The sequence below is a fragment of the Conger conger genome, chromosome 1 (assembly GCF_963514075.1).
Source record: "Conger conger chromosome 1, fConCon1.1, whole genome shotgun sequence".
In the NCBI taxonomy this organism is placed as follows: Eukaryota; Metazoa; Chordata; class Actinopteri; order Anguilliformes; family Congridae; genus Conger; species Conger conger.
The window spans coordinates 30,511,125-30,655,303 of record NC_083760.1 but is presented as its reverse complement, the minus strand read 5'-3'; the positions used below and the strand labels follow the sequence as shown (position 1 = coordinate 30,655,303).

The window sequence follows — 144,179 nt, the reverse complement described above, 5'->3', positions numbered from 1 at the left end:
TTTTTTGACTCACACAGACAGTGGACTGGCTGGCTGCTGTTAGCCCGTGCGTGTCATCTCGCAACGACCTGCATGTGATACCTTTGTTGAACAAAACGGTCTCATGTTAACACAGCGTTCGAGCAGAGCCACCTCAGACGCTAAAGTTTCTTTTTGACTTCATGTGTTAATCTTTTAAAAATATGATACTCTCCTGCCAGTTAAAGGCTGTCTTTAAGTCTTTAAATGTCTTTAATATTTATTTTAGTTATTCAATTCATGTAATGAAAATAGATGCAAAGAAACGTCGGGCTGGGTGTTGTCAATACATTTTGTCACGTAGGCTGCAGCTGTAAATCATACATCGTTATGCCTACAGGCTCGCTAGAAAAAAACAAAAACCTATCGTTGAAAAATCACTTGAAGGAAGAAAAAAATGAAAGTACCACTTTCTGCCAATAAATTGAATCGCCGTATCAGAAATGGGGGGAAGTTACAGCAACGCAGTTAGTCTGTGAGTAGAACAGATTGTGTAGACAACTTCACTGTTTCCAGAAAGGAACCAAAATGTGCTTTTTAACAGGACTTGGTCAGTGTAATGATATAAATGCTAGCATTCGATTATGGTCAACGGTACCGAAAATGCCCGTTGCACCAGCCATCATAACAAATTATTCCGACGCGAATTACATTTAATTGGGTTACGGCATTCACTTCAATCGAATGAAGTCAAATAGAAACGGCTCGAATTCCTTAATAAGGCTTCTTGGTTTTCAAGCCAACTTTCCGAACAGCTGTTTTGTATTGAGTCCTTAAAATGCTACAATACGGTTTTTTTAAAATCCAAATAACATTGAACGTCAAAGCAATGTATGCATTATATGTGTTAATCTTTTAAATATATGATACTTTCCTGCCAGTAAAAGCCTGTCTTTTATTTTAGTTATTCAATCGAGTTAATTAAGATAGATGAGAAAAAACGTTGCTGTGGGCTAGGTGTTTTCAGTACATTTTGTCATGTAGGCTGCCGCTGTTACTCATACATCGTTATGGTTACTGGCTCGCAAAAAGAAACAAAACTTGTCGTTGAGAAATCACTTTATCCAAGAAAAAGAGAAACCATACCGAAAATTAGAAAGAATACTAACCTTTGCCACTAGATGGCAGTCGCGTATTAGAAATGGGAGAGTCAGTTGCGACTTGAGTTGAAGTTTTAAGACTGGAGATAATGAGTCTCCAGCGAAAATAGTAAACTATTATTGCTTAATGGATGTGATGACACTCCAACAATGAACATATGTGAAAAGATGTAGCCTCAAAATCAGGCAATGTAGAATTTAATACCTTTTTGAAATTATTTAATATATAATTTTCCTATTTGGGCAGCATTACAAGTTAATTTTAAGGCTGACCATAGCCATACCATTCCAAGATATTAAAAATCAGTTCATAGTTGTGTGTCAGGGCTATAATATCATGCTGACCACATTTTGTGTGAATGTGATGAACCCCCTAGGAAGAGTATTTCAAAGTTTGGTACGTGAAAAAACACTTAAAAACACACAAAATCCAAAATAGCTCACTTCCTTTTGGGAAAAGTTAAGGGATGCAAATGAGAAATGTGTGTGTCTTGAGGAGACCCTTATGCCAACCAGACGTGGTGCATTTACGTGAAAGTATATGTCCACAATATTAGAAAAAAGCCATAGGGGGCGCTGTGTAGCCACGCCCAGATGAATGTGGATATGGATGTGATTGCACTCCAAAAGTGAATATATTTGTAAAATATCAGCCCGATCAGATGATGTAGAACGGAATTAAGCCCACTTCCTGTTTTTGGGCGTAACGTGTGTATTATACGCCTCGCCATTGCCAAACCGTTTGAGATATCAAAAATCCTTTCGTCATTTAGGGTCAGGACTGTTCTAAGATCATGATGACTACATTTGGTGTGAATGTGATGAATACCTTAGCAGGAACGCATACAAACATGATAAAAACCTCACGTCCGTTGCCAGATGGTGGCGCTATAACATTGATTTCTTCTTGGTATTTGGATGTGATTACACTCTAACAGTGAACATATTTGTAAAATATCAGCCAGATCAGACAATGTAGACCATGAATTTATGGCAACTTCCTGTTGGCGCGGCGTGACATGAAAATTGTACGCCTCGCCATGACCATACCGTTTGAGATATCAAAAATATCCTTTGGAATTAGTATCATGCCTATCCTGAGACCACTTTGACCACATTTCGTGTGAATGCAATGAACCCCCTAGGAGGAGTACTTAAAAGTGTAGTACGTGTAAAATGCACAAAATTCAAAATGGCTGACTTCCTGTTTACATATTTGATTTGATGCGAATGAGAAATGTGTTTGTCCAGAGGAGCCCCACAGGGATACCAAATTAGGTGAAGGTCGCTCAAAGTGCCTGTCCACAATAGAAGACAAAGCATTAGGGGGCGCTGTGGAGTCCCTTGGCCACGCCCAGGTCTGAGCATCTGATACCTCCTGAGAGCCAACACTTCTCATGTGTGTGCAAAATTCTGTGAGTTTCCATCCATGGCAAGCCCCTCAAAAATGCAAAATACATTTAAAAAAAAGAGAATAATAATTATAGGGGGCGCTGTCTAGCCACGCCCCGATTGATATGTATATATCTGATATTGTACTGCTACAGTGAACATATTTGTAAAATATCAGCCAGATCGGACGATGTCGAAAAAAAAGTCATTTTTTTGCACGCAATATGTGTACTGTACGACTCGCCATTTCCATACCGTTTGAGATATTAAAAATCCCTTCACAACTTAGCGTAAGGACTATCTTAAGATCATGCTGACCGCATTTGGTGTGAATGTGCTGAATGCCCTAGCAGGAATGCATACAAATATGTTAAAGACCTCACTTCCTGTTGCCAGATGGTGGCGCTATAACATTGACCTGTTCTTGGGATATGGATGTGATTACACTCCAACAATGAACACATTTCTAAAATATCAGCCAGATCAGACAATGTAGACCATGAAATTATGGCCACTTCCTGTTGGCGAGGCGTGACATAAAAATTGTACTCCTCCCCATGACCGTCCCGTTTGAGCTATCAAAAATATCCTGGCAATTTAGCATCATGACTATCCTGAGACCATTCTGACCACAGTTGGTGTGAATGCGATGAACCCCCTAGGAGGAGTACTTAAAAGTGTAGTACGTGTAAAACTGAGAAAATCTAAAATGGCTGACTTCCTGTTTGGATATTTGATTAGATCCGAATGAGAAATGTGTTTGGACCGAGGAGCGCTATATGGCCACCAAATTACTTGCAGGTAGCTCAAAGTGCCTGCCCACAATAGAAGACAATGCGATAGGGGGCGCTGTGGAGTCCCTCGGCCACGCCCAGGTCTGAGCATCTGAGAGCTCCTGACAGCAACCACTTCTGATGTGTGTGCAAAATGTCAAGACTTTTTACGCATGGCAAGGCCCTCAAAAAAGCCCATTTGCCTGAAGAAAAAGAATAATAATAATAAATATAGCTGCAAGCAGCAATGAACGGGCCCAAGCACCATGGGCGCAACCGCCTTGGTGGCATAGTTGTGCCAATGACATGTTTCACAATATGTACACACTTTGGAAATAATCACCTTCCTGGACAACGTATAGTGTGCACAGGAATTCCCCTTTGATCAATGAAGATGTTGCTGCTGCTATTGGAATGCATCAATGATATAAGCCTCACTTCCTATTGCCAGATGGTGGCGCTATAATATTGAGCTGTGTATGGTTTATGGATTTGGTTTCACTCCAAAAATGAACATATTTGTACATTTTCAGCCAAATTGGAAGATGTCGAGTAAAATTAAAGCCACTTCCTGTTGCCAGATGGTGGTGCTATAACATTGAGCAATTTCTGGTATATGGATTTAATTACACTCCAATAATAAAAATATTTCTACATTTTCAGCCACATCGGAAGATGTCGAGTGAAATTAAGGCCACTTCCTGTTGCCAGATGGTGGCGCTATGCCATTGAGCCTTTATTGGTATATGGATGAGATTACACTCCAAAAATGAACATGTGTGAAGTTTCAGCCACATCAGACAATGTAGAATGAAACAAAAACAACAAACACATTGTGATAACGTGCTACAGTCCTGTATGGAGAGCAGAGATGAATTAATTTCAATAGATTTTACAGCGAGAGGCACATTTTATGCTTGAAAAGTCATTCGGTTATAAATATGCACTCAAAATAAAACCATTGGCTTAAACAAACTATTCAACTTCATTGTGACCGCACTGGGGATAGAACCGCCGACCTTGCATGTCTTCATCCACTGCCTAAACCATTAAGGTATACTGCCCTCTTATACACGGGCGCCATCTATTGGCCAAATTTTGTATGTTTCCTTTCATCTTGGTTAAATAATTTCTCGCCGAAGTGTCGGATAATATTGCATTAAAAGTCTAGTTAGCCAGCATCATTCTTTTCCATTTCACCGGTAATTATGCTGCCTGAAACGCATTTGTTCAGCCAAATCTAAAGGAGATGCCAAGTCTCTGCCCTCAATCCGGTATTTTCATATTAAGTCAAAAATTCCTAGCGAAATTGTATGTTCTCTTAATTCGTGTTTAATGACAAGCAAAATAAACTAACATAGCTGGCGATTTAACTGAAAGTTTTCTATTCATGTAAACCAACGAAGCTGACCTGTTTTTTGACTCACACAGACAGTGGACAGGCTACGCAACGACGTGCATGCGATACCATTGTTGAACATAACGGTCTCTTGTTAACACAGCGTTCGAGCAGAGCCACCTCAAACGCTACCGTTTCTTTTTGACTTCATGTGTTACTCTTTTAAATATATGACACTCTCCTGCCAGTTAAAGACAGTCATTAAATGTCTTTAATATTTATTTTAGATATTCAATTCAAATAATGAAAATAGATGCAAAGAAAGGTCGGGCTGGGTGTTGTCATTTTGTCACGTAGGCTGCAGCTTTAAATCATACATCGTTATGCCTACTGACTCGATATAAAAAACGAAAACCTATCGTTGAAAAATCACTTGAAGGAAGAAAAAAATGAAAGTACCACTTTTTGCCAATAAATGGAATCCAAGTTTCAGAAATGGGAGGAAGTTACAGCGACGCAGTTAGTCTGTGAGTAGAATATATTGTGTAGACAACTTCACTGTTTCCACAAAGGAGTCTAAAATGTGCTTTTTAACAGGACTTGGTCAGTTTAATGATATAAATGCTAGCATTCGATTATGGTCAATGGTACCGAAAATGCCCGTTGCACCAGCCATGATAACAAAAGTCCCGATATAGGATCGATTTAAACCTCTATATATTTTTATTTCACGTTGACAATGTAGGCTATTATGTGTATTCCGACGCGAATTCCATTTAATTGGGTTACGGCATTCACTTCAATCGAATGAAGTCAAATAGAAACGGCGCGAATTCCTAAATAAGGCTTCTTGGTTTTCAAGCTAACTTTCCGAACAGCAGTTTTGTATTGAGTCCTGAAAATGCTACAATACGTTTTTTTTTTTTAACAAAATACCATTTAACGTCAGTGCACGATATGCATTATATGTGTTAATCTTTTAAATATATGATACTCTCCTGCCAGTTAAAACCTGTCTTTAAGTCTTTAAATGTCTTTAATATTTATTTTAGATATTCAATTCATATAATGAAAATAGATGCAAAGAAACGTCGGGCTGGGTGTTGTCAATACATTTTGTCACGTAGGCTGCAGCTGTAAATCATACATCGTTATGCCTACTGGCTCGCTAGAAAAAAACAAAAACCTATCGTTGAAAAATCACTTGAAGGAAGAAAAAAATAAAAGTACCAATTTCTGCCAATAAATGGAATCCCCGTATCAGAAATGGGGGGAAGTTACAGCGACGCAGTTAGTCTGTGAGTAGAACAGATTGTGTAGACAACTTCACTGTTTCCACAAAGGAACCAAAAATGTGCTTTTTAACAGGACTTGGTCAGTGTAATGATATAAATGCTAGCATTCGATTATGGTCAACGGTACCGAAAATGCCCGTTGCACCAGCCATCATAACAAATGTCCCAATACAGGATCGATTTAAACCTCTATATATTTTTATTTCACGTTGACAGTGTAGGCTATTATGTGTATTCCGACGCGAATTACATTTAATTGGGTTACGGCATTCACTTCAATCGAATGAAGTCAAATAGAAACGGCTCGAATTCCTTAATAAGGCTTCTTGGTTTTCAAGCCAACTTTCCGAACAGCTGTTTTGTATTGAGTCCTTAAAATGCTACAATACGGTTTTTTAAAAATCCAAATAACATTGAACGTCAAAGCAATATATGCATTATATGTATTAATCTTTTAAATATATGATACTTTCCTGCCAGCAAAAGCCTGTTTTTTATTTTAGTTATTCAATCGAGTTAATTAAGATAGATGAGAAAAAACGTTGCTGTGGGCTGGGTGTTTTCAGTACATTTTGTCATGTAGGCTGCCGCTGTTACTCATACATCGTTATGGTTACTGGCTCGCAAAAAGAAACAAAACTTGTCGTTGAGAAATCACTTCATCCAAGAAAGAGAAACCATACCGAAAATTAGAAAGAATACTAACCTTTGCCACTAGATGGCAGTCGCGTATTAGAAATGGGAGAGTCAGTTGCGACTTGAGTTGAAGTTTTAAGACTGGAGATAATGAGTCTCCAGCGAAAATAGTAAACTATTATTGCTTAATGGATGTGATGACACTCCAACAATGAACATATGTGAAAAGATGTAGCCTCAAAATCAGGCAATGTAGAATTTAATACCTTTTTGAAATTATTTAATATATAATTTTCCTATTTGGGCAGCATTACAAGTTAATTTTAAGGCTGACCATAGCCATACCATTCCAAGATATTAAAAATCAGTTCATAGTTGTGTGTCAGGGCTATAATATCATGCTGACCACATTTTGTGTGAATGTGATGAACCCCCTAGGAAGAATATTTCAAAGTTTGGTACGTGAAAAAACACTTAAAAACACACAAAATCCAAAATAGCTCACTTCCTGTTGGGAAAAGTTAAGGAATGCAAATGAAAAATGTGTGTGTCTTGAGGAGACCCTTATGCCTACCAGACGTCGTGCATTTACGAGAAAGTATATGTCCACAATATTAGAAAAAAGCCATAGGGGGCGCTGTGTAGCCACGCCCAGATGAATGTGGATATGGATGTGATTGCACTCCAAAAGTGAATATATTTGTAAAATATCAGCCCGATCAGATGATGTAGAACGGAATTAAGCCCACTTCCTGTTTTTGGGCGTAACGTGTGTATTATACGCCTCGCCATTGCCAAACCGTTTGAGATATCAAAAATCCTTTCGTCATTTAGGGTCAGGACTATTCTAAGAAAATGATGACTACATTTGGTGTGAATGTGATGAATACCCTAGCAGGAACGCATACAAACATGATAAAAACCTCACTTCCGTTGCCAGATGGTGGCGCTATAACATTGACTTCTTCTTGGTATAGCGTTGTGATTACACTCTAACAGTGAACATATTTGTAAAATATCAGCCAGATCAGACAATGTAGACCATGAATTTATGGCTACTTCCTGTTGGCGCGGCGTGACATGAAAATTGTACGCCTCACCATGACCATACCGTTTGAGATATCAAAAATATCCTTTGGAATTAGTATCATGACTATTCTGAGACCGCTTTCACCACATTTCGTGTGAATGTAATGAACCCCCTAGGAGGAGTACTTAAAAGTGTAGTACATGTAAAATGCACAAAATTCAAAATGGCTGACTTCCTGTTCACATATTTGATTCGATGCGAATGACAAATGTGTTTTTCCAGAGGAGGCCCACATGCATACCAAATTAGGTGAAGGTAGCTCAAAGTGCCTGTCCACAATAGAAGACAAAGCATTAGGGGGCGCTGTGGAGTCCCTCGGCCACGCCCAGGTCTGAGCATCTGATACATCCTGAGAGCCAAAACTTCTCATGTGTGTGCAAAATTCCGTGAGTTTTCATCCATGGCAAGCACCTCAAAAATGCAAAATACATTGAAAAAAAAGAGAATAATAATTATAGGGGGCGCTGTCTAGCCACGCCCCGATTGATATGTATATATTTCATATTGTACTCGAACAGTGAACATATTTATAAAATATCAGCCAGATCGGACGATGTCGAAAAAAAAGTCATTTTTTTGCACGCAATATGTGTACTGTACGACTCGCCATTTCCATACCGTTTGAGATATCAAAAATCCCTTCACAGCTTATGGTCATAACTATCCTAAGATCATGCGGACCACATTTCGTGTGAATGTGATGAATGCCCTAGCAGGAAGGCATACAAATATGATAAAGACCTCACTTCCTGTTGCCAAATGGTGGCGCTATAACATTGACTCGTTCTTGGGATATGGATGTGATTATACTCCAACAATAAACGTATTTCTAAAATATCAGCCAGATCAGACAATGTGGACCATGAAATTACGGCCACTTCCTGTTGGCGCGGCGTGACATAAAAATTGTACTCCTCCCCATGGCTGTCCCGTTTGATCTATCAAAAATATCCTGGCAATTTAGCATCATGAATATCCGGAGACCATTCTGACCACAGGTGGTGTGAATGTGATGAACCCCCTAGGAGGAGTACTTAAAAGTGCAGTACGTGTAAAACGCACAAAATCCAAAATGGCTGACTTCCTGTTTGTATATTTGATTAGATGCAAATTAGAAATGTGTTTGGTCCGAGGAGTGCTATATGCGTACTAAATTTGGTGAAGGTAGCTCAAAGTGCCTGCCCACAATAGATGACAATGCGATAGGAGGCGCTGTGGAGTCCCTCGGCCACGCCCAGGTCTGAGCATCTAATCGATCCTGAAGGTCCTCCTTTCTGATGTGTGTGCAAAATTCCCAGACTTTTTATGCATGGCAAGCACCTCAAAAAGGCCCATTTGCATATAGAAAAAAGAATAATAATAATAAATATAGCTGCAAGCAGCAATGAACGGGCCCAAGCACCATGGGCGCAACCGCTTTGGTGGCACAGTTGTGCCAATGACATATTTCACAATATGTACACACTTTGGAAATAATCACCTTCCTGGACAACGAATAGTGTGCACAGGAATTCCCCTTTGATCAATGAAGATGTTGCTGCTGCTATTGGAATGCATCAATGATATAAGCCTCACTTCCTATTGCCAGATGGTGGCGCTATAATATTGAGCTGTGTATGGTTTATGGATTTGATTTCACTCCAAAAATGAACATATTTGTACATTTTCAGCCAAATTGGAAGATGTCCAGTAAAATTAAAGCCACTTCCTGTTGCCAGATGGTGGCGCTATAATATTGAGCCGTGTATGGTTTATGGATTTGATTACACTCCAATAATTAACATATTTGTACATTTTCAGCCAAATTGGAAGATGTCAAGTAAAATTAAAGCCACTTCCTGTTGCCAGATGGTGGCGCTATGCCATTGAGCCTTTCTTGGTATATGGATGAGATTACACTCCAAAAATGAACATGTGTGACGTTTCTGCCACATCAGACAATGTAGAATGAAACAAAAATTACTTCTTGCTTGCACATTGTAATAATATGCTCCAGTCCTGTATGGAGAGCAGAGATGAATACATTTCAATAGATTTTACAGCGGGAGGCACAATTTACGCTTGAGAAGTCATTCGGTTATAAATATGCACTCAAAATAAAACCATTGGCGTAAAGAAACTATTCAACTTTATTGTGGCCGCACCGGGGATGGAACTGCGGACCTTGCATGTCTTAATCCACTGTCTGAACCATTAAGCTATACTGCCCTCTTATACACGTACGCCATCTATTGGCCAAAAGTTGTATGTTTCCTTTTATCCTGGTTAAATAATTTCTCTCCGAAGTGTCGGATAATATTGCATTAAACGTCGAGTTAGCCAGCATCATTCTTTTCCATTTCACCGGTAATTATGCTGCCTGAAACGCATTTGTTCAGCCAAATCTAAAGGAGATGCCAAGTCTCTGCCCTCAATCCGGTATTTTCATATTAAGTCAAAAATTCCTAGCGAAATTGTATGTTCTCTTAATTCGTGTTTAATGACAAGCAAAATAAACTAACATATCTGGCGATTTAACTGAAAGTTTTCTATTCATGTAAACAAACGTAGCTGACCTGTTTTTTTGACTCACACAGACAGTGGACTGGCTGGCTGCTGTTAGCCCGTGCGCGTCATCTCGCAACGACCTGCATGCGATACCTTTGTTGAACATAACGGTCTCATGTTAACACAGAGTTCGACCAGAGCCATCTCAAACGTTAACGTTTCTTTTTGACTTTTGACTCTTTTAAATATATGCTACTCTCCTGCCAGTTAAAGACAGTCATTAAATGTCTTTAATATTTATTTCAGATATTCTATTCAAAAATGAAAATAGATGCAAAGAAACGTCGGGCTGGGTGTTGTCAATACATTTTGTCACGTAGGCTGCAGCTGTAAATCATACATCGTTATGCCTACTGGCTCGCGAGAAAAAAAACAAAAACCTATCGTTGAAAAATCACTTGAAGGAAGAAAAATATAAAAGTTCCACTTTCTGCCAATAAATGGAATCCCCGTATCAGAAATGGGGGGAAGTTACAGCGACACAGTTAGTCTGTGAGTAGAATAGATTGTGTAGACAACTTCACTGTTTCCACAAAGGTGATGTGCTTTTTAACAGGACTTGGTCAGTGTAATGATATAAATGCTAGCATTCGATTATGGTCAACGGTACCGAAAATGCCCGTTGCACCAGCCATCATAACAAATGTCCCAATATAGGATCGATTTAAACCTCTATATATTTTTATTTCACGTTGACAGTGTAGGCTATTATGTGTATTCCGACGCGAATTACATTTAATTGGGTTACGGCATTCACTTCAACCGAATGAAGTCAAATAGAAACGGCTCGAATTCCTTAATAAGGCTTCTTGGTTTTCAAGCTAACTTTCCGAACAGCCGTTTTGTATTGAGTCCTTAAAATGCTACAACACGTTTTTTTTTAAACCAAATAACATTGAACGTCATTGCAAGATATGCAATACCAACTTTTGCCAGTAGATGGCAGTCGCGTATTAGAAATGGGAGAGTCATTTGCGACTTGCGTTGAAGTTTTAAGACTGGATATAATGAGTCTCCAGCGAAAATTGTGAACTATTATTGCTTAATGGATGTGATGACACTCCAACAATGAACATATGTGAAAAGTTGTAGCCTCAAAATCAGGCAATGTAGAATTGAATACCTTTTTGAAATTATTTAATACATAATTGTATTAAAACATGAACTGTTTGAGCAGCATTACAAGTTAATTTTAAGGCTGACCAGAGCCATACCATTCCAAGATATTAAAAATCAGTTCATAGTTGTGTGTCAGGGCTATAATATCATGCTGACCACATTTTGTGTGAATGTGATGAACCCCCTAGGAAGAGTATTTCAAAGTTTGGTATGTGAAAAAACACTTAAAAACACACAAAATCCAAAATAGCTCACTTCCTGTTGGGAAAAGTTAAGGGATGCAAATGAGAAATGTGTGTGTCTTGAGGAGACCCTTATGCCTACCAGACGTGGTGCATTTACGTGAAAGTATATGTCCACAATATTAGAAAAAAGCCATAGGGGGCGCTGTGTAGCCACGCCCAGATGAATGTGGATATGGATGTGATTGCACTCCAAAAGTGAATATATTTGTAAAATATCAGCCCGATCAGATGATGTAGAACGGAATTAAGCCCACTTCCTGTTTTTGGGCGTAACGTGTGTATTATACGCCTCGCCATTGCCAAACCGTTTGAGATATCAAAAATCCTTTCGTCATTTAGGGTCAGGACTATTCTCAGATCATAATGACTACATTTGGTGTGAATGTGATGAATACTCTAGCAGGAATGCATACAAACATGATAAAAACCTCACTTCCGTTGCCAGATGGTGGCGCTATAACATTGATTTCTTCTTGGTATATGGATGTGATTACACTCTAACAGTGAACATATTTGTAAAATATCAGCCAGATCAGACAATGTAGACCATGAATTTATGGCTACTTCCTGTTGGCGCGGCGTGACATGAAAATTTTACGCCTCGCCATGACCATACCGTTTGAGATATCAAAAATATCCTTTGGAATTAGTATCATGACTATCCTGAGACCACTTTGACCACATTTGGTGTGAATGCAATGAACCCCCTAGGAGGAGTACTTAAAAGTGTAGTACGTGTAAAATGCACAAAATTCAAAATGGCTGACTTCCTGTTCACATATTTTATTGATGCGAAAGAGAAATGTGTTTGTCAAGAGGAGGCCCACATGCATACCAAATTAGGTGAAGGTAGCTCAAAGTGCCTGTCCACAATAGAAGACAAAGCATTAGGGGGCGCTGTGGAGTCCCTCGGCCACGCCCAGGTCTGAGCATCTGATACATCCTGACAGCCAACACTTCTCATGTGTGTGCAAAATTCTGTGAGTTTTCATCCATGGCAAGCACCTCAAAAATGCTAAATACATTGAAAAAAAAGAGAATAATAATTATAGGGGGCGCTGTCTAGCCACGCCCCGATTGATATGTATATATTTCATATTGTACTCCAACAGTGAACATATTTGTAAAATATCAGCCAGATCGGACGATGTCAAAAAAAAAGTCATTTTTTTGCACGCAATATGTGTACTGTACGACTCGCCATTTCCATACCGTTTGAGATATCAAAAATCCCTTCACAGCTTATGGTCATGACTATCCTAAGATCATGCGGACCACATTTCGTGTGAATGTGATGAATGCCCTAGCAGGAAGGCATAGAAATATGATAAAGACCTCACTTCCTGTTGCCAGATGGTGGCGCTATAACATTGACCCGATCTTGGGATATGGATGTGATTATACTCCAACAGTAAATGTATTTCTAAAATATCAGCCAGATCAGACGATGTAAACCATGAAATTACGGCCACTTCCTGTTGGCGTGGCGTGACATAAAAATTCTACGCCTCCCCAGGACCGTCCCGTTTGAGCTATCAAAAATATCCTGGCAATTTAGCATCATGAATATCCTCAGACCATTCTGACCACAGGTGGTGTGAATGTGATGAACCCCCTAGGAGGAGTACTTAAAAGTGCAGTACATGTAAAACGCACAAAATCCAAAATGGCTGACTTCCTGTTTGTATATTTGATTAGATGCGAATGAGAAATGTGTTTGGACCGAGGAGTGCTATATGCGTACTAAATTTTGTGAAGGTAGCTCAAAGTGCCTGCCCACAATAGATGACAATGCGATAGGGGGCGCTGTGGAGTCCCTCAGCCACGCCCAGGTCTGAGCATCTGACCCAACCTGACAGCCACCACTTCTGATGTGTGTGCAAAATTCTGTGAGTTTTCATCCATGGCAAGCACCTCAAAAATGCACAAAACATTGAAAAAAAAAGAATAATAATAATAAATATAGCTGCAAGCAGCAATGAACGGGCCCAAGCACCATGGGCGCATCCGCCATGGTGGCATAGTTGTGCCAATGACATGTTTCACAACATGTACACACTTTGGAAATAATCACCTTCCTGGACAACGTATAGTGTGCACAGGAATTCCCCTTTGATCAATGAAGATGTTGGTGCTGCTATTGGAATGCATCAATGATATAAGCCTCACTTCCTGTTGCCAGATGCTGGCGCTATAATATTGAACCATGTATGGTTTTTGAATGTGATTACACTCCAATAATAAACCTATTTCTAAATTCTAAGCCACATCAGAAGATGTTGAGTGAAATTAAGGCTGCTTCCTGTTGCCAGCAGGTGGCGATGTGACATTGAGCATTTATTGGAACATGGATGTGATTATAATCCAACATGGAACATATCTCTAAAGCAGGGGTCACCAACACGGTGCCCGCGGGCACCAGGTCGCCCCCAAGGACCACATGAGTCGCCCGCAGGCCTGTTCTAAAAATAGCACAACTCACTAGTGAGCTGCATCTAAAATTTAATTTTATTCTGTTGCTATTTTTTTTTAATCACACTTGCATTTATATAGATTTAAAAATGACAATATCTTAAAAATATGTTTACTATCCATGAAGTTGAAAAGTTTAGGTGAACTCTGACCTACTCTAGTTCAAAGGTCAGTATTGTGCACGTGACAAAACAAACTGGTAGCGCTTAGTATGACTCAGTACCCATGAAGTAGCTCTCAGTTTCAAAAAGGTTGGTGACCCCTGCTCTAAAGCGTCAGCAAAATCAGACGATGTGAAATGAAATGAAGCCACACTTCCTGTTCCCAGGAGGTGGTGCTATGCCATTGAGCCTTTATTGGGATATGGATGAGATTCCATTCCAAAAATGAACATGAGTGAAGTTTCAGCCACATGAGACAATGTAGAATGAAACAAAAATAACTTCTAGCTTGAACATTGTGATAACATGCTACAGTCCTGTATGGAGAGCAGAGATTAATTAATTTCCATAGTTTTTACACGGGGAGGCACAATTTATGCTTGAAAAGTCATTAGGCTATAGATATGCACTCAAAATAAAACCATTACCTTCAAGAAACTGTTCAATTTTATTGTGGCTGCACCGGGGATGGAACCGCTGAATTTGCGTGCCTTAATCCACCGCCCGAACCATTACGCTGCACTGCACGCTGATACACGGGTGCCATCTATTGGCCAAAAGTTGTATGTTTCCTTTTATCTTGGTTAAATAATTTCTCTCCGAAGTGTCGGATAATATTGCATGAAACGTCTAGTTAGCCAGCATCATTCTTTTCCATTTCACCGGTAATTATGCTGCCTGAAACGCATTTGTTCAGCCAAATCTAAAAGAGATGCCAACTCTCTGCCCTCAATACAGTATTTTCATATTAAGTTACCATTCCTAGCGAAATTGTATGTTCTCTTAATTCGTGTTTAATGACAAGCCTAATAAACAAACATAGCTGGCGATTTAACTGAAAGTTTTATATTCATGTAAACCAACGTAGTTGACCTGTTTTTTGACTCACACAAACAGTGGACAGGTTGGCTGCTGTTACCCTGTGCGTGTCATCTGGCAACGACCTGCATGCGATACCTTTGTTGAACATAACGGTCTCATGTTAACACAGCGTTCGAGCAGAGACACCTCAAACGCTGACGTTTCCTTTTGACTTCATGTGTTCATGTTTTAAATATATGATACTCTCGTGCCAGTTGAAGCCTGTCTTTAAGTCTTTAAATGTGTTTAATATTTATTTTAGTTATTCAATTCATATAATGAAAATAGATGCAAAGAAACGTCGGGCTGGGTGTTGTCATTACATTTTGTCACGGAGGCTGCAGCTGTAAATCAACAATCGTTATGCATACTGGCACGCTATAAAAATAAAAAAAACCTATCGTTGAAAAATCACTTGAAGGAAGAAAAAAATGAAAGTACCATTTTTTGCCAATGAATGGAATCCCCGTATCAGAAATGGGGGAAGTTACAGCGACGCAGTTAGTCTGTGATTAGAGTAGACCGTGTAGACAACTTCACTGTTTCCAGAAGGGAGCTTAAAATATGCTTTTTAACGGTACTTGGTCAGTGTAATGATATAAATGCTAGCATTCGATTATGGTCAACATTACCGAAAATGCCCGTTGCACCAGCCATCATAACAAAAGTCCCAATATAGGATCGATTTAAACCTCTATATATTTTTATTTCACGTTGACAGTGTAGGCTATTATGTGTATTCCGACGCGAATTACTAATTGGGTTACGGCATTCACTTCAATCGAATGAAGTCAAATAGAAACGGCTCGAATTCCTTAATAAGGCTTCTTGGTTTTCAAACTAACTTTCCGAACAGCCGTTTTGTATTGAGTCCTTAAAATGCTACAATACGATTTTTTAACACCATTTAACGTCAATGCAATATATGAATTATATGTGTTAATCTTTTACATACATGATACTTTCCTGCCAGTAAAAGCCTGTTTCTTATTTTAGTTATTCAATCGAGTTAAGTAAGGTAGATGTGAAAAAACGTTGCTGTGGGCTGGGTGTTGTCAGTACATTTAGTCACGTAGGCTGCCGCTGTTACTCATACATCGTTATGGTTACTGGCTCGCAAAAATTAATAAAACCTGTCGTTGAGAAATCACTTTATCCCAGAATACGAGAAACAATACTTTTTTTTTGCCAATAGATGGCAGTCGCGTATTAGAAATGGGAGAGTCAGTTGCGACTTGCGTTGAAGTTTTAAGACTGGATATAATGAGTCTCCAGCGAAAATCGTGAACTATTATTGCTGAATGGATGTGATGACACTCCAACAATGAACATATGTGAAAAGTTGTAGCCTCAAAATCAGGCAATGTAGAATTTAATACCTTTTTGAAATTATTTAATACATAATTTTCCTGTTTGGGCAGCATTACAAGTTAATTTTAAGGCTGACCATAGCCATACCATTCCAAGATATTAAAAATCAGTTCATAGTTGTGTGTCAGGGCTATAATATCATGCTGACCACATTTTGTGTGAATGTGATGAACCCCCTAGGAAGAGTATTTCAAACTTTGGTACGTGAAAAAACACTTAAAAACACACAAAATCCAAAATAGCTCACTTCCTGTTGGGAAAAGTTAAGGGATGCAAATGAGAAATGTGTGTGTCTTGAGGAGACCCTTATGCCTACCAGACGTGGTGCATTTACGTGAAAGTATATGTCCACAATATTAGAAAAAAGCCATAGGGGGCGCTGTGTAGCCACGCCCAGATGAATGTGGATATGGATGTGATTGCACTCCAAAAGTGAATATATTTGTAAAATATCAGCCCGATCAGATGATGTAGAACGGAATTAAGCCCACTTCCTGTTTTTGGGCGTAACGTGTGTATTATACGCCTCGCCATTGCCAAACCGTTTGAGATATCAAAAATCCTATCGTGATTTAGGGTCAGGACTATTCTAAGATCATGATGACTACATTTGGTGTGAATGTGATGAATACCCTAGCAGGAACGCATACAAACATGATAAAAACGTCACATCCGTTGCCAGATGGTGGCGCTATAACATTGATTTCTTCTTGGTATTTGGATGTGATTACACTCTAACAGTGAACATATTTGTAAAATATTAGCCAGATCAGACAATGTAGAGCATGAATTTATGGCTACTTCCTGTTGGCGCGGCGTGACATGAAAATTGTACGCCTCGCCATGACCATACCGTTTGAGATATCAAAAATATCCTTTGGAATTAGTATCATGACTATCCTGAGACCGCTTTGACCACATTTTGTGTGAATGCAATGAACCCCCTAGGAGGAGTACTTAAAAGTGTAGTACGTGTAAAATGCACAAAATTCAAAATGGCTGACTTCCTGTTCACATATATGATTCGATGCGAATGAGAAATGTGTTTGTCCAGAGGAGGCCCACATGCATACCAAATAAGGTGAAGGTAGCTGAAAGTGCCTGTCCACAATAGAAGACAAAACATTAGGGGGCGCTGTGGAGTCCCTAGGCCACGCCCAGGTCTGAGCATCTGAAACATCCTGACAGCCAACACTTCTCATGTGTGTGCAAAATTCCGTGAGTTTTCATCCATGGCAAGCACCTCAAAAATGCAAAATACATTGAAAAAAAAGAGAATAATAATTATAGGGGGCGCTGTCTAGCCACGCCCCGATTGATATGTATATATTTCATATTGTACTCCAACAGTGAACATATTTGTAAAATATCAGCCAGATCGGACGATATCGAAAAAAAAGTCATTTTTTTGCACGCAATATGTGTACTGTACGACTCGCCATTTCCATACCGTTTGAGATATCAAAAATCCCTTCACAGCTTATGGTCATGACTATCCTAAGATCATGCTGACCACATTTCGTGTGAATGTGATGAATGCCCTAGCAGGAAGGCATACAAATATGATGAAGACCACACTTCCTGTTGCCAGATGGTGGCGCTATAACATTGACCCGTTCTTGGGATATGGATGTGATTATACTCCAACAATAAACGTATTTCTAAAATATCAGCCAGATCAGACGATGTCGACCATGAAATTACGGCCACTTCCTGTTGGCGTGGCGTGACATAAAAATTGTAATCCTCCCCGTGACTGTCCCGTTTGAGCTATAAAAAATATCCTGGCAATTTAGTATCATGACTAGCCTGAGACCATTCTGACCACAGTTGGTGTGAATGCGATGAACCCCCTAGGAGGAGTACTTAAAAGTGTAGAACGTGTAAAACGCATAAAATCCAAAATGGCTGACTTCCTGTTTGCATATTTGATTAGATGCAAATTTGAAATGTGTTTGGCCTGAGGAGTGCTATATGCACACTAAATATGGTGCAGGTAGCTCAAAGTGCCTGCCCACAATAGAAGACAATGCGATAGGGGGCGCTGTGGAGTCCCTCAGCGACGCCCAGGTCTGAGCATCTGAGAGATCCTGACAGCCACCAATTCTGATGTGTGTGCAAAATTCTGTGAGTTTTCATTCATGGCAAGCACCTCAAAAATGCACAAAACATTGAAAAAAAAAGAATAATAATAATAATAATAATCCTTCCAATAACAATAGGGTCCTTCGCACCCTACGGTGCTTGGGCCCTAAATATAGCTGCAAGCAGCAATGAACGGGCCCAAGCCCCATGGGGGCAACCGCCTTGGTGGCATAGTTCTGCCAATGACATGTTTCACAACATGTACACACTTTGGAAATAATCACCTTCCTGGACAACGTACAGTGTGCACAGGAATTTCCCTTTGATCAATGAAGATGTTGGCGCTGCTATTGGAATGCATCAATGATCTAAGCCTCACTTCCTGTTTCCAGATGGTGGCGCTATATTATTGATCCGTGTATGTTTTTTGAATTTGATTACACTCCAGAAATAAACATATTTGTACATTTTCAGCCACATCGGAAGATGTTCAGCGAAATTAAGGTCAATTCCTGTTTCCAGATGATGCTGCTATAACATTGAGTCGTTTTTGGAATATGGATTTGATTACACTCCAACACTGAGCATCTGTGTAAAGTTGCAGTCACATCAGTCATTGGAGAATTTAAGTATGACCACTTCCTGTTTGTCTGGCATGATGTGTTTTTTATGTGCCTGACCATAGCTATATCATCCCAGTAAATCAAAAATCTGTTTTGTCAGGACCATCCTAGCATCATGCTGACCACATTTACCGTGAATGTCATGAACCCATTGAAAAATAATGCTTAAGAATGCAATATAAGGCTCACTTCCTGTTGCCAGCGGGTGGCGCTTTGCCATTTAGCCTTTATTGGAAAATGGATGAGATTACACTCCATAAATGAACATGTGAAGTTTCAGCCACATCAGACAATGTAGAATGAAATAAAAATAACGTCTTGCTTGCACATTGTGATAACATGCTACAGTCGTGTATGGAGAGCAGAGATTAATTAATTTCCATAGTTTTTACACGGGGAGGCACAATTTATGCTTGAAAAGTCATTAGGCCATAAACATGCACTCAAAATGAAAACAATTGGCTTCAAGAAACTATTCAAATTCATTGTGGCTGCAGCGGGGATCGAACGGCTGAATTTGCGTGCCTTAATCCACCGCCCTAACCATTACGCTATACTGCCCGCTTATACACGGGTGCCATCTATTGGCCAAATGTCTCCTTTTATCTTGGTTTAATAATTTCTCTACGAAGTGTCGGATAATATTGCACGAAACGTCTAGTTAACCAGCATCATTCTTTTCCATTTCACTGGTAATTATGCTGCCTGAAACGCATTTGTTCAGCCAAATCTAAAAGAGATGCCAACTCTCTGCCCTCAATACAGTATTTTCATATTAATTTACCATTCCTAGCGAAATTGTATGTTCTCTTAATTCGTGTTTAATGACAAGCCTAATAAACTAACATAGCTGGCGATTTAACTGAAAGTTTTCTATTCATGTAAACCAACGTAGCTGACCTGTTTTTTGACTCACACAGACAGTGGACTGGCTGGCTGCTGTTAGCCCGTGCGTGTCATCTCGCAACGACCTGCATGTGATATCTTTGTTGAACTAAACGGTCTCATGTTAACACAGCGTTCGAGCAGAGCCACCTCAGACGCTAAAGTTTCTTTTTGACTTCTTGTGTTAATCTTTTAAAAATATGATACTCTCCTGCCAGTTAAAGCCTGTCTTTAAGTCTTTAAATGTCTTTAATATTTATTTTAGTTATTCAATTCATGTAATGAAAATAGATGCAAAGAAACGTCGGGCTGGGTGTTGTCAATACATTTTGTCACGTAGGCTGCAGCTGTAAATCATACATCGTTATGCCTACTGGCTCGCTAGAAAAAAACAAAAACATATCGTTGAAAAATCACTTGAAGGAAAAAAAATATAAAAGTTCCACTTTCTGCCAATAAATGGAATCCCCGTATCAGAAATGGGGGGAAGTTACAGCGACGCAGTTAGTCTGTGAGTAGAATAGATTGTGTAGACAACTTTACTGTTTCCACAAAGGAACCAAAAATGTGCTTTTTAACAGGACTTGGTCAGTGTAATGATATAAATGCTAGCATTCGATTATGGTCAACGGTACCGAAAATGCCCATTGCACCAGCCATCATAACAAATGTTCCAATATAGGATCGATTTAAACCTCTATATAGTTTTATTTCACGTTGACAGTGTAGGCTATTATGTGTATTCCGACGCGAATTACATTTAATTGGGTTACGGCATTCACTTCAATCGAATGAAGTCAAATAGAAACGGCTCGAATTCCTTAATAAGGCTTCTTGGTTTTCAAGCTAACTTTCCGAACAGCTGTTTTGTATTGAGTCCTTAAAATGCTACAACACGGTTTTTTTTAAACCAAATAACATTGAACGTCATTGCAAGATATATGCAATACCAACTTTTGCCAGTAGATGGCAGTCGCGTATTAGAAATGGGAGAGTCATTTGCGACTTGCGTTGAAGTTTTAAGACCGGATATAATGAGTCTCCAGCGAAAATAGTGAACTATTATTGCTTAATGGATGTGATGACACTCCAACAATGAACATATGTGAAAAGTTGTAGCCTCAAAATCAGGCAATGTAGAATTTAATACCTTTTTGAAATTATTTAATACATAATTGTATTAAAACATGAACTGTTTGGGCAGCATTACAAGTTAATTTTAAGGCTGACCATAGCCATACCATTCCAAGATATTAAAAATCAGTTCATAGTTGTGTGTCAGGGCTATAATATCATGCTGACCACATTTTGTGTGAATTTGATGAACCCCCTAGGAAGAATATTTCAAAGTTTGGTACGTGAAAAAACACTTAAAAACACACAAAATCCAAAATAGCTCACTTCCTGTTGGGAAAAGTTAAGGGATGCAAATGAGAAATGTGTGTGTCTTGAGGAGACCCTTATGCCTACCAGACGTGGTGCATTTACGAGAAAGTATATGTCCACAATATTAGAAAAAAGCCATAGGGGGCGCTGTGTAGCCACGCCCAGATGAATGTGGATATGGATGTGATTGCACTCCAAAAGTGAATATATTTGTAAAATATCAGCCCGATCAGATGATGTAGAACAGAATTAAGCCCACTTCCTGTTTTTGGGCGTAACGTGTGTATTATACGCCTCGCCATTGCCAAACCGTTTGAGATATCAAAAATCCTTTCGTCATTTAGGGTCAGGACTATTCTAAGATCATGATGACTACATTTGGTGTGAATGTGATGAATACCCTAGCAGGAACGCATACAAACATGATAAAAACCTCACTTCCGTTGCCAGATGGTGGCGCTATAACATTGATTTCTTCTTGGTATATGGATGTGATTACACTCTAACAGTGAACATATTTGTAAAATATCAGCCAGATCAGACAATGTAGACCATGAATTTATGGCTACTTCCTGTTGGCGCGGCGTGACATGAAAATTGTACGCCTCGCCATGACCATACCGTTTGAGATATCAAAAATATCCTTTGGAATTAGTATCATGACTATCCTGAGACCGCTTTCACCACATTTCGTGTGAATGTAATGAACCCCCTAGGAGGAGTACTTAAAAGTGTAGTACATGTAAAATGCACAAAATTCAAAATGGCTGACTTCCTGTTCACATATTTGATTCGATGCGAATGACAAATGTGTTTTTCCAGAGGAGGCCCACATGCATACCAAATTAGGTGAAGGTAGCTCAAAGTGCCTGTCCACAATAGAAGACAAAGCATTAGGGGGCGCTGTGGAGTCCCTCGGCCACGCCCAGGTCTGAGCATCTGATACATCCTGAGAGCCAACACTTCTCATGTGTGTGCAAAATTCCGTGAGTTTTCATCCATGGCAAGGACCTCAAAAATGCAAAATACATTGAAAAAAAAGAGAATAATAATTATAGGGGGCGCTGTCTAGCCACGCCCCGATTGATATGTATATATCTGATATTGTACTGCTACAGTGAACATATTTGTAAAATATCAGCCAGATCGGACGATGTCGAAAAAAAAGTCATTTTTTTGCACGCAATATGTGTACTGTACGACTCGCCATTTCCATACCGTTTGAGATATCAAAAATTCCTTCACAACTTAGCGTAAGGACTATCTTAAGATCATGCTGACCGCATTTGGTGTGAATGTGCTGAATGCCCTAGCAGGAATGCATACAAATATGTTAAAGACCTCACTTCCTATTGCCAGATGGTGGCGCTATAACACTGACCTGTTCTTGGGATATGGATGTGATTACACTCCAACAATAAACAAATTTCTAAAATATCAGCCAGATCAGACAATGTAGACCATGAAATTATGGCCACTTCCTGTTGGCGTGGCGTGACATAAAAATTGTAATCCTCTCCGTGACTGTCCCGTTTGAGCTATCAAAAATATCCTGGCAATTTAGCATCATGACTATCCTGAGACCATTCTGACCACAGTTGGTGTGAATGCGATGAACCCCCTAGGAGGAGTACTTAAAAGTGTAGTACGTGTAAAACTCAGAAAATCCAAAATGGCTGACTTCCTGTTTGGATATTTGATTAGATTCGAATGAGAAATGTGTTTGGAACGAGGAGCGCTATTTGGCCACCAAATTAGGTGCAGGTAGCTCAAAGTGCCTGCCCACAATAGAAGACAATGCGATAGGGGGCGCTGTGGAGTCCCTCGGCCACGCCCAGGTCGGAGCATCTGAGAGCTCCTGACAGCAACCACTTCTGATGTGTGTGCAAAATGTCAAGACTTTTTACGGATGGCAAGGCCCTCAAAAAAGCCCATTTGCCTGAAGAAAAAGAATAATAATAATAATAATAATAATAATAATAATAATAATCCTTCCAATAACAATAGGGTCCTTCGCACCCTACGGTGCTTGGGCCCTAATAATAATAATAATAATCCTTCCAATAACAATAGGGTCCTTCGCACCCTACGGTGCTTGGGCCCTAATAATAATAATAATAATAATCTTTACAATAACAATAGGGTCCTTCGCACCCTACGGTGCTTGGGCCCTAAATATAGCTGCAAGCAGCAATGAACGGGCCCAAGCACCATGGGCGCAACCGCCTTGGTGGCACAGTTGTGCCAATGACATTTTTCACAATATGTACACACTTTGGAAATAATCACCTTCCTGGACAACGAATAGTGTGCACAGGAATTCCCCTTTGATCAATGAAGATGTTGCTGCTGCTATTGGAATGCATCAATGATATAAGCCTCACTTCCTATTGCCAGATGGTGGCGCTATAATATTGAGCTGTGTATGGTTTATGGATTTGATTTCACTCCAATAATGAACATATTTGTACATTTTCAGCCAAATTGGAAGATGTCGAGTAAAATTAAAGCCACTTCCTGTTGCCAGATGCTGGCGCTATAATATTGAGCCGTGTATGGTTTATGGATTTGATTACACTCCAATAATTAACATATTTGTACATTTTCAGCCAAATTGGAAGATGTCAAGTAAAATTAAAGCCACTTCCTGTTGCCAGATGGTGGCGCTATGCCATTGAGCCTGTCTTGGTATATTGATGAGATTACACTCCAAAAATGAACATGTGTGAAGTTTTTGCCACATCAGACAATGTAGAATGAAACAAAAATTACTTCTTGCTTGCACATTGTGATAACATGCTACAGTCCTGTATGGAGAGCAGAGATTAATTAATTTCCATAGTTTTTACACGGGGAGGCACAATTTACGCTTGAGAAGTCATTCGGCCATAAATATGCACTCAAAATGAAAACAATTGGCTTCAAGAACCTATTCAAATTAATTGTGGCTGCAGCGGGGATCGAACGGCTGAATTTGCGTGCCTTAATCCACCGCCCTAACCATTACGCTATACTGCCCGCTTATACACGGGTGCCATCTATTGGCCAAATGTCTCCTTTTATCTTGGTTTAATAATTTCTCTACGAAGTGTCGGATAATATTGCACGAAACGTCTAGTTAACCAGCATCATTCTTTTCCATTTCACTGGTAATTATGCTGCCTGAAACGCATTTGTTCAGCCAAATCTAAAAGAGATGCCAACTCTCTGCCCTCAATACAGTATTTTCATATTAATTTACCATTCCTAGCGAAATTGTATGTTCTCTTAATTCGTGTTTAATGACAAGCCTAATAAACTAACATAGCTGGCGATTTAACTGAAAGTTTTCTATTCATGTAAACCAACGTAGCTGACCTGTTTTTTGACTCACACAGACAGTGGACTGGCTGGCTGCTGTTAGCCCGTGCGTGTCATCTCGCAACGACCTGCATGTGATACCTTTGTTGAACAAAACGGTCTCATGTTAACACAGCGTTCGAGCAGAGCCACCTCAGACGCTAAAGTTTCTTTTTGACTTCATGTGTTAATCTTTTAAAAATATGATACTCTCCTGCCAGTTAAAGCCTGTCTTTAAGTCTTTAAATGTCTTTCATATTTCTTTTAGTTATTCAATTCATGTAATGAAAATAGATGCAAAGAAACGTCGGGCTGGGTGTTGTCAATACATTTTGTCACGTACGCTGCAGCTGTAAATCATACATCGTTATGCCTACTGGCTCGCTAGAAAAAAACAAAAACCTATCGTTGAAAAATCACTTGAAGGAAGAAAAAATTGAAAGTACCACTTTCTGCCAATAAATTGAATCGCCGTATCAGAAATGGGGGGAAGTTACAGCGACGCAGTTAGTCTGTGAATAGAACAGATTGTGTAGACAACTTCACTGTTTCCACAAAGGAACCAAAAATGTGCTTTTTAACAGGACTTGGTCAGTGTAATGATATAAATGCTAGCATTCGATTATGGTCAACGGTACCGAAAATGCCCGTTGCACCAGCCATCATAACAAATGTCCCAATACAGGATCGATTTAAACCTCTATATATTTTTATTTCACGTTGACAGTGTAGGCTATTATGTGTATTCCGACGCGAATTACATTTAATTGGGTTACGGCATTCACTTCAATCGAATGAAGTCAAATAGAAACGGCTCGAATTCCTTAATAAGGCTTCTTGGTTTTCAAGCCAACTTTCCGAACAGCTGTTTTGTATTGAGTCCTTAAAATGCTACAATACGGTTTTTTTAAAATCCAAATAACATTGAATGTCAAAGCAATATATGCATTATATGTGTTAATCTTTTAAATATATGATACTTTCCTGCCAGTAAAAGCCTGTTTTTTATTTTAGTTATTCAATCGAGTTAATTAAGATAGATGAGAAAAAACGTTGCTGTGGGCTGGGTGTTTTCAGTACATTTTGTCACGTAGGCTGCCGCTGTTACTCATACATCGTTATGGTTACGGGCTCGCAAAAAGAAACAAAACTTGTCGTTGAGAAATCACTTTATCCAAGAAAAAGAGAAACAATACCGAAAATTAGAAAGAATACTAACCTTTGCCACTAGATGGCAGTCGCGTATTAGAAATGGGAGAGTCAGTTGCGACTTGAGTTGAAGTTTTAAGACTGGAGATAATGAGTCTCCAGCGAAAATAGTAAACTATTATTGCTTAATGGATGTGATGACACTCCAACAATGAACATATGTGAAAAGATGTAGCCTCAAAATCAGGCAATGTAGAATTTAATACCTTTTTGAAATTATTTAATACATAATTGTATTAAAACATGAACTGTTTGGGCAGCATTACAAGTTAATTTTAAGGCTGACCATAGCCATACCATTCCAAGATATTAAAAATCAGTTCATAGTTGTGTGTCAGGGCTATAATATCATGCTGACCACATTTTGTGTGAATGTGATGAACCCCCTAGGAAGAGTATTTCAAAGTTTGGTACGTGAAGAAAAACAATTAAAAACACACAAAATCCAAAATAGCTCACTTCCTGTTGGGAAAAGTTAAGGGATGCAAATGAGAAATGTGTTTGTCTTGAGGAGACCCTTATGCCTACCAGACGTGGTGCATTTACGTGAAAGTATATGTCCACAATATTAGAAAAAAGCCATAGGGGGCGCTGTGTAGCCACGCCCAGATGAATGTGGATATGGATGTGATTGCACTCCAAAAGTGAATATATTTGTAAAATATCAGCCCGATCAGATGATGTAGAACGGAATTAAGCCCACTTCCTGTTTTTGGGCGTAACGTGTGTATTATACGCCTCGCCATTGCCAAACCGTTTGAGATATCAAAAATCCTTTCGTCATTTAGGGTCAGGACTATTCTAAGATCATGATGACTACATTTGGTGTGAATGTGATGAATACCTTAGCAGGAACGCATACAAACATGATAAAAACCTCACGTCCGTTGCCAGATGGTGGCGCTATAACATTGATTTCTTCTTGGTATTTGGATGTGATTACACTCTAACAGTGAACATATTTGTAAAATATCAGCCAGATCAGACAATGTAGACCATGAATTTATGGCAACTTCCTGTTGGCGCGGCGTGACATGAAAATTGTACGCCTCGCCATGACCATACCGTTTGAGATATCAAAAATATCCTTTGGAATTAGTTTCATGACTGTCCTGAGACCAATTTGACCACATTTCGTGTGAATGCAATGAACCCCCTAGGAGGAGTACTTAAAAGTGTAGTACGTGTAAAATGCACAAAATTCAAAATGGCTGACTTCCTGTTTACATATTTGATTTGATGCGAATGAGAAATGTGTTTGTCCAGAGGAGCCCCACATGCATACCAAATTAGGTGAAGGTAGCTCAAAGTGCCAGTCCACAATAGAAGACAAAGCATTAGGGGGCGCTGTGGAGTCCCTTGGCCACGCCCAGGTCTGAGCATCTGATACATCCTGACAGCCAACACTTCTCATGTGTGTGCAAAATTCTGTGAGTTTCCATCCATGGCAAGCACCTCAAAAATGCAAAATACATTGAAAAAAAAGAGAATAATAATTATAGGGGGCGCTGTCTAGCCACGCCCCGATTGATATGTATATATCTGATATTGTACTGCTACAGTGAACATATTTGTAAAATATCAGCCAGATCGGACGATGTCGAAAAAAAAGTCATTTTTTTGCACGCAATATGTGTACTGTACGACTCGCCATTTCCATACCGTTTGAGATATCAAAAATCCCTTCACAACTTAGCGTAAGGACTATCTTAAGATCATGCTGACCGCATTTGGTGTGAATGTGCTGAATGCCCTAGCAGGAATGCATACAAATATGTTAAAGACCTCACTTCCTATTGCCAGATGGTGGCGCTATAACATTGACCTGTTCTTGGGATATAGATGTGATTACACTCCAACAATAAACAAATTTCTAAAATATCAGCCAGATCAGACAATGTAGACCATGAAATTATGGCCACTTCCTGTTGGCGTGGCGTGACATAAAAATTGTAATCCTCCCCGTGACTGTCCCATTTGAGCTATCAAAAATATCCTGGCAATTTAGCATCATGACTATCCTGAGACCATTCTGACCACAGTTGGTGTGAATGCGATGAACCCCCTAGGAGGAGTACTTAAAAGTGTAGTACGTGTAAAACTCAGAAAATCCAAAATGGCTGACTTCCTGTTTGGATATTTGATTAGATCCGAATGAGAAATGTGTTTGGACCGAGGAGCGCTATTTGGCCACCAAATTAGGTGCAGGTAGCTCAAAGTGCCTGCCCACAATAGAAGACAATGCGATAGGGGGCGCTGTGGAGTCCCTCGGCGACGCCCAGGTCTGAGCATCTGAGAGCTCCTGACAGCAACCACTTCTGATGTGTGTGCAAAATGTCAAGACTTTTTACGCATGGCAAGGCCCTCAAAAAAGCCCATTTGCCTGAAGAAAAAGAATAATAATAATAATAATAATAATAAATATAGCTGCAAGCAGCAATGAACGGGCCCAAGCACCATGGGCGCAACCGCCTTGGTGGCATAGTTGTGCCAATGACATGTTTAACAATATGTACACACTTTGGAAATAATCACCTTCCTTGGCAATGTATAGTGTGCACAGGAATTCCCCTTTTATCAATGAAGATGTTGGTGTTGCTATTGGAAGGCATCAATGACATAAGACTCACTTCCTGTTGCCAGATGGTGGCGCTATAATATTGAGCCGTGTATGGTTTTTTAATTTGATTACACTCCAATAATAAATCTATTTCAAAATTTTCAGCCACATCGGAAGATGTTGAGTGAAATTAAGGTCAATTCAATGTTCTAGTTTCCAGATGGTGGCGCTATAACATTGAGTCATTTTTGGAATATGGATTTAATTACACTACAACAATATACATATTTCTAAATTTTCGGCCACATCGGAAGATGTCGAGTGAAATTAAAGCCACTTCCTGTTGCCAGATGGTGGCGCTATAACATTGAGTCATTTTTGGGATATGGATTAGATTATACTCCCACAACGAACATATCTGTGTAATATCAACCAGATCAGACCATCTAGAATGAAATTACGAACACTTCCTGTTGCCGCGGCGAGACCTCAAATTGTACGCCTCGCCATAGCCGTACCGTTTGACATATCAGAAATATCCTTTCAATTTAGCATCAGGATTATCCTGAGACCATTCTCACCACATTTGGTGTGAATGTGATGAACTCCCTAGGAGGAGTATTTCAGAGTTTGGTACGTGTAAAAACACTTAAAAACACACAAAATCCAGAATAGCTCACTTCCTGTTTGGAAAAGTTAAGGGATGCAAATGAGAAATGTGTGTGTCTTGAGGAGACCCATATGCATACCATATTCGGTGAATTTACGTGAAAGTATATGTCCACAATATTAGAAAAGAACCATAGGGGGCGCTGCGTAGCCACGCCCAGATGTGTGTGGATATGGATGTGATTGCACTCCAACAGTGAATATATCTGTAAAATTTCAGCCCAATCAGACAATGTAGAACGGAATTAAGCCCACTTCCTGTTTTCGCTCGTAACGTGTGTATTGTACGCCTCGCCATTGCCAAACCATTTGAGATATAAAAAATCCGTTTGGCTTTTAGGGTCAGGACTATCCTAAGATCATGCTGACTTCATTTGGTGTGAATGTGATGAATACCCTAGCAGGAACGCATACAAATATGATAAAAACCACACTTCCTGTTGCCAGATGGTGGCGCTATAACATTGACTTCTTCTTGGGACATGGATGTGAGTATCCTCACACAATGAACATATTTGTAAAATATCAGCCAGATCAGACGATGTAAACCACAAAATTATGGCCACTTCCTTTTGGCGCGGCGTGACATAAAAATTGTACGCCTCGCCATGACCATACCGTTTGAGATATCAAAAATATCCTGGCAATTTAGAATCATGACTATCTTGAGACCATTCTTACCCCATTTGGTTTGAATGCGATGAACCGCCTAGGAGGAGTACTTAAAAGTGTAGTACATGTGAAAACGCACAAAATTCAAAATGGTTGACTTCCTGTTCGCATATTTGCATCAATGCGAATTAGAAATGTGTTTGGTCCGAGGAGTGCTATATGCGTACTAAATTTGGTGAAGGTAGCTCAAAGTGCCTGCCCACAATAGACAACAATGCAGGGGGGGGGGGGGGTCAGCGCAATAGGGGGCGCTGTGGAGTCCCTCGGCCAAACCCAAATCTGAGCATCTGATACATCCTGACGGCCACCACTTCTGATGTGTCTGCAAAATATCAAGACTTTTTACCCAGGGCAAGGCCCTCAAAAATGCCCATTTGACGGAAGAGAAAGAATAATAATAATAATAATAATAATAATAATAATAATAATAATAATCCTTCCAATAACAATAGGGTCCTTCGCACCCTACGGTGCTTGGGCCCTAATAATAATAATAATAATAATAATAATAATAATCCTTCCAATAACAATAGGGTCCTTCGCACCCTACGGTGCTTGGGCCCTAATAATAATAATAATAATAATAATAATAATAATAATCCTTCCAATAACAATAGGGTCCTTCGCACCCTAGGGTGCTTGGGCCCTAATAATAATAATAATAATAATAATAATAATCCTTCCAATAACAATAGGGTCCTTCGCACCCTACGGTGCTTGGGCCCTAATAATAATAATCTTTACAATAACAATAGGGTCCTTCGCACCCTACGGTGCTTGGGCCCTAAATATAGCTGCAAGCAGCAATGAACGGGCCCAAGCCCCATGGGGGCAACCGCCTTGGTGGCATAGTTCTGCCAATGACATGTTTCACAACATGTACACACTTTGGAAATAATCACCTTCCTGGACAACGTATAGTGTGCACAGGAATTTCCCTTTGATCAATGAAGATGTTGGCGCTGCTATTGGAATGCATCAATGATATAAGCCTCACTTCCTGTTGCCAGATGGTGGCGCTATATTATTGATCCGTGTATGTTTTTTGAATTTGATTACACTCCAGAAATAAACATATTTGTACATTTTCAGCCACATCGGAAGATGTTCAGCGAAATTAAGGTCAATTCCTGTTTCCAGATGATGCTGCTATAACATTGAGTCGTTTTTGGAATATGGATTTGATTACACTCCAACACTGAGCATCTGTGTAAAGTTGCAGTCACATCAGACATTGGAGAATTTAAGTATGACCACTTCCTGTTTGTCTGGCATGATGTGTTTTTTATGTGCCTGACCATAGCTATATCATCCCAGTAAATCAAAAATCTGTTTTGTCAGGACCATCCTAGCATCATGCTGACCACATTTACCGTGAATGTCATGAACCCATTGAAAAATAATGCTTAAGAATGCAATATAAGGCTCACTTCCTGTTGCCAGCGGGTGGCGCTTTGCCATTTAGCCTTTATTGGAAAATGGATGAGATTACACTCCAAAAATGAACGTGTGAAGTTTCAGCCACATCAGACAATGTAGAATGAAATAAAAATAACGTCTTGCTTGCACATTGTGATAACATGCTACAGTCCTGTATGGAGAGCAGAGATTAATTAATTTCCATAGTTTTTACACGGGGAGGAACAATTTATGCTTGAAAAGTCATTAGGCCATAAACATGCACTCAAAATGAAAACAATTGGCTTCAAGAAACTATTCAAATTCATTGTGGCTGCAGCGGGGATCGAACGGCTGAATTTGCGTGCCTTAATCCACCGCCCTAACCATTACGCTATACTGCCCGCTTATACACGGGTGCCATCTATTGGCCAAATGTCTCCTTTTATCTTGGTTTAATAATTTCTCTACGAAGTGTCGGATAATATTGCAGGAAACGTCTAGTTAACCAGCATCATTCTTTTCCATTTCACTGGTAATTATGCTGCCTGAAACGCATTTGTTCAGCCAAATCTAAAAGAGATGCCAACTCTCTGCCCTCAATACAGTATTTTCATATTAATTTACCATTCCTAGCGAAATTGTATGTTCTCTTAATTCGTGTTTAATGACAAGCCTAATAAACTAACATAGCTGGCGATTTAACTGAAAGTTTTCTATTCATGTAAACCAACGTAGCTGACCTGTTTTTTGACTCACACAGACAGTGGACTGGCTGGCTGCTGTTAGCCCGTGCGTGTCATCTCGCAACGACCTGCATGTGATACCTTTGTTGAACAAAACGGTCTCTTGTTAACACAGCGTTCGAGCAGAGCCACCTCAGACGCTAAAGTTTCTTTTTGACTTCATGTGTTAATCTTTTAAAAATATGATACTCTCCTGCCAGTTAAAGCCTGTCTTTAAGTCTTTAAATGTCTTTAATATTTATTTTAGTTATTCAATTCATGTAATGAAAATAGATGCAAAGAAACGTCGGGCTGGGTGTTGTCAATACATTTTGTCACGTAGGCTGCAGCTGTAAATCATACATCGTTATGCCTACTGGCTCGCTAGAAAAAAACAAAAACCTATCGTTGAAAAATCACTTGAAGGAAGAAAAAAATGAAAGTACCACTTTCTGCCAATAAATTGAATCGCCGTATCAGAAATGGGGGGAAGTTACAGCGACGCAGTTAGTCTGTGAGTAGAACAGATTGTGTAGACAACTTCACTGTTTCCACAAAGGAACCAAAAATGTGCTTTTTAACAGGACTTGGTCAGTGTAATGATATAAATGCTAGCATTCGATTATGGTCAACGGTACCGAAAATGCCCGTTGCACCAGCCATCATAACAAAAGTCCCAATACAGGATCGATTTAAACCTCTATATATTTTTATTTCACGTTGACAGTGTAGGCTATTATGTGTATTCCGACGCGAATTACATTTAATTGGGTTACGGCATTCACTTCAATCGAATGAAGTCAAATAGAAACGGCTCGAATTCCTTAATAAGGCTTCTTGGTTTTCAAGCCAACTTTCCGAACAGCTGTTTTGTATTGAGTCCTTAAAATGCTACAATACGGTTTTTTTAAAATCCAAATAACATTGAACGTCAAAGCAATATATGCATTATATGTATTAATCTTTTAAATATATGATACTTTCCTGCCAGTAAAAGCCTGTTTTTTATTTTAGTTATTCAATCGAGTTAATTAAGATAGATGAGAAAAAACGTTGCTGTGGGCTGGGTGTTTTCAGTACATTTTGTCATGTAGGCTGCCGCTGTTACTCATACATCGTTATGGTTACTGGCTCGCAAAAAGAAACAAAACTTGTCGTTGAGAAATCACTTTATCCAAGAAAGAGAAACCATACCGAAAATTAGAAAGAATACTAACCTTTGCCACTAGATGGCAGTCGCGTATTAGAAATGGGAGAGTCAGTTGCGACTTGAGTTGAAGTTTTAAGACTGGAGATAATGAGTCTCCAGCGAAAATAGTAAACTATTATTGCTTAATGGATGTGATGACACTCCAACAATGAACATATGTGAAAAGATGTAGCCTCAAAATCAGGCAATGTAGAATTTAATACCTTTTTGAAATTATTTAATATATAATTTTCCTATTTGGGCAGCATTACAAGTTAATTTTAAGGCTGACCATAGCCATACCATTCCAAGATATTAAAAATCAGTTCATAGTTGTGTGTCAGGGCTATAATATCATGCTGACCACATTTTGTGTGAATGTGATGAACCCCCTAGGAAGAGTATTTCAAAGTTTGGTATGTGAAAAAACACTTAAAAACACACAAAATCCAAAATAGCTCACTTCCTGTTGGGAAAAGTTAAGGGATGCAAATGAGAAATGTGTGTGTCTTGAGGAGACCCTTACGCCTACCAGACGTGGTGCATTTACGTGAAAGTATATGTCCACAATATTAGAAAAAAGCCATAGGGGGCGCTGTGTAGCCACGCCCAGATGAATGTGGATATGGATGTGATTGCACTCCAAAAGTGAATATATTTGTAAAATATCAGCCCGATCAGATGATGTAGAACGGAATTAAGCCCACTTCCTGTTTTTGGGCATAACGTGTGTACTGTACGCCTCGCCATTGCCAAACCGTTTGAGATATCAAAAACCCTTTCGTCATTTAGGGTCAGGACTATTCTAAGATCATGATGACTACATTTGGTGTGAATGTGATGAATACCTTAGCAGGAACGCATACAAACATGATAAAAACCTCACGTCCGTTGCCAGATGGTGGCGCTATAACATTGATTTCTTCTTGGTATTTGGATGTGATTACACTCTAACAGTGAACATATTTGTAAAATATCAGCCAGATCAGACAATGTAGACCATGAATTTATGGCAACTTCCTGTTGGCGCGGCGTGACATGAAAATTGTATGCCTCGCCATGACCATACCGTTTGAGATATCAAAAATATCCTTTGGAATTAGTATCATGACTATCCTGAGACCAATTTGACCACATTTCGTGTGAATGCAATGAACCCCCTAGGAGGAGTACTTAAAAGTGTAGTACGTGTAAAATGCACAAAATTCAAAATGGCTGACTTCCTGTTTACATATTTGATTCGATGCGAATGAGAAATGTGTTTGGCCAGAGGAGTCCCACATGCATACCAAATTAGGTGAAGGTAGCTCAAAGTGCCTGTCCACAATAGAAGACAAAGCATTAGGGGGCGCTGTGGAGTCCCTTGGCCACACCCAGGTCTGAGCATCTGACAGATCCTGACAGCCAACACTTCTCATGTGTGTGCAAAATTCTGTGAGTTTCCATCCATGGCAAGCACCTCAAAAATGCAAAATACATTGAAAAAAAAGAGAATAATAATTATAGGGGGCGCTGTCTTGCCACGCCCCGATTGATATGTATATATCTGATATTGTACTGCTACAGTGAACATATTTGTAAAATATCAGCCAGATCGGACGATGTCGAAAAAAAAGTCATTTTTTTGCACGCAATATGTGTACTGTACGACTCGCCATTTCCATACCGTTTGAGATATCAAAAATCCCTTCACAACTTAGCGTAAGGACTATCTTAAGATCATGCTGACCGCATTTGGTGTGAATGTGCTGAATGCCCTAGCAGGAATGCATACAAATATGTTAAAGACCTCACTTCCTATTGCCAGATGGTGGCGCTATAACACTGACCTGTTCTTGGGATATGGATGTGATTACACTCCAACAATAAACAAATTTCTAAAATATCAGCCAGATCAGACAATGTAGACCATGAAATTATGGCCACTTCCTGTTGGCGTGGCGTGACATAAAAATTGTAATCCTCCCCGTGACTGTCCCGTTTGAGCTATCAAAAATATCCTGGCAATTTAGCATCATGACTATCCTGAGACCATTCTGACCACAGTTGGTGTGAATGCGATGAACCCCCTAGGAGGAGTACTTAAAAGTGTAGTACGTGTAAAACTCAGAAAATCCAAAATGGCTGACTTTCTGTTTGGATATTTGATTAGATTCGAATGAGAAATGTGTTTGGAACGAGGAGCGCTATTTGGCCACCAAATTAGGTGCAGGTAGCTCAAAGTGCCTGCCCACAATAGAAGACAATGCGATAGGGGGCGTTGTGGAGTCCCTCGGCCACGCCCAGGTCTGAGCATCTGAGAGCTCCTGACAGCAACCACTTCTGATGTGTGTGCAAAATGTCAAGACTTTTTACGCATGGCAAGGCCCTCAAAAAAGCCCATTTGCCTGAAGAAAAATAATAATAATAATAATAATAATAATAATAATAATAATAATAATAATAATCCTTCCAATAACAATAGGGTCCTTCGCACCCTACGGTGCTTGGGCCCTAATAATAATAATAATAATAATAATAATAATAATAATAATAATAATCCTTCCAATAACAATAGGGTCCTTCGCACCCTACGGTGCTTGGGCCCTAATAATAATAATAATAATAATAATAATAATAATAATAATAATAATCCTTCCAATAACAATAGGTCCTTCGCACCCTACGGTGCTTGGGCCCTAATAATAATAATAATAATAATAATAATAATAATAATAATAATAATAATCTTTACAATAACAATAGGGTCCTTCGCACCCTACGGTGCTTGGGCCCTAAATATAGCTGCAAGCAGCAATGAGCGGGCCCAAGCACCATGAATGTGGCCGCCTTGGTGGCACAGTTGGAACAAGTCAACTTCCTAGGAAAACGTATAGTGTGCACAGAAACACCCCTTTGATAAATGAAGATGTTGGTGCTGCTATTGGAATGCATAAAACTATGATATAAGCCTCATTTCCTGTGGCCAGATGGTGGCGCTATAGCAATGAGCCTTTTTTGGTATATGGACTTGATTGCACTCCAATAATAAACATATTTCTACATTTTCAGCCACATCGAAGGATGTCGAGTAAAATTAAGGCCACTTCCTATTGCCAGATTAAGGCGTTTTTGGTATATGAATTTGATTACACTCCAACAATGAGCATCTGTGTAAAGTTGCAGTCACATCAGACATTGGAGAATTGAAGTATGACCACTTCCTGTTTGCCTGGCATGATGTGTTATTTATATGCCTGACCATAGCCATATCATCCCAGTAAATCAATTATCTGTTTTGTCCTAGCATCATGCTGACCACATTTACCGTGAATATGATGAACCAATTGAAAAATAATGCTTAAGACGACAATATAAGGCTCAGTTCCTGTTGTCAGCAGTTGGCGCTATGCCATTGAGCCTTTATTGGTATATGGATGAGATTACACTCTAAAAATGAACATGTGTGAAGTTTCAGCCACATCAGACTATGTAGAATGAAACAAAAACAACTTCTTGCTTGCACATTGTGATAACATGCTACAGTCCTGTATAGAGAGCAGAGATTCATTAATTTCCATAGATTTTACACCGGGAGGCACAATTTATGCTTGAAAAGTCATTAGGCTATAAATATGCACTCAAAATAAAACCATTGGCTTAAAGAAACAATTCAACTTTATTGTGGCCGCACCGGGGATGGAACCGCGGACCTTGCATGTCTTAATCCACTGACTGAACCATTAAGCGATACTGCCCTCTTATACACGTTCGCCATCTATGGCCAAAAGTTGTATGTTTCCTTTTATCTTGGTTAAATAATTTCTCTCCGAAGTGTCGGATAATATTGCATTAAACGTCTAGTTAGCCAGCATCATTCTTTTCCATTTCACCGGTAATTATGCTGCCTGAAACGCATTTGTTCAGCCATATCTAAAAGAGATGCCAAGTCTCTGCCCTCAATCCGGTATTTTCATATTAAGTCAAAAATTCCTAGCGAAATTGTATGTTCTCTTAATTCATGTTTAATGACAAGAAAAATAAACTAACATAGCTGGCGATTTAACTGAAAGTTTTCTATTCATGTAAACCAACGTAGCTGACCTGTTTTTTAACTCACACAGACAGTGGACAGGCTGGCTGCTGTTAGCCAATGCCTGTCATCTCGCAACGACCTGCATGCCATACCTTTGTTGAACATAACAGTTTCATGTTAATACAGCGTTCGAGCAGAGCCACCTCAAATGCTAAGGTTTCTTTTTGACTTCATGTGTTACTCTTTTAAATATATGATACTCTCCTGCCATTTAAAGACAGTCATTCAATGTTTTTAATATTTATTTTAGATATTCAATTCATATAATGAAAATAGATGCAAAGAAACGTCGGGCTGGGTGTTGTCAATACATTATATCACGTAGGCTGCAGCTGTAAATCATACATCGTTATGCCTACTGGCTCGCTATAAAAAAACAAAAACCTATCGTTGAAAAATCACTTGAAGGAAGAAAAAAATAAACGTACCACTTTCTGCCAATAAATGGAATCCCCGTATCAGAAATGGGGGGAAGTTACAGCGACGCAGTTAGTCTGTGAGTAGAATAGATTGTGTAGACAACTTCACTGTTTCCACAAAGGAACCAAAAATGTGCTTTTTAACACGACTTGGTCAGTGTAATGATATAAATGCTAGCATTCGATTATTAAAATGCCTGTTGCACCAGCCATCATAACAAATGTCCCAATATAGGATCGATTTAAACCTCTATATATTTTTATTTCACGTTGACAGTGTAGGCTATTATGTGTATTCCGACGCGAATTACATTTAATTGGGTTACGGCATTCACTTCAATCGAATAAAGTCAAATAGAAACGGCTCGAATTCCTTAATAAGGCTTCTTGGTTTTCAAGCCCACTTTCCGAACAGCTGTTTTGTATTGAGTCCTTAAAATGCTACAATACGATTTTTTTTAAACCAAATAACATTGAACGTCAATGCAAGATATGCATTATATGTGTTAATCTTTTAAATATATGATACTTTCCTGCCAGTAAAAGCCTGTCTTTTATTTTAGTTATTCAATCCATATAATGAAGGTAGATGAGAAAAAACGTTGCTGTGGGCTGGGTGTTGTCAGTACATTTTGTCACGTAGGCTGCCGCTGTTACTCATACATCGTTATGGTTACTGGCTCGCAAAAATAAACAAAACTTGTCACTGAGAAATCACTTTATCCAAGAAAAAGAGAAGCAATACCAACTTTTGCCAGTAGATGGCATTCGCGTATTAGAAATGGGATAGTCAGTTGCGACTTGCGTTGAAGTTTTAAGACTGGATATAATGAGTCTCCAGCGAAAATAGTGAACTATTATTGCTTAATGGATGTGATGACACTCCAACAATGAACATATGTGAAAAGTGTTAGCCTCAAAATCAGGCAATGTAGAATTTAATACCTTTTTGAAATGATTTAATACATAATTTTCCTGTTTGGGCAGCATTACAAGTTAATTTTAAGATATTAAAAATCAGTTCATAGTTGTGTGTCAGGGCTATAATATCATGCTGACCACATTTTGTGTGAATGTGATCTGTCTCTGCAGTGACAAGATAATGACCCCCAAGGAAGAGTATTTCAAAGTTTGGTACCTGAAAAAACACTTAAAAACACACAAAATCCAAAATACCTCACTTCCTGTTGGGAAAAGTTAAGGGATGCAAATGAGAAATGTGTGTGTCTTGAGGAGACCCAAAAGCCTACCCGATGTGGTGCATTTACGTGAAAGTATATGTCCACAATATTAGAAAAGAGCCATAGGGGGCGCTGTGTAGCCACGCCCAGATGAATGTGGATATGGATGTGATTGCACTCCAAAAGTGAATATATTTGTAAAATATCAGCCCGATCACATGATGTAGAACGGAATTAAGCCCACTTCCTGTTTTTGGGGGTAACGTGTGTATTATACGCCTCGCCATTGCCAAACCGTTTGAGATATCAAAACTCCTTTCGTCATTTAGGGTCAGGACTATTCTAAGATCATGATGACTACATTTGGTGTGAATGTGATGAATACCCTAGCAGGAACGCATACAAATATGATAAAAACCTCACTTCCTGTTGCCAGATGGTGGCGCTATAACATTGACTTCTTCTTGGGACATGGATGTGAGTATACTCACACAATGAACATATTTGTAAAATATCAGCCAGATCAGACGATGTAAACCACAAAATTATGGCCACTTCCTTTTGGCGCGGCGTGACATAAAAATTGTACGCCTCGCCATGACCAGACCGTTTGAGATATCAAAAATATCCTGGCAATTTAGAATCATGACTATCTTGAGACCATTCTTACCACATTTGGTGTGAATGCGATGAACCGCCTAGGAGGAGTACTTAAAAGTGTAGTACATGTGAAAACGCACAAAATTCAAAATGGCTGACTTCCTGTTCGCATATTTGCATCAATGCGAATGAGAAATGTGTTTCAATTGAGGAGCCACACATGCATACCAAATTAGGTTCATGTAGCTCAAAGTGCCTGCCCACAATAGACAACAATGCAATGGGGGGGGGGGGGGGGGTCAGCGCAATAGGGGGCGCTGTGGAATCCCTCGGCCACACCCAGGTCTGAGCATCTGATAGAGCATCTTTTTAGCCATGGCAAGGCCCTCAAAAATTCCCATTTGACGGAAGAGAAAGAATAATAGTAATAATAATAATAATAAAAATAATAATAATCCTTCCAATAACAATAGGGTCCTTCGCACCCTACGGTGCTTGGGCCCTAATAATAATCCTTCCAATAACAATAGGGTCCTTCGCACCCTACGGTGCTTGGGCTCTAAATAAAGCAGGCCACTTTGGGGGTCCCATCACAAAGTGCTTTGATAATGAAACATACATTTAAATTGTGAATAAAAAAACAACTTGGACGAAATACAAAGTTAATCCAGGATTACAGATAATGATTCCTATTACTCCAACACTCCAACGCTTCATAACGAATACTCAGCTCACCCCGAGATGAGACTGTTAACCTGACCATGATCATGCTTAATGAGTTAAAACCTTGTATTAAGAGATTTGGTAGCATTCGAGCACCTATTATCAGACAGGATCCTTCTACAACAATGAAGTAAACATTATTTTCAGCCGTTTATAAGAATAGGCTACATATTGGTAACACCCTGCACCTATATTAATGGAATTTTTGTAGTCATTATTACATTCTGATGGCTGTTTGTTTTTGTTACATTCAAATTCTTTTCTGTGCTGGCAGAATTCTTTATTTTTTTTTTGCTGCAAGAAGAGCCACTCTAAGCATTAAAGCTAAAATGCGTTCAACTATGGTATTTTAGCTACCAAAAAATTGGTAAATGATCCCATCGACTCACCTATTTATAGAAATGCCTGCAACTGACTACACATAGGTGACAGCCTACAAGACAAAATGTGTTTACTACACTTAGCCAATTGTTTATTGCCTACTGTACCTTAACTAAATTGGTTGACTAATTAATAGACAGGTTAAAGATATTGAACAAAATAATTATTGGGCTTTATCAAACGTTATTTGAGATCATGTTATTGAAGAGCCTTTCAAGAAACCAAAACAGTGACACTCCTATACTTTATTTTACTGCTAGGAAAGTATCTTATATTTTAAAAACGATCACAGATAATGCATATCTTGCATTGAAGCTAACTGTTTTTTGTTAAGACATACTGTAGCCCATTAAGGACTAGAAACAAAACTGTAAATAGAAAAGTTAGGTTTGAAGCCAAGAACCCTCATAATCTCAGTGTTCTAATGAATCGTTGCAATTAAATAGTTCCAAGCATGTTCTAAGTGCAAATGTTACTAGTAAATTAGCTGGTGTTTATATTACGAAATGTGTATGAATTAATTTAATTTCCTTCATGTATACAGCTTATTGTATGTATTTGTATAGGATTAGCTTTTCAATGGGTAACAGCTTTCAGCTCCCCTGAATAAATATTACAGAAATACTCCAATAGTACACCCACCAAGTGTCCGATAATGACACTATGATTTCGCTACTAGACACTATTAGACTATTGTGTACTACCAATAATGCCTGACGATGCATTAAAGCAGTTAGAAACAAAATGAAAGTAAAGGACATTACATGGAACAGTCTTTTCTAAAGTCTCCCTTTGCAATACTGTAAAAGCAACACAAAACGTTTTGGATAGAGGTATTATTTTTTTTAACTAAGTTACTTAGCCCACTTGTCCACGTCCAGCAGCAGAGTGCTACAGCAGCCCTGTCAATTTCCCTGTCTTCATACATTGAATGAAATTAAGGGCTTCATTGATCGGTGGCCACTTCATGCACATGTTTAATGTGAATTGGACTGATAATTATGGAGGGACAGAGAAAAACCCAACTACTTTCCTGTGTTGGGAATATATCACATTAAGCCTGGTGTTACGAACACCTATTAACAACGTTCTGAACAATGCAAATAAAGCAAGGACCGAACTGGGTATTTTTCATGAAATGCCTGCCCACCAGTCAATAACAAAAGCCAATGCCACTGGCAGGGCTTCATTATCTTGTCACTGCAGAGACAGATCACAGGTGTCTCATCCCAAGTCTTTATGGAAAGAGAATTAGTCTAATTCTACTTTACACATGAACAAAAACCAAAGATCAGGAGCAAACTTAGCGATCGGGACACCGTGAGTCTATCTTAGCTAGCTACCCACATTCAATGGATCACTAGAGCTAGCTACAAATGTGGATTAAATACTTCATTTTACCGAATATTATAATAAAATGTTAATGACTAACATTACCCTAGCTAGCATAATTTCAAAACAACGCTGTATTATTATATTAATGGACTTCCTGATAACCTGTGTCTTTTAGCATAGCAGTTGTTGCTAGGTACGATGTACAAAGGCAACCATTACAATCTGCAAAAGGGACCACATGACCTTGTTCACGTGACATGTCACGTTGGCCAATCAGAGAAAAAACAAATGAGACAGGCTATCTCCAGTCTCACTCTGGAGTGTGTGTATACCATATACAGAGGGCTATATCCATTCTCACTCTGGAGTGTGTGTATACCATATGCAGAAGGCTATATCCATTCTCACTCTGGAGCGTGTGTATACCATATGCAGAACGGGGCTATCTCCATTCTCATTCTGGAGTGTGTGTATACCATATGCAGAAGGCTATATCCATTCTCACTCTGGAGTGTGTATAACTTTCTGAGCTCCTGCACCACAGGTAGCTTTAGTAGCCAAAACAACAATCAGTTCCAGCTGCATCTGTTCGTTCCTTCTCTATGCAGAATGTAGGATTGCTGAATGTTTGAAACACTCCCAACCTTCAGCATGTAAATAAAGAATGAATAATTGTTTCCCACGTGCCTCTCACATATCTGTATGCATGCGGTTGCCAGAGTCCACAATTAATAATAATTAATTGGTATGTTCCATCATGCCCCAGAATGGTTTGTTTTAAGCAGCAAACAGATGGTCAAACTTCATTGGTCAGAAATGTAATCCTTACATGGCCGAGGAAGGGTGCCAAGCTCGCTGTTGCCTGGATACCAGCACTGGCCTATGACCCTGGTCTGTGCAGTCTGTTGTACGTGCTGTCCCCATCTTAATAATATTAATGGCAGTAATTAAAGAAAAAAGAATTGGATCTATAATTTGCACACGCCCGCATGTGTGCATATAAATATTTCACTTTAACTATGAACAGACCGCACAAATGATATTGGCTTAAGCATTTATATTGTTTTTGAATAATGGATGTAGTTTCCAGCAATGTTTGGAAGGTGAAAGCAACAGAAACTATGGCTCTGAATGCTACTGGAATGATGTAGAGTCCGCAACAGTCTACTGAAAAAGAAAAAATGCTTTAATACATAAGTGCCTCATAAGCAGCATACAATCTGGCATGGAATAGGTTTTGTTTTCCCATTCTCAAACCAGTTATTAATTCCTAATCATGTACAGTACTGTGCAAAACCACTTTGGGGGCACCTGTATAACATTCTGTACAGATAAGATTCTTTCAAAAAAACTTCAATGAAAGGTCCTAAATAAATGTACTACACATTTTAAATGACATTGGTAGAATAATTAAAAACTGAATCAAATCTATGTTTTGTGTGACCACCCAAAACTGCATCACTTCTCTGAGATAGCCAACGCTGTCCTGCAGTTCTATAAGACAATCAGCAGGGGGTTGTTCCAAGCATGTTGGAGAACTTGCCACAGTTCTTCTGCAGACTTTGGTTGGCTCCTTGCTTCTGATCTCAGACAGCCTTGATCAACTTTTTATGTAAAAAGTAAAGTTAAATTAAATACAAAAATGTCTCTGTAAAATTCAATCTTTTGGAAAATTAATATTTGGAAATCTGAAATGTGTTCTTTTATACTAACACACACAAAAAGAATAAACATATATATAATAAAGTCTAGGGTGCCTGAGACATCTACAGAGTACTGTTCCTGTGATATTAGGTTGCTCAGCACATTAAGTGTGTTCATGGGTCACGAGGTCCATGTCAGTCAGACCAATACTTTTTGATGTCACACATCATATTATCTCAGAAGCAGAGTTTTTTTCCCCATAAGATGCAATCAGCTCTTGCCCGCCAGGGGTCTAAATGCCATGAAATATAGATCCCTGCCAATAACCCAAGTGCAGCAGCATCAGCAGCACTTACACATGTTAATTACTGCCCTCGGTTAACAAGCCAGAGTTCACGAGGCGGTCAGTTGCGTTAGTGGGAGCGGAGACTTTGATACAGCTGCGTTAACTTTCCTTGGCGTCTGCCTGGCTTGTGAATTGTGGCAGGAAATGCGCACCCTGAAAAATGCAAATGATTATAATTAGCCGGTGGAGGCTTTTTAAACAGAAAATGCACCGTGGATTATCCTCTCCATCAAACTCTCCTCCGGGGTGTGGGAGAACGCTTGGGTAGTTTCAATATTCTGCTCTATCTTCCGGAGTTCTAGGCATTCTGCTCCCAAGAGGATCCCAAAATTGCACTTGCTACCAAAATCTGCTCCGTAATTGGGGAATTGAAATAAGATGTCATAATCCGCTGAACAGTAAGCCTCCAGGCTATTGGCCATAGGGGCCTGGTTTTCTGTGAGCCATTCTGGAAAGCCATCGCCCAGGGCTGGGGATGAAGAGGTACGGCATTTGAAGACAATGAAGATGAAAAAGAAGCTATCCCAGGGAACAAGCATGCTGCTGGCTGGACGTGGGTTGTTCTGTTCCTCCAGAAAACTGCTTCAGGGGCAGTTCCAGGTGCACTAATGGCCCCTTTTTGAAAATATAGAAAGTCAACTTTAGTCTGGGAATGCTTCAAAAGAATAGAAATAGCATAATGATATCACTTTAAACAAGCTTATTCCCACTCCCAGAGAAGGTCTGGATGCACACTTTCATAGTAATCATATAGAGGTAGGAAAATGAGTATACCATTCAACTTAAATATACAGTTAGTTTGGTAATACTTCACCACCTCATGCCAAAAAGCCACATAAACTGTTCATATTACAGGTGTCAGTGTATTAACAAATGTCAACATCATTGTGTCATAATGTTTTTGTAAAATGTGCTATATACGTTATGACTGAAGTCGTAATGTTATTCCTGGTTATGAGGAGTATTATGACATGCATGCGTATGTGACGTTGGACGGCTTTCTTGCATATAGTGTTACAACCTGTCATATTTTCTCATCTCATTTGCAGCTCAAGCTTGTATCATAAACAGGATACAGACACTTAAAGGCACTGCCTCTCCCACACAGTTTGTCATCCGACCTCAGTTATTTTAATTTAGCTTCTCATCTTCTGACACCATGCCAAGCCAGTACTTGTGAGTGATTTCTTCCCTTCTATATTGACCATGGAGCGTGGCCAGTCAATATCCAGCCTCAAGAACTCATTGTCATGATGCAGATCATAGACAGTGAAACAGGAACAAGAAAATATTGTGAAATAAAAAATTATAATCCATACCATCGGTGCCATGATGTTATGAAGCTCAGAAATATTCTATCCTTGGGAAAAATATGCTATGCTGTTGATCTCATTTTTCTATTTCTTATGTTGTATTAGTAGTTCAAAACAGTAGCAATGTGCCAGCAGTTGCTCCTTTCTTGGAATCAAATTCTGTGGTTCAATTACATTTGCAGAACAGATATCCTTCATTAGCAAGCTCGATGGTGAGGTCAAACAAGGCTAGTTAGAGATCTTGAACCTGTTTTTCTTTGACCTATCTCCCATGTGGATAAGAACAGTTAATTTTAAAATATGCTAAAAAACAAAACAAAACAAGAACTATTGATTTCATGCTTATTTCTCGAACAGAGTTTGATCATGTTTATTGAATTTGTTGTGGATACTATTTTAATATTGTACCATTGACACATTTCCAAAGTTATAGCTACCCACTTTCACAGACTTGTCTGCGACACAAGATTCAAACTGAAATAAATGTTTCATTGGAGTGGCAAGTGTTCATATATCTGCCCTTTATTTGCGCAATCCATACTTAAATGCATATGCATCAAGGACATATGCGCATCTTGTGATGACATGCCTAGATGGCACACGTACTGCAGTTCTAGCCCCGTGTGCTGGCATTTATATGACACATGTTTCCTGGGCAGAATGCATCATATTTTCGTTTTATATCGCTGCAAAAGGCTTGACCATATGTGTCTTCTCTGAATGCAAATAATGCATAGAGTTCCCAATGAGGCAAAGCAGGGTGGGGTAGGAAAATGGTTGATCATAACACCTTGCTCTTCTGTAGCAAAGCAGAGATTGTCGTAGCACAGGGTAGATGGCAGACTAGCCAGGATTCAATCAGAATAGGTCCTTAACTTTAAGTTATAAATACATTTTGATTCGGTTAATTTGATTTGCTAACTCCATAGAACATAGTTAAGATTGTCAATTGAATCCTTGTCAATAGCATTAGAACTGCCGGGGCCAACAATTTAGCGACTTTTAAGAGCAGTTTTAAAGCGTAAATGGTTGGGGAACTGCTCTTATAACTGAGAGGTCGCAGGTTCGATTAACAGATGGGACAGTTCTCGTTATCCCTTGAGCAAGGCCCTTAGCCCAAATAGCTTCAGTAAATATCCTGCTGTATATGTGTATGTAGCTGTGTATGTCCATCTGCGTCAGGGTGTCTACGCTGATATTATTTATTATGTGACATTGTCTTAGCAGTGTCACTTCCTGCTGAAATCGCTCAACGCAATTATAATGACAGCTGTTTCACTCAACGGCCAAGTCCGTTTATTTATTTAATGCGGAAACACCATGAATTTATCGGTCAGTTTTACAGGATACCGCACCTGCCGACCATCAATCACATTGTTTTGAAAAGAGCTTGTCTGTCAGTATGAGAAGTCAACCAGCTGTATGTACTAGTGAAAATTCAGCATTCTAATAAAAAATGATCATGTTTCAGGAAAGATTCCCATCAAGGGATTCATTGTAGATAATAATCCTTGTACGAGCTGATATTTCTGCTCATTTGTTACATTGATTTTTTAATTTGGTTTGATTAATAACACTTGGACAGGAACTGGCAAACTATCAGAGTAATGCAGTATATCATAAGATATTGCATCCAAGCATTGACCGCATTGCAAAATGTCATCCTTGTGGAGGGGGAAAAATAAAATAATTGTGCAATTTCAGTTTGCCGGAGCAATTTAGTGTTTGAGGTACAAAATAAAGAATTTAATCTGTAGAAATACAGTCAAAATGTAGGCAACAGAGATAATGATCTCATAAGACAAGTACAAAAAAGATTTAGTGAACATTTAATTTCTTCTGAAAAGAAGCTGATTGTTATTGATATTGAGAGAAGTTGTGCAGTAACTAATACATTTGTAGTTGTTGAGTGCAGTTTTTGGTGGTTTTGTTTGTTAGTTTTGTTCTTATTTTGTTTTGCCAGGCATACTCAAAACCCAGGAAAACTGTGAAAGCACATGCAAATGAGGGAGGTGATTTTCCTCTGACACAGAGAGCAAGCAGCAGGAGGATGGCTGGAAATAGAGGGTGAAAGGGACGGGATCAAAGCACTTCCAAAACCTGCCTACAGTAATGCAGGAAAAGCCAAGCCAGACAGATGCAACATTTATGATTTAGACTAAATTAATCTGCGCAGTCAGCCTACTGATATTCTAAGAAAATTTTCAGCAAAGCATATGACAATATTTCAGTTGCAATGACTACAACATAATTATTTCTTCTTTTTTTTTAGTTTGCTTTCTTATAAAACCTGATTTTCCAGTTAAAGCATTACAGTCTGTTTGAATCACCCTGCTCTTGGAATGACCCACTCAGATGTAGCCATCTGTTACTGAACACATTTTACATGAAGGGAAAAGGTGGTTCAAAAGGATGTTTATTCAAACCATTTTTGTCTTCCTAACAACGGGATGCTAAAATAGTTTTTAGTATATTTGTTATTTATGTTGTCATGCACACTGTGAAATGTACAGTACATAATTATCTGGCCACATCCTCACGCAGTAGTAATAGGCTTGATATGACAATATTGATTGAATATGCCTAGCCATATAAACCAATAAAAAGAAGAAGAACTAGCAGCCAGTGTTTCTGCAGTGTGCTCCCCTCTACCAAACTGGTGACAATATATCAACCTAAAAATACAATAATACATTCCAAACTGGGGGGGAGGAAATTGGTTCGAAAAAAACCACACATACACCTACACACACACACATGCACGCACGTGCACACACACACAAAATCTGTGGAATCTCAGTAACTGTCACAGACTGCATGTGTAACATGCTGAGGGGCTTGATATTGCGTGTGCACCTTATTGGTTTTGTAACATTATATTATGTGAGTAATAAATAAAAGTGACATTTTAATTACTGGGCTTCAAATGACACAGTTAAGAAAATATATTCGGTCGAAAATGAAATATGTTCTCGATGAAAAGAAAAATTGTGGTGTCGCAGTTCTTTTGACCACCACAAACTACCGTACAGGCTAGAAGTATGGAAAGCATAAAGCCCTTCAAATAGATTTTATTCCACCCATTGATCCCACCTCTCGACACAGTAGCTACCATCCGGTCACTGGCTCAAGACCTGACAAGCCTGGGAAAAGCACTTCTGAAAAGCCATTTCCACAGTCTCCATTGCAAAAGGGCACTTTCTCTTATTGCATTATATTGTTATATAGTTTTGTGTGCTCTACCCATGTTTGTGCTGCCATGAGCCAAAGAGGACAAATTTCAAATTTGTGACATGTCTTAATAGAAAATAAAGGCTTCTAATCGAATCTAATATAATCTAATCTAACTCCTCAAAGTGTTCTGTGAGTGCAGACAGGAAAAATCTGATGAGTACATACTCCTCCAACTGGAACATTGCCATCGAAAAAACATTTTCTGGCTCCAGCCTTTCACAAAATGTGAAATATGATGGCAATCTGAATTCTGAATACAAATTAAAGTGAACATCCTGACCTCTTTAACTGAACCACATGCACCATTGTTTAACATTTGCATGTGCAAGCAGAATTGTTTGGCAGTGCTTCAATCCTCTCTCATAAAGCTAATTAAAGGTTACGTGAAGAATTTACTTCATGTCTGATCATCCGTAGGCAATAATACAAATTCTATAGATCAGCCAGATGGTCATCTCCAACATTCTTCATAAATACTCGACTTCCAAATGACAAGTTGTTCCTCTTGGCAACAAGAGGTTCTGGGATTATGTTACAGTATCTATAATATTACATTTGGCCATGACCCTTCATGAACATAGAATTGGGATATTTCATATTGAACAGTAGTAGAGTAGATCTCTACTCAATTTCTAGAATGCAGAACTGAGTAACTGGTGGGTCTTTATCACTTGCAGTGATACAGAACTGTGTGTAAGTCAGATATACAGTAATAGGAGTTGTTTGTTTAAAAAATAAACTTAAAACTGAGCGTTATATACATTATTTATGTTGCTCTGCTGTTTCTAGTGTATTCTCTGAAATAAACGTATAAAAAGTGCCTAAAAAGGTACAAATGCTTGTCACTTGGCAGTAGCCAAATGGTACATATAATTGTACCCAATTACCCAATATACTGTATCATTAATTTGGCTTGGAAAACGTATTTTTACCTTACTGTACTTTCAGGGTACATTTGGGAAATGTAATCCTTGAAGAACAAAAATATACGTCCAATACGTCACTATTTCTGAGAGTATGAGATTAATTGCTTTATACAGTAGCTATGCAGACCTGGCCTACCTCTCACACTTGGGCAGTCTCAGCATTTTTTTGGTGAATTCTAATCTGGTCTTTCAATTCTTGCTGCTGATGTAAGGTAGCATCAATAATTCTGCTCTCAAAGTTGTCTGTGTATGGTGGGTGAAATTTTCACCCCTGCCCTGCTCTGTCATCAACTGTAGTTACTGTATCTTCCTTGTCCTACCTTTGCAGTGTCTTTCCATACTGCTCTACTTCATATGCCAAGTTTCTGTGCTATCCTTCTTAATGCATTCTTCTGTCCTCCCAGTTTATAGATTAGTTGTTTTTCAGCAATAGTTACTTCCCTGGATTGGATATGAGGGTGTTTGCTTTCTGACTCCAACTGCAATCTCCAGACACTGCTCCTTTATGTGTGAGCTAGGCGTGCAAAATGAAACACCTGAGCAATAAGGTGAAAATGGGGGAATCAGCTGTTTCTGCAAAATGATAAAACATGTATGCATGTAAATACCATGAATTGTCTATATTTTTGTCTTACATTTATCTTACTAAATCCTAATGTTAGTAATATTTCCCTGGAAATATATTTTATTGTATGTTCAAAATACAAAATCCTGCACTTTATTTAGATAAATTCTTTGGTTGCAGTATTTTGTAGTTTTGAAACATTTAAATTTAGGGTATTTTTGTATCAAAATAAATTTTCATCCCTGCCACCTCTTTCAAAGCGCATAAATCATGGATTATTGATGTCTTTTGTCAAATTAAACTGGTCAATGTCTTTTTCAGTGAAAAAGAACAGAACATATTGTACAGACAGTTGAGAGAATGGACTTTCCCCATGACGTTGCTTTAATCAGCATTAACCAGCAGTTTATTTGTCTTTGTACTCAGGCGTGCATGATATGTAAGCCAATGTGAACGTTCTTTCTTTTTTTTCATTTTTTTTTTCATTCATGGCTTTTATTCATTTAACCTCCCAAGGCCCCCTAATTAATTATTTAGCCCCCTGTAGTCCACCTGTTCTTAATCTCAAGAACCATTTATTCAATGCTGAAACCAACACTAGAAGGGACATTTGATTAAAAATATATATATATTATTTTTCCTGCTACATGTTTTTGTCATCTCAAACACTTCTGTTGGGTCTCTGGAGGCTAAGCAGTTTGAAACAAATCAATTCAGCTATTCAGCATAACGACACAGGTCACCAGTGAACATTTTTGTTCAATTTCCTCAGGGACAGTGAATGACAGCATCAGAACTTGGATAATGTGGAATCATTTACACCTTTTTTTTTAAACATAACCCTTTTTAATTTACTGCATATGGCGGGTCCCTGGGATGCCTTTGGGCCTGGGTGGAATTGAAAATGCCTGGTTTGGACAATTTGACACAACCAATCATTTTCCACATCATGATGGGGCCTGCATGATTGCTTAAAACGAGAACGGGTGCTCAGACTCTCAAACCCATTTCAATGAATAAATTATCAATTAATTTGAAAATGTATGTCATAGAATTTAGTCTGTTTCATTCATGACACTTAAATATTTAGCCAGTGGGATAAGAATGAAGCTTCATCAGCAAAATTTGTACTGAAAATTATTTTTCACTGGAAATGTTTTACTGTATGCTTACTGTATACTGTATATTTTTCCTTTTTTTCAAAGGAAGAAGTTAAATTGCATAACCCTAAACATCTTCAATTGAGAAAAAATCTAGGTGTGACAAATTTAAGTAAAATTGGTTATTCAACGGAGCATTTTTCAGGCACAAGCATTATAACAGAAGGTTTGAAAGTTCAGCAAAAGCTTCAACAAAGGCTTTTAATTTGTCCCCATGGTTTTAAAACTCTTGATTATTTATGTGATAACGGTAACTTCCAGGTACAGCGGTACCCGTTGTTCTATGAGTTATTAGCGAGCTTTAAGCTCTATGGGAATTGGATTTTATCCAAACTCGAGACAAATTTTCAGCGAAGGAAAGAGACAGGGCCTGTGAAGCTTAAAGCTTGCTAATGACTCATAGAACAATGGGTACCGCTGTACCCGGAAGTTCTATTTCGTTATTAGCTTCACTTTAAGCTCTATGGGAACCCTATAGCCCACGCCCTGTCGTCAACATCAGCCCCCTGATGCAGAACAACAGGCGATGGCAGTGATAGCCAATCAAGAGGGGCTCCCCTCAATAGCCAGCCCTTTTTCATGCATGAAAAAAAGGGGGACTGTATAAACCGAGGAGCCACAACCATCCCCAGCGCTCGGTTCATGTAAACCAGCTACCGAATACCCAAGCCGGGAGATGGTCAATATAAACATGCACGCTTCTAGCCACCGCATAGAGGCGTCGCACATAATGTGTTTGAGCTGCAGCTACGTCCGATTGGACGCTGAGCTCAGGACTGCATGCGCAACCGACGGTGTCGATGCATCCAGCAGATAGAAACATACAAAGGCGCATGGCGAACTCCATGACGCCGCTGTACAAATGTCCTGCACACTGACCCCTTTAAAAAGTGCCCGAGAAGCTGCCATGCCTCGAGTAGAGTGGGCGCGAACCCCCGACAGAGGGGGCAAGCCCATACACTCATATGCCCAGTTGATTGCGTCAGTAAGCCAATGGGAAAATCTCTGTGCCGTAACAGGTTTTCCTCTAGTAGCAGCACCATAACAGACAAACAGCTGATCTGCTTGTTGAATAGGCTGCGAACGTCGTACGTATATCGACAGAGCACGCACTGGGCAAAGCTTATGCAGCATAGCATCCTCCTCATCGTCATGAGGAGGGGGCTTGAAAGCCACCAAGTCCAATACCCGTGAGCGGAAGGACGTGGTGATAACCTTCGGGGTAAACGCAGGGTTCGGTCTCAGCACAACTCTGTCAGATCCTGAAATGGAGAGACAGTCCGGGTGCACAGACAAGGCGCATAAATCGCTTACTTGCTTAGCAGAAACTAGCGCAGTAAGCAGCACCACCTTAATGGACAAAGCTCTCCACTCAACGCTCTCCAGCGGTTCGAAAGGAGGGCTACACAAGGCTTTTAGTACCACCGTTAAGTCCCACTGCGGAACACGGGGTGGGGCCACGGGTTTCAGACGCCGGACACCCTGGATATAACTCCTTATCAAGTAGGCTCTGCACAAAGTTGAGCACTACGGATACAGGGCACACCAGGGGGTCCTGAGAGCGTTCGAGACACCAAGTCTCGAAGGCCTCCCATCTGCCTTTATAAGCCATTGTAGTTGAGATAGCGCGAGCATGCTGTATAGTATTTACAGCTGCTTCGCTCAATCCCATGTTCACGAGCCTGCTCCTAACAGGGGCCAAGCCGTGAGGTGCAGCCTGCTTGGGTGGGGATGACAAATGGTCCACGCCCCCTGTGACAGGAGGTCCCGGCGCTGGGGAAGTCGCCACGGGACGCCGGTCAGCAGCAGGGCTATATCGGCCATCCACTGTTTGTGCGGCCAATCTGGCACGATCAAAATCAGGTGGTTTCCTCTCCTCTCTCGCTTTGGCTAGTACCTGCGGTATCAGACCAAAGGGAGGGAAGGCATAAAGGAGGCCCTTGGGCCAGCAATGGGCTAGCGCGTCCACTCCCAGTGGGGGCGAGCCGGTTGCTGTCATCGCAACCCATAACGGGCAATGCGCATTCTGTCGGGAGGCGAATGAATCCACTCTCACTTTCCCAAAGCGCGACCACACCTCCGCTACCAGGAGTGGGTGAAGACACCACTCTAGGGGGGAGGGACTGCCCCGAGACAAGTGGTCTGCACCGCAGTTCAGCTGCCCCGGGACGTAGAGCGCCCGTAAGGAGCGAACTCGAGGGTATGCCCAAGTCCAGATCCTCACCGCCAGCCGGTGTAGATGTGGACATTTGGTGCCACCCTGTCAGTTTAGGTAAGCGACTGTCACTTTGTTGTCGCTTCTGATTAGAACGTGTCTGCCCCGAAGAAGGGGTTCGAAACGTTGTAATGCAAGCCATACTGCTGTGATCTCCAGCACATAGATATGAGGCAGAGGAGGGTTCCACAACCCGCTCGCCATCATTCCATTGCAGACCGCCCCCCACCCCTTGGTGGAGGCGTCTGTGTATACAGGGACATGAGTGGAGATAGCGCCCATTGGCACACTGACACTCAGCATTCGCCCATTTCGCCAGTGCGAGAGTGCTCTCACAACCGACTACGGAATGCGAAACAGCTTTGCGCAGTCTCTCATTGGATCGCAATGCATTCGCTTGAGCCAGAATTGCACCGGTCTCATGCGCAGCAATCCCAACGGAACCACAGCGATTGCTGCCGCCATTAAACCCAACAGGGGCATAATCGTGATTCCACTGATGCAACAACCTGGGAGAAATCGGCAAGCGTGGTCTCTCGGGGAAGCAACTCTCTCCTGAGAGATAAGCGCCGTCATTGACAATGAGTTCAGCCAGAGCCCTAGGTACTGAACACACTGGCTCGGGGTGAAAACACTCTTGTCGCGATTGATGGTGAAACCCAATCCTTCGATGTGGGTTATCAGCATCTCTGTGTGTTTCGCAGCCAACTCCCTGGAAGGGGCTAACACAAGCCAGTCGTCCAGATATGTTAGAACACGTATGCCCTGTTGTCGCAACGGGGCGATAGCAGCCCGCGCCACCATTTCTAAGGTGCGGGGTGCCAGGGACAGACCGAATGGGAGTTTGATAAATTCATACGCTCTTCCCAGAAAAGCGAACCGAAGGTACTGCCAATGGCGCTGTACAATGTTCTCATGGAAGTAAGCGTCTTTTAAATCTACGAGCGTGAACCAGTCCCCTTGGCTGATTGAGCTCATTACGCGCTTGTGCGTTAGCATCTGAAAACGTCGTTTCACCAAATGACGGTTCAGTGCTCGCAGGTCCAATATTGGTCTCACACCGCTGTCTTTCTTTGGAACGAGGAAATAAAGGGAGTAAAACCCTCGCATTTTGTCGTGTTTGGGGACTAGGCGGATCGCGCTTTTTGCAAAGAGAGCCTCTATCTCTTGGGAAAGTGCAGTGTTTAGATGCGGGGGCATATTCGTTTCCCTTAATCCTACAAAAGGAGGAGGGGGGACAGCGAACTGTAACGCGTAGCCCGCTCTGATTACAGTACTGAGCCATGGCGTCAGCTTGCACTTCCGAGTCCAAGCACAAAGGTTGAACGCGGACCTGGTTGAAAGCAGTGCAGACTGTACCGCGGGCTTCTGAATTTGCAGAAGCCTGGCTCTTAAGTGGGGGCGGGGTCGAATTCGAGCCAGCAACCTGGTGTTTATCTGGGATAGGCCGACGTAGAGTCCTGAGATTCTGAGCCGGCGAGGACTCCAATACTGCCTGAATGTCGGGGAAAAAGGGCCCTTTTGACTGGGAAATCACCAAGCGCTGATGCCAGCTTTGAGGCAAAGGGCAAGGGAAATGTTTGTGTAACAATAGGGGGAGTGTGCTTTGTCACTGTAAGGGCAAAACTCGCTCCCGAGTAGGCGCTAGTAAAGTCTGTGATACAGGAGGGGTGCCCGGTCCACTCGACCGGATCGCCTCTATGACACTCTCCCGCGGAGATTCAGGAAAGCTTCTGGGCTTTCGATTGAGGCGGGTGGGCCCTGGGTGCAGCAGGGTTGAACGGCTTCGTCCAAGCCTTGCCGCTAGCAATAGCGGTAGCGTCTCTACAGCCACCGGGCTGCTCCTCAGTTGAGCGCCGGGATGACGACACAGGAGTGCGGCGAGTCTTAGACCATGAACGGCGATCCTGGCCTCTTGCATCTGAAGCAAGAGGCAGGTGCTTCTGCAGAATGGGTCTCTCCTCATCCAGTCGTTTAAACCTCGCTACCGCTTCGGTCACCGCTGGACCGAAGAGACCGTCAAGAGAGACTGGGGCATCAAGGAGGGGGACCTTGTCCACTTCGGGGAGTGCCGAGTTCGCTAGCCATAAGTGCCGGAGAGATGCTACACTCCAGCCCATAATCCGTCCAAAATCCTGTGCCAACACCTGGGTGAGGTGCACGCGTTCTTCCTCAGCTCGGCAGAAACATCATCTGCGAGGGAGGAAGTAAGGGACTCGATCAAGTTTGTCTTGTTTATCGCTAGGATAGCAAGATTGTTTGTTGCATCAGCGCCTTGGGAACCGCAGATAAACGAACGTTCAGACAAGTCAGCTGATATCTGCCCAGACCCAGTGGGAAGGTTAGGCTTCCTTGCGCTCCACCTTGCTGTGGGGGCGAGGAGATGAGTAGCCAAGGAATCTTCGAGTCGCGGAACCCCCTCCGTCTGAAGCTTTTGTCGGCCCGACACCACCGTGAAAGGCGAAAAAGACACTACCGGGGCTTTCATAGAGAAAGGCTTGTCCCAGGTAAGCTGCACGTAGTGCTGTACAGACGTGCAGACGGGGGTCGGTTACACACCGTGCCTCGATGTGTCGTGCCTGTACACTGGAGCCACCAGCTGGTTTACAGGCGCTGCAGGAGGAGGGGGCCAGGGGAGCTCCGCTCTGGTCACCGCCACTTTCATCACGACCGGAAAGTCTTTCAACAGGGAGACTGTTGTTAGCGAGGGTTAGGAGCGCCTCTTCCAGATGGGCCGTGTCAGACGGAACCCTGCCATCGCGCAGGTTCGGTCTGTCCTCCTGAGAGTGCATGGCAAAAGGCTCCGGGAAGTCAGCCCAACTGGCGTCTTCGTGGTGCATGCTTGCCCGGCGCAGTAACTCTTGCGCCCCGAGTGCAGCGCAGGCGGTGCAGGTCACCTTAGTTAAGGGTGCGAGAGCATGGGTCTCGCCGAGACACATAACGCAAGAAGTGTGAGGGTCCGTACCCTCCACGGCTGTGTCGCACCCTTGGCACTGCTTCATGGCGAATCTTCGAGCTCGACGTCGTCTAGCGAGGGCCTTTGAGTCGGGAAAAAAAAGCTCCTTCCTCACAGTGGCGCGTTTCTGCTCGCAGATGAAGAACTTCGGCGTGGTAGAAACGTAAGTCTCCAGCTAGGTTGCTAACCTTGCGCTGAAAATTTGAGAAGAAAGAATGACGGCCTGTGATGCCGCTTATATAGCTACCATATGTAAATTTGGTCGCTAAAGTGCATCTTGCCCTGATTGGCCATCAAGATGCCGTTGCGTAGATCGTTTTTCAGTCCAATTCCAATTCCCATAGAGCTTAAAGTGAAGCTAATAAAGAAATAGAACTGGAATGTTCATATTCTATTTGCTTGTAACTGTTTCCTGCCTGATGGTGAACAAGCCTTTATCTTGTTTCTTCTGAGTGTTCTTTGCTTTTCCCCAACGGATTGATTACTTGATTTTTATAACCTAGTAAACCAAAAGGCTATATGGATTCTCTATGTGTGAGATTAACTTAAAAACATCTTAAGATGTAGATATATTTTGTTTGTTTTTATTTAAACTAATAATTTAAAGTGTGACTGATTGTGACATACACATGCACTAGGTATTTATTAGACTTATTATTTAGATTATTCTGTCTTATGCTGATGTTGCCGATCCAGGTTTGATGCGCTGTGTGTTCCGAGATGCTCTTCTGCATACCACTGTTGTAATGGGTGGTTATTTGCATTACCGTCACCTTCCTGTCAGCTTCTCCTATGACCTCTCTAATTAACAAACCTTTTTTGCCCTTTGAAATGCGTGAGACTTTTGAGCGTGAAAATCCTAGCGCTTTCTGAGACCACCCTGCCTGGCACCAACAATCATTCCACGGTCAAAGTCACTTAGATCACATTTATTCCCTATTCTGACATTTGGTCAAAAAAGTAACTGAACCCTTGACCTCGTATGCATGCTGTTAGTTGCTGCCACATGATTGGCTTATGAAATATTTGCATTAACAAGCAATTTAATGCAGCGATTGCATAACTGAGCAATTGTTTAACTGAGCAATTGTACAAATATACTTTATTATATATAAATGATACAGCCTTCTTTGCTCATTTTTGTAAAAGGTGTGAATTACTGCTCAAAAAAACTGCAGTGCACATTGCAATTCAGTTCGATTCAGATTTTCAGACATAATACAGTCCCCTCAAAGTAAAGGAACAGCAAGGCCAATTCCTTTGTTTTTGCAATGAATAGAGTACATTTGGGGTTGAGATAAAAAGTTGAACACAAGACAAGAGCTCTGCTTTTATTTCCTTGTATTTACACCTAGATGTCTAAAACTACTTAGAACGTAGCACTGTTGGAATCAGACCCACCCAATTTTTTAGTAAAGCAAGTATTGGAGAGTATTTAAGTCACGGAAAGTAAACAACACTCAAAATGTGGTAGCATAGGCTATCCCTTGCAATAACTGCGTCAAGCCTGTGACCCATTGACATCACAAAACTGTTGGATTCTTCTTTTGTGATGCTTTTCCAGGCACTTACTGCAGCTTCTTTCAATTGCTGTTTCTTTTTTCCCATCAATCTCCTCTTCAGGGGATAAAATGCACGCTCGCTTGGGTTAAGGTCTGGTGATTGACTTGGCCAATCTAAATGCTTCCACTTTTTCTCCCAAATTAAGTCCTTTGTTGTGTTGGCAATGTGTTATGGGTCATTGTCTTGCTGCATAATGAAGTTCTTCCCATTTAGTTTGGAGGCATTCCTCTGTAAGTGGGCAGACAGAATGTTTTTGTAGACTTCTGAATTCATTCTGCTGCTATGATTTTGTGGCGGCACTTTTGTGGGTAGCACTGCCGCCTCACAGCAAGGAGGTCCTGGATTTGAATCCCCGTCGGCCGGGGCCTCTCTGTGCGGAGTTTGCATGTTCTCCCCGTGTTCACGTGGGTTTCCTCCGGATACTCCGGTTTCCTCCCACAGTACAAAGACATGCATGTTAGGCTGATTGGAGAGTCTAAATTGCCCGTAGGTATGAGTGTGTGAGTGAATGGTGTGTGTGCCCTGTGATGGACCGGCGACCTGTCCAGGGTGTATTCCTGCCTTTCGCCCAATGTATGCTGGGATAGGCTCCAGCCCCCCTGCGACCCTGTTTAGGATAAGCGGGTTTAGATAATGGATGGATGGATGGATGCTATGATTTTGAGTTACATCATCAATAAAGATTAGTGAGCCCACTCTAGAAGCAGCCCTGCAAGCCCAAGCCATGACACTTCCCACATTTTGTCCTGTCCTACGAATCATATAAACACACATTCCATTCATTTCCTATGGCGAGCCTTACCATGCAGAACCTCCGATGCTGCAGAACCTTACTTTCAAACAAGGTGTTGCAGATCAAATGTGAATCAAGATTCAGCAACTGCATTGCTTATTTTATGTATTTTAGTGGACAGTTTACAAAGAAAATAAGGAGTTATAAATAAAGTTAATCAAATGTCCGCCATAATTATTTAAAAAAAAAACAAACAATGAACTGCTCTACCCAATCAGGTACCTACTACGTCAGACGTCATTTGTTCTTGTTAATCCCATTGCCCTTCTATCTGGTGGACCACACATACAATACCGTATATAATGTATTACAAGGGATATCTTCATTTTGGACAGTTTTCTTAAGTTAAGTGCATTTGTTGAATCCGACGTAGCACACTCGTACGAGCCCTTCGTACTAAAAAAATAAGACATTTATGATAAGAATACAAAAAATTTCTTCCATGAGACTCAATGTTCCTATCCTTTTAACTTTATCTCAAAAGACATATGCAACCATTTCCATTTACCCCTTGCATTGGCCTTCCATTTTTAGAAGACTTCATCAATGTCTTTGAGCTTCTTAGAAACCGCATAACAATCCTAAATAAGTCCGGTTTCTCTGTAATTGTAAAAATATTCAATTTGCATCATATTACACAGGATATGATGTTAATTTCCTCGTGATTATAATTGGGGAGCTTTTCCTGATCTAGCATGACTGCTATCAGCCAAATGCCAGGCAAGGAACAGAAATGTGTACACCAACCAACAGGTATTTCACAGGGGAAATTAGAATATTTCACTGGGGTTGTTATTGGGAACCATTCTTCACCGGTGTTTCATTGAGTTAGGCCCCAACGCCTCCAGAAAGCTCAACAGTGAAGTCTGGTGTCCCAGACCCCCCCCCCCCCCCCTCCCCCTCCATACCCAGACATCTCCTCTTCCCACTAGTTCGCCCCATATACAGTATTACGTTCACAATACATTTTAAATACACATTATAAAAAATTGGGTGAAGACCAGGAGCCTGTCAAGCTGTTATGGGGTGTGAATTTTTAACTGCCTTCAAAATTAACATTCTTTTCAGGATAATATTCTGGTGAATGTCTTTAATAATGACATATAATGTCATAACTTTTGTACTTATAATGTAATAAAACCAGATAATGTAAGGGCTTGCCACTGTATTAACCCCTTAAGTATCGGCAACCTTTTCTTAACACAAGCTTGAAAATGACATCCCCAAAATAAAACGGTTGCTACTCTTGAACCCTTTTGACTACTGGCATAAATCTGTATAAGGAAATCAATTTCAGGCAATTTAAAGAGATGGCAGAGTAAAGATGAGAACTTTGTTTTAAAATGCTGTGTAGCCTCCACATGATCCAATTTTTTAAAAATCAGTATATGAGTGTCTGCTACACTTTATTAGGTATTTATTAGACTTATTTTTTAGTCTTCTGAGGTCTTCTGCTGCTGTAGCCTATCCACTTAGAGGTTTGATGCGTTGTATGCTCTTCTGCATACCACTGTTGTAATGTGTGGTTATTTGCGTTACTGTCACCTTCATGTCAGCTTTCACCAGTCACCTTCTCCTCTGACCTCTCTCTTTTACAAGGTGTTTCTCCCTACTCACTGCTCACTGGATGTTTTTTGTTTTTCACACCAGATTTCTCTGCAAAATCTAGTGACTGAAAATCCCAGGAGATCAGCTGTTTCTGAGATACTCAAACCACCCTGTCTGGCGCCAACAATCATTTCACAGTAAAAGTCACTTAGATCACATTTTTTCCCCATTCTGATGGTTGATGTGAGCATTAACTGAAGCTCATGACCCATATCTGCATTGCACTGCTACCACACGATTGGCTGACTAGATCTCATGAATAAGTAGGTGTACAGGTATTCCTAATAAAGTGAGTGTATATTAAAACTTATTTGGGGCATAACGTCTTCTATGCCATGATGTTTTCTTATAATGAACTTGAACTCGCTGTTATTGTCCGTTGTTAATTCTGTTCAAATACGGATGAGGAAATTAAGCTGATTGTCCTGGTGGAGAAACATAAAGCAATGTACCAAACCTGAGGAAGATCCACTGGTGGATCGAAACGTTGTCTAGAATAAAGGTGTGTAAGGAGCATATCAGTGTGCAGGCTTCCTTCTTTTCATCCAAACTAACATCTAAACATCATAGTTGGTAATTAGCCTACTTTTGTGTATATATATGCTACATAAACTATGTATGGGCCGCATAGGTCTGAAATAAAAACTATCAAATGTGGAGTGGCATTCTACCTGCTGCATTGGCCTACGCATCAGAGATATTGCTGTTTTTGTAATTTCAGTCTTGAGTTCCACATACTGTGGAACAGGTAAAACAAAAATGATTTGACATAAAAATGGAGGCAAAGTTATAAAATTATAGGAGAGACCTTACTGTCTGGGATTACTAAGGAGCAATATATTTTCACTGTCCTTTGCCACTGTCATTCACAAGAAGCTGAGGATGGAAAGCACCTGACCATGTTCTGGAATTGGAGTTCTGGCTCCAGTGTGTTGCACAAACTGATAAGAAGGTGTCTGGGCAGTCAGAACTGACTTGTGAGCCTCACAATCAGCTTGGTCTTTGAATATGAATATGAAGTAAGCCATGCTTTAATCGTCTATTAAAGCAGTACGTGTAAATGTAATGTAAAGAGAGTCTAATACTGCATTCACGTCATATGAGAATGACCGAATTACCACCTTCTGACTGGGAGAAACAGTTCATGTCAACCTCTGAAATGAAACGCGAGGCAAAAAACTAAACTTATTAACAAATTAAGTGCATCAGCCAAATGCCATGCCACTTCTATACCATAATGTTTTCTTGGACTTGAACTTAAACTCGCCATTATTATTCGTTGTTTATTCAGTGAGCCTCACAAAAGAAATCGACTTGGTCTTTGAATATGTGTTCTTACCAAAGTAGGCTATGCCATTCCCCAAATCTTCTAATAGGCTAAAGCAACAAATGTACATGTAATGTAAAGAGAAGCCAGACATATAACGACGGTCTAAGCAGGCTACGCCCTATTTATAGCAAAATTTTAGACTTCTTGGCTACGCCCTATATATAGCAAACTTTTTAAGTTTATGGAATTTATAATCAACTCCATTTAAGCATTAATTAATCAGGATTACCGGAATGAAGCATCACCCATTTTAATGTTGAATCCAGTTTTTATATGATATCCATCCATCCATTATCTGAACCCGCTTATCCTGATCAGGGTCGCAGGGGGGCTGGAGCCTATCCCAGCATACATTGGGCGAAAGGCAGGAATACACCCTGGACAGGTCGCCAGTCTATCTCAGGGCACACACACCATTCACTCACACACTCACACACTCACACACTCACACCTTCGGGCAATTTAGACTCTCCAATCAGCCTAACGTGCATGTCTTTGGACTGTGGGAGGAAACCGGAGTACCCGGAGGAAACCTACGCAGACACCGGGAGAACATGCAAACTCCGCACAGAGGCCCCGGCCGACGGGGATTCGAACCCAGGACCTCCTTGCTGTGAGGCGGCAGTGCTACCCACTGCACCATCCGTGTCGCCTTTTTATATGATATGAATAATTAAAATATTAAATTTAATTTTGCCACTCAAATTCTAAATAAAATATAAATTAATGGAATAATAAATACACAAAGCACGTTTATTTACAACCGTGAGCTTTCATTTCCGCTTACAATACGAACAGCTGAGACCGCTCGTGAATTTTGTTTGGCTCCTACGAAAAAACTGACATCTGAAAACTTTGATGAATTCCACATTATTTCTGCAAATGCATTTCCGATGGATTCACGGTGAATTTCGTTCGCCTCACGTTTGATAAATTAGGCCCACTGTGTTCCGTACAGAACACGGGGAAGTGGTCGCTTCCACCAGAAGTTAATGTCCTTCAATGGTAGTTTTTCTCCTGAGGAATGTGGTTTATGATTAAAATGAAAAATGAAATAGATTGAATTAAATTTCAAATGGAATAGTCATTTCAAAAATGTGCTTTGTATTTAATCAGGTTCTAATATTGTCTGATATGAAATTTTTTCTCAAGATCTGAAACCATTCAGTGCGACAAGTACGCAATAATAGAGAAAATCAGGAAGGGGTAAAATACTTTTTCATGGCATTGGGTGTAAAGTCATAAATGTCTCTGGCTGTAATTTTTATTACCTACCTCTAGGAGACGATTGACAGTGGGAGTATCCACATGTTTTATAGCACCTTAGCAAGATTTCTTTCTTCCCTCTTCCATGTGATGTAGAAAGAAAGGATATGACATTGAGCAAAACAAACAATACAAAAAGATTTAATCATAACAATGAGTATTACTTGTGAGCGGTCAGTAGACATTCAAACATATGTCATAAAGTAATATTTTTTAGTGTGAGCATTAATGGATTGCTTTACAAATGATATAACTGCAGCAGTTTTGTGCAGTATACAGTGATCTACAATCCTGGTTCTGGAGAACTTCTTTAGTTGTCATGCCATAGTTTTCCTTTGGCAAGGAAAAAACGGTATTAATAAAAAGCTGACTTCAGCAAGTACTTTACTGTGCAGCACGAACACTCCTCTTTATTTAATCACAAACAGTAAAATGTACAGTGTTATTTCAACTCTAGCAGAGAACATATCAGTCCAATAGGAACCATATGTATTCTGTACTGAAATATTTCTGTGTAGTTCTTATCTGTGTGCTCACTGCACACTTGCCCTCACAGACACAAAGCCTTGGGGAATGGGAGCTGTTCAGAATTCTGAAATGTTTATAACTTTGAAAGTGCAGTCACAATACACCAGTTTTAATTTGAATAACTTTAAATAATAGTTACTTGCACTTGCTCTGGCTTTCTTTTCCAAAATGTTCTCATTCTGCAGCAATAGATAGTGGGCAAAAAGGTGCAAATACCAATGTTAAATTATTTATTGGGTATTTCAGCATTGTGATCCACCAGAACAGTTTGTTAGTGTGTCTGATAGTGAAGTAAAATTGATAAAATGTGTTTCTTCAAAACATTTGCATAAACATCAGACTATAATGATGGAAATATTTCAAAGAAGATTGCACACATCATGCATAATAATTTTGCCATTTTAAAGATGGAGATAGTTTATGCTTTGTGTATTAATACATCTGTATAGAAAGCTACACTGGGATCTTCATGTGTATTTGTGTGTGGTTTCATGTTCTTGTGTGTGAGACACACTTAAAGGGCATTAGAGACAGTGATTTTGGTTAGCTATTACATTATTCACTCAATTCAGAAGTTGAAAGTTGAAAATTAGTTACCTACCTGATAAAGAAATAACCAACGGATAATGTAATCTTATTGCCTTATCCAAAAAGGTATTATCCTTTCAATAGGTTTATAGCATTATCTATCAATTACATATAAAAGTTTATTACATTAAGTCATTGAATTACATCAAGTAATTACAAGTAATTCTATTATGACGTTATTGCTTCTCCAGAGTTTGTATATTATCTGTGGTTTGGACATTCCCATGGCTCTTTCCGCGTTTAGAACCAAAATCTTTATAGTTATGCTTTCTATCAGAGAGATTTGCTTCCTGATTCCTTTTGTGAATCTTCACAATGAAGGAAATGGGTTGCTGGGCCAGCTAACAAAATTAATAGTAAAAATATTAACAGTTTCAGCAAATAATGTTTATTCATTCCACAGATATTGCTAGGTATATTAGCAAGCTAACTACGCAAACTAGGTAACGTACCTAGCAATTCTATTGCCCCATTGTGTTTACTCCTTGAATTTAAACTTATGTAACATCAATGTTATTTATACATGAAGGATATCTGTAAAAATTCCCTTGCAAATAAGAAGTGTAGAATCTTGTATCAGAATATCTTTTATCACCAGGGATAGTTCTAGGCATAGGCTGCATATGCGATTGCCTAGGGCATCATCTGTCCATGCTGACCTCCCCATCCCACCCCATCCCACAATCCCTGCCTCTGGCCCCTGACCCCTCACCCACCCCGGGGCCACACTCACCGTGAGACCGTCCACAGCCATGCCTGTTTATTTAGCTGTGTATTGCCTCATCTTACCAGCCAATGACATCATGCATTAAATTTTCATAAATGTCTCCCTCCAAGCTGATCATATTACCATACTCAGTTTTCTTGGAGAATAACAGAACACCTTCTGTTAGCAATATAATGGAACTGACAAAACCTAATTATGCCTTTACAGTGCTGCTAAAAAGTATGTATCATTTTGGTGGACAGGACACAAGATCTACAACTAACTTAGGCCTTCTCTGTTAAACACTGCTGCTAGTGCTACAGTATTCCTTTAAAATACTTTAGGGAGTAAACAGAGAGCAATATTCTGTGCATCCAGTGTATCACGGCAGCGTTCCAGTCTGTCACCCTCTTGAGTTGCATTGGGCCTGGTATTAAATATGCAGTCAGTGCACAGAAGGCATGTCTTCAAGGGTTAGCCGACAGCAGATCTGGTAAGTGCGCGTTTGCGGATCAAAGAGTGTGCTATTCGCGAGAGGCCCGCTCTAATAGGGGAGGAGAGTATATAAACACGGTTCAGTAAATTATTTGTGTGAAAAGAACAAATCACTCAGGGAGGACACTGCCTGAGTGTACGGATAAGGCGAGCCAGTTCCAGATCTCGCATTGGCTGGCACGGGCTTTTCTTTCACACAATGTCAGGCGAGGACAACAAGGAGAGCGTCCCTCCTCGATGCTTCCTCTCCGCTGTGCTTTGTCCTCGGGTAATGCGTCCTCGCTGAGTTCATGTCATTTTCGGTATTTACAGCTACCTGAGGAGCGGCACGGATATTGTGCAGAACATTCTCTTTGTTTATTCCTTTCTTTCATTCCACTGTTGGGAAATAACTATAAATACTGTGCGTTATCAAAAACTCACAAAACGCGGAGGGTTTAGGGGGAGTTGGCAGTGCCGATTCTCTGTATTTACACTGTGATTCATTGCAGCATATTGAACATTGAAATTTAGTAAATGTCCTTACCAAATTGGAAAACATTTGGTAAGGAGATCCAACTTTAACTACCATTTAAGCAGATAAAAACAGCAGTTTTCAAAAAATGATGAACTTGATTATGTACTTGATTATGCATGCCTATAAGATGTTCATACAACATTTCATCTGTACACCAAAGAGAATGACCTATGTTATCTTTGTTAGTCATTTTGCTTAACATATTATTTCCTTAACATACTATTCCATAAATACTACATACTATTACACATTAAAAACACATATTTGTTTATGTTCTCATACTAGCCAACTTTTCCTTAGAAAAGTTCTATGATGACACATCTTTCTTTCCACACCGTACAGGAATGATAATGTACAGGAATGTGCCTTTTGACTGTGTATTGAAAGGAAGAGTGGAGGAATTCCGACTCTAATGCAGTGCTCCTGGTGTGCAGGGTCTGTGAGGTTATTTGAGTAAAATACCTGCCTATTCTGAATTGAGGAGAAAAAGAAAAATGGGGAGAAAACTGTTGAAAAAAGAAGTGAGTGAGTCGGAAAAGAGCAGTGGGGGTCCAACCACATTTGATTTAATTCGACTGGGCTGTGACCCTGCCAGCAGCCCCCTTTGCCTCTCAGATCCCCTTGTGTGTTTCACCTCTAATGGTGTCTTAACTGCCACTTCAGCATGTAGGTAGGCTGTAAAACTGAGGGGTTTAACAAGGAAATTTCCTCACGGCACATCCTACGATCACTGGCTCATTATGATTTAGTGCTTGATGTTTGATTCAGATCAGGCTACTCTTTTCAGACACAGTGACGGCCCTTGGTTACTTGGGGAGCTTTTTGTGCCTCTTCGTATCGTCAGCCCTTCCCTCGTTTTGAATGGGGGGTGACCCCTGTAGGGGCTGTCACCACTTTTATACAACAGTACAGGGTTCCCTTGGTTCATTAGCTCCTCCAGGCTACCGCTGAGGCGACAGGCCCTCTGGACATATTCATAGCCTGCGGGGGACCAGCCTTGTGCCATTACCGGCAGCAATCCTACTGAGTTTCATTGGATGTGGTCTAGTTTCTGAAAGTCTGGCAACTGGGACGCTTGCACTTTCAATCCTCCCCGCGGTGAGAGGGCCGGTGGAATGCTTTAATCAGGTGCTAGGGAATGCTACAAGGTTAGGTCCGGCCCACTGCTTCACATTTCTAAATGTTGCACTCCAGGGGCCTGATAGCAGCTGGGAAAGGCGTCTGCCATGAGTGCAGGCTGAGCGCTGAGGTCAAGATGTTGCGGGTTAGAGCTTGGGCTGTCATTCACCAGCTCAATCCATACCGGCTCTGCTTTGTCGGGCCTGGGTCGGTCAAGCCGGTTTCCTCTGGTCACAATAGCATTTGCTACTTCAAACAACATCTCTACATACAAGTTACTACACATATCACTGCCTGCAAGCTACTGGGCACATCTATAACTACAGGCTACCAGACATACCTATGACTGCAAGCTACTGGACACATCTATAACTACAGGCTACCACACATACCTATGACTGCAAGCTACTGGACACATCTATAACTACAGGCTACCAGACATACCTATGACTGCAAGCTACTGGACACATCTATAACTACAGGCTACCAGACATACCTATGACTGCAAGCTACTGGACACATCTATAACTACAGGCTACCACACATACCTATGACTGCAAGCTACTGGACACCTCTATAACTACAGGCTACCAGACATACCTATGACTGCAAGCTACTGGACACATCTATAACTACAGGCTACCACACATACCTATGACTGCAAGCTACTGGACACATCTATAACTACAGGCTACCAGACATACCTATGACTGCAGGCTACTGGACACATCTATAACTACAGGCTACCACACATACCTATGACTGCAAGCTACTGGACACATCTATAACTACAGGCTACCAGACATACCTATGACTGCAAGCTACTGGACACCTCTATAACTACAGGCTACCAGACATACCTATGACTGCAAGCTACTGGACACATCTATAACTACAGGCTACCAGACATACCTGACATACAGTGGTTTCATGTCTCATTTGGCGGTTTGCTTCTGTGGCCGGCCAGTGAAATTCGGACAGTTGCATTTCGGCCTGTAACAGGCAGATAAATCACTTGTAGCGAGATTGCTCATAATCCATAGTGGTTTAGGGTTTGCTTCTCACACAACCACCACCAGGTTATAGGGTATATCTTCCACTGCAGCACTTAACCTGGTTAGCACCGGCACGATCCTATTGTGGGACATTTGCTGTTCATGGATGGTGCAGCAGAAATGTTTGGTGCCGTTGACCGTAATGGAATGCTTTCGTTTTTCCGTCTACTGTACTGTACTGTTAAAATGCTAATTGTATGGGTTAGTGCTATTGGCTTATGCTAGCTTAGGCGAAGCAAGTGCACATACTGTGATGGAAAACCATGCGGACCAAATTGGAATCAAATAAATCTTCTTCTGCATGGCGCTAGAGTAATTTCTTCAGTGTGAAGAAATTTTTGAGTAAAAAAAGTATGGTCCAATATAATTATATAATTTGGCCAGGTTATGTAGGCCTACATCATCATTATTTATTTTCATTTAACAACTGTTAAAATGAACGCTGTTATGATTTCCCCCTTTTTACATGCAAGTTTAAAATTGTATCAATAGAAACCACTAATGAATATGAACTAGAATGTTTTAATGCCGACACATGTCGCAGGGACTACTAGCATCATCATACTGGTGCGATGATGAGCTCACTGAGCACTTTATTAGAAACACTATACTAATACTGGCCTCCCTTTGCCCTCAATTCGTCATGGCATGGATTCCACAAGATGTTGAAAACATTCCTGCTCCATGTTAACATGATGATAGCGTCACACAATTTCTGAAGATTGAATCTCCTGTTCTACCTCATCCCAAAGGTGTTCTATTGGATTCAGATCCAGTGACTAGGAAGGCCAGTGAAGAACATTGAACTCATTGTCATGTTCATGAAAACAGTTTCAGTCAACTTTTGCTTTGTGACATGCTGGAAGTAGCCATTAGAAGATGGGTACATTGTGGCCATGTAGAGATGCAACAAACAAAGACTGGGAAAACAAAGTTTTCCCAGTCTTCAACTAACCAGTTTTGGTGAACCTGTGCCCACTGCAGCCTCAGCTTTCTGTTTGTGGCTGACAGAAGTGGAACCCGACGTGGTCTTCTGCTGTTGTAGCCCATCCACTTCAAGATTCAATATTTTGTGCATTCTGTGATGCTTTTATGCTCACCACAATTGTACAGAGTGGTTATCTGAGTTATCGAAGCCTTTCTGCAGAAATGCCACTCACTGGATGTTTTTGTTTTTTCCATTCTGACTAAACTCTAGAGCCCATCTTCTGACCCGTAAATGCATGATTTTATGCATTGCACTGCTGGCTGATTAGAAAGCGCATGAATAAGTAGGTGTACTGGTTCCTAATGCTCAGTGAGTGTATATTGTGTATATATAGCCTAAAAATATTGCAATATTATTTTAAGGCCATATCGCCCAGCCCTACTTGTAACGTTGCATTCCTGTCTGGCCTTAGAAGTGAATATCAACATCTAACGTTGGCTAGCTAACTTGTATTTATAACAAACATTGGTTTACTGAACATTATGTTACTGTTTATACTGATGAGCTAACATTACCAACATCCATATTTCTATAACACTACTAGTTTCATTACATTACATTACACTAATGGCATTTGGAAGAAGCTCTTATCCAGAGCGACGTACAGTTGATTAGACTAAGCAGGAGACAATCCTCCCCTGGAGCAATGCAGGGTTAAGGGCCTTGCTCAAGGGCCCAATGGCTGTGCGGATCTTATTGTGACCACACCGGGATTAGAACCACTGACCTTGCAGGTCCCAGTCATGTACCTTAACCACTACGCTACAGGCCAAATACATTGTATTATGGACTTTAAAATGCAGTTTGGACCAGCTCCACCCTGCACCACACATTTACAATTTAATATGACTTTCAGAAAGAGGGTCTAACTCATAACCAGTACCAGCTCTCTTATAGTGGTACGTAGTGAAGTAGTAAACATAGAAACAGAGAGCCTTTTTAAATGGGAAATGGCTTGGCTGCATCAAGATGGCAAAGTCTGTCTTTGAATTACACTCAAGTGTATCGGCATATCTGCAAAATCTACCCAAGCACTGGGTAGATTTTTCTGGTAAAAAGGAATTGTGAATGCCTTCGGTGAACCTTAAAAATATAAAAATAGTGAGTGATCATGTTTATCGTTATGGTTCATATGGTTCGTTATGGTTCATATTCACTGAAATACGGATTAAGTGAGTGGATGTTTTTTGTTTTATAATTCAGTGGGGATCCCGCTCCTTTTGCTATTACGGTAACCTCACTTACAGGTGACCTCACAATGTAGGCCTACCAGTACAAACATTTGAATTCCCCTCCAAGGAGCCAAGCTAGCACCAGCAATAAGTTAGCCAAGCCGTCTTTCATTTAAAAATGCTCTCTGTCAGCGAACAACTGTTTTTCTGTTTATAACTTCACTATGTGCCACTTCAGAGAGCCAATGTTAGTACTGTAAACTTAAGGTTAAAGGAAACAAATTTTTCTTATGCAGCTTAGCTGATTTGAGCGGTCATTGGTGTAAAATCCTGCTATGACCAGCTTGAGACTTCAGCTACCCCGCTGTTTGGTTGAGCTGGTCAAACCATGTTGAGTATGGAGCTGGTCTAACTGGACAACCAGCTAGCTGTTTCAAAACCTGGCTTAAGCAGTTTTTATTAACTTGCAAAGCTGGACAGGGATGTAACGTTACAAGTGACCAGAAAACAATGATAGTTTTCATTTTTGGCTGTGGGTTTACTGTCTTGGGAACTTGTCTTGGGGAAGGAAAAAGTGAGGTTTCAGGTCAGTTTGCTTCATTGTCTTCATCCATCCCACCCCTGCCAGACTCAGAGGGAGTGCTAATGTACATATGGCTCACTATTCAGCTACATTTACAGTTACATTTTTGTCATTTGGCAGACACTTTTAATCCAAAGCGATTTACAAGTGCATGCAAGTTAAAAGCATCAAATCCATGAATAGCAAAACATGCATTAAGAGCTGTTCTAAAGAAAAAGACAATTGTCATCGTAAGTGCCATTTTTTTTCTTTTTTATTAAGGGTTCGGGTTAGGCATGAGGGATATCAGAAGGGGTGGGGGGAGAAAGATAGTAAGAAAGGACTAAGGTATTATCTGAAAAGGTGTGTCTTTAGTCTGCGCCAAAATATGGGGAGGGATTCTGCTGTCCTGACAGTGGTAGGCAAGTCACTCCACCACTGAGGAAGCAGAATGAAAAACAGGCGTCAACGTACAGCTCGACCACCTGTTTCTCATAATGAGGGAACCACAAGGCGACCAGAGCTGGCAGACTTGCTGGGGTGTAGGGAGCAATTAAAGATTGGATGTAAAGTGGGGCAGTCCCCCTGAAATTCCAACACTAGGGCCTTGAATCGGATGTGTGCGGCAATAGGAAGCCAGTGGAGGCCAATGAGTGGGGTGACATGAGCCAACCTGGGCTGACTGGTGGTCAGGAGGGCTGCAGCATTCTGGACCAGCTGGAGGGGCTTGATGGCACAAGCTGGGAGACCGGACAGGAGGGAATTGTAGTAATCCAGATGAGAGATGACGAGCGCCTGGACTAGGTGCTGGGTGGCTTTCTCCATCAGGAGATGACGGATACGGCGTATATTATGGAGGAAGAACCTGCAGGTTCTGGCGGTTATCAAGAGTCACCCCGAGATTCTTGGCCATATGGGAGGAGGATACTACAAAGTCCTCGAGGATCAGTGAGAGGTCGATTGCCGGAGAGGACTTAGCAGGGATGTAGAGAAGCTCAGTCTTGCCAAGGTTAAGCTTCAGGTGGTGGAAAGTGATCCACCAGCCAAGCAGGCAGAGATCTTTGTGGTGACTGGTGTATTGGGAGGAAAGGAAAGAAAGAATTGAGTGTCATCTGCAGAAGTGGTAAGAAAAGCCTTGGGAAGAGATAACAGAACTAAGAGACATGGTGTATAGCGGAGAAGAGGAGAGGACCAAGAACTCCAGTTTGTAGGGGTTGAGGGTCGGAGACTGAGCCCAAGTCACCTGGTACTAACGACCAGAGATGTAGGAAGATAAAGAGAGCTAACTGAATGGCTGTAGATTTCAAGGCTTGTGATAAGGTGAAACATATCAAAAACATATCCTGACTTCTTGTAGAGAAAAAATAAAGGGTTTATTTATCCACTTTGCAGATACAAGTTAGCAAGCAACACACTAATTAGCCAAGGGATGTGTCAAAAAGCTAGCTGTTTACACCTATCCTACGTATTTTTTTATGATATTAATTAAATACAGCCTTACTCAATTTCATAAATTTGAACCATAATTTGATTAGTGAATACATTCATTCTGCATGTATTCTGCACTCTCATAATGTAACTTATCTTGTCTTTTTCTTGCAAATCAGACATAGACTGAGTGGACAAAATGAAAGAGAAACTGGCAGGTATTTGCCGATAAATAAGATTAATAAAAATACTTGCATTTACTTGCTTTCTAATAATGCCAGCACAATGAAACATTTAATTATATAATTTTCCCCATGCACTGGAAAGATGGAAAAAAAATATATAATTCAATGTTTCAGTGTGGTGGCAAGTAGCAAAAGCAAGTAGGTTAAATCAAAGTATACTTGTGAATAAAATTGTAAATTTGTAACCAATTACTTGAACACAGTAGGCAAGTGGTTAACCAACACTATGAAAAAAATATTTGTTAGTGATTATGTACTGTAGCCCATGTTGCATTTATGTATGAAACAAGAGGACAAATAAAGTTATTATATTTTCAGCATTGTCAAGAGCACTTAAAAATGAAAGAATTGCTTCTCCTGACAAATTCTCCTGTTGAATTCAATGGAAAAAATATTCAGGAGGAACTATTATTTTTGTATTTACTGCATATCTGGCAGCAACATGGTGGTTTCATACCTTGGACCCTTTGTGACTTAAAGCCATTCAGCCAACAAATGTGTTCCATACTGTATCAGCATAATTTACAGCTGAATCTAGTCCCACCCTCAAATTCCCATTGAGATCCATTCAAATGCAAATAGCTTTATTATTGTTTGTTGGACAACCTGAAACTAGGATATCCAGACTCTGGTGATGTTGATAGGTCACAGATATCAGGAAGTCATGGAATGCAAAGGATATGTCCCCTGCTTAATCTAATCAACTGTAAGTCATCCCAAAGATCCCAAAGCCATTAGAGTGAACTGTAGTCACTGTCATGTTCATGGAACCAGCTTGAGATGATGTGTGCTTTGTGATATGTTGTATTATCCATCTGGAAGTATCCATTTGAAAAATGGTAGATGTGGCTATAAATGAAGGTACATGGTCAGCAAAAATGCTTAAGTATGTTGTGGCATTCAAATGATGTTCAGTTGGTATCAAGGAGCCCAATTTGTACACAAGAAAACATTTACCACATCATTACACACCACCAGCCTGCACCGTTGACAGAAGGCAGACTGGATCCATGGATTCATAATGTTAACACAAAATTCTGACCCTACCTTCTGAATGTTGCAGCAGAAATTGAGATTAGTCAGACCAGCCAACATTATTTACAAATCTTTACTCATCCACTTTTATTGATCACCCACCATAACTTCATCCCGTTCTTAGCTGACAGGAGTGGAACCCAGCATGATCTGTAGCTTATCTGCCTCAAGGTTTAATGTGCTGTGCACTCAGAGATGCCCTTCTGCACACCACGTTTCTTTAAAAAAAAAAACTGTTATTTGACCATGTGTGCCCTTTCTGTTTTCTGAATAAGTCTGCCGATTCTCCTCTGACCTCTCTAATTAACAAGGAGTTTTCAGCCACAGAACTGCCAGTCCCTGGCTGTTTATTGCACCATTCTCTATAAACTTGAGAAACTGTAGTACATAAAAATTCCAAGAAGGCAGTTGTTTCTGAGATGCTGGAACCAACACATCTAACAGAAACAATCCTACTATGGTCAAAGTCCATAGATCATGCATTTTCCCATTCTAATGTTTGATCAACAAAAACCTTTTCACTGCATGCTTTATACACTCAGTGATCACTTTATAAGGTAGACCTGTACACCAGCTTCTCAATGCAAATATTTAATCAACCAATCCTGTGGAAGCAGCTAAATGCATAAAAGCATGCAGACGTGGTCAAGAGGTTCAGCAGTTTTTTAGACAAAATGTCAGAATGAGGAGGAAATATTAATTTGAACGTGGAATGATTGTTGGAGCCATACAGGGCGGTTTGAGTACCTGAGAGACTGCTGATCTCCTAAGACTTTCACACACAACAGTCTCTTGAGTTTGGAGAGAATGGTGCGAAAAACTAAAAACATCCAGTGAGCAGCAGTTCTGCAGGTAAAAACATGCTGTTAATTAGAGAGGTCAGAGGAGAAGGTCCAGACGAAAATGAAAGGAAGGTGACAGTAACACAAATAACCAAGCAACAGTGCTTTGTAGAAGAGCATCTCTAAACACACAACCCGTCAAACCCCTATGTGGATAGGCTTCAGCAGCAGAAGACTTAATAAGTCTAAAAAATAAGTGAAATAAATACCTAATAAAGTGCTCACTGAGCATATATTGAGTAGCACTCAAACGACTCACTGTTTGGAGGAGTAGGCTATTTGTGATAATGAGCCGGAGCATGAAATAAAGAGGTCGGTGAGTTTATTTGGCATTAGGTTGGCACTGGTGTGATAAAGTGCAGATGCTCCTGTTATTAATAGGACTGTCATCCTACTTGATGTAACATTTGGGTCACCGTTTGAATGAAGTATCACTCTACCCTTGTGTGTGTCCTTCCAGTGATGTCTTAAGTCGGCAAAAACAAAACAACAAGAAAAGGCTGGTACACCACATCACAAACAAATCCTTCACCCCAAAAAAAATCCGTATCGCCATAACATATACAACTTTATATGTAAAAGTATTTTCATATTTTATTATTCTCTCTATTCAATCAGATAGCTGTTGGTTTGATAGCAATTGTTTTATGCTGCCTGACTGTAGTAAAATGTTAGCAGCAAGTCTAGAGCTGAAGTCTTTGATAAGAGGCCAAGCTGTCTTTTAGTGCCAAGTTGGGAAAGGAGTGCATTAGCCTTTTGGGGTAAATTATGACTCATTGTCATTGAGAGGATTTTTAGGTGCCACAGCCCCAGCTAGAACATTCTTTGAGAATATGAAAATTCCCTGTTTGTTGTGAATGCGATTGTTCAGTAGCTTAGTAAAATTCTAGATATTCCTTTCATGCGTTCTGGTCTTTGTGCACTTGCTAAAGGCTTAAAGCAAGCTGAAGAGCTTAATAAAGTATTATACTGTGCAACTCTGTCATGCGGATGTTAGACCCCATTTCCCTGGTTGGCTGAAGGCTGAGGACTCCTGTCTTCCCCTCTCAGGTTGCAGTGCACAGTCATGTGTGTTATTAAATTGGAACATTATGGAGACCTGTGGCCTTCATCACTGTTCTGCTGCAGAGGGAATTCCAATGTGCCCCTCCTACCCTCTATCTTTCCCCTCCCACTCATGTTCTCCTTCTCACCATCTTTCTAACCCATTCCTGCGGTTACCTTTCTTTATGTGCCTGGATCACGTGACCTATTTGATGATTTGCATGCTTTTTAATCATGAACTTAATATTGATCTTTGAATTCGTAATCAAATTGTTCATTTTACCTGACAAGAGTACACACATTACTGAAGAGGAAAATGACATGAGTGATATTAACAAGAAGAGAAAAACGTATCTCCCTTTCCCTACAAATATACAGTGCACTCATTACCTTCTACTCTCTCTGATTGTGATACAAAATGCTTTGTTGACATGTTATACACGTGATCTACATTTCCAGTGCTAATTAAAACTACCGTTCTGTTCTAATAATTCCAAGGATAATAGCGAAAACAACAAAATAAATATTGATTGTTCCTGGCTAGCAGTCTCACTTCAGTGGTCATTGTCCCAGAGGCTTAACAGTTGGCTACAATATTAGATATCACTGAGGGTTTTTAAAGTAGAAGGTATTTTCTAGAATTAGCCAACTGTGTGTATAATCTTCACATCTGGGTAAAAAAGGCCGCTCTCCCTTTTGTATCGATCATCTTGATTTGCTTGAACAATATTTTGGGCATTTTGTGGCCAAAAATGCAGCTCTCTCTTTTGTGTTGATCATCTTGGTTTGATTGAACAATATTTTGGACAATTTGTGGCCAGAAATGCAGACACAAAAGTGATTTCTAGCGTTTTGTGTTTTATTTTCTTACCCCACCTCTCCAATTTAATTATGCTCTTTTTGACAGCTATTAAATAAAGAGGTTTATCTCTCGCTCTCTCTCTCCATTTCCATCATCCCATTTCGGCGGCACAGGGACATGTCTGCCTCTGCAAGCCAGCGTACATGAATGGATAAATCAGATTTGCTCAGGCCACGGCTCAGACAGCACAATAGTTTTATCCCATCTGGCATCCCCTAATGACAATGAATGGCCGCCTGACACAGTGCGTTCAGTCAGGGGAGGAGAAAAATAACCTCGTAGCAACAATATCGCACGTAAACACTGCTTCAGCGACCTTTTTTAGTGCCACTTCACCACCCGAGTTTCAAAACAAATTTGGAAGATGAGATTATATTGACCTGACCTCTAGCAGACAGACTCAGGCAAACTACTGGCGAAACAAGCCAGCTCACCTTTGAGGTTAAAAGGTTCGGTGACCTAGGCCCACCGATGAAGAACATCAATAAAGTGATGTAGACACCTCTACCTCGTCTGTGTGTTTGTCGGCGTCTGAAAGACACCAGTCGGCATCCTTCAACGTCAACAGGAAGCGATGCTTGACATATTCCTTCATTTTATTTCCCCATTATGGTTCGGCATTATAAATAATACGCAGACGTGCCTGCCTTGTTTCGAGAAGCGTGATCGCGTGGTCGTGCTGTGATTGTTGAACGTGTCATAACTCCCATGCCCGCAACTTTGATTGATGAACTAAGAGCTGTTGTTGAAATGCAGTCGCAAATTCATCACCCGGACAGTTTGCATTCACTCCATGGGCTCCGAGGCTGACCGGCCCTTCCATAGGCACGGCAAGGAACGAAAGCAGAGGCATGTTCTTCATTCAAGGGCAAGGGTCAGGGCAGAGGACAAGTGTGGCCTGATGGAAATCCAGCCCAGGGATCGGCAGAACCATTATTCCGGCAGAATACATTTTTTACCTCCTGCAGGCCAAAACCAATCAGGGAGGGATAAATTGCTTTTGAGCTCCCCCTTCACCTCATCAGTGCTGTCGGCTGAAATTATAATTCTACTCCCTTACTGGGGGTGAGGTGGGGGGGTCTGTTCTCTCTGAGCCCCCCACCCAGGGGAAAGGACCATCGACATCCACAGAGACATGACTGATATTAGCAGGGTACTCCCAAAAGAATGCTCTGTTCCCTCAGTTGCGCCACAGTGTAATGATTTGTTCAACCAATATAAAGTGTAAGTCAATAACCTAGCTAAAATGCTTTAAAAAGTGTTTTCGTACCCTAGTGTACATTTTTGCAGTGAGAAATACACCATGTAGGCTGTATTGTCTCACTTCTAGCGTGTTTTGCTATTTATGGATTTCATGCTTTTCACTTGCTGAAAAACTTATGCACTTGTAAATCGCTTTGGATTAAAAGCGTCTGCTAAAAGACTAAAATGTAAAATGCAAAACCAAAAGCAACACTTGGATCAAAAAGTAGATGGAAATGAATGGCTTTTCCTAATTCCTTTAAAATTATTTATGACATTGGATGTCAGATTCTTAGCCGTTATTGTCTGAATGTCAGGTTCTGTGTTTTTTATTGTCTAAGTTTTGTCCAATTTGTTCACGCTTCTGTGTATTGTTACCCTCTGTGCACACCGTAGTCTGTTTCCTGGTTGTTCCTTTCATTCGTTTCATCTGTGTCTCGTTTCATGTCTCCGCCTTTTCCCTCCTTATATGTACTTCCACCTGTGCTTGTTTAGTGGTGAAATTAAACCCCTTTGTTTTTGCCAGATTGTTATGTGCCCTGACCATACACTCAGCATTATTTTCTGATTGACTTCTGTTTCGACCTGTTTTGTTTTTGACTGCCGTCTCTGGATTTACCCTTTTGTTCTGATTTGACCCACTGTGTTTGGACTGTTTGGCTATTTGGTTTGTGCCTGTGTGTTATCGACCCTTTGCTTGTTACATCGACCGTGTATTGGATTATCCCTGACATATCTGCTTGCTGGTGTTCCGACCCATCGCCTGGACTGTCATTAACAAACCGCCTGTTCCCTTCTCATTCTGTTTGCTGGTTATCGACCCAGGCCTGTTTACTCTGCTGGAAGTTGAATAAAGACTTTAAACTTACTCCTGTGGTCTTGCTACTGGGTCTATTGTTCTGCATTCCTGACACTGAAGGCATGTATGTGTTTTTAAAGGATTAACATGGTGGTTGAATGTAACACTTGCCAGTTGTATTTAGGCAAAAATGTGTCATTTTTAAATTCAGTCATTTAAATGTATTTTAAAACATATTTTTCCAAGCCTAAATTTCTCACTATAAAAGTTCACCCTGGACGTGGTAATGAGAACTCAATTAGCTATGAAATGCCCCCACTTTCCTGTAGGCCAGCAGCACAAACTGTGGGTCACAAGTTATAGGTGATTGATAAGGGGACTGGTTATCCTCGTATGTGACAAACTACTAGGAGAACATTATCAACCGCTTGAAAATAGGACAATGAATTTAAAACGCTTACTTCTCTAAAACTAAAGAATGGACATATTTAATACTTTCATCATGTTTCTTCAATGCCCTCTTATGCAAATCGCATATAAAAACCTAGAAAGTGTGACCAACCACCATATTACTTCTTTAAAGCCCCAGTATGCAGTAAATTACTTATAAAAATTGAAAAGCCCCAATGACCCCAAGCTTTACCTAGCGGGGGCCTGAACACCAGCCTATCAAAACTAAATTCTGGAGAGAACCCTGACTATAGTATTTTTGCTTTTGGTGAGGCTTGCCACTTAGCACTCCCCTGCTGACATCCCCACAGTGACCAAGGAACTGAGAAAACAAGAATTATCTTCATTTGCAAATAGTCTCTGGAAGCAAACAGTCACAATAAGCTCAATTCATTTCAGATATTCATAGTACATGCCACCCACCTTCCTCTTTCTACAGCAGATCCAGCATCTACATGTCTCTGAGGAAAGATGTGTTCACGTACACTATACATCTGCTATTCACCTTTACCAACTCAAGGACAACTGGGTCACTGAAAAGAGCACACATGCAGCACACAGATATCACAAAAATCACTTTTTATTGAACCATACTCATTTTTTTGCCCATACACTGAAAATAAAAAACAGGGAAAATATAGATTTTAAAAGAATAATAAGATGATAAAAATACTGACATAAACAATTCAATCACCGAAACACTTCTTTGAGGTTTGAATTGTAGATCTGCTGTCAGTCATTTAAAGCAATCAATTAAATTCTCTACAGTCACATCCTTAGACCTCTTGAAAGCTCTTTCAGGGGCATTCTCTCCATAAAGCAGGTACATCTATTATTACATTTAAGATTTTATCTTATTTTCTGCACTCTCTTTGCTTTCTCCTGCTCTAATTTGCTCTCTCTCACTCTCTCTCTTTCTCTCTCTCTCTCTCTCACACACACACACACACACACACACATACACACACACAATCCATGCTCTCACACATTTACAAATTATAGGGTGCCGGTTCACTTTAATCTGACAAGCCACAGATTTCTCAGAAACCTGGTATTTTCATCAGGCTTTCGGTCACGAAGTGTCACCCCAGAAACAAGGTAGCGCCCACTTCTCCAGGCAACCTCCCTGCCAATTACCATCATCTCCCCTCCCATACCATGCACCCACCCACCATACTCTTCATCGTGATGTCTCCACCCTGGCTGCTGTTCTGCTCACAGATGGAGTTCTTGGTCAGAGCAAATGTTACAAATAGGCCATTGTGAAATATTATAAAATTGACAAATAGAGAAAAGTTTCAAGTAAACAACAAAAAAAGCTTTTTTAAATGACAGCAAAAACTAAAAAGGAAATCTACAAATGAGACATCCACAATGTTTACTGGTTCATACATCAGTCACCTGCGGACCTGGGGTGAAGTCTCTGAGGTGAGGAGTGACCCTTCGTTCAAGACCAGGGCGTTTTAAAAATACACTTTACATTTTTTAAGTAGAAACTTCAGTTCTGAATTTTATGCTGTTCTGTCAATGAAAGGAAGGTACAAGGGGAAAAGCTTTGTCCTATTCCTGTTCTGGAGAGGTGACAGCTGTCATAGGGAGTATTCATGTACTGGTAGTGGTAACACCTGTCTTATGGATGAAACTTATTCCTATACTGGAAGTCCAGTGAAGTTCCAATCCCAAAGGTAATGGTCAAAATGGAAGGGGTTTAATGCAGGGGGGGTAAAAATGGTTTCCTGGAGGTGAAGTTTTACAGAGTGGAAGGGGTAGAGGACAGGGCAGTTTGGGTACAGTAGTAGAGCACAGCCTGGTCAACCTGAACATGCAGGCTTTCGTCATGTGTCGATGACCTCCCTCACTGGGGACTGTTCGTGTGGTAGGCTGGTGGAGCTGGGCAGGGTCTGGTTGTGGGTAACAGAGTTCTGCTGGAGCTCCATGGCGATGGCGTTCTGCGGGAACTCCTTGACCTGCCGCTGGTACTCCAGGAAAGTGCAGGCCTTGGTGGCGATGGCCACAACGTTCTTCCCCACAAAGATGGTGGAGACCCGGCTGTCCTGGAACAGCACCATGTTGACCATGCGGATGAGGATGGTGACCACGTTGATGGTGACCAGGCTGAGGACGGGGTAGAGCATCATCTTCTGCGGGGAGACGTGTTCGCCGTGCATGCTGATCTCGCTGAGCGACACGCAGGGCAGGATCAGGAGGAGGATGTAGCAGTAGAAGAACATCAGTCCTTCGGCCCAGATGGGCAGCCCTGTCCGCTGGGGCTCCCACAGATTGGCCTGGATGTCTAAGATGTCGAGCAGGTCCAGGGCCACCCAGAAGAGCCTTCCCCGCATGTCCTCCTTCTTCCGGAAGGTTCTGACGTACTCCATGCTGTCCAGGGCCACCAGGATGAGGTAGAGGCCCGGAACGCAGACGGCCAACAGGAGCGTCAGCGCCTTCCGAGCCACCGTCTCCAGGTTCTTTTTGTCCGCCTTGTAGTTCTGGAAGATGAAGTAGAGCTTGATCTCCAGCACGAAGATGTAGAGGAACCAGAGGATCATGGCGTAGCCGCGCTTGGCCGTCTTGACCTCGGCGCCCACCCACACGGCCACGTAGCGCAACACGATGAGGAAGCAGATGTCCCCCACCAGCACGATGATGCACACCCCGATCTTGCGAGGGCCCTGGTTCTGCTCCACCAGGTAGGCGTCCATGAAGGCCATGCTGGTCATGATGACGATGGTGGTGAGGCACACGTGCCGTTTGTCCGGGGGTGGCAGCACCATGGTAATGACGGCTCTCACAACTGTCTTTCCGTCTTTGATTTTTTTGCACTGCGTGTCCCCTAGAATACACTTCCTTAACTATCAAGAGCCCCAGACTTATTTTACATTGCTGACTTTCCGATGAAAAGCCGGAAAACAAAGTCCATTTATGGGTTTGTGCAAAAACGGCAAAAAATTAGAAGAGTAGGGAATTGGGTGACGCAAAGTCAGTGTTAACTGTATCTCTCGCCTTAGGCTGTGCTCTCTCACAGGGCGTATGAATGGGAACATTACACCTCTGAAGCTAACCTCCACAGAACTCCGTTAGCTGTGAAATCTACTGACTGGGTCTAAGTCCTTCTGAAACACCATGACCTCGACTGGCTTTCTGAATGGTTGTGATTGCTTTAACCAAGCTTTTTTTCTGCTGAGCAATCCAAGATACACGTTAGAGGCTTTCGACTAAGTAGTCCAGTTTATCTGTGTCAGCTAATCCCATGCAACTGAATCATCCTGGACCAAACCTCAGAATCTGAAGTTTCCCTGACCCAGGAAAAGTAGGATCATTTGAGGGCTTAATGAGCTTTGCGATCAGCAGAAAAAGCAGAGGTTGTGTCCATGTGGGTGTGACCAACTGGAGAAGAAGAGTAGAGTACAAGATGTCCGCTGGAACAGAGTGGTAGGTCCGGTGAGCGTTGGACAGAAACCAGTCGCGCGTCTGACAGCAGCTCCAATAGTTTGTTCTTGGGCAAAATTCACGCTATCCCCCTCAGCTCAAATCTGTGGAAGAATGCAGGAAAATAAATCACAAAATGCATAATTCAGAATTACATCCTTTCATCTTCTTTGCCCCAGTTGAAATCAAACAAGCATACCTGCCATGATGCTCAATATATTATTATAGCAACACTGATAACAAAGAATATTTTTGTGCAAGTAAGATAACTTTTCCCAGTATACAAATACAAGCAGTATACTATTATTTCATGCCCAATGCAGGCAGTGCATCCTACATAGGATGGTCCTAGATAAAACATTACCATAGTTGCAATACAGAGTTTAGTGTATGGTAGAGTAGCACAAGCTATGATATACCAGTACAATCATTCCGGTTCAGTTAAAGATTCCATTGTGTTCGACAAAACTTCAGTCCATTACCCACTGCATTATAGCCCACCGTACACTGTAAGAAAAAAGCGCTGTTAAAAATAATACCCACTTGAAGGCTCAGTTTGCGAACAAATTAGACTGAAAAACACTCTTACAATCTATGACGACAATCTGAATGGGATTTAATATCACGAGTCAGTGATTCTGAAACCTGTTTTCAAGAACTACTGAAACAATTTTGATGATCTCAGTGTAACCAACTAAATATTTAAATGTGTTCAAAGTGAAATGTGCATATTTGAAATGTGTAATGAGCACACACTCAGTTTTAAACATTAATTGGATAGGTTTTAGAATACCAACAGAGAAACTGCCCTCTTCATATTAATAATTTGATTTTTGTTAACTTTGTGCACGGACCATCAAGGAGGATTAGTCATTTCAGTGGTAGACAATGGGCCATTGCATTACACTGCATTATCTTTGGCATTCTGCAGATCCTCTTATCCAGAACAACTCACACAGCTTTTCCTTTTTAACATAGCATCCATTTATACAGCTGGATTTATACTGAAGCAATTCGAGTTAAGTACTTTGTTCAAGGGTACAGTGGCGGTGCCCTGGGAATTAAACCTGCAACCTTTAGGTTGCATACCCAGCTCCCTACACATTTTACTCCACTGCCACCCTGCTAGACCACATTTAAAGTTTATGACACATATATGCTGTCGGAAGCAGGATAAAATACCGTAACTTATTGTGTATACACAGCATATGAAAGGCCATATGAGTTACCAATTAGCATTTACTTAGCATTCCTTTTCAGGAAGCTATAAAGTACAAATTAGAATGATAATCACAGATTGCACCAGTCTTGTCATGCTTCACATGCAGATTCATTACATGAATAATTCAAACAATCCTTCTCCTGATGACAATAATTAGCGGTCATAATTAACACACATGGCAAAAATGGAAAAATGTGTGAAAAAAAATCAAAGTGGAGCAACATCCGCAACATTGTATTACATTATATCATGGGTATTTAGCTGTCAATAACACCTTCAAGTGCTCTTCACAGATCTACCTACAGGGACAGTATTGCCCCTTCATGCAACACTCAGAACAGTGAAGGAATCAGTTTTGAAATCAGGCTGGTAGATCTACTGATACATGACACTTCTTCACTTGTTCATTTCTTCACTATTTTTAGTAGGTTTGTGGTTGCCCCGAGCGACCAGTCAGCTGTACACCTATGAACACAGCTATACCCTTGAAAATATGTCAAAAGGGAGTAGAAATGTGTTTTTAAGGGTATTTTTTTAGTGATGTTATTTTATTATTCGGCTATTTATTCGTTCTGAGAGAGGGAGTGAAAGAGAGAAGTTACACAGCCCACAGCCAGGCCAGTGAATGACAGATTAGCACGGATTCTCCCTGATTTTCCCTGGTGTAGTACCTGGGCTGTGTGATAAAGCTAGGATACAGTCTCTCACCCAGTCTAATTCCCTTTGCATTGCGCTGATGGCTGTCAGCTTCCATAGCAACGGTTTCTACAGAAAACTGATAATAACAGGTGATGAGCCTAAAGCAGGAGCGCGGGGAGGGGGTGGTGGTGGGGGGTGGGGGGGTTCTCAATTCTGGGAAATAACAGATTACCGACTGTACTCTGGAGAGTGGGGGGTGGGGTGCTGCCATTACTAAATCATTGTGTGAGTTATTGCATTGCACCAGCCGCCTGCAATTGGGTCAGTAATGTTGACTCTTTGTTTTGTAGTCCTTGGTGTGAGCCACACTCTGCTGTGGCTGAAATGCAGGCTGTTTGTAGTCCCCAGCCGCGTGTCATCATGCTCTGATTGGCCCGGTTCCACTGTTCGAGGCCACAGAGCTGTCAGAATAAAGACAAGCAGCCGCTTGAACGGGTCGTTTATTAATGCGCCGCTAAGATCCACAAGTAAATAAGATCCCCAAGGAAGGTATCATTTATATCATCTCTGATTATTATTTCACAGTAAAATGTTCAATGTAAAATCCCTCGGGTAAAGTGCATTGTAGTAGTATTTGTAGCGTAGTATGTTCAGACTATTATTTAGAATTTGGTTGAGCATTTCGGTGAGCAATTTATTAGGTAGACCTGTACACCAGCTTGTTAATGCTAATATTTTATCAGCCATTTAATCAGCCAATCATGTGGCAGTAAATAAATTCATAAAAGCATGCAGACGTGGTCAAGAGGCTCAGCTGTTGTTAAGACCAAGTGTCAGAATGGGGAAGAAATGTGATCTAAGTGACTTTGACCGCAGAAAGTTTGTTGGTGCCAGACAGGGTGGATCTGAGAAACTGCTGATCTCCTGGGATTTTCACCTAACAATAGTCTCTAGACTTTACAGAGACTGGTGCTAAAAACAAAAAACATCCAGTGAGCAGCAGTTCTGCGGTCAAAAACATGTTGTTAATGAGAGAGGTCAGAGGAGAAGGGCCAGATTGGTCAAAGCTGACAGGAAGGTGACAGTAATGCAAATAACCACACATTACAACAGTGGTATGCAGAAGAGCATTTCAACACACAACGCGTTAAACCTCTAAGTGGATAGGCTATAGCAGCAGAAGACTGAACGAGTCTAAAAAATAAGTGTAATAAATACCTAATAAAGTGCTCACTGAGTGTATATATACTGTGAGCATTTCAGGAACTTTGTGATGCCTGTCTGACCAGGCCGTCACACACGAACAAGCGCACACACACACACACAAATACACACACACCACTCTTGGATAATCCACCTACATTGCAGATAGTAAAGTCATCCTGATTCCTAGCTGTCTACTGAGCAATCAGCGCTAAATGTAGCAGTTTCTCTGTCACTTGTCCTGCAGGAATGCTGCTTCATCAACAGTGAAAATTCACCGGATCGCTCGACGCCACTCCACCAGAGTGGCCTGTTCCTTCATTGTTCAAATAATCAACTAATTTTACATGCACGGTTCTCATTTCCATTTAGCACACTGCACAAAATGATTAATCAATATTTTAAAGGTCAAATTAAAATTCATGCTAATGGAAATGTATTCACCGAGAGTGCCAATGACCACACAATCAGATATGTCGAAAAGCTCAAAACATTGTGCCCTATTCACTGTAAATGCCACTTGAGTATTTCCTGCATGGGGGATAATGGTATTACTAGATAGTGTCCACTAGTAGTGGTATTTTCATGTGTGTTTTACTTGTCTCTGACAGTGGGGAATCCTAACTATACAGATGCTATCCATATATATGTACATGCATGGCTGTTTGCCCCCCAAAGTCCATTCTCTTCAACAATTCCTACTTTCTAAGGCTGCAAGCTTTCATATTCATAACTTCCCCATGCATCATAATGAGATTATTAAAATGGTCCTCATCCATATGAAACAGGGCCTTAACTTTGAATCAACATTTAATGTAATACTTTTTTACAGACAGATAGCCGAAAGAGCTCTTGCGTGTGTTTGTTGGTCGGAGTTAAAGGAAAGCCTCTGCTAAATCCAGGCCTTTGTGCCTGTAATGACTGAGACAAGGACATCCTTTCATCTGGGGGGTTTTAAACCATAAAATCAGAGCCTATTTGAGCATGCTGCAGCTGTTCGCCAATGAGAAGGCAGCTGCTTTAGGTCGCAGACTTTCAGGAAGCAGAATGAGGAATTCTGATTGCATCAGATGCTTGCACAGTGGAATGTGACGTCCTGAAGGTGATGCATCGATCGACTAGATTTATCTGTTCAAATACATTACGGGGTTCTCCTAAGTGAAATGCGAACTGAAATTAAATCTGAAATGTGAACGCCCAGTGAGGCTGGAAATATTTTTTTCTTATAGCGCAGTGCCGGAATCTGAAAGCCTCCTAGACAAAAGGGGATCGATTATCATATTCTCTCTGGATGATTTGTGAAGGAATAGCTCGCCCTATAAAGTCAAGCCCTATAATTTGTCTTGTGGCACATGGTATATATAGTCACTGAGCTCTTTATTAGGAACACTTGTACACCTACTTAATCATGCCGTTATCTAATCAGCCAATCGTACGACAGCAGTGCAATGCATAAAATCATGCAGATATGGGTCAGGAGCTTCAGTTAATATTCGCATCAGAATGGGGAAAAAATGTGACTTCAGTGATTTTGACCGTGGCATGACTGTTGGTGCCAGACAGGCTGGTTTCAGTATCTCAGAAACTGCTGATTGCCTGGGTTTTTCACACACAACAGTATTTATAGTTTTCAAAGAATAGTGCTCAGCAGTTCTGCGGGCTGAAATGCGTTGTTAATGAGAGAGGTCAGAGGAGAAGGGCCAAACTGGTTGAGGCTAACAGGAAGGTGACAGTAACACAAATAACCACGCATTAAAACAGTGGTATGTAGAAGAGCATCTCTGAACAGTAGAGAATCTAAAAAATAAGTCTAATTAATACCTAATAAAGTGCTCACTGAGTGTATATTTATATATACATGTGAGTGTGTGTGTATGTGAAAAGCTGAAAGTGGCCGTACTGTAAGTACCCATGCAAAATGCTTTCAAAATGATCCATCCTCCATTTTGGACCAGGCACAGTAGTGTATATTGTTAAAATGAATACGTCCAGGATTAGCTCTGCAATGTTAATGCGATGTATTCATGCAGTAGTGTAGAGCCAGAACTAAGCAGCTCCATTTGCTTACATGGCAAATTTACTTAAATGTGATAGTAAAGCATGACAGTTCGTCCTAACCATATTTTAATAGCCGTGACGTTAAATAACGATAAACAATGTATAGTGCGGCCCAAGTATGCAGCCAATCACCGAATCCTCCATTTTGGATTTGCGGTTTCTCCTTAAGCCACACAGTCAATACAAGCCCTTTGAGTGTGCCCAGGGGAGTTGTAACCTTGGCCTAAGGCCCCTCCCACTCTGTCATTGCCAGGCGGAGAGGGCTTAAGGGGAAAAGGTTTAAACCATGAGTTTAATTAAAACAGGAAAAACAGTGGGTGCTGCGGAGAACCGGAGCACGCAGATCAAAGCAATCAATACACACAAAGCTCACGGTAACCAGCCCCACATAATCTCACTGAAATGACTGCACAGTTTGTGGTGTGAACTAGCTACACTGCTATATCTCACCCTTCTGAAAAAAATGATGCTGCACTATTTTCATATTCGCCATAGATATACAACAGGAATACAACATTGTTCTTACCAGTGGAGGAGAGTGCTCAGATTATGCTTTTCAACAAGCAAAAATTTTGACTATTGAAGAAAACAAAGATAATAATAGGTGTCTATAAAACATAAGCAAATCCCAACAAAGTAGGAAAGAAAAGTGGGGTTATGAACCTAGTTTGTACTGAGGAAACATATATTCAACATTTCACAAAATGAAACATTTTCTATGAAAACTGAATGGATTCTGTGTTTTCGAAAATGACCTTAAATGTCACTTCCTATATAATTTCTAATCCCTCATGCATTCACACTAAAACAAACTGGCAGGAGTCAAGCAGGTGTTGGGTTATGTCATGCATACTATGCAACAACTATATTTGCAATGCAATGCTTGAAACATTCAGTGATATCCAGACTATTTCTGGTCAGTGCATTCCCTCTTTTTTTAAGGAATGAAGTATTCTTAGTATAAAGAACCAGTGCAATCCAAATTATCGTTTTTAATTGCCATACAGTGGTGTGAAAAGGATTTGCCCCCTTCCTGATTTCCTCTATTATTGCATATTGTCACACTGAATAGTTTTAGATCTTTAGACAAAATGTAATATTAGACAATGGGAACCTGGGTAAACACAATACATATTTTTAAAATTATGATTTCATTTATTTAATTAAAAAAGTTATCAAACATACAGTTGCGTGTGAAAAAAGTTGATCCCTTAAACTTACTGTAATAACTGCTTGCACCGCCTTTAGTAGCAATAATTGCAACCAAACCCTTATTATAATTTCATATCAGCCTTTTATCATTGTGGAAGAATTTTAGCCCACTGTGCTTTGCAGAACCGCTTGAATTCAGACAAATTGGCAGGTTTTCAAGCATGAACTGCTCATTTCAAATACATTTTATCATTATTTCTATTATATATATAATATACACTCAGTGAGCACTCAGTGAGGTATTTATTAGGCTTATTTTTTTAGACTTATTAAGTCTTCTACTGCTGTAGCCTATCCACTTAGAGGTTAGATGCATTGTGTGTTCAGAGATGCTCTTCTGCATATGCCCTGTTGTAATGTGTGGTTATTTGCATTACTGTCACCCTCCTGTCAGCTTCGACCAGTCTGGCCCTTCTCCTCGGACCTCTCTTATTAACAAGGCATTTCTGCCCACAGAACTGCTGCTCACCGGATGTTTTTTGGTTTTTCGCACCATTCTCTGAAGTCCAGAGGCTATTGTGTGTGAAAATACCAGGAGATCAGCTGAGATGCTCAAACCAACCTGTCTGGCACCAACAATCATTCCACGGTCAAAGTCACTTAGATCAATTTTTTCCCCATTCTGATGGTTGATGTGAACATTAACTGAAGCTCCTGACCCATATCTGAATTATTTCATGCATTACACTGCTGCCACACGATTGGCTGCTTAGATAATCGCATGAATAAGTTGCTGAACAGTTGTTCTTAATACAGTGCTCAGTGACTGTATATATTTATTGGACTTTATCCATGCACAAACACGAAACATCAATAGAATAACCTTTACTATAATAAAAAACATGGACTAGGCTCTTGTTGTACAGAGACCAACAATAAGGGGGATTATCTTTCAGCAGGGCAAAAGAGATTTTTGAGAGGCATATAGATATCATCCACCATGTACTTATGAGTACAGACATTCCACTAGACAAACAGGATTGGCCAAAGGGACATGCATTACATCATATGCATGTAATAGGTGTTGCGCATCCCCTTTTGCAAAATAGCTTGTGGAAGCATGCGCTAAGTGCTGCTGATGCATGAGAAATCACAAGGAACTGTTACCAACAGGATGTCTGCGGTCACAGATGAGTCAACAGATGGTAGTGATAATTGTGTTTGGCATGTTTTGTTTGTTTTTTTACGATTAATTATTTGTAAACAAACTCATGGGAGATGTTAAAAGGTTTTTAAGTACTCCAAGCCAAGAGTAGCACTACATATGGCCTCTAGGGAACAAAATAAGTGGACAAGTTTCAAAGCTACCAGTAAAACTGCCACCTTAGCCATGCAAAACGAGAAGAGGCAGGTGGAATCCTGCTGTGTCATACCATTTACAGTAGCTCGGTTTCTATTCCAGATTTTTCTAGACCAGCAGATAGATGTCTTGCCAAATATTGCTGTGCTGGCACAGCTTACAGAGTTGTTGCCTCATAAGGGTTGAGGGTCACAGCTGTATGAATCACATAATGTGACAAAAACCTTGTTGAAATAATCCACCAGTCTGAGAGTATACATGAAATGTCCATCAAGATTGAACTGCAAACTGCATACCGAACATTAATTCAGCATAGTATTGTCAAAACTTAACTAGAAACAGCCAATGCCTCAAAACATTCAGAGTAGTTGCAGGAAAGCTAGCAATATATTACAAGCATAGTGCATGTCATACTGCAAAAGCACTGGTCGAAAGAAACATGGTTTATTTTGGAGTGCATCACGTTTTTTCAAATTCAGAATGATGTCAGTTTCTGTGAGCTTCTCTACGCACTTGACAAAGGATTTGTTTTATGATTTAACAAGCAATGTTCTTGTGATTGCAAATTTGTGCAAGAAAACAGCCACTGCAATGATGTTGGGGGCATAGAAAGCTAAATAATTATTGTCCATTCAATTCCATCAACACAGAAGGATGAGTCTCTTCATGATATATGTTTCCACAAAACATACAGGCAATGACAAAAAAATTAACTGTTTAAAGAATTAACAGTATGACCAATTTCAATTACCTTTAAATTCAATTAAACCTAAAATAATTTTTTTAATAGTGTATAACCCTGCTACAAACATTACATTACATCACAAGGCATTTAGCAGACACTCTTATCCAGAGCGACGTACAACGAAGTGCAGATCAAACACAAGTACGAGTGCGAAGACGACCTGAGAGGACAGTACGGTTCCGAGTCCTAGTGAAACCATACAGATTTTGTATACAGGGTTTGTATTCCGTTCTTTCTTTTGGTTGCGGCACCAGAAAGGGTTAAACAGGAACCTTTAACTTGTAGTGCTCTGACCCTCCAGCACATCAGGTGTTTCAGTGACCTACAGCACCACGGACCAGCAGACCCACTCACCGCAGTGGATCACTGTTAATCAGGGCAGCTGTCACCCATTGCCTAATTATTGGGCTCTATAAAAGGCCTAGCTCTAGGGCCTTGAAAGGGAGCGACCTTTTGCCAAACGGCCACTGCGTGAGTTTGTGGCTGTTACCCTTTAGACCCTTTCTGTTGTTCATTTTGACAGCTGCACGTTTTCATTGTTGTTTTCAAGCTCCTGTTTTGTGGGTCTTTCGTTTCAGGTGGTAAGCCAAGAATTTTGCGGTGTGTTCATTTACTGTGTGACATTGTTACCAAGGCAGCTTTGTGCACAGCAAGGCTGCTTCCAACAAAAATAAGAACAAAAGCACAAAACTATAACAACTATTTGCACTGTAAAAATATTCTACTACAACAGGCTCATGGTTCTAATAACCATGCTGAACGCATCATGTAACTGTGACCTTTGCTGTCAGTTACAATTGATGTAGCAATGTAGACAGAGCCATCTCAAAGGGTGGGTGGGTCTTTTGGTGAGTCAACCTATGTGTGGCCCAACTGTTAACCCTAGAATGCAAAATGGGGGGCTTTTTTCCCCCCACTGTGGTTTGTTTTTAAATATCTCCTCAATAAATTGAATTTCCTGGTTGATATTCCATTAATTCCTCAGCAATGTGGTTCTTAACCATCATCATTTTAAATTGTATTATATTTTTTACTTTTTGAAGGAAAAAACAGCTTTTATTATTTCTAGCCCCAGTTTCCATTATGAGGGCCTAAAATTCCTTACATTTTCTTTGGGATAAAGACACAGCAAAGGTTGTGATGGAATTCCCAAACTTATTTATTTTGGCACAGAATAAACACCTAGATTATGCATTAGATAATAACAAGATAACAATCTCAGAGAAATTTTTTAGGTGGCTAGTTACTTACCAAACAATAGTGATCGATATATAATATTTTTTTCAACTGTGTCCTAGTAAGCAGAGTAACTACTAATTGTACTTGCAAAACTGTCCCCAATCCTACTCTAGTCATAATCCCTAATCGTAACCGTAATCATCTCACCCTAACCCATAACACTTACAGTAACCTAACCCTAAACCCATATCAATATATTCACATTACCTGAAACATATATTCACTAATCCCCAATGTGTATTATCTGGTTAATATAATGGAAAGGGTTACCGTACAAACACCTTCGTAAACATACAGACCATTTTTCTTGTCTTTCCTTACATAAAGCATGGCACAAAACAGCATCTATGCTGCTAGATATACAGCAGGGGTGGTGGAGCAACTGGATGAGGATAAATCTGGTCAAAAACATAAACATAAAAGAATGCTGTTCTCAAAGCTTGGCTTTCAGGAAGCTATAGCATGAACAAGAAATTATAGGCTTGTGAAAACAAAAAGAAACCCTGCACACATCAACAGAAGCTTCAGTCTCTCTCATGTTTTTGCGCTATTAATTAAAAACTTAGATTAATTAATATATTCTTAATGGGTGAATCCTTAAAAATGTACATACTCCAATGAGAAGGACAGCAGTCACAAACTCTCATTGGGGTTTGTTTTATTAATAAAACTTTGCCAGCGACTGCTGAACTGAAAATTGAGTGGGCGGAAAACTTTCCCTTATACCTTTCCACTTTGCCCCCCCTAGAGGGAAATGTCCACGTATTTTGTACTAGTCCTATAAAAGTGTTAATATCTCAAAAACTATGGTTGATGACTTAAATTAAAGAAGAGGCTTGATCCATTCGGAAATGTATGTCAGAGCATGTACATAGTGTACACAAAAGTTTACAAAAATACAAAAACTATTTTTTTAATAGTTGATAATTTCTTAAAAGTAAATACATTTCTGTTTAATTCATTTCTTGTTTAATTAATTTCTATAAAGTCAAGTACCAACCCTGATCTTCTGATTTGTATGCAAACTTGATGTGAACTTGTGTACAAAATATGGTAACAATATCAGCAATATCAAATTCCACATGAGTTCTCAAATGTGCACCCATATGTCCTCAAGTGTCCCAAAATCTCTCCAAATACATATCTTTTTGTCCTCATGAATGATAAGAGAAGGTAATTTTTCTATTAAAACTGATTTGATTGGTCCAAAATATAACAAAAATGAACCTTCATGTATGTTATTCACATATATGAGAGTATGTTTTTATGAAGCTTGCCCAAAGTGTTTCCAAAAAGCTCGCCAAATAGGATTACTCAACCTAAAGGATTATTCTTTCTAACAAACCTGCATCACATTTAAAATGGAACTTTATTTAAAAATGAGGTCAACCAGAGCTCTGTTAGCCCCATTAGCCATTAGAATTACAGGTGTATCCATAGCCAAGTCCAAATCCGGTAATTACGCATCTGTACATTACTTCTGCTAAGCGAACGCAGCAATATTCCTAAACTCTCCGTCGCCTGAATATGACAGATTATACCTTGTTGGAAAGGGTAGGAAACCCAGTAAGTAGTGTGCCATATTTTATATTAGTTTGGTACGTAAATGACCTTGCAATGCATTTACACAACAATACCATACCATGCAGATTAATTATTGTTCCTTTTCCATGTACCGCCGTCATTTCAACCTTCTATAAACAAGAGAGAACTGTTCCATGGTTTCCGTGTCTGCTCTTAAGAGTCCCACTGTGTATGAGTTGGTTCCAGGCCCAGCATGCGGACGCTCACTGCTCCCCTCCTACCTTTCAAACATTATTGTTGGTACAAAAAAGGTTTTATTTGCATATGAAATGTGTTTGTGTCTTCTATCACCTCCAATTGCAGAGCATTGAATGCCACAGAAATGTATTATGTATCTGCAACAATTGAAAATGATACACTTCTATTTCAGATTGTATGCCCCAAAAGCTTCACCTTGAACTCCTAATGGCATATTAATGACGTGTTAAAATGATATCTCTTTATTTGACATGGTCTAAGTAATGTCATGACACTGTCAAGCACTTCAGATGGCAACACAATTTAAGGATGCCCTCAAAAGCTTGACCTTGAGTTTCACTGTCATGACATATGAATGACAAATAAAAATGTTTTCTCTTTATGTGACATGGTCTACATAATGTCATGACACTGTTATAACCACCACATGAACTCAACATTATCAGGACAGGGACATAACACTGCATTAATGGGAACAAATCCACCTGTATTTTAAAGGAGTCATTGCGGGGATCCTGGCTAAAGCCAGCTAAGGGTTTTCGATCCTACCTTTGAGGTAGGATCCCTTTAAGCTAAAACCTGCCACAGAGGATGTTGTTTCCCAGTTTCCTACACTGGATGAACACTGGCCAAATTAGAGTAGAGTAGAGCTGTCACTGTCTGAAATTACCAGAGGTGGGTAGTAACACATTACATTACAATAAATTATACTTCTAAGAGTTATTTTATCAGAGGATACTTTTTACTCTTACTCAAGTATACTCATTGATCACATTATTAGGAACACCTGTACACCTACTTGTTCATGCAATTATCTAATCAGCCAATTGTATGGCAGCAGTGCAATGCATACAATCATGTAGATATGAGTGAGGAGCTTCAGTTAATGTCGGCATCAACTATCAGAATCTCAGTGATTTTGACCATGACTCCTGGGATTTTCACACACAACATTCTCTTGAGTTTACTCAGAATGGTGCAAAAAAACATTGGAGAATGGCCAGAATGGTTTAAGCTGACAGAAAGGCTACAGTAACTCAGATAACCACAATTGCGGTGAGCAGAAAAGCACAATAAAGAATCACTTGTATGCAGGTACAAAGACCTCTGGCAATCATTCCTGCTCTCATCATCTCAATGTCTTTGTGCATCTCTATTTGTGTTTCGAGGCTGAACCATAGACTGCAGAAAAAAAAAACCCTTCAAGCTTTAAACCAATTTCTGAAATGATGGCTGAAGGAAGTGAAGGTGAATAAGGTGAAGGAATGTGAACATTGCTGTAGTGGCTGCTAGAGGAAGCAGTTATGTTTTTTTCATTTTGCTATTAACGTTAGCTAACTATAACTTAGCTGTCACCATGAAAGAAAGTGTATGATCAGTTCTTGTAACATTGGCTTCCTAAAATTTCTATAAGTACGTAAGTAATTTATTCATCAACCTTCTGCGTGCCATTTGTTGGACTGGGTTGCACCAGCTGTATTTCAGTTCAAATGTAGCCAACTGTAGTTATAACTTAAATTCCTACGAAGTTCTGATTCATGCATTGCTAAAATAAAAGCATTGACACTAGGAGAATAAGCTAACATTGTACTACTAAAACAAACAACAACTGAAAGAGGCTGCAGTTACAACCTGGAAAATCATCACAAAAAAAGAATACAACAGTTGGGGTCGCAGGCCTGATGCAGTTGCAAGCGAGGGATATGATACCAAATATTAAGTGTTATTTACTTTCATTAACTTAAATACTCTCTGTTCGGATACTTTAGCTCAACTAAAAATTGGTTGGTCTGATACCAAAGGTGCTACGTTCTCAGTACATAGCCATTTTACATGGTACAAATGCCATTTTAATATGTTTAAATTATTGTATACATTCACTCAATGCCTGCACTGTCCTTTTTGTCACTGGTTTTTCTTGTACTGTACCTTGCAACAACATAAAAGGTTTTTCTGAAATGTATTTCTGAGTTAAATCTGCAAATATAGGCAAAAACTGTGTAGATGAACTATAATACAGTATAATCCATTTAATGAGATTTTGTGAATAAGTGGTCTTGATGGTGTACCACATTTATTTTAGTCATTTTCGGCAAGCAATGAATTGATAAAGAATTTAAGTGGAAAAAAGGAAAAAAACTGTAACCGAACACAGAATATATTAGTCCATTCAATTTCTCCGAAATAATTGCTGTAATTGCTGCTATGTTATCCTTAAAATGATTTTGTTCAGTTATGGAGTGACGTGTATTCAGCAGGGTTTTAATTGTAGAAAGTTTGGAAATCTGGTCACTGTAATTTAAAACATGTGATAGAAAATTGTGTAAAGAAATGGTGAAATGTGATTTAATCTTGGTTTTTTGAGGGCTGCATTGTCATGTTCCTCTTGACATCTTAAGTGCATTTCCAGCACTCAAAATGTCCTCTCTATTACTCTAGATGCTTTAAACTGAATGACGCACTGTTATGGTGAATGTATACAGACATGTCTTTAACGGATAGACATCATCCCCTAGCAGCCACACCTCCTGGGGGGATCCCCTTGGAAGATCACAAGAATGATAGAGTTGGACAATATAATATAGGAGTCTTGTCTTGATCCAGGATAATTTGCAAATACATGTGTCCCCTTACATAGCACCACAAATCACCTGTATATTGAAGGAATGGCTTCCCTTATGGTTCACATATAAAAGAGCATTCTCTGATGGGGCACACAGTTCCATGTTTATGCACTTGATGTCACCCAAAGAAACCCCAAGGAATCCAAAGTTTGCCACAAACTCCTGCTTTATCTGTTCTGGGCTGGGAGGTGTTTTGGGGAATTGAATGTATTCATTGGTATGTCGGACTAGGCTTGAAGTAACAGCATGTACAGTATGGGTGAACTGTTATATTCTGAATATGTGAATATTACTTGTATAAATATAAATACATTTGCAGTACCTGGACTGTTTTTGTTGTTTTGGCTCTGGACTACAGCGTATTTGAAATAAAACAATGACTATGAAATTAAAGTGCAGAATTTTAGGATTAATGTGAGGGTGTTTACATCCATATTTGGTGAAAATGTCAGCTGCTTTTATATGTAGTCCCCACCATTTTAGGGGATCAAAATAATTGGACAATGGGTTTCTTTGACAATTGTGCAAAAGTTTTATTGCTAGTTCATGCATAAAAGAGCTAGCAAAAGGTTGAGAGTTCATTCTTGGAGTGCCATCTGCATTTGGAGTGTCAAGTGAAGTGTCAATCCCAGGAAAGGTTGGCATCATTAGCTGAAAAATTAGAATAAATCAATCATAGCCAGAAACATAGCCAAAAATGTGATGTGTCAAAATCAGCTACAGGATTCATGCTGAAGTGTATTGAAACATCTTGTCTGCTCAGATCCAAGGAAATGCATCACAATGATCCATGATCCAAAACAAAGGCAACCAAGGAGTTTTTTCGGGCCAAAAAATTGATTGTTCTGGACTGGCCAAGTCAATCACCTGACCTCAATTAAATTGAGCATGCGTTTCGTACTTGCTGGAAACCAGACTGAAGGCAAATAGCCCCTGGAACAAGTAGGAGCTGAAGAGGGCTGCAATACTGGAACAGACAGAGCATCACCAGGGATGATACCGGGCATCTGCTGATATATATGGGTCGTATACTTCAGGCAGTCATTGACAGCAAAGGCATTGATTTGCAACTAAATAAATATATCAGTTTATGTTAATTTGTCCAATTACTTCTGGTCCACAAAAATTAGGGGGACTATTCATAAAAAGGGCTGTAATTCCTACACGGTTCAATATGGATTTTAAAAACCTTAAAATTGTCCCCTTATACGGTTCCAGGTTATTCCTGGTCTGTATGTCTGCACTTCAACCACATAGTATTGTTTTATTTCAACTGTTTGTTGGCGTACAGAGCAAAAAATGTGTTACAGTCCAAAAACTTGCAGACTGCACTGTATGCATTATGATCACCCAAAAGACAAGTATGGCAAATTTTATGCTTTTAAGGTTTCAATTTCAAGGTCATTTAAGTGCCTTTTTATGTCAAGCAACCAATTATGTAATTGCTTTGAAGTTGTTGAATAACATCCTGTTCAATATTTATTTTGGCATGCTTTTAATGTCTTTGGATCACCCAAATGACATGTGTAGCATGCTTTTATGAGGTCATGAAAGTACCTTTTATAGTAAGTCAGTTGACAACCAAATAGGCAGCCATATTGAGTGTGTTTAATTACTTACTTTCTGTTTGATATTTTTGGCACCCCTTCTAGAATGTCTTAGGATCACCCAAGGGACAGCTGTACCAATATCCATGCTTTTATCCCCCGTGTAATGTTTCTTCAGTTAATTAACCCCAATATTAAAGAAGGTTTATGTAGAGGGAGGAATAGAGGAAGTACAGCAATGCAGGGGTGAAACTGGTTTGGAAAAACTGGTCATCATAGGTATGACTTTGTTATCAATATACAGTAGTAAAGTGGAATATACATTTGATAACATTTTATAAAAGGAATGATGACAAACTGAGCTGGCAAATACACTTGTTTCAGATCATTCCCTGAAGTAAGAAGTGTCTGAAATCCTAATTTGTTTGTGTATGTGTCATCAATGTAAGAACCTGTATCATCACTGTGTTCTCTGTATTCTGTCAGCTAGATCATTAATGCTTGTGTGAGTCTATTTAGGGGCTATCTATCAAAGGTGCTCTTGTGAATATTCATTACTGAAGGAACATTTATTTCCTTCTTTATACATTTGGAAAAAAGGTAAATTATATCTTTTCAGGTTTAATGACTGCTTCAAAAGTAAAAGTGATTGGATGAGGTCTATAAACAGCATACGATTCTGCTATATCCACATATTTATCCAGGAGGCTTAGGAACTTGGAGGTGGTTATATTATTCAAGACAAAGTTTTAAGTGACTTTTTTTAAAGAGCAAGCCAAAAAAAGCACTGAAATGAGGTAGCACTGCAGCGTCCGTTGTTCACCTACGATGGCTTTTATAAATGGCGCTTGGCCTATATCAGGCTTAATTTAAGATAGAATGCGCTCACCTCGCAGAAGGTCAGTAAGGATGGTGGAGGCGATCCAGCATTCTCACAAATACCTTAATATGTGTAGTAGTGTAGATCCGTAATGTAAAGTGTGGGTGGGGGCCACTGTAACTCTGGAAATGGACGGCGGAAATAAATCAGGCTGTCAAGCCGGCCTTGAACTGGCCTTTATTGGACGAGTTTCCTCCGGGATTTTAGAATTGTTGTTTGTGAGAAAACTTTCCTTCCCACGAGGCGCCTCGGCACGCTGATCTGAGCCGAGTCCGCCGGTCCCTGCGGCTACATTTCGCCGTGTGCCGGGAGGGAGCCGTTTGCTTCCCCGCCCCGGAGCCACGGCTACGGTGCTCTAGCGGGTCTTTAGCGGGTACGGCGAGGGCGGCTCAGCGGTAAATCCATCAGCCGAGCCGGCCCTGAGGGATGTCGCTCCCCTTCCAGTCAAGAATCATCAGCACACCAGATACGCCGTACACATGCAAACAAGACGGCTGCCGGCCTCAGAGGCGGATTCCGGTTTCAAAAAGAATGCACCTCAGCGATTTAATTTATTAGGGCTATTAAGAATAACGCGGTCGACCCCATAAGAATACGGTGCGGACGCATAAAACAGAAGTCAACTACTTATTTCTGTTTCTTAGTTTATCCTTGTACTTTTGCATTCCCCCACTCCTGCCACCCACCTTCTCTCAAGCACTGCTCCCACTCCAATCTTAATTAACAGGATATCTCAGAATAACCTGGAACCCTATAAGGGGGCAATTAAATTGCTTTATTCACTTTCACACGCTGCTTGAATTCCATTCTTCCCTATTAGCAGGACCATTTTCTTTTCTTTTTTTTTTACAAGAGTTTACCTTTCTTGATTCCATCTAATTAAAGAAGTGTAAATTGTCATCAGTGGTATTTAGAGGTTATTAGACATTAACCAGCAACATGGTGTGTTTTAGAGGAGGCAACTCTTGGTCGATAAAATCGATCCAGAATCATTTCTGTTCCACTAATAAGACAGCAAATTAATGAACATAAGAAAATGAATAAAGGTTATCCTAGAAAGGAAACCAAAATTATAGGAAAATGAAAAATGAAAAGTAAAATAACTGCAACCCCATTAGCAGAAATGGCAATCTAATACTTGAAACAAAACTAAGACTGACAAGAGATTTCAGTTTAAATGAGTTAGACATTTCAGTTAATATATCAGCTTTTGTATGTGTTAAGGCACTTGTTTATGATAATGAAGGTACACTCATTCTAAAGTGTTACCCATGTCTGTTAATGAGAAGAAGATGTCCCCCTTAGCACATGCAAAATTGAAATTGAACAATAGCTGATCCTTCAAAGTGTTTTGACATTTTCAGAAGAATCATAGTCGGCATAGCAACATAGATCTAATCGAAAAACAATCTAGACATTTAAACAAAAGTAGTTGATTTGTTACGGCCTGGCTTCAATTGTATGAATATTTCAGTCGGTCCTAATCTTATTTTAACCCTGTAATAGGGTAAGGAAGTATAGAGGTTGAAGAGAATGCTGACTATCTGGTTTTTATTCAGAAGCTCTGTGGTCAGACTGCGTTAGTCAAAATTTGGCCCCGTCAACTGGAATCTTCCAGTAATCAAATTTGCAATGAATGGTTCCCAAAGGAGCAATAATGGCACCATTTTGAAGACAGTGCCAGAGATGTCCACAAGAAATATCCTCATCATGCGCACTGCAGAGTATTAAACTGCTCAACAGATTAATATATGCTCTAAAGAACAGAATATAATAACTTTATTTTTCCCTGGGGGGAACTTCAGGTTATATATTATGTTATTATATAAAGAGTATAGTAATTGGGGATGTACCTAGAAATGGATGTCATCTGGCAAAAGGGACAGGAGCGAGACCAACTGTAGCAACATAACTAATGCAGGAAAGCAAGTCTGTTGCGTTGCAAAGCTTTGGGGGTGAGGGGGTGCCATGGTTTGGGGAATGGGGGGGTTTTATAACTCTTCTCTTCGTCAGACCTGTATTCCATTCTCCTTTCGAATGGGAGAGTTTTGTAATATTAGCAGTGTGATAGAGGAGTGAAAAAGAAAGAGCTTTTTCACTTCTCACTTGTGTAAAAAGCACCTTGTGTAAAAAGCAATGGCGAAAGTACTCTCTTTCAGCCTTCCTTCTGTCCTTTGTGGGTTCTTCATTCACAGTTCATTCACTCCTTGCCTTCTGTTTAAGTTTTCCTTTCATTTCCCCGTTGCAATCCCCGGCAACTGTCCTGGGTTCATTTGTTTATTTTTTAGATTTGATATGTGGTTGGGCTACATATATATCCAATTCCCACCTTAATTTCAAATGTCCAATTATCTGCAATCGTTGCATTCATGCGCAAACCCCCACATCCCCCCAGAGAGTATAGACATCCGTGGGTCTCCAGTAAAACACCTGGTGTTACTGGCACCTCTTTTCACATTGCAGACTACAGCTAAGCTCGCGTAGGGGAGCCAGAGGGAGGCCTGTCATTTGCTATGCGGTCTACAGGCGCCCTGATCGACTAATGAGGGTCACTAGAAAGTGATGACATGTGGACCCCTAACTGACTGAGCTATCCCATGATGCAATAATGCAATCGGCAATTATGCATTTCCCTATGTAGCTACCGGCCACAGGTGGCCCTGCCACATTTCCACAAGGCTGTGACATTCATCAATACACCACAGTGTGGTGTAGCTACTTACACCGGCTTAAACTGCCTACGTTTGCCAGCAGAGATGCAGTGCAGTCTCTAAGTGTTTGGGCAGTGGTACAATTTCTGTTCTTTTGGCTCAGTATCCCAGCGCGTTGGATTCAAAACGTAATCAGAAACAGCCGAGAAGACTACTGTCCAATTACTTTCGGTCCCCTAAACTGGGGGAACTATGTATAAACAGGAATTCCTACACTGATCACCCAAGATGGATGTAAATTTCCTCAAATAAAAGCTGACACTCTGCACTTTAACCAGACATTGTTTCATTTAAATGTGCTGAGGTACAGAGCCCAATTTTTTTTTGCCACTGTCCAAATACTTACGGACTGCATGCTACATGTCACTGCATTTACCTACATTTGTAACATTCACCTCCATCTGCCTACATTAGCAAAAATGTACATTTGCCTGCATTTATCTACATTTGCAGAGATGCATTTAATCTGCATTCGCAAACAGACTCCCATTTAATCTACATTTGCAAACAGTTACATTTGTTTGCATTTACCTATTGGCTTTCGCAAACAGCGTTATTAATGATCATACTGCATAATTAAGATGGGAAACATGGCTCGTTCCGCATTTTGACTGGAGTCTTTGCAGAGCACAGAACGCCTGAGATGGATTGTATTTATACAGCTTTCACTGCTGCCAGTGTCCCTGTTTCTATCTGTGGCAGTTGAGAAATCCAGTCTGTACCTTCTGCACTGTCTTGCTAGACCCTTTTGTCCCCATCACTCTCCCTCCATTTCTCTCTCCATATTATCTCTGCTCTCTTTCTCTATCTGTCTATCAGCTTCTCTGCTCATACCCTTGTCAACTGCCTTCCCTTTCACTCTTCTTGACCTCTCTCATTCTGTCTCTCTTCACTCTCTATGTATCCTTGTGCATTTTCCTCCTCCACACAGACGTCATAGCCACAGCAGTAACCGCTTTGAACCAAGATATAAGATTAACATTTTTCCATGATGTTTTTAACGCAGGGAAATAGCAACAGAAACAACCTGTACCTGTATTTGAGACCATTACGGTTGAGAAAGCGACAGAATTTACACGCAGCGTACAGATAGGGGTGCGTTCTACACAGAGCCGCATCGCTGCTAATTCACAACAGATGGACGAAAATAACAGCGACAGACATGTAATTAAGATTATTTTCACAGGCAGGCGTGCTTTGCAGACTTGGTATTGGAGTTATGAGTGCGTGGGGATTTTCTTTCAGTAGCTGCATCATTGTAGAAGGCCATACAGCTAACATTCATGAAGTCAGCTGTCAGGGCTTCCTTCCATGGACTGTTTTGTACGCATACACCAGCTTTAAATACACGACAGTCTCTTCACTCATGGAGTGCCACTGACATGATAGCAGTTTCCTGGAGCACTGAGCCACTTCAGGCTCTTGTCAGCAGTTGCTGTTTGCATTTATTAAATGCGTAGGATTTGGCAGTCCCCAGTCAAATTATTTTAGTACATTCAGTATTTTCCGGAATCCTTAAAATAGGGTTTCGGTTCAGCCCAGGAACAAATTAAAAACGGGAAGTGCTGCTTGCATCGCATGTAGTAGTTTGTCTTTTTCTCCCATTTTTCAGATCAGCAATTCCAGAGTACCACTCTCTTCCGCACTGAGACAGCAGCTGACCTGAGTTCACTCTTGCAACACACCTGTTGTTACCTACAACAGACCTGTAAACCAATGACTAATACCAATAAATTACTTTAACAAGTTTAACCCCTTTTAACCAATTTAACTAGAGACATATCCTTCACCAGAAAACTCTGGTAGCCTTTATGTGCCTGATATCCTTTACATACACTGATTGCTTACATCTTGTTTTATTCAACTCGTGAGACATTTGGCGCTTCAATGTCCCATGATCCACTTTTGCCACCTGGGTAATTTGTGTCAAATTGCTAGGTCTAAATTCCAAAGAATGTGTCATGCTTCAAAGTTTCTAACCATATCCATACAATGCCAACAAATTGGTAGGAAATGCTATTATTTTGTTGGAAGTTGTTTCTCAAACTGCATAGCTAGAATAAAGATCCCACAGAGTACTAATGAATAACCTGTATTGTTTGAAAAAACAGTTATTGCCTGTGTGTGTCTGCTTTTTTTATGAAGATGAAATGCACTGCAGCTCCAAGAAGAAAAGGGTCTATTATTGACACACGGCTTTCATCTTGCTCCTTATCTTCCTCCCTCCATTGATGTCTGGCATTGCATTCCAAAAACTAGCATATAAAACCATCTTCCATAACTGATTGAAAAAACAAATATTCAGACTTCACTTTTGTCTATGCATCACCTATGCAGAACATCATAAATGTGATAACCCAAAAATGAATCCTGATATAATTTAGCATACATCAGAATTATTGGCACCCTTGATAAAAAAAAGAATAAAATGGAGAGAAAAGGCAGCATAAATAAACAACATGGATAATGATCTGATCTCATGGATGAAGCTGAGTCTTGGTCTTAGGTAGATTGACCAGCAGGACAATCTATGGCCATCTCAGTCTCCATACTTCTATCCCATGAAAAACATGTGGTCTGAACTGAGGAGGGTGGCATCCCAAGGATAACAATGATTCTGAAATGTTCTGCATGGAGGAATGGTCAGAAATCCCCCCAAATATGTTCACTAACCATATCACAAATTATAGGAAAAGACTCACAGCTGTCATCTTTGCCAGGGGTGTTTGAACAAAGTATTAAACCAGGGGGGCCAATAATTGTGGATTTTTTTTTTTTACAGAAATAAATATAAGACTCTGGTTGATTCCATTGAACTACCACACTACTTTGCACATGTTGGAAAATGGTAAATGGTTGGCATTTATATAGCGCCTTTATCCAAAGCGCTGTACAATTGATGTTTTTCATTCACCCATTCATACACACACTCACACACTGACGGCAATTGGCTGCCATGCAAGGCACCGACCAGCTCATCAGGAGCATTTGGGTGTTAGGTGTCTTGCTCAGGGACACTGCGACACAGCCCGGGCGGGGGATCGAACCGGCAACCCTCCGACTGCCAGACGACTGTTCTTACTGCCTGAGCATATGTCAATAACTATAATTTTCTTTAGTTTACAGCACTTTTTGTACATATTTATCAGGGGCGCCAGTAATTTTGGAGCCCATGTACTGTATATGTGGCTGTGTAGTGCAACTTAATATTGCTCTAATGCAGTAGTTTCCCAACTTTAAGTCACAGGGTTTCATGGTTGTCATGAGGTAAATGTGACAAAAATAACTATGTGTATGGTACACTTCCCATTAACATGTGTACCAATCAAATGAAACACATTGGCATGTGTATGCAGTTGCAGTGTGCTTTGACATACAGTACTACTATGTTAAATTGTTGGCCACCCTTTCTATGAATGGTCCTTCATAGTTATGTAATGCCAGCATGTGTTATATAGTACCTTCATAAGCTCTCCATTGACATTCATTAATAAGCAACATAACACCTTATGCCTATTTACAGTTGTTGATCTACATTACAGACATTTAGGTAGTGTTCATTACGTAGTTCTATAGTGTTTATGAAGGACTGTTCATGCAAAGTTTTATCAAATATTTAGAATCCATTTAAACATAAAAACTACATTTTATTTTGCGGTGGATCACAGACAAATCTAATGGCTCACTAAGTAGGTCTAACTGTAGGCTCTGAAAGTTTGTTAGCCACTGCTTTAGAGCATTATTGTTTCTCTCAGTGTAAATATGGCCAGGACTCAGGCAATATACAGGAATGTCCTTATAATTGCCCTTCTCCTTCCCTCCTTTCTTGCTTACAAAGGAATGCAAATGTGGTTTATGTATCATTTTTGGATCTCTGTAGGACAGCACTGCTCAACTCCACATCCTGCGGGCCGCAGTGTCTGCAGGCATTTGCTTCAACCGTGCGCTACAACACCTGATTTCACTAATTAGCTTATTATCTGAAACCAAGCAGGTAAAATAATTTGTGAAATCAGGTGGCGTTGCACACGTTAGCAGCAAATACCTGCAGACACTGCGGCCTGCAGGATGTGGAGTTGAGCAGCGGTGTTTTAGGATAATAGCTTGTTGAAATGTTTTTAATTCTCTCCATTGTTCCCCTCAGTTCTGTCTTTCCTCTCCATGAATGTCGACCACTCTACTATACGAAAGGGGATATTTTAATACGGGGGTTCCAAAAATGGCTGAGCCCACCACCCACTTAATGAGAGAATGCAATATCCGTCACCCATCTCCAGGAATCTCCAAACCCCGGTCCTAGAGAACCCTTGTGTATGCTGGCTTTGTTCCAAGCTTAATTACTTATCCTTAATTGTTGAAGCATAAAGAGCTGTTAATTGTTTTTAATTAGGCACTTTTAAAGTCTAATGAGGGATGTCAGAAACAGATATCCATGTTACAAAAGAATGAATATTCTGTATTTATTTAAGGACTTTTAATGAGTCAGATCAGTTCTCAGACAACTGAAGCTGTAATTTTCTGTAACTTGCTGCGGAACATGATTCCTTTTTAAAAGGTTACATTTTGCATTGGGTAACTGATGGGCCAACGGCTGAAAGTTTGTAACATTGTAGCCCCTGAAAGAGTGGACATCTGGCCATGAAAATTTAAGAGGCCATATACGAGACAAGCGGTAATAAGCCAGATCTACAATTTGTTAAAATCAGCACAAAATGATGGTACTTAAACACATTTTCATTAACCTTAATTAATCAAGAACATTGTTGGAATGAAAACTAGCACATGTTCCGTAGGGGTTTCCCCGGGACCAGTGTTGGGAACCCCTGACCCACCATATTAAATTGTAGCCTTATGTTCAAATCAGACCTCGGCCAAATAATTCTTTGAAAATGCTTTTACCTAGGGGTGTCAAACTCCAGTCACAACGTGTGTGGACTCTTTAGCCAATGAAAGACTTTGAAATGTATCTCTCGTGCTGAAACACACCAAAAACTAGCAGACACCCCAGTTTGACACCCCTGCTTTAACCCTTTCGATGCCAGTACAATTCCAGCAGATTCCTTTACTTTCCATTGTTACCAAAATTCAGAACAAAATGTTTTTCTTTATATTATATATTTTTACATTTTTCTAATAACATGGTTTGTTGACAAGTCACTAATTGTTCCTGCATTAAATACCAGAGTGAAATGCAACAACATTGTACTGTACTGACTGGCATAGCTGTTTATGCTCTTTAGTGATTGCAAACCCCACCTTCTGGTTCTCCTGGTTGGCTCCATTGCTCCAGTCAAGCTCAATCGAGCACAGAAAAGTATTTAAATCCAAAACAATTAGGTATTAGACCCAAGTCTAGTATGTTCAAATAAACCACCCTATCACATCACACCGTGGTGTGTCCTGGCTTTTAGTCTGGGCTCAGTTTGTGTAACATACAGGCACATTATCTATTTAGGCACACATTTCTCAGCAGACACTCACAGATGGAGGGAACCAGTCGTGGGAAAACTGACAACCTCTTATCTTGCCACTCGGTCCTCCTGGACCCATTTCAGTTGAGAAGGTCTTACTTGAAGCTTCTCCGACACATCCTCTAGCTGTCAGAAGACGCAAAGCCATTGTGCGCAAGCAAATCTTTCATCTAAGGTTATCCCAGATAAGTGAACTACTCCCCCGTGGTCTCGCTGTAAAACCATCCATATCATATCGTATGTCGACGGGCGGTTCATTTTCATATTTGGTATGTGTCAATCTGACGTATCAAGATTCTGAAGTCAAAAATTCAATTGACCCTGACAATATTGAATCTTACACGCCTGACCTTATGCTACCCCACACATGCATTCATTTAATGAAATATTAATAACTGAGACAAGTCTCTATAACTGTGAATGTGCTCCTCCATTGCATAGTTGTGGCTCCCAAACCTATAAATATGTTCCTTTATTTGGAAAGATTTACTAATACTACTACTTCTGAATTACAATTCTTCTAAGCTTCTGTAAAATTAAATTTTTTTCAATTGCTATGATGTCTATTTAATGGCAAAAATATACAGAAATTCTCAAATCGGGTTGATAAAGATTTGCTCATAGTTTCTGGTAAGCCTAAGCAGAATCTAGTTCCAAAATGGTAAAATCGTTATTTCTAGAAGAACATTTTCCTGTGTTTTGTGCTTGTCCTAGCAAAGCATCGCCACCTGTTCATCCCAGCAAAACATGCAACTAATTAATGCAGGAGACTATGAAACCTTTAATTAAGTGCAAAATCGGTGGCATCTGTACTTCCAGCCCCAAGGTTATCTCAGAATCAGTTCATTACTGTGAATAAACTTTCACAGAATAAGCGAGCAAATATTAAACCAAAGCAAAATGACTCAAATCAAATATAAACACGGATAATGTTGACCAAATGAACACATCGATTCAAAAGATATCAGTCTTCTGTAACATAAGTATCCTAATGAATATATCAGTGAAGGAACAGTACTGCACACTGATAAGATTTTTGTAAAACCCGTTTATAACCCTCTCACCATAACAAGCTTTCATTTACAAAATATGTTCTGTGCTTTCATGGTTCTGATATTATCTGAAAGAGCACGCACATGGGACCACAGAGAAATAACAAGAACCAATAAAAGGCTGGCCCACTCTGTGACACTGCAGAACACACAGGGTAATAAAAGCTTTGATTTCAAGCTTTTGTTTATCTTGCACTGTTCTCTGCTATTTCTTTTGGCCCCACAGCGAGTCATGAAGATATCAGTACGGACTGCCGAAAGTATGAAACTAGGGAATTAAATGGCAAACGAGCAATAAAAATTAATGACTTTTCAAAAATGTATAACTGTCAAGACCCTAACCCTTGAACCCTTATACTGTGCACCTTGGCACAATATTGCGATATCTATTGTGAAATGGTACAGTCTGAGAGTACTACGTTACCTCAGCGTTTGAATCCGTAGGAAACGCGCGATAACAGCGTTAATGTTGCCGGTGAATAAAGTTAAGGCACGAATAACCGCCACAGACATTAGAGGATTCATGTAAATGTGCTTCACACTGTATAATAGAGGATTCCAGTCTTCTGTGAACAATGGTAACATGCTGATGTTCCCGTGGGTGACAATGAATTAAAATAGCCTTTCTTCTTTTATAACGAGCATCAGACCCATCTTTTAATGAACACAGAGACCATTATTATTCTGCCTTGTATTTGGATTAAGCATTAACTTCAAGGCCAAAGAGGTCTAAAGGTGTGAGACAATTACCTCATCTATCTACCGGGCACCTGAACTATGTCCTCATGTAAACTCACACCAGCCGAGTCAAAATTCTAATCAAGACGAAAAACCTCACAGTTTTAGTCTCTCGTACAACCATTGGCTTATTAAACAGTATTTACATCATTTTGCATTTAGATATTTTGCAAGTGCTCTGATGCAGAGTAACTTATTGCATTAATTATTCAGTCCCTGACATGAATACAGTCTGATATTACAACGTGGTCTCCTGATAAAAATGGATTATTGAGAAAGCAGGCTAACTTTTGGCTGATCCATGGATGGGCTTGTCCAGCCAGTGCTTTAATTAATGGCTGAAAGGCCAGGGAATCCATGATGACTGCACTCTGGGAAGACAGAGAGAAACCGGCTACCTCTCCTATTGAATGGTATTATTTACAATATAATATTATATAATAGTATATGCCTCCATATACCTCATCATAAACAATATGTCGGTATAACGTATTTTAACATCCCCATCCCTCACAAAAACTGGTTTCTAGAGGTTAGCGAGGCCTTTAAATTAGTTTATTTCAATAGCCTTTTGCAATAGGTCAGGAAATGCTACAGTAGTCCAAATTATTCTCGAATGGGTTTTTATTACGCCCGTGAAACATTTTGGTGCCGACTCGGTTGCTGTTTGATAAGAAACCTGTCATTCGGTGAATGACTCGGCTGAGGGAGACGTGGTGTACAAATTTTCAGAGGAGAGACACAGGCGTAATTGCTTCGAACAGAACAGGCTCAAGGCTCATGGGATAATTTTCCAAATGGGTGTGCTTTGAACCGGTTGTCATAGTAAGATATAGCTGCTCCATTTGCCGTAGGTTTTTTTTTTTTACCCGCTCGTTTTGCATTTGGAGCAGCTCTTTGCTCAGATTAGCACTGGGTCCTCGACCGTGTTTTGTTCGGCGATGGGGATTTTGTTCAGCAATGAGGATTTGCGGCAGCCTGTTTTCTGTCTGCCACAACCAATTTGACAGAGGTCTGTTTTTCATCAGTGGCCGTCACTTAAATGTTTCAAATTATGGTTTCTGGCATTTGTGGGGTTAGGTAAGGGCAAACATCTTATCTGTGATTGTGTACATTGCGATGGCAAGTATTCAATGATACAGTGTTTAAAAAATAAACAGGTGGTCTCACTGTCTAAATACATACAGACTTCTCTTTATATCATGCACTTCTTTTTATTAAAGGATATATCGCAGAATACTGTATATCAGAACGACAATATTTAGAATATCTGATCCTAGTCCTGAAATAGCTGGGAAGCTTAAATGTAGCAACATTGTAGCAAAGGCAAATATGAATTTTGCCTTTTCTCTTGTGAAGGGAACTGACATAATCCTCAGATTTTGCAAAGAGGTTCATAAAATGTCAAAAATGTTGAATCAGTGCTTTGTGAAGGCCGATGGTTGAATCATGTATGACAATGGCAGACAATTTATTTATATATATATATATATATACATATATTTATACAGGGTAGGTTGACTGAGCACACATGCTCTTTTGTAGCAACACCCTGCTAATGCAAACTCCACACAGAAAGGCCCAGGCCAGGATTCAAACCCAGGACCTTCTTGCTGTAGACAGCACAATCCACTGTGCCACTGTGCAGCCCAATTATATAGCTCTCCTGAACCAAACGATTACACCACACTAATGTGCCAAAATATACCAGGTCACATGGGATGGGATGTTTTTATTTAGTTATTCCTATTTTAATGTTTTCCAAATACTTATGTCCACATGTTAAAGCCATTACTTGGGTGATTAGATGGCCAGTTTTGTGTATCCTCCACTTACTGTAATGCTGTTTATAAACGTCATCAAAAAACAAATTTTGGAATTCAAGTGCAATTACTTGAAATACAACAATGGTCATGTTTGTCTTGAGATATGTAATCTTCAAAATAATGAAAAGGGTGTGTTTTCTTTGCAAATGTTGATTGAATCCAGGCTATTATATGTTCCTGTAGAAAATAAAACATCCTCAGTCTTGCAGACTCGGTAACATTTAGTTTCCAAGCTTAGAAATATATGATATTGTTTGTAAACTCTAGATATAATTCATATCCATTTATATCCTGCACGATACATGTATTTTTGTGTACATGCAGTGAAATGTGCAATGTTTATTTTTCCCCCGGAAAGAAATTAATATTCAGTATCTATCTGAGTATTCAATATTATGTCCTATTTGATGTGCGCATCTCACCCTAAAATTGAAGCAAATAGCACAGAAAATTTAAATATGACTCCACTAGACTTCATCAGGTACAGTTTTCACAAACAAAAATGTTTTATTACATTATACATAAAGGCAGCATAAAAACCAGCATGCTTCCCGAACTGCCAGTTCCACATGAAGTTGCAGTTGAACAAATGATATGACATTACAGTCATTAATTATTGTTAACATTATTATTAACTCTGACAAGCATCAAAAAGGGCAAACCATGGTTTCAGCACTTTCAGTGTTTTGACTGACAGATTTCCCAGTTGATTGACTGATTGATTAAAAAGTGCTGAAAGTACACTTTTATTTTAAATGACTCGGTGTACAGAACATTGAAGAAAAGGCCTAGTTTTCCACCCCACTCGACCAAGGAAATACCAAGGTATGTCTATTATTTATGCAAATAAACATGTACAGTATCTACTCTCTCTGGCTTTTGGGCTTGTCTCCATAGAGGAACCGTTTTCAGTTCTTTATGGAACCCTCTATCATGGGTGTGAAGTATGAAAGTTCCCTAACAAAGAATCATTTTGCCTGACAAAGAACCCGCAAAATAGGTTCTTCTACAGCAGTCATTTGGGAACCATTTTTTCTGAGAGTGTACGGGCAGTGTAGGTACGTGGTGTAGGTGTAGGTGTAGAACTTGAACCTAATCCACATTTGGATTCCAATGGCACATGACTGGGAGGCAGTGAAGAAAAATGGCAATTTTGGCAACAGCAAAGGGGCTGAAGAATTGCCAAAAGACCTGCAGCTTCTAAGCCCCGAAGTATATGCTTTGATGGATGTGATGTTTTTCTTTTTTTCCATTTATTTTTTCTCTCTCTTTGTCTCCGAATTTAGAACGCCCTATGGCATTCTTAAGCCAGTCTGAGAACTGCAACCTTCTCTGTAGACCACGGCTTCATTTCACACCAGCATTTGCCAAGGGGGCTACACAGTACCTGCAATGGAGGAATACACTCCATGTTCGCTGGCACAGGCAGGCTGTAACAAGTTAGCAGGTGTAACAAGTTAGCGTTTTTGCCTGAGTTCGAGGTGGGACTTGAACCCCAGCCTCTTACTTGTCCAAAAATTGGTGAGACAAATGCATAACCATTCAGCTAAAGGCAAAATCTCCCCTTAGCCAAGGGCAATGATGTTATTTTTAATTTGACGGTTATATCATCACAGAGTGTTGTCGCTGTAACCTGCTATGAGTCTTTGTTACACTTCATCTTGCTTTTACTCGCTAACTAGCCAAGCTAACCCTGCTACAGAGGCACCTGGTCAAAGAGGTGACCACAGCAGAATCAGTTCAGGCACAGTCATCCCCAGCCAGTTGATTCCCTTTCTCCCTGGATGGTGATGTTATGGCCCTTTTTTTCAGACCACCACCACAGTCAGCACTGACATGGTGAGGATTTAATTCCAGACCATGCATAAATCCATACTCGGGAATGGTGTCTTAGTAGGATGACCTACCACCTACCCAGTCTGCTGATGGATTTTAGCTTGGAGGGAGTCCTGCTCCTGACTGCTTGCACCAGCGTCTTGTATTAGATTCAAACTGTGATAAGCCAGTGATGAAAATCGAATTGTACGTCAGCCACAATCGGTATTAATTATTAAGATATACAGTACGTAGAGAAGAAGAACCCCGTGGGGTAATTATTCCTCTGCATTTGACCCACCTTAGTTACTTAGGAGCAGTGGGCAGCCACAGTACAGCACCCAGGGGGCAATGTGGGGTAAAGGAACTTGCTCAAGGGCCCAACAGTTGTGCAGTTCTTACTGGGGCTTGAACCACCAAATTTCCAGGTCCTTTACCTTAGCCAAGACACAACACATGCCATTAGTTGTTCAGATATCAATAATATACAAAATATTCGAACATGCACAAACCTTTTTTCCCTGAAAGAGCTTCTTTGATCGAGCTCAGAATTGTGTAATAAAAGCCAAGAGCTTCAGAAAAGAATGACCCTCAAAAGTACAATTTCTTCATCTTGTTCAAGCAAGTAACAGGTTTTACTGTTAACACCATTATTCCAGTGACATACTGGAACTTTTGAATCATCTCCCTGTATTACTCTACCAGCCTACAATTACTATGCAATGTTCCTCAGCGTAATTTTAAAACTACATTAATTATAAAAAAAGCATACTTATAATTGCCTTCACTTCATTATTATCATAAATGCTCAAGCTGTAGATTGAGTTATAAGATTAAAGTTACATTTGATTCAGGACACTTTTTCTTTTTAAGATTGTGCTGGAGGAAATAAAGTCAAGGTTAGGTTTTCTCTTTGGAAGCAAGTCTCACTATTCCCTAGCAACAGGCAATCACCTCTCCAAGCAACATTTTATTGCAGCACTCTACGTTTATTTCAAGGCACCCTTTTCACATAATCATCCTAATACTCTCCGCCCTGCATTCTCCATGCTGCTTGTCATGGAGCACTTTTATTTATAATGAAAGCTGGACTATGCATAACCTGCTCTGAATTGCACAGAGGAGTTCTGCTATGGGTTCTCTTATACACCTTGTACTAGAGAAAATAACATTGACACAGGCTAGTTTACAAGGACATTTTAAGGAAACTTACAAATGAGAAGGTGCTTCACACCATTTTACAAAAATGGTAAAATTTTGGTCAGAATATCTATTTTTCCCTCTTTTGTTCAAATTCGTATGACAAACTCCGCAGTTAATTATGCTAATGCTTTGAACATCCTGCCATATGCATTTGGAAATTAATAGTTCATTCAACTATTTATTAGCACTGCAAATAGAAAGATAAAATATGTGTTCTTGGTTTTAAAGACAGAAATATCCATGCACAAGCCATACATGCATTTGTCAATACCCATAATTACCCATAAATACATTATGCATTTTTAAGAATTTGCAATTATGTCAAATAGAATTTCTTAATATGGGGGACATATTAAACCCTAGAGTCCCACTGAGTTCACTGAAAAGCAGCCTGGCTGTAGGATATGGTACAGAGCTAACTGAAGAAAATTGACAGTAAAACACCGTAAAAATAAACAGCCCTCTTTTAACTTCATCATGGCCACATGCCCACTACCTTAGACAGTTAGTGATTTTTTAAAGCAAAAGTTAAGACGGCTTTGTGGGGAGTGTTTGAACTATGGGCATGGGGTTGCAGTTGGGGAGTAATATTGTAGGTTTATCTTGTAATTTGTTTGTTTCCATCGATTTGTTTGTTTCCATGCATTGTGTTTGTTTCCATCGAGGACCACTTTGGAAATAAATGTTTTCAGTAATGCTGTTAAGTGCTATCCTCTGGGATTCTGTGTCATGATACTCATTTGAGTTGTTGTGCTTTTAAATTCCTAATAAAAATCTAATCATATCTCATAATAATCTAACCCACCACTATTCCAGAGTTTGTGCTACCCACTTTCCCACAGTTCTACACAGAAATATAATTGCCAAATAAATGTTGAATTCCACTTCTTAACAGTTTAAATGTTACAGTAGATCATTTTGTTTAGCGGTAGATACCTTCAGCTACTGTAAATTTGAATTCGCATTTTTAGTCTTGTCATAAGACCTTAGATCTTATTTTTGGCTCTCAGGTAGAAAATATTTACGATAACACTACTTTGTATATGTTGCATATGAAACTCTTGGTAGAAATGATCGTTTCTTTTCATTATGCTGCTACTTGGCATTTAGCTGGCTTTAGAAGGGCCTGACATGCAGCTATAGAGAAAAATGTATATTTCCATTTTTTTAATCAATTTAATTACTTTTTATTTGTGCAGCAAATAAGTGAGGCAAAAGGAACCTGGAGACAGTACATCCTCCACTGGCAAACTTGGCGTCAATAGTTTTAAGTTATAGGCTAAATGCTAATAGAGAGGTAATGGGGATCCGATTGGAGCAAATAGACAAAGTGGTTGGGCAGATTATTGCCAGAGGTATTACATTGGCTGGTAAAATATAAATTCCAGGTGAACAAATGTATTTTAATATGCAGATCAGGAGTGATGCATCTCGGCCTTCAGGTTGAGTCATGGCACGGGCTTGAACCAGGAGTGGGTTGGAGCACTGGAAAGTGCGATAATTTCTTTATCTAATCTAAGTTTAATTATAATTGCTGTTCTTTTCTGTAGAAGCAAGGGATTTCCACAGTTTGTTTGCAGAAAAAAAAAAAAACGTGTGTACGGTACACTTGCTTGCCTGTGAACACACCCCTTCTGGTAAACAGACTGAAATCTGGCCAATGACTTCAATATACTTGAGTTTAGAATGACACATCAATTTATAAATTGACAATTGTTTGCATATCTCATGGCTCAAAAAATGAATTAACCTCAATTGTTTGGGTGTTTCATTCTGTTATGGCACTGTTTGAGAGCATGGATTTCCCCTGTGAATACAGAACTATTGAATCCAGATCATGCCAGTGCAGACTGGCCAGAAGCCCCGCAGGCCAACACACAACTGGTTCTAGCATTGCCAGGGATAAGGCTTCAGTTCAAGTGTTGTGCTGCACATACAGTGAGGTCCATAAGTATTTGGACAGTGGTACAATTTCTCTGCTTTTGGCTCTGTACTCCAGCACATTGGATTTTAAATAAAACAATGAATGAAGTGCAGACTGTTACCTTTCATTTGTAGGAATCACATCCCCTTATACATAGTCCGCCTATTTTTTCAGACCAACAATTGGCTTCTCAGCTGTTTTTGTCAGCTGTTTTCAATTGTTTCCTTTGTGTGGGTATGTGAAAGCTTTCAGTATCTAGTCTCAATTGTTGGCTTTTGATTGTGGAATGTGTTATTTGTGTCAACATGAGTCTGTCAACATGAGGACCAGATTTATCCCAAAGACTGTCAAGGAAGCCATCATGAGGCTGCAAAATAATAAAATAAATTCAGAGACATAGGACAAACAATAGGCTTACCAAACTAAACAGTTTGGAGCTTCATTAAGAAGAAAGAGAACACTGGTGAGATCAATAATTGCAATGTGGCTGGTATGCCAAGGAAAGCCTCTACAATTGATGATGGAAGAATTCTCACCATAATGAAGAAAAACCGCCAACACTTGTTTGACAGATCAGAAACACTCTTCAGGAGGCAGGTGTGGATCTGTATTCTGGATACTCTTTCCAGAATACAGATCTACAGAGGCTACACCACTACTTGGCTGCAAAATCAGGATGGCAAGGTTACAGTTTGCTCAGTAACTAAAAGAGAGTTCTGGAAAAAGGTCTTGTGGACACACCAAGATTTACTTGTATTGAGTTATTAGTATTAGGTTATTGGCCAGAGCAAAATGTGGAGGCTAAAATGAACTGCCTAAGAAACAAAGCACTCCCCCCTCATCTGTGAAACATGGAGGTTGGGGTGTCTCCGTTTTGGCATGTATAGCTGCCACAGATGCTGGCTCACTTACCTTCGTTGATAATGTAACTGCTGATAGCAGCAGCAGAATTAATTCTGAAGTGTAAAGATGTATAATGTGCTGGAGTACAGAGCCAAAAGAACAGAATTGTACCACTGTCCAAATACTTACGGGCTGTAAATTGTTTTCCACTGGCATTGGCAGTGCGAGCCTAACTCTGAAGTGTGATACATTTTTTTGAAGATCATGAAAGATTAAATCAAATTAAGTAAGCTCTTTTCCAAAACTACGGCAGAACCATCCCCTTTAAGGGGAAAGGGGTGAATGGGGTGGGACTTCTGAAGAGGCATAGACAGAGCTTGGGAGTGTAAATTTAAATGGAAAATAATTTTGACAGGCACACCAAAAGGGAAAACTCCAGCAGTAAGTCATCATGTCATGACCACATTTCCTGCTGGCCTCGATCAGTAAACCACAGATCTCCATAATAGGCCCATTGATTATTTTATAGTGTGTTTTCTGTTGTGCAAAGTTCAGCTCAGAGAGACTCAGATGAGGCATGAGGCAAAAGGCAATTATTCAGGAATTTTACTGGATTTTCACTACTGAGAAGACAGCAACTGGACAGCTACCATTTAACACTGTCTTTTCCCAACAATCCTGTTTGGAGGGAGACCAGGCACACTGATGATTTTACCATTTCATTTAATGAGGTGCAAGACCTTTATTTAAGAGGCTGATTGTACTAAATATCATTGACTGAGTATTATACAGAGACTGACTGCAACCACAACACAAACTCTGCACCAAACTCTGCAGTTCAGACAAATGTAATTCCACTGATGATTATCATTTCAGTTGATGAAGTTGATGAGGAATCTTGAGGAAAACACAAAATAGATGATATTTAACCTTTACTGGTGATTACGCTTTTTCTAACCCGCAGAGATGAGTACGGCAGTCATCCAATCATGCCCCCTGTGCCTGCCAAACGGCTAAAGCTAAGTGGGTGTGGGCTTGGTTAGTACTGGGATGGGAGACCTCCCGGGAAAGGTAAGCAGCAGCTGGTAGTTCTGTTCGCGAGACAGTTGGGGGTGATTTCCCCTCGATTCAAATTATCCCCAATTCCCCAGTGCAGTGAGGGGGACACTGTGCTGTAGGAGACAATGTCTTTTGCATGAGATGTTAAATCAAGCTCCTGAGATCATACTGTGGTCACTAAAGATCCCATCACTCATCGCAAACAGTAGGGGGATCCCAAGAGGCCTGGCCACCGACCTGCCACCTAATCATCTGCTGATGCAATTAGCAACAAAATTGTTCTCTCCCTCTGCATATCAGCTGGTGTATGGTGAGCATTCTGGTGCGAAATGGCTGCCATGTATCACCCAGGTGGGTGCTACACGTTGGTAGTGTTTGAGGTGAGTTTCCCCCTAATCACTGTAAAGTGCTTTGACTGTGAGAAAAGCGCTATATAAATGCAATGATCTATCTGTCTAGGAGGTAGAGAGAGGGATGCTGTAGCTTTATAAGGAACAAAAGGAGATCGCTAAAGTGATACAAATCAAATGATGCAGCCATTTGATCATCAATCCTGGCAGAGTGGGCTAAAGTCCTAACAAGGACTTTTTTTATTCTGAGCTACTGCAGTTTTGTTGTACAATTGATTGGACTAATTTTTCAAAACAACAGTTCTGGGTACCAAACTCCATAAAAAAGTTGTAAAACTGAAACCTTAACAGACATTTTGCTGTGTTAGCGTATAAAATGTAAAACCCCTGATTACTTCTACAATTCTTTTCATAAAGATGTCTTGCACAACTTAAATATCTATCTGCTACATACTACTCAATGTACACGGTCACTGCAATTTTGGACATTCCCATGGTGACTAGAATATACTTAATTTTAGAACTACACAGGAATTTATAAGTTGACAATTGTTTCTGTATCACATGCTGCACCTCGTGAATATGAATTACCATGAAAATTGACAATTGCATGGCTGTTAGGGAGTCTCATCCAGTTAACTCTCATGTTGTCTTAACATTCTGTATACTCCCCTTGTCCTAAGGGTCTAAACCCCTAAAATAAAGCAGCTTAATTGAATTTTATACCCCAAATCTATTTTGCATGAAGAAACAACATGTCACTCATCACAAAAATCCTTTATGGGGTTTTCTCTGCTGTTAAACATAGCAGTGTTAAACATCAAACCTTTATGTTGACCGTTAAGACAACACAAGGGTTAAAGGACAGGTAGAAACTTTCCCAGGATGGTATCTGTCCATCAAGATAGTTTCGCTGAACTGTGTTGCATTTTCAAAGTATTTGCTGTAGTTACCCCTGGTAAAGTGGGCCATACGGGGCCTTCATTCTGTGGCTTCAAAACATAAAAACTTCAAAAGATTCAACAGTAATGTCTCTTTCCAAATATAATCCCATGGTTAAGCACAAACATCCACATAATTCATCTTCTGTAAGAAAACTAGTTTACTTCCACCGAAGTACATCAACTGTGTAGCAGGCAGCCAGTCTAGTATGAAACTTGAATGGCCTGTGATGGGACGTGGTGTAATTGACCATTTTCTAGTTTGAATATAGGAACTGGGCGGCACGGATGGCGCAGTGGGTAGCACTGCCGCCTCACAGCAAGGAGGTCCTGGGTTTGAATCCCCGGCGGCCGGGGCCTCTCTGTGCGGAGTTTGCATGTTCTCCCCGTGTTTGCGTGGGTTTCCTCTGGGTACTCCGGTTTCCTCCCACAGTCCAAAGATATGCACGTTAGGCTGATTGGAGAGTCTAAATTGCCCATCGGTATGAGTGTGTGAGTGAATGGTGTGTGTGCCCTGCGATGGACTGGCGACCTGTCCAGGGTGTATTCCTGCCTTTCGCCCAATGTATGCTGGGATAGGCTCCAGCCCCCCTGCGACCCTATTCAGGATAAGCGGGTTAAGATAATGGATGGATGAAATATAGGAACTTCATTGCAACTTGATTAAACCACATAGCAACTTTATGGTTGCAATATTATCGGGTGTAACTTCCACGACATAAATTACATCCATTATAACCTCCAGTTCCACCTGTTGACCTGCACATAAAGTGTCCACTGACCGACAGTTTCGTTTCACGAAAATTCGTCACTTGCGAATCGCAAATAAAGCTGCGACGACTACAGACCTCTCGCAACTAATTTTCTCCCTCACGAATATGCGATTTCCTATGATAGTGCAGATAGGCTGCCGGCTCCAGAAAGAATAAAATTAATTCTCACATCTGCATCCTAAAGTGGTTATTAGCTATACTATAATTATTTTGAAACCATTTTACAAGTACAAAAAAGGTGCATTTTGAAAAGCCTCTACTCTCTGGGATTTTGTTCAGAAAATGTGCTATAGGCATACTTTTCTAAACATCTTTTTGTAAGGGTTGACAGCTCAAAGCAGCTGTTTTCTTGGAGTTATGAGGCAATGGAGTAAGCTCCTTCCATCCAGATGTATCCATAAAGTGTATTGTAAAAACTTGATTCAGTTTCCAGAGCCCAACACAGTAGTCAAGTGAAATTTCTATGCACTACTTGGTCTCCCAAAAGCCTTTTGTGCAATTGGTAGTTTTCCATCACTGCACTGTCTGAGAATGCACACATTGTGTGTAGAAATTAGTAGACTACCACTCAGTAAAATTTAGCTTACAAGTCGTAGCCTGTGATGCCACTTACAGTGTATGCTATTAGATGCTGAGGTTAAATAAGCTGGGAGCACACACAACAATAAGATTTGAAGCAACTGTGATTTGGCTCACAGCTTCGTCACAGGTGATGTTACTGATGGATGGTGTCTAGGTGACAGTGGTAGGTTTAATTTGGATATTACAAATAACAAAACCTAACATTACTATAAAGTGTAGGCTATATGCTATTATGTGTACCAGGTAGACAAACTATGAAAAAAATATTTTACAACATGGATATTTTAATCTGACTGCAAGATACATTTTTCCACCCTTTGGATACTCTTTGAAATATCGGCATCTGACACCCATGGCCAGCCCACTTTGCTGAGGAGCGCTAATGCTGTGCACAAATACAAAAGTACAAAAGAAAACCAAAAAGAAGCGGGCGGATGAGAACGATAGCTGATTTACTGATTGCCTACATGAACGCACTTTCGACATGGGATTTCTACCTGAAACGCTACAAAAAGTGCAGGAGGAATCTGTCTCATCTGGCAGATCTCAGCTTGCACGTTGGACCTTTCGTGAATCGGTTGTTGATGTAGCGGTGATGAGTGCTGATACACGCTGCATGCAATTCTATATTGAGATGAAAACGAACTGCAGTGATTGTAAATTTTACTTCATTCTCCCAAAAATATATTTTAGTCTCAATGGGATCTGATTAAATGAAGTTTAACTAAATAAAAACACTACAGATAATTAAACCCCTCAAAGTTCTGTATTCAGGAGTTGATTCATGGCCTAAAATTTGAGGGCCAGCTGGAGGAGGCAAGTGAGGCCAAACCACAACAGATTCTGAATCTATCTGTGAGCATCTACCGTGGGAGGAGGGGGTGCCCTGACCAAAAATCAATTTATGGAATTAGCCTGCAGGCTTAGCCAATGGTTTTTAAGCTTTCAGTTCCTGTCTCTGGAGATTAAAGCTCAATGCCTTTGTGGTAGGTTTGCCCCTGTCTGTTCTGCCAAGCACAAAAAAGGACAGGTGGTGTTTGGAGGCTACCAACATCTGGGAGGGACTTTATCTCTGTGTGAGACTTCACTTCCCGCCTGTCTGCTGGGAGCTATCTCATCTCTTCCCAGCGGAGAGGGCTGTAGATCCAAGGAACCAGGGAACTGAAGTGACTCAGTCAGTAAAGGTCAAGCCCGGTCAGTAAAGGCAAGCATGTGCCTGCCAAAATTCGGGCAATAAAAAAAGTGAAAAAATTGTACAAAACAAACAAGTTTTGAGATTGTCTGAGCCTGGGCAGGCACAGTGGTTCAGTCCCCCCTCCCCTGCCTCCATCCTCCTTTTCTTCCTCTGCAATCACTCCACCCAGCAGGATGGAGTGATTGAACCCTGGTAGTGAATGAAGAGAGTTACAGCATTGTGCAGATTGAGTTAAGTGAAGGGAGTTGTGCGCCATTGAGTCAGTTAGTTAAATTCATGTTTCATTCATCTACACTCATTAGGGGTCTGTAATATTGTGTTTATTATAAAATCACTAGCAATAGGTGATAATGTTCGTTTATAATGTTAGCTCACTAGCAAACTTAGCTGAAGGACTGTAAAGTAGCTCAGCTGGTGCTAATCAGCCCACATGCCATAACTGAGGCATCATTATTGCTAACATCAGCTAATGGATGTTTCATTGTTTTACATTCATTAGCTGTTTCATATTCATCCAAGCACACATTCTTTTTGAAAATATATGAGTGCAATTCATGGTCACTACAAAATGGAGCTACATGCTGTCAGATCAGTTTTTTGGATTTTCTTTCTCTTTATTTGTTTAAACAGGTCGAAACAGCCTGAGGTTCTGCTGGTCATGAAGCAGAACTATAAATACAGCAATGATGAAATGAGGGGAAAACTGTATGTTTTGCCATCAGCAATGCTACTAGCTAGTTATATTATTGCTAGTTATGTTTACACAGGTAGCGTACAACAGTCCAAATGAAAATATTGAACTCATTACAGCACTTATCTTAATGTAAGTTGGGAAATTAGTTAACTGATTCATCTTAACATAACAAGTCCCGCCGAATCGAAGAGTAGACCTCTTAAATTGCAGGAAATTGCATCATTAATATAATTGTGCCTCCCCAAAATTTTTGCTTGCATGGTTTTTCAACCATTTTTTTCAGTTTATTATGCTATGCAACCCAAACAAGCACAAGTTATGGAGATGGAATATAACAGCAGCTGACTATGACAGCAACTGACTACAGAGGACAAGCCTGTCACAGTAGTATGCAGTTGGCTTATGGGATGTGTAAGCCGTCTAGACCCTAGACTCTAGGGTGTTCATGGGTTAGTCCAAGTATAACTGCCATCTAGTGACTCTCCAGGCACCCACAGAAAACCATTTGCCATCAGTGAAAGATGTGCTTCTCCTCTATTTGGCACTGGAGAAAAGAGTTTTATTGGATGTGCCAGTCGTTCCTAAGCGAGTCTTAATGGTCGTTGAGCTGGTTTGTGTTTCATGTGTGCAGCTAAGTGCTTTTCTGTCTGGTTATTTCGAAAATATTAGTTGATATTTCCAAGAAAGCCTGATACTCATGTCAGGAGTGAGGAGCCGAACGCTGGTCACATGATTTAAGAAGGTTTCGTCCCAGATTACATTAAATAATCAACCACATTAAATGGACACACTGTAAGTCGTAAAACGGTGTTTACTAAGAAAGCAAAAAAAAAAATAATTTCAACAAAAAATCATTAAAAAGCTGTAAAGCAATTCCGTTTGGCATTTTTACTTTCAAGGTGTCTTGATTTTGGAGAAGCTAAGTCTGAGGCTTGAATTCCAGCTGGAGTGCTGACATTGTATTTCTCAACCTGGTACTTGACCTGAACTGATGAGGTAAAAATATCCAGCAGAATAAATGGATTTATGTAAAAATATATGTGGTAACAACGTTCGCTAAATGTGAAAAAGCAGACAAAGTGTTAATGTGAGTGCAGTGTTCTAGTTCTTTTCTTTTGTCATTGGCCACTTGAGCAGTGTTGTGGTTGTCTTAGTCATGATTTACATTTACATTTTAGCCATTTGGCAGACGCTTTTAATCCAAAGCGACTTTCAAGTGCATAGGTTCTTCCACAGCATTTTAGCTGTTTTGCAGTGTTTTAGTCATTAGCCACTTTAGCAGTATTTCAGTCCTTTATTATTGGCATGTTAGCAGTATTGCAGTAATGTTAGTGATAAGCCACTTTTCGTCTTTTCGTCATCAGCCATTTATTTATTTATTTTGTGTGTATTTTTGTCTATACATTGAGTTTAAAAACTTAATAAAATACAAATTTAGAAAATCATGAAAACATGTGTAAAGCAGAAATTATTAAAATCTGGCATTGTCACTTGTGCGCTGGTCAGCTTGCTGGCTTCCTCTGGTACGGTGGCAATATGTGGCTGTAAAGTCATTTAACCCCTGTAAAGTCATTAGCCCCCATCGTCTCAGCACCCATACGGGCAGGAGCCTGTGGGGGAAAAACGCATGCATTGTTCCCAAAACAGCTGTCTTCCTGAACCCCCTGTAAATCCCCCTCCTATCAGGGTGTAACATGTTTTACGGCGCGGGAAGGTTTCAGGAAGCACGGCCTGTTGGGCCCAGACATTATTGTCTTGGACCCACCTGCCTTACTCCCTCCCTCTCACATCTCCCTCATTCCTCAGTTTCCCTGAAAGTATGCATAAAGCATTGGATGTTTCATGACAAATAAATATTAGATAATATTCATGTTTGGTATTACTCTGATTGTTTCAGTATGACTGGTGCAATGGTTTCATTTCTGCAACAGCAAACCTTGGACATCATAACCAACCAGGAACCAAGGAGAAACTGTGTGGAGCTCTGCCCCAGTGAAAGCCATGTGCCTCAACCCCCCTGATCAAATCTTGTTTCCTGGGGAGGCCTGGCTCCAAATTCCAAATGGTTATAAGCGCCAGATGGTTCATTGTGGACCCATTTGAGTGGTCAACATCAAAGGCCTGATTTTGGATTTAAGGAGACCAAACCAAGCAATCGGGGAGGATGCAATCAGACTCCCGTGCACACCGTGCACGTCTCTTCTACGTACAGGGTGCCCGTATATAGCTTTTATTACCAGGTATGACTTTTAAGACTCTGTAATTTGGTTTCCATTGTAATACTTTTATGTATATTTTATTTGGAACTAGAGTGTAATTACGTATGTAACCTGCCTGATAAAATAAATTGTTAAAAGTTGATCTGTGTGGTTTCGCTTACTGAACACTCGCTGTTACACAGGGAATGCTTGGTTACCCCCTCGAGTTGGTCTAGGGAGGATGTAAATGTACGCTTAATGTATCACGGCGTATAGCACCCGTAGACCTCTGATGGTAAATCACTCGCCTCCGTGTGGTAGTTCTTTCATGTTGAGAACAGCCGTAGCTAATGTTGGTCTTCTTGGGTCCCTAGGCTGATACAGATATACCCAAAAGTAGCTATTCCTGCGACCATTGAAATGACTGCAGATATCTAGCCAGCTCGTGAGACGTGCACATAACGCGCGATGTGACATGCGGCGGTACCAGCAGAGGATTGTTCAGGGAGCCCGTTACAGTACAGGATTCCTGTAGCGATCAAGTCCAAATTATAAATAAGACATCCACCAAATGTGGATAACTAATCTAAATTATTATTCAAATGGAGTCAGATAAACGAAAGTGAATGTATTGGCCCCATTGTGGAGATTCTTGGTCGGCCCGGACCAGTAAAGAGCGGAAGGCAGAGTGGTACCACTGTCTTTGTATCATGGTTTATTTATTGGCTGATCTAGACTCTCCACATAGGGGCCACTAATATTTAACCCGACTAATATTCTTTCAGCAACACCAGAAGGACAAGCACGCCGATACCTTCGGCCCTCGCTAAATTCTGTCCTTCTGTTAGTATGGGGTTTTACACATGAAATAGATTTAAGTAACAACAACATGTTATGCAGTGACTATCCAATAATAACAGTATGCTTTAACTAGCTCTTTTCCCAGACGATGGGTGAAACATCCCCTTTGAGGAGAAAGAGAGGGATGGGTTGGTGAGAATAGAGTGGGACTATTGAGGAGGCTGGGCAAGGCAGAAAATAATTTTGACAGGCACACCAAAAGGGAAAACTCCAGCAGTTAGTCATCGTGTCACGACCACATTTCCTGCTGGCCTCGATCGGTAAACAGCAGATCTCCAGAATAGGCCCATTGACTATTTTATAGTGTGTTTTCTGTTGCACAAAGTTCAGCTCAGAGAGACTCAGATAACCCATGAGGCAAAAGGCAATTATTCAGGAATTTTACTGGATTTTCACTATAGACAAAGTGTTGAGAAGACAGTGATCGGACAGATACTATTTAACACCATCTGTACCAAACGATCCCATTTGGATGGAGTCCAGGCACATTGATGATTAACATTTAATTTAATGAGGTGCAAGACCTTTATTTAAGAGGCTCCTTTTGCTAAAAAATCTTTGATTGGATACTGTAAAGAGACTGACTGCAACCATTGCACACACGCCAATCCAATTGCCACAGTTCAGATGGAGAGAGATCAATTTCACTGACAACTGTCATTTCTGTAGATGAAGTCAATACCGTCTTTTTAACCCTATCCACTTTGGCCGCTTGTTGCATTCATATTTCATATTTCATACAAAATACTGTGATGTAATAAAACCACAAAGCTGCAATGCCAGATTGTTAAAAACACTCTCCGCTGGCAAGAACAGAAGTTTAGATGCGTATCAGCCTCTTATTTGCAAAACAGGAAAATAAAACTCCAGCCTCCCTGTAGCCACACCAATGGTTTACAACCCTCACCTCACCACAGACTCTGACAATAAAAGGCATATTCTAACTATCCTTGATACCATTTCTCTTCGTCATGTTCCAATATAATAACAAAAATATACAATTCAGAAGTTGCATGAATAAACACATCGTTTTTTTACATTTATTCTATGTCCAGCCGACATATTTCCAGTTTGGCAGAAATATAAGTTTGTTTAGCAAATTATTCGATACAGACATATGGAACCAAATATCCCACCTCGATACGAAGCTATAACTGTTTTGTGACTAATGTTGGAGTTTATTTTGTAATCTATTCAGTCATGTTCAATAAAACTTTATTTTTGCCGGGACTATACGAAAGAGAATATCATCTTGAACCTTACTGTTACGTAAATGCATTGCTAGGTCATTTCAGTACCAAACTAATGTTAAACCTGGTAAGCTTCTTATACGGGGTTTCCTACCCTTTCCAACAAGGTATAATGTGTCATATTCAGGTGACGGAGAGTTTAGGAATTTTGCTATATTCACATAGTAGAATGAATTCACAAACGTGTAATTCACAGACGTAAGCCTAACAGGGCTAACGGGGCTCTGGTTAACCTAATTTTGAAATAAAGTTCAATTTTAAATGTGATGTAGGTTGGTTAGAAAGCATTCGGGTGAGTAATCCTTGGCCATGCTTTATAAAAACATACTTATCATATCTTAACAGAGAAGATTGTAGAGCTAGAAACATGTATCCGCACCTTATATAATATTAAAGCTAGTGAGGACTTTATTGAGTCCTTTTCGGTCCCGGCATCTAGCCTTTCCCCAAGACCAACCCCAGCAGAGCCTGTGCAGCATGGTTACACTTCTGGAAAATAGTAAGTAAATGTAAGCCCCCGGTACACCACCAACCCCCCATTCACGTTTCCAACAGGTTCTCCCGCCTGCTGAGAAACCTGTTGAAAGAGCCCTGGTAATTGGCGACTCTATTAAGAAACATGTAGAAATGTGCAGCGACCATTGTGAATAGTATTCTTGGGGCTAGAGCAACTGACATCAAAGCAAGGTTTAAATGCTGGCTAAAGGTCAAATTAAATAAAATAGTTATTTATGTTGGTGCAATTTGCTAAAAATTAAACCTGGTAAAAAAAATTGTTGGTCCTTAAGATTGGGTTAATTCATGTAAGATCATTAACACCTAAGGCTGCGCTAGTTAGTGATTAATCACTGATCACCAATCTTTTTCTTAGCTGACCTGCTTGTCAACATAGAAAAGGTTCTGATAGTAGACGATTTTAATATTCATATGGATAATGAATAGGACTCTCTCGAGTCAGAATTTCTGTCTTTTGTTGACTCCATTGGATTCTCTCAATTTATAGATCAACCCACCCATTACAGCAACCTTACTCTTACTCTTGATCTGGGGTTAACATATGGCGCTGAAATGAGCCATATAGCTACTATGCTCCACAATCCTGTACTTTCAAACAAGCTTTGCGGAAACTTGAAAGAAAACTACAAGTTTTCTTCCTGGCATGGAAAGAAAGTCCCACAAGCTACAAGCATGCCTTCACAGCTAAAGGATTTTCTACCCTTAAAGAGGAATATAAAGAGAATCCCAGATACCTGTTCCCCACTGTCGGTAGTCTAACAAAGAGCCATGCATCAGCTGACCCATGCATTCCAGCTAAAGTAGTGACAACTTCATGAACAGGGCGGCGCGGATGGTGCAGTGGGTAGCACTACCGCCTCCAGCAAGGAGGTCCTGGGATCGAATCCCGGGCGGCCAGGGCCTCTCTGTGTGGAGTTTGCATGTTCTCCCCGTGTCGCATGGGTTTCCTCCCACAGTCCAAAGACATGCAGGTTAGGCTGATTGGAGAGTCTAAATTGCCCGTGGGTATGAGTGTGTGAGTGAATGGTGTATGTGCCCTGCAATGGACTGGCAACCTGTCCAGGGTGTGTTCCTGCCTTTCGCCCAATGTACGTTGGGATAGGCTCCCTGCGATTCTGTTCAGGATAAGCCTGTTAAGATAATAGATGGATGGATGGACTTCATGAACATCTTTGATTCTAAAATCTTAAAAAATAAGAGAGTCAATAGAAAATTATTCCTCTGCCTCTGCCCCTAGCATGACCTCTCCAGTCTCTGATAAAGTGGATATACCTTTCTTTCACTCCCATCCATTGGCTGCCCATTAAATTCCACATTGATTTCAAAGCACTCCTCACATTTAAGGCTTTAAATGAGCTTACCCCTCCCTATCTTAAGGACCTCCTGCACCCGTAGATTCCTCCACCAACTCTCTCCCAAACTCTCTCCCAAAGTGCAGGACTTGTAAATGTAATGTAGGCGGTAGAGCCTTTTCCTATCAAGCCCCTCTCTTGTGGACGATTTACCCACTTTAATTTTTGTGGAACAGATCATCTCTCTGCGTTTCAGTCCAGGCTCAAATCTGACCTGTATAGCAAGTATTTTAGTTGAGGGATATTGCTTGGTGTTGGCATAGGTCATAGAGTCTCTGGTGGACTAAGTGATAATTGCTGTCACTATATCATGGCATGGACCCTCTGTGTTGGGTGGATCTAGCCGTGGTCTGGTGTTAATTGCCTTAAGTTCACCCTCATGTCCGTGCCGGTCCCTTGTCCCTCTTGTCTCTTAGTGTTATTCTGCTGGGGTTTCCCTTATCACACACAGGCACCTCTTTCCCCTCTCTTCTGCTGTCCTGCTTCTGCTGTCCTTTCTATCTACCACTTACCATCTACTAATTATTGTTTTGTTTCTGCCTTCCTCTCCCTCCTCCGGCCTCCGGCCTGGAGCTGTAGCTCAAGCACTACAACCTGACCCCGGCCTCAGCTGACCTGCTACTTCTGCCCTCCTTGTGCCAAGAACCGGACCTTCCCAGATAACAATCTATATTTGTCATCTGTATAATTATTGATTTAATTAATTAATTAATTAATTAATATATTGCATATAACATGACTGTTAAACTCACTGTTTGCCCTGTGCCGGCTAGATTATCTGTTATTCAGGGAGGTTTTCCTTGCCACTGTCGCCCTGGGCTTGCTCTGAGGGGGTCTCAGGCCTGGGGTCTTTATGACAATCCTGTGTTATAAAAAGTGCTATACAAATCAAATTGAATTTAATTGAATTGAATATGTGCATACAACACATGTGAAGGTTAATTTTCTTTACATTTTGTATCAAAAAAATCTGTTTTATTAGAAAAATAAGCTTCTGATCATTCATGTGTCTGGACAAAATGTTATGCAGCTGTTTTGTATTTGGAGAGATTTGGGGACACTTGAGGACACCTGGGTTCAGTATTTGGAAAACTTCTGGAATTTTAATGTCTGTCGATATCTTTATCATATTTTGTACACATGATCACATCAAGTTTGCGCATAAATATGAAGTAGTACTTGACTTTGAAATTAATTCTGTGCTAGACTATAAAAACATGTGTTGTATTTTGTATTTTTGTATTTTGTACGTTTTGTGAACACTGTATGTACATGCTCTGATATAAATTTGATCTCAAATTTTGGAATGGTACAAGCCTCTTCTTTAATAGAAATCTTCAACCTTGTGTGTCCCCTTCCGATATCCCTCTTGCCTAACTCTAACCCTTAATAATAAAAAAATACTAATAATTGTACTTACGATGACTGTTGTCTTTTGTTGAGAACAGCTCTTCTTGCGTGTTTTACAAGTTATGGATTTTGTGGTTAAGATACATGACTGGGACCTGCAAGGTCATTGGATCGATCCCCGGTGTAGCCACAATAACAGCTGCACAGCCGTTCGGCCGTTGAGCAAGGCCCTTAACCATGCATTGCTCCAGGGGAGGATTGTATGCTGCTTAGTCTAATCAACTGTATGTCACTCTGGATAAGAGCGTCTGCCAAATGCCATTAATGTAATGTAAGTAAATTGTTTTTCAGATATTGACAATTTTATAGGACTAGCACAAAATAGGCTGAAATTGCCCTCTGGTGGAAAGTGGAAAGAGTTAAGGAAAACAGGAAATGGATTGTATTTGACCTTTACTGTTGATGATGTTTTTTTCCAATCTACAGAGATAAGGTAGAGAGAGGCATGTTGTAGCTTTATGCAGGACAAAAGGAGATCACTACAATGATAGAAGTGAAATGATGTAGCCATTAGATCATCATTCCAGCCAGTCCTAAAATCCTAACCAGGAATCATTTTTTATTCTGGGGTAGTACATTTTTGTTTTGCAATTGATTGGACTAATTTTTCAAAACATCATCACAGTGTGCCAAACTCTATAAACAAGTTGTAAAACTGAAACCTTAAGACACATTACACTGTGTTAGCATATAAAATGTAAAACTCCTGATCACTTACACTAGTCTCTACATAAAACTGTCTTGCTTAAAGACCTATGTTTATTGCTATTTATGTGAAGTACTCAAATGTGTGACAGTCCTGAAAATAGCCTTGTCTGCACGAGAGCTTACTTAATAAATACAACATGTATGAGTACAAAGTCATGGGGGAAGAGGGGGACCATGAGGGGAGAATGCTGTGCATTTTTACCCACTTAACCCTCCCAAGCCACCAATAGTGATTTGAGAGCACGGCATCATGAACCCTATAATGGGTGCAGCTGTCAATCAATGACCTATATGAAGGAATTAAAAGGCTTTTCTCTCGATAGTAAAGTGCAACGATTGGTTCAGATCAATGGGCCAATGACAGTTCCTCTTGCCACTTGCTCCCAAATGTCCACTGAGGGAATAAAGCTGTTTAAGTATTTACGACCAGGAACTGTCATCTTTCATCTCTCTTTCTACATGACCAATTTATGAAGGAATTCAATAAATGAATGTAATTAATTAATAATCTTGAATGAATTATTTTGCGGGAGTTATTGAAGACTCACCTCCCATTATAAGTAGCCTGCACAAACAAGAGACAGAAACTCTACAGTTAGATCATTCAGTTGGAGTAATCGGAGCAACCAAGTACTGCTCAGATGGATCTAACCGGAATCTTCCTTTGGTATGCATACCACACACCTTTCTCCCAGTAGCCAGTCTTGGTTGTCAGACTGCCAACTGAAAATCTGCACTGACACACAACCGTACCAGCACAATGGCCTTCAGACTCTCTGCCATGCTTGCATACCTCCTCCCCTTAGGCAGAGATCCTGACGAGCTCAGACTTTTTTTCCCTCTCTCTCTCACTCACTCTCCTGTTTCTTTCCTCCTTTTGCTGCCTTCCTCTATCCCTCTCTGCCCAGAGGGGTATGTCCACACAACGGTATCTTTTGGCACACACAGTTTCAATTCAGAATTTATGTAATAGTAGTATGAATATACCAGTGGAAAACTACAAAAGTCTGTATTGCGTCCTTTGTGAATATTTAACATTGTATTTTTCAGAAGCTCCAGTTTCCCTATTACGTACAGTTTTGCGTTTTGGGAGAGTTGGGCTGTCTTTAACATCTGTAAAGTGTTTGGCATCCTAAGGATATTTACAAATCAACCAGCTGAATATGTATAATATCTTCTAAAACATATAGTCACATTACATATATTGGGCTCCAGAATTATTGGCACCCTTGATGAATGCTCAAAAATACTGTACAAAAAAAATCATACAGTTATTGACATAAGATCAACCAAATACTTTTTTATACCACATGCGCATGCAGCATGTCAGCGGTAGGTATGCAGAACATCAGCACAGCAACTGCACCACATTTTATATGTATATGTATATATTTATAATTACACAAAATCTGACCATAAATTATGTCTTCACCTCCCTTTTGTTGATTGTACTCTGTGGGAGATGTAAGAAACATTGAGGTGTTTCTGTTACATTGCATCTACTTGTTAGCTTAAACTCGTTAGCTTAAACTTGTAGACGCAATGCGTAAGTTAGCACAGCGTTAGCACAATGTTAGCACAGGACTCACGCTAATATCCTGTGTCATTTCATTTGTGTAGGGGCTCAAGTTATAACCACGATTGACCTGATGATTTTGTTATTTACCTCTTTGTCAAGTAGGTTTCCTGTGTTTTATTGTATCAACTGCAACATAATCTACAAAACCCTTTTACTGATTGTACTCCTTGGGAGAGGGGCTCAAATTATGATCATGATTGACTGGAGGATTTTGTTATTTACCTCTTTGTCAGAATAAAAGGAGAACGTGTCCAAAGATATTAAATTCATACAGTACTGTGTAGAAGTATTAGGCACCCTAGACTTTATTATATATATATGCTAATTATTTTTTGTGTGTTAGTATGAAAGAACACATTTGAGATTTCCAAATATTCATTTTCCAAAAGATTTAATTTTACAGAGACATTTTTGTATTTACTTAAAAAAAGTAACATATTACTGTAAGCAATTTACTACATTTTACATAAAAACTTGATCAAGGCTGTCTGAGATCAGAAGCAAGGGGCTAACCAAAGTCTGCAGAAGAACTGTGGCAAGTTCTCCAACATGCTTGGAACAACCTCCCTGCTGATTGTCTTATAGAACTGCAGGACAGCGTTGGCTATCTCAGAGAAGTGTGGAGTTTTAACGCCGAAGGGTGGTCACAAAAAATAGTGATTTGATTCAGTTTTTAACTATTCTGTCAAGTTACTAAAATGCATAGTATGTTTATTTAGGACCTTTCATTTAATTATTTTTTAAAGAATCCAATCTGTACAGAATATTATACAGGTGCCTAAGACTTTTGCACAGTACTGTATATCTTGATATCATTCATTAATACACAAAGCACACAACATTTTAAATGTTTGCGTTTTCATGTTTATTTTCGGCCAGAAAAAATACTATCAATTTTAAGCTTCTTATTAACCATTGGAGGGATCTAGGGGAACACATGATCATATAATGATGAAAAAAATTGAATAATGTGTACACAGCATTTTAAGACAAATGTCTGTGTTTAAACACTTTATTGTCTTCATTGTATGCTACAGCAGGCAACAGGCTGCATCTGCATCTGGTATAAAAGCACACAATTCACTACCAGTCTAATTAATCAAATAAGTTAATTAATTAAATCGAATTAACCTATTTTGGCTACTTGTCGGTGCTGTGCAGCAGCCATACAACAGCCGTACAGCAGAATACATTCAGTGAGCACTTAATTAGGTATTTATTAGACTTATTTTTTAGACTTCTACTGCTGTAGCCTATCCACTAAGAGTTATGATGCGTAGCGTGTTCAGAGATGCTCTTCTCCATTATCTGTTATGTAATGTGTGGTTATTTGCGTTACTATGACCTTCCTGTCAGCTTTGATCAGTCTGACCATTTTCTGACTTCTCTCATTAACAAGGCGTTTCTATCTGAAGAACTGCTGCTCACTGGATTTTTTACGTTTTTTGCACCATTCTTTGCAAATTTTATAGACTAGTGTGCGTGAAAATCCCAGGAGATCAGCAGGTTCTGAGATACTCAAACCACCCTGTCTGCCAACAGCAACCATTTCACGGTCAAAGTCACGTCAAAATCACATTTTTTCCCCATTCTGATGGTTGATGTGAACATTATCTGAAGCTCCTGATCCGCATCTACATGATTGTGTGCATTGCACTGCTGCCAAACAATTGGCTGATTGGATAATCGCATGAATAAGTAGGTGTAATAAAGTAAGTTCCTAATAAAGTGCTCGGTGAGTGTATATTTTCATTGAGAAAACAAACTTCCACTTTCACTGTGTTTGAGCTTCTGTTACTTTGTTTTAGTCATTCTGACACCAACAACAACAAACCCCAAATGATTACCTTTCAGAAAAGACCAGGATTATGTCTGTAGCCAAAAGGGTTCAAGAATAGTAACCATTGTATTTTGGGTGTGTCATTTTTAAGCTTGTGTCAAGAAAAGAGCCAATACTTAAGGGGTTAAAGGTGCAGTTCAGCCAAAAATGAAATTGATGTTCGTTCCCATTTACCCAAAGTACTATCTATCCATCCAGATAGTCTCGCTGAGATGTGACGAACATTAACAGAGTTCAAAATGCACATTTTAATTGAGAATTATTTATTCTAAGTTCTACTGCCAGAGCTCGCCAACTGTGTCTATGCAAGCAAAGGTTTCCACCGAAGCAGACCAGTATTGTGGGGAAAGTGTCCATATCTTCTTTTTTGTCTGACAATGCGAGCTAAAGGAGTTCCTATATTGTCTTGGCACAATTTTTGCTAACTATAGTTCACTGATGACTAACACGTACATTTTGATGTTTTCATGTGCGCAAGTCAAGCGCAGTATACAGCTGGCAAAAACACTAAAATATTATATTTTGTAAGAGACTGTTGCTGTTCAGTTTTTCCATTTTCATATTCCAGCACTATACAAGATTGTAAGCTAGCATTAAACTTGAAATGCTACCAATGAAGCAAACCAACAAATAGGCCGACACGTAGGTAGCAAACCTGTTATTATCAGGTACCTAACAAGCAATAAGGGGTTTTGGCTACATTTCTTTCCTATTTCATTTCCAGTGTTGGGTTTGGGCCAATGTTACCAGTTTTCATTTGTTTTTAGCTTCGGAATGTTTGCCAGCTGCCTTGCGTCTTAGCAAAACTTAGCCACTCATTGAGCAATGGTAAACATGGAATGTCACATTACATTTCATTATTGGCATTTGGCAGGTGCTCTTATCCAGAGCGACGTACAGTTGGTTAGACTAAGCAGGAGACAGTCCTCCCCTGGAGCAATGCAGGGTTAAGGGCCTTGCTCAAGGGCCCAACGGCTGTGCAGATCTTATTGTGGCTACACTGGGATTAGAACCACCGACCTTGCGTGTCCCAGTCATTATAGCGAGAGCCATAGCGTCTAGAAATGCAGCTACTGTAAGTGTGACAGGCACACCACCATGGTTAACTAGCAATTGATATCACCTTGTATGTTGGATAATGAATTCCATTGGATTACAGGCAGCTAATACAATGACATTCATCCGATTAACTATTCCCTCATAGGAGAGTTGACGTGGATATTCTCAGCATACTGTACATCTTGTGAATACATTTCAATGAATTACTTGACAAGAATCAAGTAATCAGAATTGTCTCTGGTTCATTTGATGATTGCCATTTTTTGGTGCATTTCTAAAAGGCATAGGCTACAGTTCATTTTCAATTCCATTTCTATCGGCCGTTTAGGTGATCATCAAGCAGGCCTTAATCCCCTGATGTATTTCTAGTTAAAAAAAAAAAAACATGCTCAAAACTGAGGGTGCCAACTTGTGAGAAGCAAGAGCACAGACTTGTGAGAAGCAAGCACAGAACTTAGAAGGGAGTGCACCGTTCTTGTTTCTGCTTGCTTTTTTTGTTTTTGCACTGTTTTGCATACTGAAGCCTCCATAGCATTCTTTCATTTTTCATCTAGCTGAAAAATGTAAATGACTGCATATGCAACCAATGTTACTTTAATTCAGTTACTCAAAAAGCTGATATAGAATCTGTCGCGTTTTTGTTTACTTCTCTTTACCAGTACATTAACATTGTTTGCCTCAAATGTCTTGCTTATGGATTGAGTACTTTGCATACTTATGTAACAGAAGCAGACTTTCCCATTGTAAATCACTGCAAACAAAACATTTTAACAATCTTTTTGAAATCAACATAGAAGGGCCTTCTTTGAGAAGAGGAGAGAGAAAATATCAGAGTACAGCTAGCCACACAGGGAGTGTCACTGGACAGTACTGTCCCTGGCTCATCACGGAAGAGCGAATCTATGATCAACGGGCATTCAGTTATGAAAGCAGACATAATGTACTTCTCAGCTCGTGGACAGCCGAGCGAAAAGAAGAGACATCTGGAAGAATGCGCTGCGATAGAAAGTACATATTTCCTGCACTCCACTCTCCTGAGACGAAAAGGTCAATGTCATGAAGATGTGACTAGGCAAGCTGGCATTTCAGATCAGTAGCATTTGGAAATATGGATGAGTTGGATTAACAAAGGATGAATTTGAAATAACATGGAAGACAGAGAGAGACGGACAGAGATAAAGAGAGAGAAAGAGTGAGAAGTTGCCTGAGAGAGGTCCCTTGGACCTAAGCAGCAAAAGTAATCCACCAGAACACAAGGACCACCTAATGAATACAGGCCTGTAATCACTCCTGTTTTGTACCCTCTGACCGAGGAGGAAAAAATCACGGGCAGGATTTCTCTGTGAGTACATTATTGCTGCTCTCCTGACATGGTGGTTCCTGGCGTTCGTCCCACTCTGTGGCGGCAGGTGCCGATGCCGTCCTGCCTGGCTCTCCTTACCCACCGCCGGGACAGGAGAGTGCCAAGAACCTGCATTCCCCCGCTCTACGGCCAAACGCAAGGTCCTGTGCGGTTCACACGAAGCGACTTGATGTCATGCGGGACCAAGCCTGAGGGTTCCCTCTTCACTTCTTCTGAACGCACACATCAGTCAAGACTTCTGAACTGGCACCTTCACCATGGTAACCGCTAAATTGCGGGTCTCCGTAGCACGTGGTGCGACTGTGGCAGATGCAGCATCGGTGAATGGTGAGTGCCCGACACTTAACTGGTGTAGCAGAGCCAATTCTCCCATAATTCAGATCCACACAGTGGCCTTTTAGCTGTCAGATCTGGACACCAGCCCTTTTAACAACACAAATTTTTCCTGACCTGCTTTGTCTGCATTCTGTGTGTGTTTTTCACATTGATTTTGCATCAGGCGAAGGGGGATAGCCAGTGATCTGAACACCCGCTATCATAAGTGTCATAAGTGCATGATCTGAAAAGCACACACACACACGCAATCACACACACACACACACAGAAGCTAAGAACGGAACCTTGTATTTAGCAGCATACATCTATAAAAGGTATTTTCTTGAATATTATTTGTTTCATAACCTCATCAATACAGTGATTATGAGTAGGCTATAAAAGGCAATCACATTTCGCTCACTTTCATTTCTTGCGATTTTTCCACAGTCGTATCTGTAGCCGCACACAAACAGTAATAGTGTAATGCGCTGTAATAACCTGAGCTATTGAAATACTTTTTGTTTGCTCACAACGATATGAAGCTCGGCTATGCTGAGGAATTGGGAGCTAGCTAGCAGCCCAAGAGCAGGGCAGGAAGTGCCTGAACTCCAATGAGGACATCAAGAGGGCATATAGCAGCCTGTAATGTGGTGAGGAGGTATGTATGGTTGCTATATTTGTTTGTTTATCAATGTGTTCTCTCCCCCACCACCACCCTGGTCTGCAGTGCATTAATCAGAGCTTGTTTCCGCTTGCAGTAAGCAGAGCTAGCAGCAGATCAAAGATGATCAAGGGAAATAAATCTGTTCATTCCGCATCCGTTGCACAAGGAGCGTCAGTGTTAATGTGTGTATTTACTGCAATGCAAGCACAACCAATTCCTTATATTATTATACACACACACCCATACATATGTACATATACAAACATACTTTCTTGTATTTGTTTTGTTTAACTTCAAACTATTATACTGTACAGTGGGCTCCAGAATTATTGGCACCCTTACTGCAAATTGAGAGCAAAGGCTGCATATAATTAACAACATAGATAATGATCTATATTTTATGTTCAAACATACAGGAATTTTATGCTTTTATTTCAATACATTCACTGTCACGTTTCCATGTTCTTTACTTAGTAATCAAATTTCTTTCTGAAAAACACAGGTGCCAAAATTATAGATAATAATATAAGGACTTCTATAACAAAATTATTGGCACCCCTAACAATTATTGTAGACAAAATCAAACAAAGTGAAATTGGCAATACAATTTTACTTTAATTTAATTAATCTCAGTATAAAGGAACTACATTGTGTCATTCCATCACTTCCTGTTTCACTAGAATATAAAAAGTGATATAACAAGCATGCAAAATCAAAATCATTTGTCAACCATCAGTATGGGAAAAGCCATCACAAGTCGGGTAATGGTACAAAAAAACCATACATGGTTAAACATACTTAGCACTGTAATTGCACTAATGAAAAGCCATACAGCATATGGAATGGTTACTAATTTGCCAGGAAGAGGACGCAAGTACGGACAGTAAAGAAGATGATGAGGGAAGCCAAATGGCACCACCACACCAGCAAATTCTTTGTAAGGGCGGTATGCCCATACTGAGCACAATAAACAAAACCAAGCATCTTGAGTTTGCCAAACCTCATGAATTCAACAAAGTACGAGGAAATCAGTACATCAAATGTGTTCTCTAACCATATCACAAATTATAGAAAAAGTCTCATAGCAGCCAGGGGTATTTGTACAAAGTATTAGTGGAAACTGCTTTTTCTGGAAATATTAGTCTATTTTAAATATGTAAGATTTTGGTTGATTCCATTGAATCATTAATAAAGCACACTACTTTCTGCATGTTGGAAAATAAAGCTTACAATACGTAATTTTTTAGTTTACAACAATTTTTGTCCATATTTTTCAAGGGTGCCAATAATTCTGGAGCCCACTGTACACATGCAATTATTAACCAAAATATATAAACATTTAAAATCCATAATATTTGGTCCTGTCCTGCTTTTAAGAGAGTATTTCGAAGATGGTGTACAAACGGTCCCACTGCTATGACTTAGATCCAACAAACCTTTTCTTTTCTGCAAGTGCAGGGAATACCTTGTTCTAACTTTCAGTGGCCATCCATTACCATCATCTATTTTTCCTCGGCCGAATTTGTGACAAATTCTATAAAAACATATGTGTCATAAGGTCAATTTTTTGGTATATGCAAAATTACGGAGAGGTTCCAATTAAGTGTAGCTTACTGCAGGGATTAAATGCCTTATCGCAAAGCACATGTACACCAGGTAAAGCAAGGCAGGGCAAATAGGACTGTGTGGCTTAATACTTTGCACATCCACCCATGATGGCCTGTAAAAATATTCCAATCACTTTCTTCTCCCAGGAACTGTGACCTCAGCCATGCTAATAGACAGAATAAATGTCTTGCAGAGGTGTAAACTAACACTGCCTCCAAACCATTTCAACATACAACAACACTTTCAAAAGACTAAACAAATGACATGGTCCACAGTCTTTAAAATACCAAATATCATACGCTAGTTGTCTCTCTGAGGACTAAATCTGCTGTGGGATCTTAGAAGTGACACAGCACATGGGAAAACTGGGCAGGGACACAGTAAACATGTCCAAGCAACCGGGGGCAAATGGCTTCTCTCCAGCAAACTAGTCAAGCGCTTCACTTCACACAATGGACATGGCAGATGTCCGCAGCTACATTGTAGATAATTAGACGGCGGGGGTGACGTGTACCTCCCGGGGCTGGCAAAGGCATGCTAAAAGGGAGACACGAAAGCACAAAAGGCTGGCGGGTTTTAACATTGCACGGTTAAAAAGCCCCTACCATGCCCCTCTGAAGTGTATATACCCTGTATGTGGGACTCTCTCGCATTAGGGCAGTGCACCTCTGCTCAAATCCGAATACTATTGAAGAAATTCTGCGGTAAAATAAATTTTTTATAACCTTTTTTTTCTCCTTATTTCTCTTTTCTCTAAATATCTCCAGTGGCCATCCCTTACATCCATTAGTATCTATTCCCAGCCCTAATTTGTCACAAATTCTATAAAAATATATGTATCATAAGGTAGAAATTTTGGTATATGCGAAATTACAGAGATGTTCCAATTAAGTGTATCTTTTTGAGGCATTTCGCTCACCTCATCATATACCAGGTAAGGCCAGTAAGGCCTCAATTAGAAAACACAGAACAAATGTGTGGTTCATTCTGAAAATGCAGGTGTATCTTTCTAAATTTGGAATGCCCAACTGTATTTATGAGCCAGTCTGATCACTGCAGCCTCTTCTGTTGATTTTGTAGAGTGCAGTCAAGCATGTTCACTTGTCCAAAGTGTGTGTTGCTGGATGCCACTTCAACCAACCGAGCTGCACATTCATTGCGTTGGAGGACTACGCTACATACGCAGCTGTTGCTGGCAGACTACAAGTGCCCCATTGATCAGAAAAGGTGAGATTGTGCACAATGAATCATCCACAGTCCCAACAACTGAAACCTACCTCTCTGGACAGAAGAGGAGCAGAAAACCGTACGATGCCCTGGGGGACTGCCAGACACAGTTGACACTGGTTCAGTGTGAATCTGACACCAGGTGCATCCACAAACTGGAACAGTGTCTCAACAAGATTACCTTCCCAGCAACCTCTGGTGTAAGAGGCGATATAGAATCACAGTTATCCACACCTCCCACAGGTGACAGTGCTGCATGGAGAGTGACGCATGTCTCGAGGTTTCCTCAAGGTTGCCTGAATGTTTCCTCAGTGCATTGGCCCCATTTCAGCAAGACCTAAGATTTGGCAATGGTAAACGGACTGCATTTAAATAGCACTTTTATCCAAAGTACTTTATATTTAATGCCTCTCATTCACCCATACAAACACACACTCAAGCACCAATGGCGATGCATTGACATGTGAGACAATGACCAGCTTGTCGGGAGCAATTGGGGGTTTAGTGTCAGGGACACTTCGACATACCCAGGACCATCCAACTGCCAGATGACCGCCCTTACCTCCTGGGATAATGTCACCACAATGTCATCTCATAATGTGGTCACAATGTGATCATAGTCTCATAATCAATCTAGGAAAAGAAAAAAAATGTTTCTGTTGGACTGCGCTATCGATACAAAACTTGAATACTTCAACAACAGTGGATAAACAGTTGAGTTTTCAAAGTCATTCTGCAACAGAGGTCGAATTAACACAGGATACCTTTTTCAAAAAGGCCTCAATGAAAAAAACTTTAAAAATGTGTGCTGCATTTTGAAAATGCAGGTGTATCCATCATGACATTCTATTCAGCTCTGCTTTGAGAGGTGTCTGTATTGATTCGCAAAAACCTGCACATAATTTTAATATCCAGCTGGCAAACAGATGGATTGATGTGGTTCATTTTAAACTGATCCCAGACACACACCGCACACAGAATAGAGTATTGTATCTCTAGCCGCCCCACAGCAATGTTAATCGATTAGCTGATTTCAGCTCGCATGCCTTTCTGTTTTGACTGTGAGCATGTAAGCAAAATAAGCATGCAGATCAGGTGAAGGCTGGAAGCCTAGAGACAACACTATTTTATGGTCTGATGCAGACAACACCTGTGTGAGATTTAGCTAGCGAGCTGGCTAGCGACAACGCTGTCTTCAATTCAAGTACCTCTTGTTACAAGTAGAACGTATAATAATGCTGTGTTTTGTAGCAAACCACTTAGCTAATGTGGTTAGCTGTCTGTTAGAAAACCAGCAACAGGCTAGCTGCAGACAGCCAGGAGACTAGTTTTTTTTTTTTCTGACATGACAGAGTGAATGTTTTTTTGTTTGTATTTTTATTCATTCATTCATTCATGTACAAGAAATGTACAATGAAGGTAAAATGTTGCAACTACAATAGCATACATTGACATTCTTTGTTTCAGCATCAGCAGCATCTATCAAATCACTGCTACTCCTGCACTTTTATCATGTGAAATAAAGTGCACATAGCAGATCTGAGCCTAGCTGAAGAACAGGATCTGCATAAATGCTCACAGATGTTATGCTACATTTGATTTTATGCAAATATACAGTGACATATGCACTTGAGGACAATCTTTAGTATTAGACCATTATGTTTGGCATTTAACTAACAAGTAATGAATCTAAGCAAATTGTCCATTACTTGGATTCTTATGTGTCATTATAAGTTCGTCGCTGACTGAATTTATGCTTGAAAGTAATGAACAAGAATCATGTGTATCATAGAGAAATTTTTCAAATTCTGCCATGTTCAACATCATCTCAAAGATGAACAGGCTTGAATACTCATCTTGTGCTAGGAATAAAATTATATCGACCTTATCAAAGACAGTTTTAATATGCATCCAGGAGAAACCAAATGTTCTCTTTTTAACAACCATTGTGACTGGCTTTATCCAGATAGAGGAAGCTGTCAGTGACTGAGCCTCGTTTGATAAGTAAGAATTCCACCACCAGTTCTAGATCATTCTTTAGGATGGAGTCGTTGTGCTTGGACATCACATTGTCCCTGTATTTCTCAGGAAGCCACTAATATTACATGACATCACCTCTGCCCCTAAAAATTACAGACCACTCACTGTAAATAAAATCCTGATCTTTTAAAAGGCAGTGAAGGAAGAACATGTAATAACCCTTGAGATATAAATTTGAGCATGGCATGTTGTGCTTTAACCCTTGTGTAGTTCTGCATACTCCCCTTGTCCTAAGGGTCCGAAATGACCCGCCTTCACTAAACCCCTAATATAAAGCAGCTTAATTGAACTTTAAATCTATTTTGCATGAAGAAACAACCTTTCACTCATCACAAACTTTGTCATCAAATTTCAAGTTTAAAAAAGATAATTTAGGGGGAATAATGTTATTAAAATTTTACCAATGATTCCAGTAGCACATGATTCAAGGCTGAGCAGTCAGCAGTCTGAACTAAACACCTGATTTGCAGCCTGTCCCTGAGGGTACACTAAATGAATGAGATCCATTGTCATATTTCAAGAGGCAGCTCTGCTTCTTAATGTAATAAGAGTCTCTTCAAATCCCATTGACATGTCAACAAAAAGTAGAAAGACAAAATAGCTTAAATGAGCTAAAATACTATTAAGGCATAATTTATCTTTTGCAAAGACGTCCGGAGAAATTGCCACATATATTTCAGAATCCAATAAACCAATTTATTTAAAGTGGCAGTAAGACCTCAAGCTTCACAGAGTAGGCTAGTATAGAGTGGAGAACGAGACTGGATGAAGCATACCCTGACTGTAAAACACACAAGCAGATTCAGAGACCATCTAAAAAAAAGTGGACGTGGACAGAGCGAGGAGCAGTAAACGGGTTAAATGCTGCGCGATGGATTCCTTATTTTAATACTGACAAATTATTACTCCCAGCGGACTGTGGCTACCTGCTTTCAGCGCGAAGCCCCCTGCAGTGGCTATTTAGAAAGCGGGCTTGAAAACGATCGGGGGCTCCTGGCCAGTGCAGGAAACCTTAACTTGTCGCTGACTGGCGCTGATCTGTGTGCCGTTTCCGCCACGAGCTCCGCTGCTGACTTGACACGCGCTGACACCGAGATTAATGGTTGACTGAAATATACTGGTAGATTTTCTCCTCGCAAACACCTTAATCCACGCGTCTCAGTATGTGAACTTTCCATCACTTTAATCGACTGGTGTTACATGAAAATAGCCTGCACATGCATTGGTACGCATACATATCAAATAATAGCCGAAACAACAACTGGAAAGCAAAAACATATATACAGCTTAGCCTATATGTTATATGATAATCAGTGCCGATACAACCCAACCAGCGTAACAGTGATGAATATTCCTCTATAACTTGGAATTGCAACGGTAGGGTAATGGAAACACGTACTGCAGCGCCGCTAAAACGAGAACATAGACTCCCAAACGAGAATCAACACATTCCCTTGGATACGCTTTTACCTACATCAGTGCCTTTATGGTCTTTTTGTCATTTACAAACCCGCAACTTTGCACATTTCGGAACAGTAGATGACTTTAATTTGGCTACTGAAATAAAAATTACTTTGTTATGTTGGTCGAACTACCAAAATGGGTTACGTGCTTCTACAGTAGCCCAACGATTAAACTATTCCCTTGCAAATGACTTACTAAAAAGCACCCCTATCTTACCGCTGGTCGTTGTCCAGAGTGCTGATCCCCTATATCCGGACACGGGCGCTAGGTGGTGATTTAATCCGTTTTGATGCGCACAGATGTGAGAAGCGATTCAGTATTGTGGTCGGGGTGTTTTTAGCTGATAGGAGACGAAATCGTGACAGCCATCGAGAGATATGGCATGCAACCCGTTTGCGGGCCGGCTCTGCCAGTCCAATTCACGTTTCCTTTGTATTTTCTTCTTTCCCGGATTCTCTCTCTCTCTCTCTCTCTCTCTCTCTCTCTCTCTCTCTCTCTCTCTCTCTCTCTCTCTCTCTCCCTCTCTCTCTCTCTCTCTCTCTCTCTCTCTCTCTCTCTATCTATCTCTCCCTCGCTCTCTCTCTCGATTATTCTCCCTCCACCCGCCCAGCAGAGAGAATAATTTATTGCCAATTTGCTTATGTAGAGAGACCGTCAGCTGCCCGCTTTCCCTCCCTCTGTACTCCCGATGCAACAGCTTCATGCGGACTCGCGCACAGCGAGGTACTGCGCTGCAGACTTTACGTGGTTTAAATTTAGCTGTAGCTATATATTTAAAGTATATCGATATTGCACATTGCCCAAACTCGGACTGGACAAAAGTGCTCATCATGAAATAATAAAATAAAATGTATTATTTAATTTTAAATGAATTCTTTATGCATATTTAAATAATAACAAAAATAAGCACACACATGCAAATATCCGCTAATTTTATCCGCTAATTTTAAAACGCGATAATTTAACAAGTGTTTTAAATACCATTCATAGCGTCATAACCAGTCCCGCGAGGGAATAACTCTTACAATCCAGAATTCCAAAATGTAAAAAGCAAATAAGAATTTTATCCAGATACGCAAGCATCGAGAGGAAGGGGAACGCGCGGGAGTCGAATATGAGTCAAAAATACAAGCGAACACAATTGAAACTGTTCCAGACATGTTCCGCACAATTAATCATTCAGTGTGGTACCAATAGTA

General features: G+C 40.3%; 1 protein-coding gene across 1 annotated transcript; it reads right to left on the bottom strand.

The window, feature by feature from the left end:
• Nucleotides 1–79,033: 79,033 nt before the first annotated feature.
• Nucleotides 79,034–143,367, bottom strand: tmem121aa (transmembrane protein 121Aa). Its single transcript, XM_061262758.1, has 2 exons — nt 143,197–143,367; nt 79,034–82,002 (listed from the first exon to the last, which is right to left on the bottom strand). The coding sequence occupies exon 2, from the start codon at nt 81,241–81,243 to the stop codon at nt 80,305–80,307; it is 939 nt and encodes a 312-aa protein (XP_061118742.1). The 5' UTR covers nt 81,244–82,002; nt 143,197–143,367; the 3' UTR covers nt 79,034–80,304.
• Between the last annotated feature and the right edge of the window lie 812 nt (nt 143,368–144,179).

Coding starts and splice junctions, on each gene's coding strand:
- tmem121aa (XM_061262758.1), bottom strand. CDS start 81,243: ATGGTGCTGCCACCCCCGGACAAACGGCACGTGTGCCTCACCACCATC.